This window comes from Macrobrachium nipponense, chromosome 11, assembly GCF_015104395.2.
Source record: "Macrobrachium nipponense isolate FS-2020 chromosome 11, ASM1510439v2, whole genome shotgun sequence".
In the NCBI taxonomy this organism is placed as follows: domain Eukaryota; kingdom Metazoa; phylum Arthropoda; class Malacostraca; order Decapoda; family Palaemonidae; genus Macrobrachium; species Macrobrachium nipponense.
The window spans coordinates 52,289,134-52,416,881 of NC_061087.1; the positions used below are offsets into that span (position 1 = coordinate 52,289,134).

Sequence of the window (127,748 nt, forward strand, 5' to 3'; positions counted from 1 at the left end):
GTAATTATGTAATATGTCAAAATCGACATGATCACTTATGTTACTACAATACACAACTCGTAGATTTTCATTTACACCACCAGTATTTACACCCTGGTGTTCCGGTGTTTGGTCAAGTGGAGAGCCTAATGCGGAATCCTTAATCAGGCGATAGTCATCAACAGAGGGGGCTAAAGAAAAATCCATCAGACTATGGTGTGAACATTCATCCAGGTTGGCCCCATACCCACCATGGAGCCACAATTAGAGGGTAATATAGCACCCTAGGAGTCCTAACCAGATATACACCCCACACCCAGTGCCTTGGGGGTCGTCAGTCCGTCGAGATCAGACCCAGCACTGAGTGCAGAGTTTAACGTAAAAGTTTCTCCTCGCTCGGACACGTCAGGTACTCCAGTTCTACGGGTGAGGAGGAATGCCGTTCAAACCCCACCCTCTATCAAATCAGAAGGACTGTCAAAGCTTGGCCAAGTCCATTCCAAAAGTCGTCGACAAAAGCAGTCCAAAAAACAGAATCAAAATTTAGAGGTTGGACAGAAGGATTCAGGAAAGAAAGAAAGAGAAGAGAGAAGGATTAAAAGCGAGAGCGAAAGGGTTGTAGGATGTTCCATCAGGACCCAGGGCACCTATAGGAATGCAATTACACTACCACAGCAGCGAGGGTCCCTTATCCCCTCAGTACTAGAAGGAGTCCTACTCGAGGGGTTTAATGGTATGATTTTCATTAGTATTATTTGATGGGAATTGTACAGAGTTATTAATTGATTCTTTACTGTCCAGATGTTGGCTGATTGGGATTGAGGGTAATTGTGTATTTCCACTTGTGATGAGTTTCGTACAATACCTTTTTTAAAATGTTCTCCTGGTGTAGTTTGGAGTTTCTTTGGATTGATTGTAATTTTCAATATTCACTTTTTTCCCCTTAGGTGGGGTTCGTTCCAGTATTCTTTTCTTTCTGTCAGTTCGGTTATTATCTGACTCCTCTTCCACTGGAAGTTCTTTTCCATGGATATCTAAATCTTCTATGTTAGTAGTGGTACTGGTGGATATATCAACATGCTTGTTTTGAGGTTCAGCATTAATGATATGAGAATCAGTTTGAACCCTTATATTATGTTGTTGTTTGTTATTAATGTGACCGATATTTAGATTTTGTTACATTTGCGAAAGAGTGGTTTTTAGATGGATTACTGACTCCTCTTATTTTTAGCTCGCGTCTAGCTTCTTTGACTGACATTCCTGTTCTATTCATCAACAACTGGAGCCCTGTGTTGTATTGATAAAAGGAGCATTCCTTAGATTTTGTGTGATGGGATTGTCCACAGTTAATAAATTTTGGGGATTTACATTTCCAATTAGTGTATGGGTGCCTGATGCACACACTGCTTTATTATGGTATTTTTTGTATGTGCCCATACTTTGAACATTGAGTGCGCTGTGAGGTGTGGTATAAATGGACGCACTTCTCTATTTTGTCCAAGAATTTTGATTTTGAGTGGGAGATCTTGGCCAGTAAATTTTATTTGTGCAATATTGATGTTTATTTTTATCTTTTCTGCTTGGAATTGAGTAGACTTCTAAATCATGTATATTATTTTATCTTAACTTAATGGAATCCAGTGTCAATTGTTTTGAGGGTAGTCCTTCTTCGTCAATGTTGGGTAAAATACCTGTGCCCTGTGTATAATTTAATGTTACACGACTTATTATTGTTATTTTTGTGTCATTTATTTCTTTTATATTTAAAAAGGTGGTGGACTGTTTTTTCGTGGTTACCTGAAGTAACCATTCATTTTCTTTAATATATCGGCATTCCATTTCTTGTGTTGGACATACGTTCAAAAAATTTTCTAGTTTTGCTGTTGATATTTTATTTTCAGCTTTAAGTACTAGAAATCTCGACCACTTATCTGGTCCAAAATGATGATCAAAATGCATCAGTGTTGGATTAAGACGACAATTTCTATTTCTTTTTGGACCTTGCCTGATGTGGGTTATCTGTGAATCAGATTTGTTTCCTTTTTCCGTTACGTATGGTTCCATTGTTATTATGTTTGAATCTTCTGATTGGTTTTTACTTTTTTTGTAGAATTTCTATGGGCCCTGCCGGGTGTTTAGGATCATATAATTTATTTGGAATTGGATGTTCCTTTACTGCATTATCATCTTGAACTGACCGAGGGAAATTCAGGGATAAATTTCCAGTGGTCATCAACTGTGCCGAATTTTGTCCATCAAGTGGCCCAGGGGTACTAAAAACTTTAGTCGTATTTATCATAAAAAATTAAAAAAAGAAAACAGATATTCGCTTTTCGTGAAGTTGAATCTTAAGCCATTGGCACAAGTGAGAAATGACTCCCAAATGTCCTCATCCCTACCCTACCCCAAAAGGGGGTGGCATAACATGATTAGTATGGCCCAAGTGTAAGCAATATCTGTTAGAATATTAAACTTTTATTTATGATGCATTGATAATGTTGATTATACGCTTGGGTGCAGTCATTTGTTTTACCCATAATTCTTGCGTTATGATGTGCGTGGCATGACGCCGCTTTTGAAAGTAGTGTAACCGGCAAGTTGACCGCCGAAGGTACTCAGTACTGCTGTATCTCCCACATTCTCCATTAAAGTGACTCATTTATGAAGTGATTGCTTATTTATTAACCCACCATCATGTCCTCGTCGCTCACAGGTTATGGGCCCAGCTCAAGCAAGAGGATGTTGTATTTTGATGGTGATGAGGAGAAATATGAAATGTGGGAGATAAAATTTCTAGCCCATCTGAGACTTCGAAAGCTTATCCTAGACGAAAGTGAAGATCGAACTTCAGCAGAATTCATCGACAAAAATGCTGACATTTTCGCCGAGATCGTTCAAGTTCTAGATGACAAGAGCCTCCAATTAATAATGAGAGATGCAGTCAACGATGGAAGAAAGGCATTAGCGATTCTACGCGACCATTACCAAGGTACAGGCAAACCAAGAATCATCTCCCTCTACACGGAGCTGACGTCACTGAAAATGAGAGGGGAAGAATGTGTGACGGATTATTTTCTTCGAGCTGAGACAACCTCTACTTCGTTAAAGTCAGCTGGTGAGACGATCAGCGACAGCCTTCTTATTGCTATGGTATTGAAGGGTCTTCCAGAGGAATTTACTCCATTCAATACTGTTGTTATGCAGAAGGATAGTGAGCCTACGTTTCTGGAATTCAAGTCTTTGCTACGGAGTTATGAAGAAGCCTGAGGAGTCGAGAGGCACATAGGCCTAATGTAATGAGTGAGAACGTCCTTAAGGTGAATTATAAAAATCCTGATTTTCAGTGTGGTGGGTCTGCCAGTGGCTCATCAGTAAGGTGTTACTCATGTCACCATGTGGTAAGCCTGGACATAAGTCTTTCGAGTGTAGGTTGAAGAAAGACAGAGGTAAGTGGTGCAAAGAATGCAAAACCATTACACACAATTTTGATGAATGTAGAAAGGCTAATAGGCCTGCTAGATTTTCTAGTGCAACTGTGAATGTTTGTAAGCCTAGATCCACTAATAATTATAGTGATGAAGAATGTTGTTTCAAAATAAGTTGCTCTGTTGATAACATACCTGCAGAGGTATGTAATGTTCTTGTTGATTGTGGTGCTGCTACCCACATCATTACTGATAAATCCAAGTTTAAGTATTTTGATGAAGACTTTGATGAATCAAAACATGTGGTTGAACTTGCAAATGGTGCAAGATGCAAGAATATTGTTAAAGGTAAAGGTAAAGCTAAAATTGTACTTCACGATACAAATGGTATAAAACAGAATGTTGTTCTTGATAATGCCTTGTATATTCCTTCTTTTAAGCAGAATATATTTTCTGTACAATCAGCTGTTAGTAAAGGAGCTACAGTAAGCTTTAATCCTAATCATTCTGAGTTGATAAGCTCAAATGGTGTGTCTTTTGAAATAAATAAGAAAGGTAAGCTGTATTATCTAAATAATGTAAGCTCATGTAAATCTCGTTCACTAGAGGATGGGCATAAGGTTTTGGGACACTGCAATGTTAAAGACATTTTGAAGTTAGAAGGTAAAGCTGAAGGTATGAAAATTAGTGACAAAAGTAATTTTGATTGCATAACTTGTCATGAAGGTAAAATGCATTTATCTAGGAACAGATTACCAGATGAGAGAGCAAAGAGTAAAATGGAATTTGTACATTGTGATCTTGCTGGACCAATGAGTATTGAATCAAGAGAAAAATCTAAATATTGTATTGTTTTTGTAGATGATTATTCAGGATCTGTTTTTGTTTATTTCTTGAAACAGAAAAGTGATGCACTTAATGCTACTAAGAGATTCCTTGCAGATACTAGTTCTTATGGTGTTGTTAAAAGATTAAGGTGTGATAATGGAGGAGAATTTACTTCTTCAGAATTTAAAGAATTTCTGGTAAGTAATAAGATTAAACAAGAATTTTCTTCACCAAATTCACCACACCAAAATGGTACTGCTGAGAGAATGTGGTATACATTGTTTGAAATGGCTAGATGTCTCTTAATTGAAGCAAAGCTACCAAAATTCATGTGGAATTATGCTGTTAGGGCAGCTGTTTATATAAGGAATAGATGCTACAATTCTAGACTAGATAAAACCCCATATGAAGTGTTAATGTCTAAGAAGCCTAAACTTGAAAATATGCATATTTTTGGTTCCCTGTGTTATGCTTATGTAGAAAAGAAAGCTAAGCTTGACCCAAGATGTGAAAAGGGAATATTTGTTGGCTATGATTCATGCAGTTCTGCTTATCTTGTATATTATCCAGGAACTGACAGTTTGAGAAAGGTTAGGTTAGTACATTTTACTGATAAATTCAATTTTAATAAATCCCAATGTCTAAAGGAAGGTGGTGAATCAGAAGATAGTGAATCGGATTCTGATAATGAGAATGTCATTTGCAATGAAAAGAAAACTGTTAATGATAATCAAAGTGATCCTGTTTCTAAACCTATCCTTGTTGAAGATGAGCATAGTGAAATGAATGCAGATTTGACTGAAACTGAAAGGGAAGGTGAGTCCCGTTATCCAAGTAGGGAGCGAACTGCTCCCAAATATCTTGAAGAATATGTTGATCCTGACAATGTTGATTTACTGGGCTATTCTGTTCATTATTGTTGTAAAGTAACTGAAATTCCTGAAAGCTATAGAGAGGCATTAAATTCACATGTGGCCCACAAATGGAAAGCTGCAATGGATGATGAAATTCAATCTTTAAGAGATAACAATACTTATGAATTGTGTAGTTTACCAACCAACCGTTGTATTGTAGGTGGACGATGGGTATATGCCATTAAAGAAGGGTTAAATGGTGAAGAGCAATATAAAGCTCGCTATGTTGCAAAAGGGTATTCTCAAATTGAAGGTGTTGATTATACTGATACTTTTTCTCCTACTGTGCGTATGACCTCAATTAGAATGCTTATGCAATTGGCAGTACAACATGATTTAATTGTGCATTGTATGGATTTTAAAACTGCCTATCTTAATTCTGATATTGATTGTGAAATATTTGTTCAACAGCCTGAAGGTTACAATGAAACTGGTAGTAATAATGAACAATTGGTTTGGAAACTGAATAAATCTCTGTATGGTTTAAAGCAATCAGGCAGAAATTGGAATAATATGCTCCATGATTTCTTAATTCAAAATCATTTTGAGCAGTTATTAAGTGATCATTGTGTGTATGTCAATAAAAGACATAACTCACATGTAATTATTTTGGTTTGGGTTGATGATATGATCATTGCCAGTAGTAATGAGAAAGCTCTGTTTGACACTAAACGTGTATTATTTCATAGATTTAAGATGAAAGATTTGGGAAAACTTTCATGGTTTTTGGGTGTTCAGTTTGTTTTTGATTACCACGATGCATATATTTGTTTGATGTGTAGTAATTTGCAGATTGATGAGAATAAAAGTTTATGAGGGGGTGTTAGAATATTAAACTTTTATTTATGATGCATTGATAATGTTGATTATACGCTTGGGTGCAGTCATTTGTTTTACCCATAATTCTTGCGTTATGATGTGCGTGGCATGACGCCGCTTTTGACAGGGTTGCCAATTTAGCGATTTTGTCGCTAGATCTAGAGAATTTGAATGTCATCTAGCGACATTTATTGGCCACAAGAGACAAGGAGCAAATCTAGAGATTTCCTTTAAAATCTAGCGACAAATCTGGAGAATTCTAGTAATTTTGAACTACTTACAAAATTTTGCGTTATTTTTATTATTCAAAGAAAAAAAATACGTAAGATAGTGAAAAGTCCCTAAATTAAGACCTATATTCCCAAAATAATTGACTTGGCAAAAATGTTTGAAAATGATGCTGGACTCATCACACGCATTGATTTCCAATGGAAAAATCTACATCATGTAAAGTGGACAGAAATCTCAAACACAATAGATCTTTGGGCAGAAATAGGAGGGTACAGGGATGCTACTGGTGAAAATCCCTTTTATGATGTTTGTCAGCTGGCCTTGAAAATCTTGTCTTTACCACATTCAAATGCCGATGTGGAAAGGTTATTTAGTAACATGAATTGTTTTAAAACAAAACCACGAAATCGGTTAATACTGAAGACGGTGAATGCTATATTAGGCATAAAATATGGATTACGGCGACACAGAAAATGTTGTCATGATTATCAACTCCCTGATAGTGTGGTACGAAAAATAGGGACATTGAAGTCATATGAAAATCAAGTCTCTCCAAAACCCAGCACTTCCCAAGAACATGAAATCTAAGAGGCATTGATGGATTGGGATGAATTTATTTTTGAGTACGTAATTATTGAACAATTGTTAAGAATCTTATTTTTTGTTTATGAAAAGAATAGCATTACTTGTTTGAAATTTCTTGTATTAAGTACTGAATTTTTTTGAATAATTTATTTTACAAATTTATTTTCTTTTTATTAACAATAATTATTGATTTTCCTTCCATTATTCCTTAATAAGTAAAATTTATTTCCTCTTTTCATCACAACAAGTTCAATTAATTATACTACTGGTATGTTAAAACATCAATAAAAAAAATGTGACTATCTGCTAATTCATTGCCCTTTTTACAGTATTCTATTTTTAGCTATTTTTTTTAGAGAAATTCCATATGACTTTAGCTACTTTTTAGCTACTTTTGCAAGCCTATCTAGCGACATTTGAAATTTGAGTTGGCAACCCTGGCTTTTGAAAGTAGTGTAACCGGCAAGTTGACCGCCGAAGGTACTCGGTACTGCTGTATCTCCCACATTCTCCATTAAAGTGACTCATTTATGAAGTAATTGCTTATTTAATAACCCACCATCATGTCCTCGTCGCTCACAATATCCGCTTGATAGGACTAAGAGTATTACGAAAATACAATTATCCACATCCTAACCACGTCATGGGCAAACCAGACAGAATGCCGAGAGTTCTATTCTTAGAATCATGGCCCCCCCTGGAATCCATGGTTCAGCTCCATCGGGTAGATGATGGATCTACACCATTTCCTGCTGTCTAGCTTCGGATTTAACTTCAATCCAAGTTATGAAATGTTTTCTTGTTTATTAGATATTGAAAATTTTGACAACAGTGGAAAAATCCAGATATTGGGTTCGAACCTGGATGGAAATTCCTAAGGTTCAAGAGCCCCCTCACCACTCAAGGTGGTCCCAATATGAGGGGGAGCCCTATAGTGATAAAGCAAGTTGTTATTAGAAGCCAGTCATTATTAAATTATTAATGAGGGACACCTCTGTAGTTCCTCATACAATTTTGATATTTGTAATAGATTCTAATAAAAATTTATGATAACTTAAGCCCTTTTAGGTTTAAGTTAGTTTTGATAGCCATAGGCTATATACCTATCACCTTTTGCACTGTCAAATTTTAATTTTAATTGTCATACCAATTGGACTAATATCCCATGTAGTAATTTGCTTAGTTAGCCCAAACCACTGTTATTAAATGGCTTTAGGTAATTTAATTATGGCTAGGATACTGTTCATATCCCGTCCTACGCTATTTGGGCTAAACTACCACTTAGTGCACCAACAAAAGCATGTTTCCTAAATTGTTCTCTCTTAGCCTAGTATAGGGCATTACCTAATCCAGATCATTCTAGATCAAATGCAAAGGCTATATAAAAACAGAATACTACTGAGTACTTAAATTCTTTTGTCTAACTCCCATTGTTTATATCTAGCCCTAGGCTATTTGAAGTATACTATATAAAACAGTAACTTTCTAATATGAAACTCACTTATCTGAAATTTTATAGCTAGGCTATCACCAAAGACTATACTGAAGGAAGATAGGAAGGCTCAAAATAGGAATGTTAATATACTAGTTGCCAACTCCAAAGTGAACACAATAGTTTGACCGCTCAGTGTTCAGATGGCGTTGTAGGTATATCGCATGTCGTCTGTTTGTTTATATTTAGAATTTGACAGTTGACACAAACGAAATCATGGCGCCAACAGTGAATAAGTCGCACAACTGTGTTCTTTGCAATAAACGAAAAGAAACTTATCCTCATTTGGTATTTCACAGGTTCCCTAAGGATAAAGATCGGCGATTACTAACAGTATAATACATTAAATATGTGCTACTAATCAGTAAGCCCCACTGATATTGGATATAAGATTAGGCAAGGCATCAGAAGTAACCTACATTTTTTTTTGTTTCAAACTTTTTTTCTTTTTTTTTTTAAGTTTATTGAGTAACTTTATGACTTCATAACACTCAAACCAGCAACCAAGCAGTGCTGTGCCAATTCAGGAGTGTTAACAGAATAAAAAAAGTGTGGTTTAGAGAGTAAAAGTGTTCAAGGTATGTCAATGAAAGTATAGCCTACAAGGTTAGAGAGGTTAGAAAAAACTTCCAACTTCCTAGCCTAACCGAAACTGATTAGTATCACAGCAAACATGCCGATAGATGTCCAAAGGTTAGACAGATTTAGTAACGGTGATGATCCAAAATCAATGGATAAAAGATCGAAAAAGTGGAGAAGCAGCTTCCAAATTTATTCAGAAGCACTAGGGAAAATGGATAAAAAGCAGCAGAAACCATTGTTACTTCATACTGCAGGTTTAGAAGTTCAGGAAGTTTACAGAAGACAATTGAAAGGCTCACAGATCCATTTGCTCCTCAAGCAAATATGTACTTTGAATGTTATCAGCTCATCGAAGCCTCACAGGAGCCAGGTGAGACAGTAGATTCATTTATGATTAGGTTAAGGAAATTAGCTTCAACTTGTGAATTTGGAAATCTAGACCAGAGGTTAATAGAGCAAATTATAGTAAAGACTAACTCACAAGAGCTTAGGAAGACATTGTTACAAGAAAAGAAGCTAACCTTGCAGAAAGTTCTAGAAATAGCAAGAGCGCATATTTCCCAAGTCTAAACAAGTAGCTGAGTCACAGCCGAGGAAATACGTTTGGCTGTAGCTCCGAAAATAGCCACAGGATTTTTTCAAAAATAATCTCAATGTGATTCCCACAAAAAGTTACAATATTATACTTAATGTAACCAAACTAAACCTAACCTAACTTTTAAAGTGATACGCTCAAGAGTGATTGGATTTTCTCTGCAACATGCTATAAGTCAAAACTATACAATAGTAGAATGATTTTTTGTATGTTGGTGAAATAGGATGGCATAACATATAGTATTATATCACCTAGATGCATGATGGACGAACCTCATCCAAATTCAGGAGTTGAGGCAAAAAACCTCACAACAACTAAATTCAAGCAATCGTGTGCAACAGGCATTTCTACACCAAAAATTACCTTCATCCAGCTTCTGACAAACTTTGCCACAATGCCTGCCCAGATCAACATGTAGAAGGTATGTGTTATCTATTTTATTTATGTGTTTATTATTACAATATTATCAACTGATTTTTTATCAGTGAGACATATTTTTCTACATAAAAAGCCTGCATTTATTGCACATTACAGGTTCTACTAGCTGCACCAGACCAGATGTTGACCCTATAAAGACAAGTGAGTTATTGAAAAATGCTGATTTAATTGTAGCCATATAAAGCTTAGATGCCTTTTTACACAAGGGAAAATGAAAGGCGAGTATAACTTGCGAGCACTTTTACCATACTTTATTCTGATAGCAGAATAAAGTACACAGAAAGCACTTGCCAGTATTCTCACCTTTCATTTTCCTTCAAAGCATTCTTTGTTTCATCCTATTTATATGTTTTTCCATGTGCAATTTTGGATATATCTATTCATATATGTATGTATATCTTTAATAATCTATATAACTGCAATACATAATTTAGTAAAATGATTTTTGTATGCTATATTTTTGTGTATATATTTTATTATATATTGCTACTTTCAAAATGCATGTTTCCCCCTCCTTGAAATGTCATGTAAGATTGTGTAACATTTTTTCAGATTCCTAGATAGCTTAGAATAGGATGTTTTAATTAAAATGTGTGTTCAGATTTCGCATTACATAATGTAAAAGAATATATAACGTAAAAAGAGAGAGATTTTTTGTCTGTTCGAAACTACGAATGTTTAACTTTAATGTCAACACTGTAAGATTAGAGGGTCTGCGAGATCCGTTTACTTTCCTAAATCTGTCAACACATTTGATAGCGATCGAATGGAGTCTTGCATTGTTATCAAAACATGTCAATCTTAATTGTCGCTCAGCCTCCGTTTCGATCGAGTAGAGTACATCTTTTTTTTAACAGACTCGTCTTGTACGTGTATGTCTTTGTCAAGTCCCACGTGGGAATTACACATTTCTTTATGAAGATTGCATCAGATTTCGAAGATTCTAGAGGAGATTTTGTTACATCATCTGCCCTGTCCAGTTTTAGCAAGGGAAGAGATTTCATTAGATCATAGAACCTCGAGGCGCTCTCTCTCTCTCTCTCGACATCATTGAGATTATATTAACGTAACGTAAATTGGTCACTCGTAACTTAGAATTTCATATTTGATATTTCTTAGAGTTTATTTAGTGTTATTTAGTTTCTTTTGTGGAATCTGAACAAACATTATTTCGTAACGGTGCCTGGTTTTTGTGAGTGTGAATCAAGCCTGCAGCAAAGCAAAGAAAGAAGTTGGTATACCAAAAAGGTAAAGTGTGTTATATTTTTATTAGTTGCAACTAATAACGGATAGGAATTGCGTTTAACTAATAATGGATAGGGAGTGTGGTTAACTAATAATTGTTAGGAACAGTGATTAACTAATAACTAATATTTATGGTTATGATGGTTTGGTTAACTAATAACTAATAACAGGTGGTTATGAAGGTTTGGTAAAAACTGTTGGTTATAATGTTTTGAGTGAAAAGATTTACACTTTCACACATTGTGTATTTTTTTGTGTTTTGTGTTTGTTCCACTGTTTGTGCACTTGTTCATTTTCTTATTGAAGTGTGTCTTTTTATTTTATCTTTTCATTTGCATTCACAATTTAATTGACTTAGTTATTTTCATTGCTTAATCATTGCACATTTAATTAAATTTAACACTTGTGAATTAATTTGCATTTACTTAGAATTCTTTTCGAGTTTTATTATTGTTTAGCACTTGTGAATTAATTTCAAATTTTCAATTATTGCCTAACACTTTTGAATTTCAATTGAATTAATTTTCTTGAATTTTATGATAAATTAATTTTGATTTAATTTTACTTAATTTGATTCAAGAATTAACTAAACTTTACTTTGTTTTCAAGTAACAGTAATTTTCCCTGATATTGTGAATTTCACTTATAAATTTTGAATTTAATAATAAATTTTTGTATTTAAAATTTTTATAAGTATTTCATTTCTAACCAGTATATATGATTATGATTATATTTATGTTAGGTAGAAACATAGAGTGGTAATTGATTTGCTTTCCTTCAATTTACTTGAAGTGACTTAGAACCAGGGAAGTACTTATACTTCTGAAATCAGGGAAATACTTAGATTTTAAAGTTGTTGATGGAGTGATGCCCTTTGATTAATTCAATTACTTACAAGATTACCTCACACCTGTTTTGATGAACTTAGTCTGATTTTCTGCAATACTGGTAAGTGTTAAGGGATCACTGTTGCCTTTAGAGTATTCAGTCGTTTAAACGTGTTATGAGGGTTCAGGTGTCTGGCTTTTGGTGAGGTAATAATTGATAAATGGCAACCAGATACTTGGCACTTCGTAACAATTTATATACATATATTTTGTATAATGCACTTATTGTTGAAATACATATTTTCAGATACATCAATAGGTTTACACCACCAAGCAAATTATACATCAAACTGGTTGCTGACTTATCCACTCGAGAATTTGCACAACCTTGAATATGGTGTGTATTTGATGTGCAGTTTGTATATGTTTAGATTTTCTGAAATGGTAAGTGCATCACAATTATTCTAAATATAGTTAATCTTGTAGGTACCATTCCTGCTCTGGAGAATAGATCATCTGAGATAAGAGCTTCATCCTTGAAACATGGTAAATGGTCTATGCTTTTGGTAGATATTACAGTTTTGCTTATAATAGGTAAAGATTGACCTTTAAGATTTTGCTGTATTATGCTACATATATATTCACTTTGTCTTCAGTGAAAAAGTGTTAGACTAATAGTTGTATTATGGCTATAAGGTTCATCTATCAACTGACCAGGGAAAATTCCAAAGAAGATTGTGAAAATAGAATACTTATGATTTTACCAGCCAAATGATAAAGTATAATATGGCATTTGTTTCATTTCATATTATTTGCGTTTCCAGAATTTACTGATGGTTATCCAAAGGATACTGGCAGTGAAGTGTACAGTAATGCAACAGTAACAAGCATTATGGATAATTTTAGTTGTATTGCTACAAGTGTTAGTCCTACTACAACTATTATGACTGCTAGACCTACATTTGCTACTAATACTGCTACTACTACTACCCCTCCTCCTACCGCTCCTACTACTACTAATGATGATGTTGATTGTAGCATTCTTAATGGAAATGATAATTTACAAAAGCCCGAAATACAGTATGAGACCATACAATTAGGGTTACATGAAGGAGAACCGACATTCACAACCATAAAATCAAATGGTAAGATGCTACCATGAATCAATTTTGTTAAGAGATCAAAACAAAATATTTTTCCCCAATAAATGGTCAGTTCTGAAATACAATTAAATAAATAATTAAATTTTAAAATTTTGTATATATATATATATATATATATATATATAATATATATATATATATATATATAATTTAATAGTTATTCTTATGTTTGCACTATGTATTTAATTCTTAAAGAAAACCTTTTTTTAGTATTATGCTTTCTCATATTTATAATTATATTAGAGTTTATTTGCATGTAATTCATCATGCAATTTTGGTTTGCTTGTATGTTATTTTTTTTTGGGTTTACAATTTTTATATGTGCAATATTATTCACCGAGCTATTTTTTCTTATTTATGTATAATTTATTAAACTTCATTTGCATGTGATTTATCTTGCATTTTTGGTTGGCTTGTATGCTACCTTATTTCTATTTCCAACCCCCTTTTGATTATTTTTATGTGTGATACAATTTAGCGAGTTATTTTGTTCCTTTTGTTTGTATATTTATACATTTATTAGTTTATATTACTAAAGAGTATACATGAGTGCATTTACATTTCCGTTTCAATAAAAAAAAAATTACAATTGTGTTTTATATACACCTAATATCTCCATTCTACAGTGGCTATATACAATACTTAAATTTGCAAGAAAATTAACTAAATCATAAGAGATATAGCTATTAAGTTTCTGAAAAATACACTGAGAAACATGAGGATATGTATTCTTAATCTATTATGTACCTATTTGTAAATTTGCAATTTAGTTATCTAAAATTTTAGAAAGTCATAAATATAAGAATAAAATATACACGTAGTAATTGCAAATTATGAACAAATTTGTCGCAAAATTGACAATCGAATTACATCCAATATTCCCGTAAGATTTACCGCTCTGAATGTTTAACCGTTCGCTCAATAGATGGAGCTATTCGTTTCGCATGGGAGTATCTGGCATCTTTTTTTCGCACTCATTTGAGTGATATTAGGCTCAGCCTTCCTATCTTCCTTCAGTATATAGTCTTTGGCTATAACCTGATATACGTTATTGTCTAATCCTTATTAATTAATCTACTTTTAAAGGTATAGGATTAACCAGGTGTAATTTGTAGCCTTCAAGATAGGCTACTACCTCATAGTGCATTTGGTCTATGTACTGTTTTCGGTCCATGTAAAACAGTAAATTACCAATGTGAAACTTTATAGTTAGGCTATCATCTAGTGTAGGTTATTGTCTAGTCCCGATTAACTGTTTTTGGTCTACTAAAGCTAGGCTAGCATATCACCTAGCCCAGTTTATTGTTCAAATCAATCTAGATTACTTAATTCCCTTTTAAAGGTATGCACATGATAGTCTACAGTATTAAGAGAATGCTTAAATATACAGGTTATATAAAAAGGGAAAATGTCAGTAGCCTTTTACCTAATCTTAAGGTATTTGGTGTAAACTTAGGCTACTGCCTAGTCCTATAACCTAAACGGATATGTCCCCAAATCTTACCTTAATTCAGGTTACTGCCTAATCCAGGTTATTTTTGTTCACCCATACGGATACATAAGCCAAGGTTATAGGTTACAGACTTCTCTGAGCTCTGGTTTTTTGCACGACCAGAGAAAGGAATGGCATCTTAGACGGATTTTGGTTGTATGTAAACAATATGATGGTGTATATGTGATAACCACTTCTTCTTGTGGTTCTGACATAGGAAAACTGGGTATTACCATTTGCTGAGGATTATAGGAAGTGCCCTCTTATCCTAAATCCATTTATACTCTTATCACTTTACAATATTCATCATTACGACACAATACCTGGCCATAAGACCAGTTAAGAGAATTCTTTGACATTAGTCTGGTCACCATGGAGCTCTGGATAGATCATGGAAAGGGTAATCCTTGACAACGAGACCGCAACTACAATTTTCACAAATATGTCACTATCCTAATTATCATTGTACTAATATAGATTTTGGACAAACTCTCCTTTCAAGTGGCTGCCAACCTGTTTCATGTCCATAAGTTGATCTGTTTGCTACACAGTAGAACCATCCACTTCCAGTGCTTGTGTCCCCAAACCTGGACACTTGGGAAAGCAGCATGAGATAAATTTCTACAGAACTGATGCAAATGGAAGGTAATCTGTGTCTTTCCTCCATTGTCCCGATAGTCACAGGTTCATTCTGCTACAACAGGAGGGAATGAAATCAGTCATCTTGTCATCTGCTGTTCTATCCCATAAAGTTGGAGGGAAAGTTGTCTAGGCATCCGCCATACTATGCCACAAACTTCATCTTTGAATTTTCTGACAGTTTGGTACCTGGTGTAGAAACTGTGAACAATACCAGTATGTATGGCAAGTGAGGTTATACTACATCCATATGGAGACCCATTGAAATTGCGATCAAAGCCATTTTGAATTTTCTGATCCACTCATTCAAGCAAAGACCATCACCTTTCCACCACAACAATTTCATTGTAAAAAACCTTCACTATTAGAGCCTTTGGTCTATATTTTGGCAATGGTTCCATGACTTAAGTCTTGACCTCCCTCTCTCCTCTAACCCCCTACTCTGCAAAGACTGGCCCCTGCAAGGGATCCTATTGCCAGGACCTCGGATAATTCCTACAACACATGGCGTCTCTTGAATTAGGTAGTTGCAATACTGCCATGGTGTCAGGAGCCCCTAATCAGAGCACTCAGCTTTCTTAGACATGAGCAAAGCTTCACCACCGTCACTGTTGTCCACTAACCCATCATTCCTGGAGATGCTGAAGGGGAAATCACTACTGTAATCTCCAGAACTTGGTTTCAAAAATAAAGTATTAGGGCCAGCCTCACCACTCAGTTTACCCAACTGTCAAGGCTGATGTCCCCATGGTCTCTTTTCCTATACTAACAATAACAAGCTGCTCTGATCCTAGAGTTCTTAATTAAAAAGGCAAACCCCAACCTTTCCCAAAGTCACATGGGTTTCTTTGGAATATATCCTCTCTGTGGAGGTTTCAAAATATAAAGTTTGGTCATTAGGGACTGTTCCTCAAAATTTACTCCCCTGGGACAGAGTAGTTATCCTATGTCCATCCCAACATTGTTGAGCAATTCACATTACTGTCAAAATTTACATTTGTTATCCCTCTTTCTTAAAGAAACCTAGAATAAATGAAGAAAGGGAATCTCTCGCACGGATCTGATGTCAAGGTACTTCTGAGAACTGCCAGGAAGGAACAGTTACAATGAATTCAACCCTGACATGGGTAAGAATCTTCATGTCATAAATTAACACAACTGCAGTTTCTTCAAATCTCTTTATTCACTGTAATTTCTTGCAATATGTAGCCCAAACAGGAGAGTGATGTCCTACCCATTCTTAGATCGGTTGTGTTGGGGTTCTTTCCTCATGAGATTAACCATTTCATAGCCTATCAATTTCTTTTATATGCTCCTTTGGTGGAGAGCAGTGGATACACTGTGGAAAAAATTTTGGAGTAGGAAAAACTTTGTTCAGTATTTGCTATGAGCCCTAAACCCAACTACTTTCCCTGGTGAAAAGGCGTAAGAGTCCTTGATGGATGCCTCCTCTGTCACAAACCTGGCGGATCACTGTCATCCTGGTGGACACTAAGCATGTTTAAGAACCTTCCTGCTTTGAGTCCATTCATAATCCATCACTACCAACAATGAAACTTTTTGCCTAAAACTGTAGCGGAATCAAAGCCAAGTAAAAAAAGCGATCAAACTCTCCACAGTTACGTTAATTGTACTAGCTGACCAAATTTCCCACAGCTACACTTTCCCTTTTACCTTACTTTTTACCTGCAGGACAATTGGTTCAACGACATACCAAACACACAAAACACAACACGTACTCACCTCAGGCTCCAGATACTCAGGGCTAGGCTGTGCTGTCTGCTGGATATAGGCTAGCTGAGACACAACCACCACCAATAACCAAACCACAAAATAACCAACCGAGAACCACAACAACTTAACAACCCGATAAATCACTGAGCAGATGCACACCAACAGCTCAAAACAACACGACAACCACACAACTCAACCCTGCACAACAACCCGCCATCACCAACACTGCCCCAACCGCCACTCACAGACACTGATATGCATGACCAACCTCTTTAACTTCACCACACGCACAACAACTTTACAACACCGAAATCAATCAAATAACACAACATCAACAGGCCATCAACGGATAACTGCTGCCCAAACCAACTCTACGACTTCAATGAATGCCTTAGTTCTTACCCGTAACACACAACTGCCACTAATATAAACAACAGAGCACCACAACAGACACACGCTTACGACCGCCATTCAACCACTCCCATTTAATCTTCCACCAATCTCTCTCTCTCTCTCTCCTGCAAACCTTGGAGACTTTGTCTAATATAAACTACCATCATTACTCCTCTATAAAACTAGCTCTGAGAAAAATCTTGATGTTAGTCAGCCTGACAAACAGCATCAATCAAAATTAAGTAGCCAAAGTGCCTATACAGTCCATACAATCAAGTCTTGGCAAAATGCTTTCTTTTCATCAATACAGACCATTCCCTGAAAAAAAGTACTTATTGCCCAATGAAATTAATATGGGAAATCCATATCCTGGACAAATTCTGAATTCACACAAAACAATTATTTATTTAACCTTCTCAGTGGATATGGAAAAATCCTATGCTACTTTCTATAACAAGGTTTCTTTTTTTGAACTGAAAATCAGTAGCAAGACAACGGGCATGGAATGGAGCATTAAGGATCAGTGGAAAAGCTTTTCTAACATTAATTTTCCATAATTAATGTGGCATAAAGAATTCCTTGCTCAAATGCATGGAATGTCTAAATTTATGAAGTAAGAGCAGCTTACTGACAAATCAAGAACACCTCTCCATTAAGTCCGTTTCTATGGTATGATTCATTGCATAATACATATGGTTTCGTGAAATGCAACATCAACAGAATTATTAATAATACAGTCATACCCCTACATACGAAAGTCCCTATGTACGAAAAATACAGGTTACGAACACAAAGACGAAGATTTTTTGCTTGTGTACGAAAATAATTCAGGTTGTGAAAAGGTGTACTGTAAAGTCCGAGATTTGCCCAGGCTGCCGAGAACAATTTTAAAACTCGCGCGCCGCCAACTCAGTAGACTTGCCACCATCCTCCCGCTCTCCCATTGGTTCCTGATGCTAGTTACCGCCGTAAGATCCTGCTTTCCTATTGGTCAGCATCTATCCCATCATGCATCTACGTAAGGGAATTCCTCGACCATTTCGTTCATTAACGTAAATTTGTGTTAATGGTTTCGCTTTCGTTGTACTACTGTAAGTTACTTTTTCGTGTTGTGTGTGAACTTAACTACTTACGTTCTTAGCCATGGGTCCCAAGAATGTTGCTGAAGTTCATGGAGAGAAGAGGATGCTTTCTATGGAGATGAAGATGGAGATAATCAAGAATACGGGCGAAATCCGTCGACGATGGGCACCATCCTTAATTAAGTAGAAGGAATCCATCAAAGCAGCTACACCTTCCTAGGGTGTGACTATTTTGTCCAACAAGAGGAGCCACGTGCATGATGAGATGGAGAGGCTGCTTCTTGTATGGATTAAGGACAAGGAAATCGCTGGTGATACGATACCCGAGATGGCAATCTGCCAGAAGGCCAGCGCCATTTTCAGTGATCTGAGTGCTCAGCCAAAGCCGACGCAGGAGAAGGGACATCGACGCAAACCCCCGACTTCAAGGCTTCTCGGGGTTGGTTTGATAAATTTCGCAAACGGACTGGCATCCATTCGGTGGTGCGGCATGGGGAGCTGCCAGCTCGGACATGAAAGCGGCCCAAGCCTTTCTTGAGACGTTCGACGAGATGACGATCAAGGAAGGCTACAGTTCTCAGCAAGTCTTCAACTGTGATGAGACTGGCCTTTTTTGGAGAAAAATGCCTCGTCGGACATACATCATGGAGGAAGAGAAGAAGCTACCCGGGCATAAGCCTACGAAAGACAGACTTACTCTTGCACTTTGCTCTAACGCCAGTGGGGATTGTAAGGTGAAGCCCCTACTGGTCTATCATTCGGAGACTCCTTGAGCCTTCAAGGCCCACAAAGTGCTAAATGAGACACTTCTGGTGATGTGGAGGGCTAATGCAAAAGCCTGGGTAACGAGACTTTTGTTCACCAAGTGGGTAAATCTGTGTTTCGGCCCGACAGTGAAGAAATTCTTGGAAGAGAAGTGCCTCCCTCTGAAATGTCTGCTGGTGTTGGACAATGCCCCTGCTCACCCTTCTGGCCTCAAGGAAGATATCCTAGTGGAGTATTCTTTCATCAAGGTTCTTTATCTTCCGCTTAAGTGTAATATCGAACTTCAAGAAGTGTACAAAACATCTTTTCAAGAGATGTTTCAACATCACCGATACCACACACCTCACCTTGCGTGAATTTTGGAAGGAGCATTTCGAGGTGAACCTTAAATTCTTCGCGGAGGAAACTCTGGCCTGATGCCGTATTCGCCCGAGACTTCGGGGGATTCAAGTTGGGCGAAGCTGATGCGGATTCAGAAACAGTTGACGATCCTGAAACTGTTCGGCAACCAGATCTTGACGAGTTGTTGCACTCAGCAAGTCCATGGGGCTGGTCGTTGACGAGAACGACATCAATGACCTTCTCGAGGAGCACCAAGAGAAGCTTACGACGGATGACCTGAAGGAGTTGGAGGCCATGCAACATAACGTCGTTCAAGAAGAGTTCTCTAGCAGCAGCAAGGAGGAGGACCCTATGACAACGGTAGAAATTAAGGATGTTCTGGCTGCTTTTCATAAAATGCAAACATTTATAGAAAAGAGACCCTGAAAAGGCTTACACAGGTTGTATGCTTGCGCAGTTCGATGACGTTTGCCCGAGTCGTTTCAGGAACATTTTGAAAAGCAGGTATAAGCAATCTTCTTTGGATAGTTATTTTTTAAAGAGGCCTTTAGTAGTAAGCAAACAGGAAGGTCCAAGTGATACAAAAAAAAATAGAAAATTGGAAGTGGTGAAGAAATTGAAATTTGTTAAAAAAGTAAACAAATTTAAAAAATCAGAAAAAGGCAAAAAAAAATTAATTTTAAGTTTTTCATAAAGTTAAGTGTTAGTGTTTTCGGCCATTTGTTAATGTGTTTCATAAAGTTTAATGTTAATGTTTTCTGCCATTTTTTAGTGTTTCGTAAAGTTAAGTGTTCATGTTTTCTGCCATTTGTCCTCCTCCTCTGTCGCCACTTTCGGACATCGCCTCACTTGAAAGGTAAGGTTCCACCTTTTACTACATACGTACATGTATGTACATTATTTCTTGTACCCTGTACACTAATACACTTTATTTACAGGTACAGTCACGGTTAGGTTAGTTATTGAATGGTCCAAAATGTTGTATTTCATTGTTTATTGATCAATTTAGCTTTTATTATAAAATTTACTGTGGTGTTTTTGTAGAGCTTGCAATGAATTAGACAATTTACATGTAAAAGGTAGTTCTAGATAAAAAAAAATCAGGTTACGAAGGCCGCTTCGGAACGGATTAATTTCGTAACCTGAGGCACTCTTGTAATATATTCCTCCTTTATCATCTACCTGCTTTTATGTTGAAGTCACACAATATACATAAATCTAATTCAATGGTAATTCTGTGCTGAATTCATTATGTCATTATTAATATATGCCAGTAATAACAACATTACGAACCCAGTCCGCCACTCACTACTGTTAGCAACATTAAGTTCCTTTTCATTCCCTTATTTTTACCGTACGTATATATTTGCCATTTCTTAATTTTTACCAATTGTATTATTTGCCCTTTTCACTTCTTTACCACAGTTCTGTATCCACTTGACTATCCTAATCAGTTTACTTTTTCTTTCTTTCTCTTGCATTCAGCTTCTTCTATTACCCAAAAGTCCTCTTCTTAGCCCTTGCCACCTATCTCCTTTATTTCTTGTATACTTCTCTATCCTCTTCTCTGCTTGTCTTCTGACAGGCTTAGGTGGTTTGCCTCTTCTCTTCAATTACCCTTTTTATACCTTGATTCACCTTCATCTCCAACATGACACCAGATCCTTCACTGCTGCATTTCAGAGGCCTCTCCCATTAGTGTCCATCTTCAACTTTTTTAGGCCCCGTCCACACGGCCGAGCTTTGCTCGACGAATTTTGTTCGATGTGAAGTCAGAAGCGGAGAAACCGCGGCAAAGTTCTGACTTTTCTCGCTGTTTCTCCGCTTTTGACGTCACATCGGACAAAGTTCGTCGACCAAAGCTCAACCGTGTCGACGGGGTCTTATGCTCTATTTACTGCCAATTTTTCTTTACATTCCTTTTTTTACGTCGCATTCTAAGAGCAATCAAAGCCATACTTAGTTGTGCATGGTTCATTAACAAAATATCAGTCTGGATAATTCAAGAGGAGACAACTGAAGAATAAAAATATGAGAAATTCCAATTAAATTTAAGTTATAATGAGATAGAGTTAAGGGACGTGAGTTAGACATCATTAACAATCTCAGATATTTTTGACAATTCATGTCAAAGTTGTATTTATAACTCTTGTAAGTTTTATATGCTATGCAATCTATGTGTTGTATGGCACTATATACAGTAGTAATAATAGCGCTTGTTTTGATCTAATAGGGGTAAGCATTTTCCTGTCTGTTTATATTACATATACCATATCAAGCCTATTCCAGCACTGGTAATAAACTGTTTAATCATGCAATCATTCAGTGACCCTCCCGCATCACTGCAACATTTATGCAGGAAAATCAATAAAATATTAAATTTACAATGCAAACTTAATAATGGCGTGGAATACACATTCAAATGCACATTTACAAATTTCTTGATTTTAAGGGCTATTAAATGACTATACTCTTGATTTTTTGTATATTTGGGGTTTTTTTGCAACTATGGTACCTGTACATAAATATGTGTAACAATAATTGCACATTTACATATTGAAGTTCATGACATTGTAACAAAACCTAAAGAGAATGATTAAGTCTCTTTACCAGAGGAGAAGGTTTCAGCTTTATAGTAATTATAAATCATAAAAGTATTCAATCCTTCTCTTCCATATGTATTTAGCATTTCTTATAAAAATGTACTATTACAGTAGTCTGAAAAACCTACTAGGTGTTATTACATTCAATCAATAATCAAAAGTAAACAGCAAGAAATGAATAAATAACACTAAAAGAAATTCTGAATGAATTACATTGTACAATGCAAAGCAAAACCATACTAATACCTTAATCACTTGAGTAATGTGTATGCATTAAGTATAATTTTTTTCATTTAAGTCAATAACCAAAATTAAAAATGAATATTCTGCATACATGTAACAACACTTGATACAAAAATCTTTAAATGATATACCAATGAAAATTACAACACAAAAAAAGACAACATTAAACTTCTAAGAAGGTTTAGATATTGAAAATACCCGTGACCTTATGCACATTAATAACAAAAAACATTATGCTACTGCTTTGAATCTATTGGAATACGACTAACTCAAAATAGCTGATTAAAAAGGGTGCAAAACTCTCTTAAAAATCTTTCTTAATCTATTTATAATTCTAGCACAAAACTGCATGGCTCACATCTACAGTAATCTATATTAGTCCTAAAAGACATCTTAGCCCTCAATAATACTAGCCTAAGAAAATAAATGCGTCACCAATAAAATAAATTAGAACTTAAAACCAGGACGTGATCTTCCTGTACTTAGTCTGTCATCATCTTTTAGCCAATTACCTCGATGTGACCCAGTACTGCTACTACACATGTCGGGTCCACCGGCAAATGCCCCATCCCTCATCCCATTATCATAACCTGACAACCCATAATCTCTTTCTCCCATGCGTGACCTTGCTGATCCCATGTATGAACTATTTGCTGGATCCTTTTCAGAACCCCAAAAATTGCTTCTTGACTGACCCTCAGAGCGATTGTTCCACATATCACCCCTGTGCCCACCCTGGGTCCTACTAGATGTAAAGTCTCCCCACTGTCCACTCTGACTTCTGTTTGTTCCATAATCAGGACAATGTTCATTCTGTCCTTTTGAAAGTGGAATGTCTGATGCCCAAGGTCCCCCTCGACTTTGATTTGGACCAAAATCAAATCGCCCCCCGGGCCCTTGGTTAGGTCCAAAATCTGATCGTTTATCAGGGCCAAAATTTGGCCTATAATCAGAGCGCTGTCCTGAGCCATAATCAGGTCGTTGCCCTCCTCCAAATTCAGACCGTTGGCTTGGCCCATAATCTGGTCGTTGGCCTTGGTTACCAATATACTCTTGCCGCTGTCCATTCTGGCCTGAAACTGGTCCAAATTCAGCCCTATGCCCTTCATGATTTTGGCTTAGCCCCAAATCAACTTGCTGTCCACCTGATACTTTACTTTGTACCATCTTTGTTGGCTGACTATTTTGGCTTTTGTTGGCACCAAATTCTGAAAGTGCTTGGATAACATCTTTCCCTACTGATGGAGGATACTGCCCAAGGAGACTTGAAGGTTGGGGAAATTCACCCAGGAGGCTTTGTGACTGTACAGAGCCAGTTTTCTCAGATGCCTCAGATTTCCAAGGGCCTTCTTGTTTATAACCTGCAATTTCTGAGGTAAAGTCATCTCTTCTATCACTGTTTTTCAGTGTATCTGGCCATGACCTTTCTTGCCAATCAGGCCTCACCTGTCTATCGCTCTTTTCGTGCTGGCTTGCCGGGGTGTTATTTGACCAAGCTGACTTTTCTGCTTTATTCAAACCCCTCATACCAGAATTAAGTCTTCTTGAACTACAGCTGTCGTCTTTGGGGTCCTCTCTCAGATATGACACTTGATCCTGTTCCTTCCTTGCTATATTTTGGTTAGTCTGTAAGAAAAGAATAAAATGGACTTAACAATAATGAATTATTTGAAATCTAACCTGAAATTGCTAAATACGTATTACAGATTTTAAATAACCAACCATTGACAATTCAAAGCAACGTACCACCTAAGCATCCTAAAATCACCACAAAAGGGTGCCAGTGAGATAGTATGTTACGAAACGTGTAGTTTTAAATAACCAATCATTGATGCTTAAAAGCACAACACCACTTAAGCATCCTAACTTCACCACAAAAGGCTGCTCATTTTCCAATTACGTAAAGCCTTTTTCTTTCAATTTACAAAATTAACAGAAAAAGTAGACTAAAAAAATATATATTTTTATAATAAAATTGATTTTATATAATACTTACCAATATAGCCAACCCTCAGTTAGTGGTGTAATCTCTTTCCGGTATTCGGTTTTACGGCAGTCATCAAAAATATTCATAAAATTATGTTATTTTATGGTATTTTTTACATTATATCTAATGACTCCATACTGTGTCTAATGGCAATCGTTGCTTGATTGCTGTTGGCATAAGTACCGTGACGAGAACTAGTTTTTTTGTGTACTGTGCTGTACTTGACAGAGAATGACCTGCCTGCTGCCTGGCCCCTAGGTCACTCACGCATATGCCCGGCACAGGAATACTAAACAACCCACAACTGCCGAGTTGATAGAGCAGCATCCCATCACTCCAGTGTTTGAGTTCATCCAGATAGGTACTTGCTGCTTGATACTTTGTCACCTTAGTGTGTTTTGACTGACGTTATTCATCGTGGCTCCTAAATGTGAGAATACTACGTCCCATTAACCCCTTTGGGACCGTGACGTTTCTACGACGTCAAGGAAGGTGCAGTGATGCTCTCATGACGTATATACGTCGTCATAACTCCATAGCTCAATAAGATAGCTCGTAGTGTTGGGTTATGTCTCCTAATGGTTTCTGCAGGCATGGGTAGGCTGTACTAACACACGCTAAGCTCCTAATACTTTTTTTCAGCCAATCGTGGACATTCTTGGCTATGACGTCACAACCTCCTCAGCAGTTTATGCACAGTCATGGTTGAGTTCATGCTTGTTTTTTCGCGATTTTCTTCGTTTTCTTGGATGATTTTCTTCGTTTTATTTGCATTTTTACTGCAAAACCATGAGTGAGAACAGTAATATCTCTTCCAAGGAATATGTTCCTTCTGAGGAAGAGTATGAGAGTGGTGACAAGCTCTCAAGTGATGAAATAAGTGACAATGACGCGGAAGAATGAGAGGTGGAAGGTGGGTTGTCATATGTTACCAACATATTCGAGGATCATCATCCAACATTGTTGCCAGACTTTCGTGACGTTTTTTCAGGGATAAATAGAGCGCTTGGGGATGCACTTTTCCTTACGCCTGGGGATGCATATATTTTTTTTTTTTTTCTTTTATGATGTGATGAAAACTCTATGTTCATCTTTTATGATGTGATGAAAACTATGTTCATGGGCTAATGAGAGAGCTGCATTATTTTTTCAACAAAATCCCCAGAAAAAGGGGAAAATTCATGGGTTGATATGGCGAGAAGTAAAAGTAAATGTTATATACTGTACATGTATAGTGTGTGTGTGTATGTGTATACACACACACATACTATGCGTCATGCGGTACCGAAAGGGTTATGAAGAGGAAGACGATATCATTGGAAATAAATATGACATCGTTAAGTATTCTGAAAAAGTTAAGACTTTGATAACCTGTAAGGTTATCAAATCAGGCATGAAAAATGTGTAAAACTACTGTTCAGACCATAGTCAAGGTTTAAGCAAATGATATTCCAAATTATTATTGAGAGTTATTACATGGGTATTAGAATAAACTATCTGGCCATGACACTGTTCTATGCCGCTGCTTGACACTCTTTTTAAAGTATCAAGTGAAAAAGATGCAAATTTAGCAATCAATATGTCGATTTATAAATTTTCATGGTTTTATGTTTAAAATGTGTATGAAAAAGGATGTTTCATGTTCGTTCTTGTCTGCCGCTCTTCCAAAAATAGAGTTAAAAAGGTGCAAATTTAGCAATCGATGTGTTGATTAATAATTTTCATGCATTTATGTTTAAAATGTGTATGAAAAATATTATACATATAAGCATGTTTATTTTTGTACATAAATATGATAAAGGCAGCTTTTGTAACTGTCCCCCACATGAACAAAAATGATGTTTTTCATGTCCGTTCATGTCCATCAACACCTGACACTCGAAAAATGCATTTACAAAGACTTCACATGGTTATATTTCATTAATTTGGGAGTTAATTAAAACTCATTTTGTTAATGAAACTTGAGCTTTTTGTTATAAATTTTCATGCTTTTATGTTTAACTGTGTGAAAAATGTATTACGTACAGGGTATTTTTTTTTTTTTGGCATAACTAATACAAGAGCAGTACGTATGTCCATTCGAAGTCTTTGTAATGGCCCTTCACATGTTCAAGAGAATAGGTTGTTCAGTCATGCCCAATTAGTAAAATTTTTATTTATATAATAATTGAATCACATTTTTATAAAATAAATTATATTTACAATTGTTGCACAAGTTTATTTTAAAAGACAAAACTCATATACAGGCAGTCCCCTGGGTTACGACGGTCTCGGCTCACGACATTCCGTGGTTACGAAGTTTTTCAATTATATTCATCAGACATTTTCTGGGCTCAGCCTGCACTTATTTCTAAGGTAAAATATTGCTATAATACCAGAGAAAAGCTAAATTGGAAATGCCAGATTATTCTGGCTCGCTCACCTTTATTACAAGGTGTCGGTATGGTTTCTGGGGCGAGTGAAACCACTACCACAGGTCCTTTTCCATTTAGCCTCTTCCTTCTTCAAAAACCTCAACTAGAGAGGAGCCGACCTAAGGCTCACTACCCGCTACCGCTACGGCTAGCGCCTCTGATGTCATTCCTTTAATAGCACGACCACGCTGCACACACGTTTTTCTTTGCTGTGTTGTGTTCTCGCTCTGGAACCCTTTTATTACCATCATGGAACGTCAAGCTGTTACTGCACCCAAGTTAAGTATACTGCTATTAATAGTTGACACTATTTAGGGGCTGCCCTTGGCACATTTAACCGAATTATTTAGGTTTTTATGAGTCGGTAGCCCATGCGGCGCCAGCCCCGCGCCACCATAGTGGCTCGCTCCTTTGTGTTGCCTTGTTTCATGTCCCACGCGGTCTCCTATACCATGTGAACTTGATTATTACCTAGCAGTATCTTTTTATGCTTACCAGTGATGCATTTAGTGACGTTTTTAGCTACTACACGGGGGATATTGTCCGAGCACATGTTCTCGCTTCATAGCCTGTCGGCAACCTACCAACTCAGTTTTCATGCATGCATGTTTCTTGTTGGTTAGGCTACCTTTGTTAGGCACCTCTGTATGGACCCTGGTCCTCTCCTCAGTCCTTGCACACCCTGACCGCCTGTCCCGCGTTTATTCGTCACGACACTAGGCTAGCTGCTCGGAGTTTCCAGGTCTTGACCACCCTTCTCGGTTGGTTCAGCCTAGTTCCTCCAGGACGTCTCTCTTTCTCTCTGCCTCATTTTATTTCCTTTCCCCCTTGTGTGCTAGTTTATTAATTTATTTCCATGTCTGTGAGACGGCTCCATTTGGCCTGTAGGCCTTCTTACCGCCTGGCCTTCTTCACCAAGGGTGTGTTCACACCCGGCCGTGAGAGGTCCAGGTGACCGCGTAGTAGCCATCCAGCTCCCGTACTCCTCCCCCTCCCCCCATATCCCCCACCTATGTGGGGTGATGTCTCGCTCACGTTGTCGCTAGCAGCCGATCCGAGTACCCCTTCGGGGGATGGGAGGAGGTCCCCACATGGACTCTCGGTCCGCGAGTTCTCTACCCTGCCGCTCTCACCCCAGAGGGGGGGGGCCTCTGCTTGCCCTAGCCTCAGCCGGCCACCAGGCTCGGGGGAGCTCGGCTCTCCTTGGCTCTCTGGGTCTATACCCCTGTCTTAGTCACCCCCTCCTACCAGCTCCGGCCTCATAGTGGGGTTCTTATATGTATTGCATGTATGTCTTTAATATATCTGCTTTAGTTTAAGTTTACGGAGCCATCACGCTTCTCCGGGAGATACTCCCTTCCTTTTAGCCTAAGTTATTACGGCGGAGTTACCAGGCTCCGCCTCCTTACCCGGTCTCTACCATCTCTACACCCGATACCTGCTCGGACTACTCCTTACTCCGGCGTACGGTAGTAGTAGCTACCCTGAGTTCAGTATTTTTCTGCTCTCCGGCGTCATCACAAACACTGTTAGCTACTTACTACTAGCTCTACCGGACTCTTCGGCATGGTACATGGCAAAGAGAAGGCCGAGACTGGAACATAATTTCTACAACACCGGAACACTCCGGCGTTATGGCATATCAACCACGGACATAGTCCGGAAGGTTATCAATGGTACTCATGTATCATTCTTTTTAGAGGCCACCCATTGTATGGAGACTGGCTGCAACGCCGTCATCCAAATTCCCTGTGGGCACAATGTCTGCCGGACCCACGCCACCTGCGCGGTCCACCTCGACGGGTCAGTAGTGTGGCACCATGAGAACTGTGTCACCTGCTACGATCTCGTGGAACGAGTCTCCTCCGAGGTAGGCGACTCTCCGGGGTATACATGATATACAATGAGGACCAATGTAATATATGTCAATGATATGCCGTTTAAGTTAACCCTTAAACGCCGACTGGACGTATTTTACGTCGACATACAAAATTTTTTTAAAAATTCGCGGAAAAATACTTTTAGGCCTACCAGCCGAAAACTCTTGAATCACGTGCCTTGGGGGATGCTGGGAGTTCACGGATCAAGGTGTTGTTTTGTTTACAATCGTTACGCAGGCGCGCAAGCGCGAATTTCTTTCTTGCCGCACTAAAAAGTATCTGTGACACATCTTGGAAATTATCTCGTCACTTTGACATAATTTTTTTACCATTTTAAATTAGCCGTTACATGGAGTATTATATATGAAAATGTGCGCATTTTTATGTAGAACACAACAAAAAAATACTCATGATTGTAGCTTTTATCAGTTTTGAGATATTTTCATATAAATAACGATAAGTGCCAAAATTTCAACCTTCGGTCAACTTTGACTCTACCGAAATGGTCAAAAAACGCAATTGTAAGCTAAAACTCTTATATTTTAGTAATATTCAATCATTTACCTTAATTTTGCAACAGATTGGAAGTCTCTAGCACAATATTTCGATTTATGGTGAATTTATGAAAAAACTTTTTCCTTACGTCCGTGCGGTAACTCTTCCGAAAAAAATCATACATGCGATTGTGGACATAAAGTTTTATATATGAAAATGTGCGCAATTTCATGCACAATACAACTAAAAACAACCCATGGTTGTAGCTTTTATCAATTTTGAAATATGTTCATATAAACAATGATAAGTGACAAATTTTCAACCTTCGGTCAACTTTGACTCTACAGAAATGGTAGAAAAACGCAATTGTAAGCTAAAACGCTTATATTCTAGTAATATTCAAGCATTTACCTTCATTTTGCAACAAATTGGAAGTCTCTAGCACAATATTTCGATTTATGGTGAATTTATGAAAAAAATAACATTTTCTTTACGTCCGCGCGGTAACTCTTCCGAAAAAATCATACGTGCGATTGTGGTAATGTTTGCACCATTTTAAATTAGCCGTTACATAAAGTTTTATATATTAAAATGTGCGCAATTTCATGTAGAATACAACAAAAAATAATTGAAGGTTGTAGCTTTTCTCATTTTTGAAATATTTGCATATAAATCACGATAAATAGAAAAAAACCACGTTCGTTCAACTTTGACTCTACCCAAATGGTCGAAAAACGCAATTGTAAGCTAAAACTCTTACAGTCTAGTAATATTCAGTCATTTATCTTCATCTTGAAACAAATTCGAAGTCTCTAGCACAATATTTAAATTTATGGTGAATTTAAAAAAAAACTTTCCTTCCCTCCGCGCGCGGATTCTCCGCCACAAACCTCCGAAATGTGTACGTCCCATTCTCGGAATATTTGCTCCGTTTCATATTAGGCATTTCATAGAGTTTTATATATGAAAATGTGCACAATTTCATGTAGAATAAAACGAAAAATATTTAAAAGTTGTAGCTTTTCTTATTTCCGAAATAATTGCATATAAAAAAATATACAAAAAAAATTTGACATTCGGTCAACTTTGACTCGTCAGATATGGTCGAAAACTGCATTTGTAAGCTAATATTCTTATAGTATAGTAATATTCAATCATTTGTCTTCATTCTGAAAGAAATTGGAAGTCTCTAGGACAATATTTAGATTTATGGTGAATTTTTGAAAAAAATATTTGTTTCCATCCGCGCGTTACGAATTCATGCATTATTTTGTGATAATATTTTCTCTGTGTTGCTTTTATCGTTTTACAATGTGTTATATACCAAAATGATCGCAATTTAGTGTACATTACAACGAAAAGAAAAGTAACTTGTTACCTTTAACCGTTTTTCGCACAGCGCGATTTGAATACAATTATATATGAAATTTCGTTTTTGCGCTATCATATATCGCATTATTTATATATGATAATGATAATTTTTTTCATTTCTGATGGTTGCCTACTAAACTTCAGGCAATGACAAAAATAGGAGCCAAAAATGAACTCTTAATCTTGAAAACTAAGCGCGCTGTGATTTTTTGAAAAAAATATTTTTTCCGCTTCCGCGCTCACTCTGAAACACCTCCGGCCACACAGGAGACATTTTTTTTTTTTACCGCTTCGGCGTTTAAGGGTTAAGTTACAATGTAATACGAGTTAAGTTTAAGTTTTAACACTAACCCTTCTCTTACAGGGAGCTCAGTCGGTCCGGGACGCTGCTCTCTCCACCCTCAAGGTATGGGTGGGGGGATTCGGACGTAATGTAGCCAAGGCCCAGCCCTACATTCTTTCACAAGAGATGGCTACGCTTATCTTCCCAGGAGGGAAGAGCACTGGCTACGTAGACCCCGAAGTGGCAGCTCCCCTGATCGCTTCGATTCAGGAAGCTGTTTCCCAGCCCCCAGAGGAGGCGTCAGCGCAGGAGGTCACAGAAGAAGTCACGGCACTGGATCTCGACCTTGAGCCCACGACGGTGGACGGCGTGGGCAACGGTAAGATTGCTAGTGAGGCAGGTTTGTAGGTGCTCAAGGCCTCCCCTTGGGCACATCTAGAGCTTCTTCTTCTTCTTCTTCTTCTTCTACCTCCTTCCAGGGATTCTCCGGGGGATTTCTGTCGGTCCGATCGAAATCTACTTTGGCGATCCCTAAAGTCAGGGGCAAGCGGGACTCTAAATCGCTGCCAAAGCCCCTACTAAGAAAGTCAGGTACCAGCCAAGTCCGTAAAGCCCCGGCTCACCATCCCGGAGCGGACAAGGTTAAGCACGAGTCTCTCTCCAAAGGGTCGAAGACTAAGTCTTCTAAGGAAAGAGCTCACTCTTCCTCCGCTGACCCTGTGGCATCCACCTCCAAAAGAGTGAGATCCAAGGTACCCAAGGAGAAGGCAGAGCCCTCCTCCTTTGACCAGGAGACCTTTACCTCCAATATAATGCAACAAATGGGCAATATGGTCGGAAACTTGGTGCAAACCAAGTTTCAAGAGATACTTGCCCATATATCCACCTCTCTAGATGCTTCGGGACAGTCTATCCAAGCCATCTCGGATAGGCTGGTGACGCAGGAGAATATTGTTCCAGGTCTCCAGCAAGGCGTAGTGTCGGGGCTTCAGCAAGCCGGTCAAGCAGCCCAAGGCTCGCTCATGCCGGACTCTTCCACTCTCCCTCCCTTTCACCTGAGCAACCCATGGAGAGTGGCCTCCTATGCACCTTTCGTGAACGGAATGCTTACGATTGAGGGCTGCAGGCACGCCCCTTTCACAGGCTATGTCCGCCTCACGGAATCTGCCTTGATAAGAGAGGATAAGGTCCCAAAAGACACAGTTATCCTCTCTCGGGACCAAGCACAAGAAGATTGGATCCGTAACCTGGAAGAATGGCAATGTGTAAACACTAAGGTTACGGCATTCAGAAGTCCCTTCACAATCTTTACTGTGGACGAGGATACTCCTATCCCGTTCACATCTAAAGTGGCAGAACTCCCTCTGCAAGCAGCAATGAGAGATGAGCCTATGCCACAGCTCCGGGAGACAGAACCAACCTCACTCCTACTCCCCGGAACAGATGACCTCTGGGTAGATTTCCCAGCCACCTTTTCAGTTAGGAAACTAAAACCGGACTGCGCCATCTCACTGTTTAGTGAGAGACTACCCAGGCTGTCTGATGGTCTCATCCAGACAGAATTCGATGCCAGGACGCGACTTGGGAAATCCTTCAACTCGCTAGTCATGACAGAAGCAGCGGCTCTTATCTATGCACAGGAGCCGTTGTTCAAGATCATCGCTAAGTCACTATTGTCGATGATGCAATGTGACTTGTATGATTTTGTTGTGGCTAGGAGAAATTATAGGAAGCATGTACTGTCGGAATTCACGATCCGTCATAAACCCAACAAGCTTCCGGCCTCATCAATATGCGGCCCTGACCTCTTTCCGGCCTCAGCAGTAAACGAGGTGCAACATGAGGTGGCACGGTTCAACCAAAGTTTAAGAGTTCGGTGGGGACTGGTCTCCAAAAGGAAACCGGAGTCTTCCGCATCGAACCCTAGATCTAAGAAGAAGCCTAGGAAGTTCCAGCCCTTCCAGGCTCCTCAACAACAAAATTTGGTCCAAGCAGTTCAAGTTCCCCAACCATCAACCTCTAAGGCCCAACCAAAACAGCAGTTCGTGCTGTTGACACAGCCACAACAGCCGCAGGCTTCAACCTCTTTCGCTGTATCCCCGGCCTTCAACCCAACGTTTGAAAACCAAGCGTTTTAGGCCTTCAATAGGTTCGGCAGGGGTAGCAGGGCTAGAGGTGCCTTTCGTCAGCAAGGCGGCGGAAGGGCAGCCAGCAAGGGCAAGGGTTCACGCGGAGGGCGAGGAGGTCGCCCCTTAGCAACCCAATGAGAATCTCCAGGTAGGAGGGAGGCTGTACCTCTTTCATCAACGTTGGAGGTTCAGCAATTGGGCCCAACGTATTGTGTCCAAAGGTCTGGGCTGGAGTTGGATCCAAGGTCCACCCCCACCCAACACCTTCCACCAGGAACCAACAGCGGATTTGATAGAGTATTCCCAAGATCTCCTTCAAAAAGTAGTGTCAAGAGTCAAACATTTAAAATTTCAAGGTCGCTTGTTCAGCATGCCAAAGAAAGACTCAGACAAACGAAGGATAATCTTAGACTTGTCCCGTCTAAACTTATTCATTCACTGCGACAAGTTCCAGATGCTGAGCATTTCGCAGGTGCGGACCTTACTTCCCCGTGGGGCCGTCATACCTCTATAGATCTTACAGATACCTACTATCATGTCCCGATAGCAAGACACTTCCGCCCGTTCCTAGGCTTCAAATTAGGAAATCAAGCCTACTCCTTCAAAGTAATGCCATTCGGGCTCAACATAGCCCCCAGGGTATTTACAAAGTTGGCGGAAACAGTGGTCCAGGAACTAAGATCTCAGGGAATCATGGTAGTAGCCTATCTGGACGATTGGCTCGTGTGGGCCACAAGCATCGAAGTTTGCCGCAACGCAACCGCCACAGTCATCCACTTTCTGGAATATCTAGGATTCCAGATAAACAGGACAAAGTCCCGGCTAACACCGGCGTCCCGTTTCCAGTGGCTGGGAATTCAATGGGATTTGGATTCGCATACTCTATCAATCCCACCGTTGAAAAGGAGAGAAATAGCCAAGGCAACCAGACAATTTCTCATGTGCAAACAGATGTCCTGGAGGAACCAAGAAAGGATCTTAAGTTCTCTCCAATTCGCTTCAGTGATGGACGTCCTGCTGAAAGCCAAACTAAAAGACATAAACCGGGTTTGGCGTTCAAAAGCGAACAAAAGATCCCGGGACAGGCAAGCTCCGATCCCGGCGATCTTACGGAAGTGTCTCCATCCCTAAACGGAAGTCAAGAATTTGTCAAAGACAATTCCGCTGCAATTCCCTCCACCAGCCTTAGTGATATACACAGATGCATCACTAACCAGTTGGGAAGGTTAAATCCGGTACAAAAAGGTACAGGGAACATGGTCCCTTCCATTCTGCCAGCTTCATATCAATGTACTAGAAGCTAAGGCAGTGTTCCTCACCCTGAAAAAACTTAATCCAGCCAAGAAATCTCACATCAAGCTGGTGCTCGACAGTGATTCATATACAGTGGTACCTCGAGATACGAAAGGCTCAACTTACGAAAAACTCGAGATACGAAAAACAAATACAAAAAATTTAATGGCTCTACATACGAAAAGTTTTCAAGATACGAAAGGTTTCTGAAAGTCCGAGATTCGCCCGGATAACAATTTAGAAAATCGCGCCGCGCGCCGCCATCTTAGTATACTAGTAGACTCGCCACCATCCTCCTGCTCTCCCATTGGTTCCTGATGCTAGTCATGGCCATGAAATCCTTCTCTCCTATTGGCCAGCGTCCCTTCCATCATGCATCTACTATGTACACGTGGTGGCGTGGCTTGGCCACTCGGTACCAGCATTGTTATAGTACGTACGCGGTATTTGTTTTCAGGATCGTCAATGTGTACGTAATATTTAAAAAAAAAAGTGACCAAGATCTCTCACATGGGATAAGTGATCAAGGTTTCTCTCATGGGATAACTGGAAACTTTGCAAGGTTGGTAGAATCTCCACTCCCTGCTGAACAGAGGGTGTAGACCAATCATTTACAACATGCATACCAGTATGTAGTGTACGTATAATCAAGGCACTTCAGTTTATGTTGAAGGTCAGCAGCCGAACATTCAGTACCCAAATCAGTTGCAGAGAGAGCATTTGGTTGAACAGGGTTTTGATGGACACCAGGGCCAACAGAGTCATGAGGTGCAAAAAAAGAAATTTTGTAGTGTACGTAAAATCAAGGCACTTAAGTTTATGTTGAAGGTCAGCAGCCGAACATTCAGTACCCAAATCAGTTGCAGAGAGAGCATTTGGTTGAACAGGGTTTTGATGGACACCAGGCCCAACAGAGTCATGAGGTGCAAAAAAAGAAAGTTGAAATTCTGTATATAAAAAAAAAAAAAAAACAACAACAACAACAACTATGTAAAGTAAAAAAAAAAAAAGTTAAAAAATAAAAAAAAGAAAAAAACGGCAGAAATTAAAGCAGCTTTTCATAAAGTGCAATCATTTGTAGAAGACACTCCCCGAAAAGGCTCACACAGGAACATTGTGAAAAGTACGTAGGCAGAAGCAATCTTCCTTGGATAGTTACGTTGTAGTACGTACGTATATATTTTTTAAAGTGTACGTACGTACATATTACATAAAAAAAAAAGGCAGAAATTAAAGCCGCTTTTCATAAAGTGCAATCATTTGTAGAAGACACCCCCCGAAAAGGCTCACACAGGAACATTGTGAAAAGTAGGCAGAAGCAATCTTCCTTGGATAGTTACGTATGTACATAGCCTCACTCAAAAGGTAAGCTTCCACATTTTACGTTACAGTAATAATATTTCTTGTACACTAATATAGTTTATTTACGGGTTTTGCATTTTTAGTCTTAATTTAGGTATTGAATGGTCCAAATTGTTGTAGTATTTCATTGTTTATAGGTCAACTTAGCTTTATTATGAAATTTAATGGGGTGTTTTTGGAGGGCTTGGAACGGATTAATTTCATATCTCGAGGTACTACTGTAAATCCATTCGAGCTACAAATGTCCTTTAATATCTAATTCACTCTACCTCGGAATTGATATATTTTCATATATGTACCGAGGGGGAATTTTTACTTGATAATAATTTCGTCCCCCATGGGATCGTACCACCGTCCAGTTGGACGGGAAACAAAATCAGAAACGGACAGTGAAGCTACCGAGTCTGCTAGCAGAGAGGCTATAAGTTTATATCGATTCTGACCATTACAAATCACCGTCGATCTTCGGTGTTTTTCGTAATTAGAATCGATATAAACTTACGGCCTCTCTGCTAGCAGACGCGGTAGCGTCACTGTCCATTTCTGATTTCGTTTCTCGTCCAACTGGACGATGGTTCGATCCCATGGGGGGACAAAATTATTATCAACTAAAAATTCCCCCTCGGTACATATATGAAAATATATCAATTCCGAGGTAGAGTGAATTAGATATTAAAGGACATTTGTACCTCAAATGATTTATATGAATCACGGTGATGTGATAAGTATTCATAACAAGGCTGCGTTGGTCAAATGCTCGAATCGGCTAGCATGGTTGAGGGGGTTTCATATAGATTCTAATTACGAAAAACACAAGATCGACGGTGATTTGTAATGGTCAGAATCGATATAACCTTATAGCCTCTCTGCTAGCAGACTCGGTAGCGTCACTGTCCGTTTCTGATTTCGTTTCCCATCCAACTGGACGGTGGTTCGATCCCATGGGGGGATGAAATTATTATCAACTAAAAATTCCCCCTCGGTACATATATGAAAATATATCAATTCCGATGTAGAGCGAATTAGATATTAAAGGACATTTGTAGCTCGAATGATTTATATGAATCACGGTGATGTGATAAGTATTCATAACAAGGCTGTGTTGGTCAAATGCTCAAATCGGCTAGCATGGTTGAGGGGGTTTCATATCTATTCTAATTACGAAAAACACCAAAGATCGACGGTGATTTGTAATGGTCAGAATCGATATAAACTTATAGCCTCTCTGCTAGCAGACTCGGTAGCGTCACTGTCCGTTTCTGATTTCGTTTCCCGTCCAACAGGACGGTGGTTCGATCCTATGGGGGGACGAAATTATTATCAACTAAAAATTCCCCCTCAGTACATATATGAAAATATATCAATTCCAAGGTAGAGCGAATTAGATACTAAAGGACATTTGTAGCTCGAGTGATATATATATATATATATATATATATATATATATATATGTGTATATATATATATATATATATATATATATATATATATATATATATATATATATATATATATATATATATCTATATATATATATATATATATATATATATATATATATATATATATATATATATATATATATATATATATATATATATATATATATATATATGGTATATATATATATGTATATATATATATATATATATATATATATATATATATATATATATATATATATATATATATATATATATATATATATATATATATATACACAGTGGACCCCGTATTCGTGTTCTCCAGATTCGCGGACTCACACATTCGCGGATTTCTCTCGGGAACGTTTCCCTGCATTATTTGCGGAAAATTCGCGCATTCGCGGTATTTTTCTATGATAAACATCCACAAATTCCTGTTTTTTTTTTTATGAATTTCATCATTAAATGCACTTTTTGTGATAAAACTATTAAAAAAACCATGTATGAAAATTTTAGTGGGTTTTTCTTGAGTTTTAACTAACAAAATAGGCTGTTTTTAGCATTTTTATAGGGGTTCCAAACATTCGCGGGTTCTAACTATTCACGGGGGGTCTGGTAACGCATCCCCCGCGAATACGGGGGAACCACTGTGTATATATATATTATATATTATATATATATATATATATATATATATATATATAGATATATATATTATATATATCTATATATATATATATATATATTATATATATATATTTAAGATAGTGCTCCCCCTGTATTCGCGGGAGATGTGTACCAGACACCCACGCGAATAGCTCAAACCCGCGAATAGTTAGAACTCCCCTCTAAAAATACCTATATCTGCCTATCTTGAAAGTTCAAATACCAAATGTCTACTTAAAGTATTATCTTACATCAAATATACCATTGAATTGGTATTATTAATATAATTTTAAAGTAATCTTAAACATTTTACCATTAAAAATATATAAACAGCCAATAGACAGAGAGAGAGAGAGAGAGATGAGAGAGGGAGAGGAAGGAGAGAGAGAGAGAGAGAATAAAATCCCTTACGATTTCAATAGATTGAAATGAACGCCTGTAGGCAACACTTTTTTTCCCCTCCCATAAATACATATATTTCTCCAGAGAAGAGAGAAAGAAAAGACTGAGCAATTATGTTTGTCTGTCTATCAATTCTTTTGCTGAGAGCGAGAGAGATAAAAGAAGGAAGAAATAGAAACACCAAATGTATATACCTTATGTAACATCCTGCATCAAATTTACCTTAAATTATCATCATATTACTGTATTAATCTTAGAGATTGTATTAATATAATTTCAAAGTAATCCTAAACATTAGTACCCTTAAAGGTATATACTTATATAGGTACTTACAACACTTGCAGCCAAGAGAAGAGTTACCACTAAGACAAGTATCTTGTGGAGAGAGAGAGAGAGAGAGAGAGAGAGAGAGAGAGAGAGAGAGAGAGAGAGAGCGAGAGAGAGAAGAGAGAGAGAGAGAGAGAGAGAGTTCTCCTTACAGTATTTAAAAGAGTGAAATGGAATGATTATTGTATTTAAAATACTCACATATGAATTTTGTAATTACAGTTATAGTATTATTTTTGGAAAATATTAATGATAAACTTATTACATACATGTCCATGAAAATGATCTCATCTCAATAAGGAGAGAGAGAGAGAGAGAGAGAGAGAGAGAGAGAGAGAGAGAGAGAGATTACATAAAAACCATTAAATTCGTTGACCATTGTATGGCATTGTTACTTCCCAGCTCCGAGCGTCACTGGAGTTATGAGAAGGAAGGGAAATTGATACAGAAAAAGACGAAGGGAAGAATTTTAATTTGAAATTAGTTATCGTATTATTACTACTTCTATTATTATTATTATTTGAAAATATAAAAAACACGTGCATCTACCATAAAAATTCTCTCATCTCAGTAAAAAAAGAGGCGTTATCCTTACAAGTGAAATGGAAAGGTCATTTTCATCTCTTTAAAATACTACCATTATGAATTTTGTAATTACAGTTTTATTATTATTATATTATTAAATAACTGAAATTATCAATAAATATTTTACATTCTAGTACCATAAAAATTCTTTCATCTCGGTGAGAGAGAGAGAGATAGTGTGTTTATCTCTTTGTTCTCTCAAAAAATACTTATAACGCTTCCAGCAAAAGAGAGGGAGGGAGTTACCACTATGACACATTATTATCTTGTGTGGCAAAAGAGAGAGTGAGTTAACCTTAATTAAAAGTGACATGGATAGATTAGTATTGTATTTCTTTAAAATACTATCACATAATATGAATTTTGTAATTACAGTTATTATCATTTGAAAGTATTAAAAACATATAGTACAAGCACTATAAAAATCTTGAGTCTCAGTGAGAGAGAGAGAGAGAGAGAGAGAGAGAGAGAGAGAGAGAGAGAGAGAGAGAGAGAGAGAGAGAGGGAAATTGCATGAGCACTTGCTGGCAGCAACACAACAGCTCCTCCCCCTCCTATCACATAACTTGATATATCTGACAGTTTTAGTACCTAGAGTTCGGGAAAGAAGACTGGGATTTCCTTCATTCTTCCATTATTTTTTAAATTTATAAACTAAAATCTTACTAATTCACTGTGGTATTTTCTTTAATGAATTGATATTATTGCTGTATAAATTAATATAAATATTTGAAATTAGTAAATCATTTATTTATCATACAAAAAACTCACATCTCTGTGAGAGAGAGAGAGAGAGAGAGAGAGATAGAGAGAGAGAGAAGAGAGAGAGGAGGAAGAGAACGAGAGAGAGAGAGAGAGAGAGAGAGAGAGAGAACTATTATTTTTATTATGTGAAATCATTTAAACTTATTAAACTTACTAATACAGCATTAATCAAAATTAATATTTAAAAATTAGTAAATCCTTTTTGTTTCATAAAAATGTATTTATTCATGAAAATAAACATCAAAATACACTAATTAGTGATTATTTTCATCGGAAAATCCCACGAATGGGCGAATCCCCCGCAAATAAATGGGTAGATATGGTCCAGAAATAAATCCGCGAATCAGTGAGTCCGCGAATCCGGAGAACGCGAATACGGGGCCCACTGTATATCTACATATATATATATATATATCTATATAGATATACAGTGGTACCTCGAGATACTAAAGGCTCAACTTAAGAAAAACTCAAGATACGGAAGCAAATATGAAAATTTTTACGGCTCTACATACGAAAATTCCACAAGATACCAAAGGTTTTTGCTGTAAATTTAGTCGGAGAATCGCCAGGCCCACCGATAACAATTTTGAAACTCGCGCGCCGCCAACTGAGTAGACTCACCACCATCCTCCTGCTCTCCCATTGGTTCCAAATGCTAGTCACCGCCATGAGATCCTTCTCTCCTATTGGTCAGCATCCCTCCCATCATGCATCTACTACGTAGCAGCGTTTTTCTTCAGCCACTGCACGGCATCATCTGTATCGTACGCATGCGGTATTCGTTCGTTTTAACGATTTCATTTATTAACGTAAATTCGTTAGTGATTTTGTTGTACGTACGTAGTATACTTTATCGTGTTGTGAGAACTTTACTCCATACGTATACATACTACATAACAAATTACGTACAGTATATATGTAGTCATGGGTCCCAAGAAACTTGAAATTCACGGAAAGAAGAGGACGCTCTCTTTGGAAACGAAGATGGAGATTATCAAGAAGTATGAAGCTGGTATGTGATTGAGTGTGATCGCCAAGGAATATGACCAAAATCCGTCGACAATGGGCACCATCCTTAAGCAGAAGGATGCCATCAAAGCAGCTACATCTTCCAAGGGCGTCACTATTTTCTCCAGCAAGAGGACCCACATGCACGATGAGATGGAAAGGCTTCTTCTTGTCTGGATTAAAGACAAAGAAATCGCTGGCGATACGATAACGGAGACAGCAATCTCCCACAAGGCCAGCGCTATTTTCAGCGATTTGATTGCTCAGGCGGAAGACAACGGAGGAGAAGGGACATCAATGCCAACCTGACTTCAAGGCTTCGCATGGGTGGTTCGAGAAATTCCGTAAACGGACTGGCATCCATTCAGTGGTGTGGCATGGGGAGGCGGCCAGCTCGGACATGAAAGCGGCCCAAGCCTTTGAAAAGACGTTCGACGAGATGATGACCAAGGAAGGCTACAGTTCTCAGCAAGTCTTTAACTGTGATGAGACTGGCCTTTTTTGGAAAAAAATGCCTCGTCAGACATACATCACGGAGGAAGAGAAGAAGCTACCCGGGCATGAGCCTATGAAAGAGGCTTACGCTCGCACTTTGTTCCAACGCCAGTGGGGATTGCAAGGTGAAGCCCCTACTGGTCTATCATTCCGAGACTCCTCGAGCCTTCAAGGCCCACAAAGTGCTTAAGGAGAAGCTTCCAGTGATGTGGAGGGCTAATGCGAAAGCCTGGGTAACGAGGCTTTTGTTCACCGAGTGGGTAAATCTGTGTTTCAGCCCGACAGTGAAGAAATTCTTGGAAGAGAAGCACCTCCCTCTGAAATGTCTACTGGTGTTGGACAATGGCCCTGCTCACCCTCCTGGCCTCGAGGAAGATATCCTAGCGGAGTATTCCTTTATCAAGGTTCTTTATTTTACGCCTAACACCAGCCCTCTCCTCCAGCCCATGGACCAGCAAGTGATATCGAACTTTAAGAAGCTGTATACGAAACATCTTTTCAAGAGATGTTTCAACATCACCGATACCACAAACCTCACCTTGCGTGAATTTTGGAAGGAGCATTTCGATGTGATATGCATCCGACTCATCGACCAAGCTTGGCAGGAGGTTTCGAGGCGAACCTTGAATTCTTCGTGGAGGAAACTCTGGCCTGATGCTGTATCCGCCCGAGACTTTGAGGGATTCAACGTGGGCGAAGCTGGTGCTGCAGATTCAGAAACAGTTGACGATCCTGAAACTGTTTTGCAACCAGATTTTGCCGAGATCGTTACACTCGGCAAGTCCATGGGGCTGGTCGTCAACGAGGACGACATCAATGACCTTCTCGAGGAGCACCAAGAGGAGCTTACGACGGATGACCTGAAGGAGTTGGAGGCCATGCAACATAAAGTCTTTCAAGAGGAGTTCTCTAGCAGCAGCGAGGAGGAAGAGGACGACCCTATGACAACGGCAGAAATTAAGGATGTTCTAGCTGCTTTTCATAAAGTGCAATCTTTTGTAGAAAAAAACACCCCCAAAAAGGCTTACACAGGTCGTACGCTTGCGCAGTTCGATGATGTTTGCCTGAGTCATTTCAGGAACATTGTGAAAAGTAGGCAGAAACAATCTTACTTGGATCATTATTTTTTAAAGAGGCCTTTAGTACTAGCCGGAGTAAGTAAAAAGGAAGAACCAAGTGATACTAAAAAACAGACAGTTGAAAGTGGTGAAGTTCAAATTTTGTGAAAAAAAAAAAAACAAAAAGCCATAAAGTATAAAAAGTAAAAAAATGTAAAAATCAAAGAAAAAAAAATATTAATTTTAGTTTTTTGTAAAATTAAGTGTTACATTTTTGTTTGTGTGTTTCGTAAAGTTTAGTTTATGTATGTTTTCCTTACATTTTTTTATGTTTTATAAAGGTAAGTGTACGTAAATTATCTGCCGTTTGTACTCCTACTCTGTCGCCACTTTCGGAGATGGCCTCACTCGAAAGGTAAGCTTCCACATTTTACTACATACGTACAGTATTTCTTGTATACCATATACACTAATACACTTTATTTACAGGTATATTAGCAGTACGTATTAAGTTAGGTATTGAATGGTCCAAATTGTTGTAGTATTTCATTGTTTATAGGTCAATTTAGCTTTATTATGAAATTTACTGGGGTGTTTTTGGAGGGCTTGGAACGGATTAGCCATTTTACATGTAAAATGTGTTCCAAGTTACGAAAAACTCATAATACGAAGGCCGTCTCGGAACGGATTAATTTCGTATCTCGAGGTACCACTGTATATATATACATCGAGCTACAAATGTCCCTTAAATATGTAATTCACTTTACCTCGGTATTAATATATTTTCATATATGCTCAACCGAAGGGGAATTTTTATTAGGCGATAATAGAATTGTCGGCACCCAGGCGCGAACCCAGGACACCATACAAATCCAGGAACGTCAGTGAAGCTTTTACCCACTCCACCACCGAAAGAGGCTATAAGTTAATGCTGTCTCTCACCCTCAAATACGTTTCGCGCTCAGGTATTCGCTGATTTGGAGCCAGACCCACCTCGACCTCGGTAGTGTTGTAGTGCTTATGACAGCACGTAGCCATTAATATAAGTCATATCACATTACCATGATTCATGTACATACATCGAAGTACAAATGTCCTTTAATATCTAATTCCCTCTACCTCAGAATCAATATATTTTCATATATGCTTAACTGACGGTCCTGGATTTGTATGGTGTCCTGGGTTCGTGCCTGGGCGCCAACAATTCTATTATCGCCTAATAAAAATTCTCCTTTGGTTAAGCATATATGAAAATATATTAATTTCGAGGTAGAGTGAATATATAGTAGATATATATATATATATATAAATATATAGTGATATATAGATATAATATAAATATATATATATATATATATATATATATAATATATATATTTCGTATATATATATATAGATATATAATATATGATATATATATATATCTATATATATAGATCTATATATATTAAGATATATATATCGATACCATATAATAGTATAATTATATATAGATATACATAGATATATACATATATAGATATATATTATATATCAGATATATATATATCTATATATATATATATTATATATATATATAATATATTATATATATTACTATATATATTATATATAGATTATATATAGAGATAGATATAGAGATAGATATAGATAATATAATATTATATATATATACTATATATATATATATATATAATCTCTATATATAGATATATATAGAATAGATATAGATATAGATATCACGATATCTATATAATATATAATATATATATATATATATATATATATACACAGGCGGTCCCCGGGTTATGACGGGTCCGGCTTACGACGTTCCGACGCTTTTTCTTAAATATTCATTGAAAAATCCGCCCTGGGTTACGACGCTTGTTCCATGGTTATGATGCTGACACTTCTGACGCTCCGAGTTTACAACGCTTTTAAAAAACACATACTATGATAAGATAAGAATCCTTTATAGTTTAGCACAGTTTCTCTCTCTCTGCTCTCTCTCTCTCTCTTTGTATTTTCCAACGAAAATAATCACTATAATTCTCTCTCTCTCTATACTACAAAGATGTATGTTTTTTAGTATGATAAATAAATGATTTACTATTTTCAAATATTAATATTAATTTATACAGCAATAAATATAAATTCATTAAAGAAAATACCATAGTGAATTAGTAAGATTTTAGCTTATGTTTAAAAAATTATGGAAGAATGAAGGAAATCCCAGTCTTCTTCAAGTAACTTCCAGTAACCTTTTCTCGAGATCCAGGTACTAAAACTGTCAGATATATCAAGTTCTGTGACAGCCAGGAGGGGGAAGAGCTGGGGGAAGAGCTGCAGTGTTGCAATCACGTGGTCCTGACATTCCCCCCCATCCCCCTCTCTCTCTCTCTCATTTACTGAGACTTGAGATTTTTTATATACTTGTACTATTTGTTTTTAATACTTTCAAATAATAATGATAATAATAATAACTATAATTACAAAATTCATATGTGATAGTATTTTATAGAAATACAATACGTACTAATCTATCCATGTCACTTTTAATTAAGGTTAACTCACTCTCTCTCTCTCTCTCTCTTTTGCCACACAAGATAATAATGTGTCATAGTGGTAACTCCCTCCCTCTCTTTCGCTGGAAGCGTTATAAGTATTTTTTGAGAGAACAGAGAGAGATAAACTCTCTCTCTCTCTCTACCGAGATGAAAGAATTTTTATGGTACTAGTATGTAAAATGTTTATTGATAATTTCAGTTATTTAATAATAATAATAATAATAATAATAATAATAATAAAACTTTAATTATAAAATTCATAATGGTAGTATTTTAAAGAGATGAAAATGACCTTTCCATTTCACTCGTAAGGATAATTCCTCTTTCTTACTGAGATGAGAGAATTTTTATGGTAGATGCACGTGTTTTTTATATTTTCAAATAATAATAATAATAGAAGTAGTAATAATACGATAACTAATTTCAAAAGAAAATTCTTCCCTTTGTCTTTTTCTGTATCAATTTCCCCACCTCAACTCGAGTGACACTCGAGCTTAACAATGCCATACAATGGTCAACGAATTTAATGGTTTTATGTAATCTCTCTCTCTCTCTCTCTCTTACTGAGATGAGATAATTTTCATGGACGTGTATGTAATAAGTTTATCATTAATATTTTCCAATAATAATACTATCAGTACAAAATTCATATCTGAGTATTTTAAATACAATAATCATTCCATTTCTCTCTTTTAAATACGGTAAGGACAACTCTCTCTCTCTCTCTCTCTCTCTCTCTCTCTCTCTCTCTCTCTCTCTCTCTCTCTCTCTCTCTCTCTCCACAAGATACTTGTCATACATTTGGTGTTTCTATTTCTTCCTTTTATCTCTCGCTCTCAGCAAAAGAATTGATAGACAGACAAACATAATTGCACAGTCCTCTCTTTCTCTCTTCTCTGGAGAAATATATGTATTTATGGGAGGGGGAAAAAGTTGCCTACAGACGTTCATTTCATTCTATTGAAACCATAAGGAGTTATTTCTCTCTCTCTCTCTCTCTCTCTCTCTCTCTCTCTTGTATTTTAATGAAAATATACAGTAATTTGTGAATACACAGTGTTGCACATGAAAAAAGTAAATTAGTGATAATTTTAAAGATACGGCCTTAAGAAAAATTGCAAATTAGTAGTGAAATTTTCCCTGTGGACATGTTTTCAAGAACGTCATTCCGGCTTACGACGATTTTCGGGTTACGACGCGTCTTAAGAACGGAACCCTCGTCGTAACCCGGGGACCGCCTGTATATATATATAAATAATTATCTCTAACCATGCCTATATAGGTCTTATCTCTCATGTCTCAGCAAGGTACCCTTAATTTTTGTTTTTATGTATATATGTATGTATATGTGCATGTATATTTATGTATGTATGTATGTATGTATGTATGTATGTATGTATATGTGCATGTATATTTAGGTTTATGTATGTATTGTATGTTATGTATGTATGTATGTTGTTGTATGTTGTATATATATATATATATATATATATATATTATTAGTATTAATAATATGGGTAAATATATTATATATATATTATATATATATAGATATATTATATATATATAATGTATATGTCTATGATATATATAATATATGTATAGTCAGATATATATATGATATGTAAATATATTGTAATATATATATATATATTATAGTAAATATATATATATATATGTATATATATGTATATATATTATATATATATATCCATATATTATATATATATATATATTATATTATATTATATATTGTATTATATGTATAAACTATGTATACATACTTACACATGTACTGCGAGCCATGTATAACTACCAGAAATGCATTAGTATTTCTAATGGATCAATTATCTTTATGAGCCCAAGTCTGTGCATTCTTTTTTCTTTTGCTGCAGCACAAGTATAATCCATATATACCTTTTTAGCTCTAGTATAATCCTTATATATATTTTAAGCACAAGTATAATCCTTATATACCTTTTTAGTACAAGTATAATCCTTATATACCTTTTTAGCACAAATATTACCTTTCTGTGTACATTTTTGCACAAGTATTATCTTTTTATCAATTCTTTTCATAAGTTTTATCCTTATATGCATTTTTAGCACAAGTATTATTCTTTGTATACATTTTACAACAATTACTACCTTTAATATATATTTGAGCACATGCATTATTTTACATTATCTTTGATCTTAGATTGACCATTTGCCCACATCCTGCTTAAGAACATTATTTGAAACTGAATGGACCTTATTTATATTTTGTTTTGTAGTGACCGAGCAATATGTAATGAAAAATACGTATAAATGGAAATGTAACCGATTCCATTATCAAAAACATAGCTACGCTCTGCATAATAGGTCAATGAGGAAAAAACTCCCAAAAATACCTCGTCCATTCAGGATGTGTGCAATGCTAACTAATCATAACCAACAGACAAACGAATGAACGTCCTTCCCGTGGATCGGTATGTCAGACCGGCTCTCATGGGAATCGTTAAGTATATCTTAGTTTAACCAGACCACTGAGCTGATTAACAGCTCTCCTAGGGCTGGCCCGAAGGATTAGATATTTTTTCGTGGCTAGGAACCAATTACTTACCTAGCAACGGGACCTACAGTTTATTGTGGGATCCGAACCACACTATATCGAGAAATGCATTTCTATCACCAGGAATAAATTCTTCTGATTCCGTGTTGGCAGAGGAGGGAATCGAACTTCGGACCACCGATTGGCAGCTGAGCTCGAAAACCACCCATCCAGCGTGGAACTATCATGGGAATCAAAGTAAACTGAGAGGTCAGCATGACCTACAAGTCAAGGATGTGCATTCGTCTGTCCAATACTGTTTCCTTCCTGTGATCAAACACTGTGAACTCTGTATCACTTACTCTCTGCTCTCTTTCCGTAACTCAAGTCTCCTATCTCCAGATGTATTTCAACTTTTACATAAATATTTAAGAAGAATACACTTAGTTTTATACGTCCAAGTGTTTCAAGCTCATCCTTCAATATGACTGATGTGAGAACTGAGAAATCTATCAAAGTCCAGGCCAGCCAGCCAATGTATATATATATATATATATATATAATAGATATATATATATATAGATAGATATATATAGATAGGAGAGAGAGAGAGAGAGAGAGAGAGAGACGATGAGAGTTAGAGAGGAGAGAGAGAGGAGGGGGGGGGGGGGGGGGGCTGAAATGTGCCTTGATAACCCACCGCTGTTCGCCTCAGCGAATCACAAAGAACCAACTTTGTGACTGACGACTTCCTAATTCTTAGAAGTTGGCCCCAGTCACAATACATCCACCTTTGATGGGGTTCCAACATAGTGAAACCTGTCCAGGGTTAAATGCTTATTCTCACAGGGCTGACTCAAAAATTTATCATGATATTAATGTATGTTAATTGTCCACAGTTTCACATGCAAAATAAACTTGATTCCAATCATGAGAAAATATGTGAATTTGCTGGAATTATTTCCATCACTTAAGACATTTCTATTCAAATCTCAGCTCCTGATCTTATTGAGTTTATCTGACTTTTGAAATACTATCCTGAATAAATAACACCTGTATATTTATGTACATCAACCATAAGTACAGTTTCAAAAAATAACACTCACCTCTTTATACTCTGAAACTGAGAGATGGATAAAATCTACAAAATTACAAAACAATGTTGAGCTTGATACAAAATCTGATTTTTTCTTACCGTATTCATTGAAAGCTGATGATTGACCCTCTCTAATTCAGCTTTCAAATTGTCTCTTATCTTTTGTAAAGCTTCCTTCTCAATCTTAATCCTGTGAAATTCATCCTTCAGTTTTTGTTCAGCATCCTTAGCATTACGAAGAGCATTATTCAGGTCCTTCTTTTCTTTTTCCAAGTCATCAATCTTTTTTCCTAACATCTTCCTAGCATCAGCGACTTCACTTTCAGCATTTTTCAGCGCTATTTTGAGCTGCTTGTTATCCTCTACAAGATTGTCGTTGGTCATCATCAAGCTGTCCACAGCAGCCTTGTTTGAAACTTCTACATCATTAACTGAATTCCGAAGGAAAACGTTATCCTGATGCAAATTTTCATTCTCTCGGGTCATAAGAGCTATTTCATCTCTGAGAGCCAAGATCTGCTGATCCATACTTCTAGTTATTTCAATTTTATCATTCCTAAGATGACTGATTTCTTGCATCATTCTTTCCATCTCTACAGAGTAATTGGTATTAGCTAGGGCCCTCCTATCATAATCAACCCTCTCATCCCATGGTCTTTGCAAATCGTTCGTTCGGTAACTGTTGGGATACTGATATGACCTCTCGTCAGAATAATGACGCCTTCGTTTATTATCAGGCTCAAAGCCACCACCTTGTCCTAAAACTGTGGTTCGTAAATCGCCTGGTGGCAGACTGTCTTGAGCATCATAAGCAGGTCTATCATACCAAGCCGAGCTCTGATACTGATTACGTTTATAGCTGTCACTTTGAGGCGAGATTTCACGTTTCTCTGGAAGGCCAAATACTACCTGGAACTCTTCTTGCAGTGAGCGGAAAATTTCATCTTCATATTCACGACGGTCCAGGTGGCGAAATCTACACGTAGGCAAGATGCAATTGCCTTTCAAAAATTCCTGAAATGAAACAAGACAGAAGAATACAGTATATTAATAATCAAAGTTTCTAACTGCAGCAAGAGTTACAGTAAAAAAGTAAATGATGATTTAAGAGTTCTTTTTATACAAATTGTTTACTCAATAACAAACCATTCGGCTTTCGTGCCAGCATGTGTACATCCTATTTACAATGTTTACTATTATCCTATTGTGGTATTTGACGAGACATCTAGTCAAAAGAACAACTACGAGAAATAAGTTATAATCCAAAAAATCTAGAGAATAATTACATTTTTATAATAAAATAAGATTTTATGTATACTTACCAAGTATAGTTACATAACTACAGTTTCTATCCATCAGCAGCTAGATTTTTAAAATTTTGCGGCAGTGCTCTTTTGTTTCGGCTGGGCAATTACACCTCCCCTCCCACTACAGGGGGATAGAGGAACCAACTCAGCATGAAAATCAGTTGTTTATGCCCTCCTATCCATGAGAGGGAGGGCTTTGATAACGTAACTACTTGGTAAGTAGTATACATAAAATCTTATTTTACTATAAAAATTTCCTTTTTATATATGCAACTTACCAAGTAGTGTAGTTACATAGCTGAATCTCACATTGTTGCAGGTGGGATCCATGGATAGTCACATACAATTCACAAAAGGCAGGAAAAGATGCACATAGTATGTACTAGCATTAATATGTATAATGCTTGTTGGCTCCTTACCTGTTAAGATGGCTATGCAGATGATTACTGCCTCTAGATGACACTCATCTTAACTTGTAGACGTGGCAGTACAACCAAGAATCGTTCTCTACTTAGTGGGATCTATGCAGCTAAGGAACAGTACATGGCTAGCAAGGTCTACACAAAGATGCCCCTGCCCAGGGAGCAGTACCACAACAAATACATCGAATCCAGAGTAATAATATCACTGCCAAAAAATACATAAAGCCATATCCAACAATTAAAAAGGACTGAAGAGTACTCCTGGTACATAAATAGTAAATCCCAGGCTTTCCTTATGACTCGACAACCTTGCTCAAAGGGAAGAGAACAGATTAGGAAAGAATGACTTCCTATACACCCTTACCCAACACCGTGCCAGCAACTAACTGTGGACCTAGGGCACAGCAGTTACCATAAACCATTTCAATTTCGCGCAGGTAATGGAGAAGTGGACACTGATCTGCACTTCCAATATGCTCCTTAAATAATGAAAGCGAAGTTATTGTAAACAGTTTTGATTTCATGCAGGCAATGAGAAGAGAACACAGATCTGCACTTCCAGTATGTCGCCTGAATAATGAAAGCAAAGTTGCCACTGCTCTCACTTCATGAGCTTTCACTTTGACAGAATTAAAATCAGACTCTTTAAACTGTGAATGCACCTATAAAATCAGGCTTCTTGAATGCAAGGGCATTCTTAGACAGGGCGTGACAGGTTCCTCACAGAGCACCTCAGGTGATCGGAGGGGCCACAAATCTTCCCCGTTCGCTGCAGGTAATATTTCAGTGCTCTGACCAGACATAGAGATTTAATGGAATTTAATATAACAGTTATTAATGAAAAGTAGTACAGTGGTACCTCGACATACGAAAGGCTCAACTTACGAAAAACTCGAGATACGAAAGCTAATACGAAAAATTTTATGGCTCTACATACGAAAATTGCTCAAGATATGAAAGGTTGTTGCTGTAAAGTCCGAGATTCGGCTGGACCACCGATAACAATTTTGAAACTCGCTCGCTGCCAACTGAGTAGACTCGCCACCATCCTCCTGCTCTCCCATTGGTTCCTGATGCTAGTCACCGCCACGAGATCCTTCTCTCCTATTGGTCAGCATCCTTCCCATCATGCATCTACTATGTAGTGGCGTGCCTCGGCCACTCGGTACCAGCATCGTTATTGTATGCATGCTGTATTCGTTCGTTCTAAAGATTTCGTTATTAATGTAAATTCGTTAGTGATTTCGTTGCAGTATACGTACTTTATCGTGTTGTGTGAGAACTTTACTCTACTTATACGTAAATTACGTACAGTATATACAGTGGACCCCCCCGTATTCGCGTTCTCCAGATTCGCGAACTCACACATTCGCGGATTTCTCTGGGGAACGTTTCCCTGCATTATTCGCGGAAAATTTGCGCATTCGCGGTATTTTCCTATGATAAATATCCACAAATTCCTGGTTTTTTTTGATGAATTTCATCATAATATGCACTTTTTGTGATAAAACTATTAAAAAAACCAAGTATGAAAATTTTTAGTGGGGTTTTCTTGAGTTTTAACTAACAAAATAGGCTGTTTTTAGCATTTTTATAGGGGTTCCAAACATTCACGGGTTCTAACTATTCACGGGGGGGTCTGGCACGCATCCCCCGCGAATACGGGGGGGACCACTGTACATAGTCATGGGTCCCAAGAAACTTGAAATTCACAGAAAGAAGAGGACGCTCTCTTTGGAAACGAAGATGGAGATTATCAAGAAGTATGAAGCTGGTATGCGATTGAGTGTGATCGCCAAGGAATACGGCCGAAATCCGTCGACAATAGGCACCATCCTTAAGCAGAAGGATGCCATCAAAGCAGCTACACCTTCCAAGGGCGTCACTATTTTGTCCAGCAAGAGGACCCACATGCACGACGAGATGGAAAGGCTTCTTCTTGTCTGGATAAAAGACAAAGAAATCACTGGCGATACGATAATGGAGACGGCAATCTCCCACAAGGCCAGCGCTATTTTCGGCGATTTGATTGCTCAGGCCGAAGACGATGGAGGAGAAGGGACATCAACGCCAACCCCAGACTTCAAGGCTTCGCATGGGTGGTTAGAGAAATTCCGTAAACAGACTGGCATCCATTCGGTGGTGCGGCATGGGGAGGCTGCCAGCTCGGACACAAAAGCGGCCTAAGCCTTTAAAAAGACGTTCGACGAGATGATGACCAAGGAAGGCTACAGTTCTCAGCAAGTCTTCAACTGTGATGAGACTGGCCTTTTTTGGAAAAAAATGCCTCGTCAGACATACATCACGGAGGAAGAGAAGAAGCTACCCGGGCATGAGCCTATGAAAGAGGCTTACGCTCGCACTTTGTTCCAACGCCAGTGGGGATTGCAAGGTGAAGCCCCTACTGGTCTATCATTCCGAGACTCCTCGAGCCTTCAAGGCCCACAAAGTGCTGAAGGAGAAGCTTCCAGTGATGTGGAGGGCTAATGCGAAAGCCTGGGTAACGAGGCTTTTGTTCACCGAGTGGGTAAATCTGTGTTTCGGCCCGACAGTGAAGAAATTCTTGGAAGAGAAGCGCCTCCCTCTGAAATGTCTGCTGGTGTTGGACAATGGCCCTGCTCACCCTCCTGGCCTCAAGGAATATATCCTAGCGGAGTATTCCTTTATCAAGGTTCTTTATCTTATGCCTAACACCACCCCTCTCCTCAGCCCATGGACCAGCAAGTTCGAACTTTAAGAAGCTGTATACGAAACATCTTCTCAAGAGATGTTTCAACATCACCGATACCACAAACCTCACCTTGTGTGAATTTTGGAGAGAGCATTTCGTTGTTGTAATATGCATCCGACTCATTGACCAAGCTTGACAGGAGGTTTCGAGGCGAACCTTGAATTCCTCGTGGAGGAAACTCTGGCCTGATGCCGTGTCCGCCCGAGACTTCGAGGGATTCGACGTGGCCGAAGCTGGTCCAGCAGATTCAGAAACAGTTGACGATCCTGAAACTGTTGCAACCAGATCTTGAAGAGATCGTTGCACTCGGCAAGTCCATGGGGCTGGTCGTCGACGAGGACGACATCAACGACCTTCTCGAGGAGCACCAAGAGGAGCTTACGACGGATGACCTGAAGGAGTTGGAGGCCATGCAACATAACGTTGTTCAAGAGAGTTCTCTAGCAGTGGCGAGGAGGAGGACGACGACCCTATGAAAACGGCAGAAATTAAGGATGTTCTAGCTGCTTTTCATAAAGTGCAATCTTTTGTAGTAAAAAAAGACACCCCAAAAAGGCTTACACAGGCCGTATGCTTGTGCAGTTCAATGACGCTTGCCTGAGTTGTTTCAGGAACATTGTGAAAAGTAGGCAGAAGCAATCTTCATTGGATAGTTATTTTTTAAAGAGGCATTTAGTATTAGCAGGAGTAAGTAAAAAGGAAGAACCAAGTGATACTACAAAACAGAAAGGTGAAAGTGGTGATGAAGTTGAAATTTTGTATGTATATATATATATATATATATATATATATATATATATATATATATATATATAAAATGTAGGTAAAGTATAAAAAAAGTAAAAAATGTAAAAATAAAAAAAAATAAAAAAATTTTAATTTTAGTTTTTGTAAAGTTAAAAGTCACAGTTTTGTTAATGTGTTTCGTAAAGTTTAGTTTATGTATGTTTTCCTTACATTTTTTTATGTGTTGTCAAGTTAAGTGTACGTACGTATCTGCCGTTTGTCCTCCTCCTCTGTCGCCACTTTCAAAGATAGCCTCACTCGAATGGTAAGCTTCCACATTTTACTACATACGTACAGTATTTCTTGTATACCATGTTACACTAATACACTTTATTTACAGGTAATTAGCAGTACGTATTAAGTTAGGTATTGAATGGTCCAAATTATTGTTGTATTTCATTGTTTATAGGTCAATTTAGCTTTATTATGAAATTTACTGGGGTGTTTTTGGAGGGCTTGGAACGGATTAGCCATTTTACATGTAAAATGCGGTCCAAGATACGAAAAACTCATGATATGAAGGCCGCCTCGTAACGGATTAGTTTCGTATCTCGAGGTACCACTGTATAGTGATTTTTTTATTAAGTTATTAAAGCTGTGAAAGGTGTAATTACACATGTAAAGTACTATTGTTTATAGGCTTTCTGTTTGTAAACAATGAGCCCAGTAGCTGAGGGTGGCAGATTTTGTGTTGTTGGCCGGCCTCTGCCAGACAAGTTCTGCTGTATGTCAGTCGTCGCTGTGTGGACGTGCCCCAGTGTAAAATTTCTTTTAATTGGGCATCGCTGGAGTTCGAGTTTCAATGTGTTATGGAGTATAACTGAGTGTGCTTTGGAGGCCGACAGCTGTTACTGTGGTTTTACCTGTCTTCTGTAACTGTCAGTTTGCTACTATTTTCATATAAGACTCAGTACAGTATATTTGTGAAGAATGTTGGAGAAATTTTATGTCCATAGTAATGAATACTCATGTCATGTAGGCTACCATAGTGCAAATTGATGAATACTCATTTACAACAGTAGACTGTTAAGAAATTTTCACCACTTTATCTCTTGTACTTCTGTTTTCATATTCTTTGTACATCTTGCCAGTTGAAAGACTACATACCACATATCCTGTTTGTGTAATGGTCATTTTCTTGAGAGTAAGTTGCTTATACGGTGGACCCCCCTTATTCGCGGATTTCTCAGGAAAGTTTCCATGTATTATTCGCGTTAAATTTGCACATTCGCTGTATTTTTCTATGAGTAATATCCACAAATTCCTGTTTTTTTTAATCAATTTCATTATAAAATGCAATTTTTGTGATAAAACTATTAAAAAACCCAAGTATAAAAATTTTTAGTGGTTTTTTCTTGAGTTTTAACTAACAAAATAGGCTGTTTTTAGCGTTTTTATAGGGGTTCCAACTATTTGCGGGTTCTAACCATTCACGGGGGGGTCTGGTACGCATCCCCCGCGAATACGGGGGGACCACTTAATTTGCATTTATTGTTTGTTTGCAGTATAAATGTTAATGTGAAGCTGTTGTCAGGATAGTCACAAGAGGCTTTGTGAAGAGTATGAAATGTAAGGAAACGGCTTTGCGTTATTAATTCACCCCACCACAGGGGTTGTAGCCGACAGGTAGGTTCTGGCGGCCCCGGAACCTCCCACAAGTCCAACCACGATCCCGTAGGGTCTTACAGATGTTTTAGAAGACAAGATATTATGCTCCTTGCACCAAGTTTGGAAGATTGTCCACTTCACTTGCTATACTTCACTTGAGGACTTCCTTCTGCACTGAGCAATAGCTTTTGCAGCTTGGCTTGAAAACCTTTTGCTCATAAGAGTTGTCAGACAGTTTGTATGTGGTCAGAACCAGAGTGGTCAGACCTTTATGGAACCATCTGAAGTGGGGCCATTTGAGTTGGTGGTCTTTTGACGTGGCAAACAGGTCTAGAATTGGTCTGCCCCATAGTTTCCACAAGTTGAGGCAAACCAATGGGTCTAACATTCACACTGTGGGGAGAACCTGTTTCCTGCGGCTTAATTTGTCCTTTAGGATATTGAATTTTCCCTGGATAAATGTTAGGATCCTAGTCTGGTTCCGATATGCCCATAAAAGAGCTGTAAGAGAGCTGTTGTATTGTCCAAGTGGACAGTTATTACTTTGTTGTGGACTAGGTCTGCAACTCCAGCAACCCCCAGTGGATTGCAGTAAATTCTCTCAAATTGATGTGCCACTTTCTCGTGCATCCCATGTCCCCAAGACTTCTTTGTTTTGCAGGAAAGCTCCCCAACCTGTCTGACTAGAATATTAGGTTGGGGCTCAGTCTATCTTCTGATGTCCACCAAGACGGGTCCACCTTTATCTCGGTTGTCAATGGGAACATAAAGGAGTCCAGTTATTTCTTCCTGTTCCAGTTTATCTTGAGGAAGAACTGGAGATTCGTCATGTGCAGTCTTCCCAGTGACACGAACTGTTCTATCGAGGACAGGGTGACCAGCAGGCTCATCCACTCCGCTGAGCACTCTTGAATGGCTTAGAAAATAGTCCACCTTCTGTAGGCACAATGCCACTCTTTGTGGGAAGGTAAAATCCCAAAAAGCCAGTGAGTCGATCCTCATCCCCAAATTGACTAATTCCTGACAGGGGACTAACTACAACTTCAAGTTTATCAGAAGTCCCAGTTCTTCTGCCAAAGATAGAGTTTTGTGCCGGTCCTCCATGCACTTCTCTGTCTGTGACCAAAGAAGCCAATCATCCAGTAAAGCGAGATCTTTATTCTGATTAGATGTAGCCATTTTGCAATGGGGGCTAAGATACGAGGAAACACTTAAGAGGCTGTCAAAAGTCCAAAGCACAGACTCTGAATTGGTATACCCTGCTTCTCAAGACAAATTGAAGAAACTTCTCCAAGTCCGGGTGAATCGGGGTGTGGTAGTTCGCATCTTCAATATTGATGGAAATCATCCAGTTCCCTTTACAAATGGATAACAAAACCATCTGATTTGTCTCCGTCTTAAATTTTGTCTTTCAAACAAAAAGATTCAAGTGCTTACATCTGACATGGGCCTCCAGCCCCCTAAGGCCTTGGGGACTACGAACAGTCGGTTGTAGCTCTCTTCTGCAAGAGGGACGAAACTTCTCTTGACAGGGCAATTAATCTTCCTCAATTTTCAAGTAGGATGTCAAAGCTATCTGAGAACTGGTTAAGGGTGAATCACTCTCGATTGGAATAGCGTAACCTTTTTTTTAACACCTTTACAATCCAAGGTTCTACTGCTCTTGCTTCCTGTTCATCCAAAACTGGAGGAGACCTGCTCCTACAGGTGCACAGAGGACTGCTTCCTCACTTCTTGTTGGTGACTGTGGAGGAAGATTTCTTAGTGATGGAAGGAGCAACGTGTACTCTTCCCCTTGATCTATGGAAGGAACTCGAGAGAACCCTGGCACAAAAGGGCTGAGCACACACAGAAGGAAAAGAACATGCAAGTAGTGGGATTACGAGAGAAGGTCCTGGGTCGATTTCTTCTGCTGGTCAGAAAAACTTGAACCACTATATCCTCCGGGAAAAGGTGTTTACTATCCCCCCCCCAAAAAAAGAGCAGAGTCGGGCGGACCTCTGTGTCCGAGACATCCCTTTGGTCGTGAATGAACATCAAAGTTCTCTCTTTTTTAAGTATGTTTAATGTGAAGAGAGAGACCAACTACAGGGAAACATCCCTGATACCTTTATCCAGGTAGAAGAGTCCTCATCCAGAGCCAAACATTCCTTGATCTTACAGCTCAAATCCCCTACAGTCCAATCAAGGAAGCTCACCACTTCCAACACGCAGAAGATATTCTTAATGAGATGGTCCAATTCCAATGCCAAAAAAATCTTTTTGGTGGAATTGAATGCTGATCTTCTTGCGGAGTCTACGAGTCCTGTGAAGTCTCCCTGGGCGGAGGCAGACAGACCCAAGAGAGCGCCTCTCCGGTCTCGTAACAAAGATGTCTCTTTGTAGAAAGACGTGAAAGTGGGAAATTAAAGTTAATCTTTCCCTGTTCCCTCTTCTCAGAGAGCCAAAGGTTAACTTCCAGTAATGTATTCACCAAAATGTAAACGCCTTGCATCTTCCAACAAAATAGTAATGGAAACCAAACCTGCCAAAACAAGAGCCAAGATTACAATCCCAACTGGAACCAACAAAATGGCCAGTTCAGATTATGAATCTTACGATCAAAACATAACCGAGGCTCCAAAACCCTACTCTGATATTGATAATCCTTGGCGAGATGCCTCAATGTGTATTTCCTCTCCAGATGGTAAGTATCTCTTTAATGAGAGAAAAACCACGATCGAAGTTGTACATGTTGAGTTTAGAGACAAGCCAGTATTTCCCAATACAGAATGGCGCCTGATACCACCTTAGCCAGACAAAGAGAAACCTCAAAAGGAAAAGATTCTCTTGCCTAGGCATATAGCATAGTAAGCTACAGACGACACTTTACCGGGTGAATGGAAAATGGATCTAATACTTTTATTATGAATAAAACTCAGGTCGCTCATCATGTACTAGCAGTCTTCTGCCCCTTCATGTTTAAAATAATTAACCATGTAAAGACACACTTTCAGAATTATATAATGACTAAAAAGTGGGAGCCCAAGGCAGAACTAAAACCATTTGCCTCAGTTATCCTGGTTTCAAAAAATTTCACCAAAGAATGGGCAACACTTCAACTTCTTTTTGATAGGAAAAAGGCTCCCCCTAGATATTGCAACTCAGCAATTTGATACCCAGATGAGAACGATATAAGATGAGACATCAGCATCAGAATGTCGTGATATGACCCACCTCCTCTGCATCTTAACCACTGCTCCTTGTTAGAAGTTGCCACTGAAAGGCTTCCAGAAGAATCCTGGACAATTTTTGCTGCAAACATTATGGGAAGAACACTATGACTTTTTAGATTGGCGAATAAGAGTGTGAATGGAGGTACTGGAAAACTCCAAAAGTCACTTTCCAATGTGACTGCTTTATTACAGACTAACGCCTTCAGTAGGGACCTGTTTGAGGATTGTATTGTGACTAAAGTCAAAGAGCAGTCAAAATCGTACTGTGTATGCTCTTCTGGGAAAAGATTTCAGGAAACAAAAAGCCAGGAATTTTCCCTTAACCAATCCAAAAAAAGTTCGCTTTGATAAAATCATACAAGCCTTCGGTCACCTCCAATAGCTCTCCTAATAAGCAGGTAGCTGGTCAGAATGACAACTCCCTCAAAAGGGACAACAACCTACACAGCAGAAAGTACATCCTTTTCCCAAGGTCCAAAAACAGTCTTATAAAGGAAAAGGAAAAGCAACACCTGGAATGCCCATCAAGGGCAATGGTAGATGAAAAGGGGGATACCATTAGGAATTGTTTGGTCGGGGGTTGGCTTCAAAGATATCACAAGGAATAGAAGTCTTCTCCTTGGGGACACAAGCATTATTCTCAATGGGCTGTCGTGGAAATGGTCACATTCTCAACTCAGACCCCCCTTTTGAAAAGGTCCTTTAAAAAATCAGATCCCTCTCTGGAAGATTATGTGTAGAAGACCCTGTTAAAAGGAGCTATAGAGAAGCATTTGTATATTCGTTGCCAAGCACATCTCTTCAGTGTTTTCCCAAAACAGACTCCTAATGATCAAAGAGTGATCCTTGACCTTTCGTCATTGAACAAACATGTTGTATGCCAAAAGTTTCGAATGACTACCATTGCCCAAGTATGTTCAGTCATTCCGAAAGGGACTTGGTCAGTTTGTATAGATCTTGAAAGATGCATATTGATACATTCCCACTAATAGCCATTCCTTTCCGTCCCTTCCTAGGGTTCCGGTTAGGGAAAAATATGTACGTACAGGTTCAGTCATGCCTTTTAGGCTAAATAAAATTTCCGAAAAAAAATTTGTTTCCCTGTATGATTTATGAACTGTTTGGTGAAAATGGCGGGATGGAGGGAGTAGAGACCGGAAGCCTCAACTGTAATGGTCGCAGTAGGCAAAGGTTGATGACAAAATCAATTTTATTCACATTTTAAGAGGATAATGAAAGGAATCAATAGTGTCTGAGAGAGAGAGAGAGAGAGAGAGAGAGAGAGAGAGAGAGAGAGAGAGAGAGAGAGAGAGAGAGAGAGAGAGATTGTTGACATCTTTACACTTGGATCTAGTGCACGAAAGAGATTAATTATGCAACTTAAAATAAACAAGAGGATTTTGCACACAAATAAGTAATAAGTAAATAATGCAAGAAAAGGAGAGAGATAGAATAACTTTTCACACGGAAGCCGTTCAAACAAACAATCAAAAGTGTTTAATATGCAGCCGAGTTACTTTTACAGTGGTAAAAACTGTAAAAAAGCAATTGTCACTAGATAGGTATTTTACTGTAACAAAAAGAAGTGATTTGAGCAAATCGTGTGCAAGTGAAAGAAATGGGTTAATAATCATCCGTGCTCAGCTGGTAAGTCAGTAGGATGCAGATCCCCTTCTTCCACCTCCTCTCCTCTCCTCTCCTCTCTATCGTCTCACTAAGCGCACCAAACACTGGCTTGAGTAAGCCTTCTTTTTCTTCCTTCTTTTCACTGCATTGCATTTGATTATTTTCATGTTTTATCACTATGTTAAAATTATTGTTCCCAAGAGAAATCCGCGAATGAGTGAGTCTGCGAATCCGGAAAACACGAATACGGGGGGGTCCACTGTACTGCTTTTACGTACTTATTATAGTGAAAATTTAACTGTCTCTTCTTCTCTCCTCAACAATATCAGAACACACGATAACTTTTATAACATCATTCATTCGTTATTCCTCAAAAATATAAATGCTCCCTCCTACCTCAAGCTAGCTGTGCATCACCGCAATGACGGATGATTTTGTTAATCGTCTATGCTAAATTTTATTGTGAAGAGCTTTATTCTTTCATTTAATATTTCTTAAAATATGATTAAACTCGACTGCCTCACTCAGCACACCGAACACTGGCTCAAATAATACTTTTTTTATTGTTTCTGTATTGCATTTGATTGTTTTCATATTTTATCATTGTTACATTTATTGTGAAATTCCCTTTTTTAAGTAATATTTTAACTTTCGTCTTCTCTCCTCAACATGCTAACCCTCCCTCATTCAGCCTCAAGTCATCTGCGTGTGAAGTCACTGCAGTATCGTACTATTTTGTACATCTTTTATGCTAAATTTTATATTGAAGTGCTTTATTCCTTTATTTATCTCGTCGAATATGGTTATCATTTAACTATATAATGTAAATAAAAAAAAAGGTTAATACAGTTTTTCTGGTAGGACGCAATAGGCCATCATATACATGTATAAACAAGATAATCAAGTACGTATAAATAAAATAGTAATTGGTCAGGTTGAAGTACAAGTATTTGTTCAACAACAATACAAAATTTGCTTGAAAATTTCGTTCAAAAAACAGAAAGTTCGACATAGAAAACGTTCAACAAACAAGGTACCACTGTATATCTAATAGCTTATCTTGACAACTGGTTAATCTGGGAGGCCACAAGAAAAGTGCTTGAAAAATCTAAGAGCAGCGGTCAACAGACTCAAGTCAAAGGGTTTAATAATAAATTGGAAAAAATCCTACATCATGCTCAGCAGACGATTTCAGTGGCTGGGAATGTGTTCGGATACTGTTCATGCCTGTTGTACCTCCCCATCAAAACTCGGAACAGAATAAGGATAAACTTCAAAAGGTTCCTGACACAGCCATTGTTTCCAGATGGCAGTTAGAACGTATGATAAGTCTGCTGCAATTTGCATCAGTTACAGATCCAATACGTAGATTGCAATTGAAAAACGTGAACAAATTTTGGCTGTTACACGCAAGAAAAAAGATGCGAGACAAATCTCACAAAATAAATGAATTAGAAAGTTGGGGATATGACTTCGGCCTTGGACCCAGAAGGAATCTCTGGCCAAACAGGTCACCCTGACTCCTCCATTTATAAAAGTGACAATAAACACAGATGTCTGGTTGACAGGTTGGGGAGGACATTGGGAGGATTGTAAGAATTGTCATATCAATTTCCTAGAGCTGATGGCTGTCTTTTTCTCTCAAAAAACTCAAAACCCTCAGAATGTGGCAGGTTCACAAGGTTAAAAATAAGCGGGCAAAATCTCCCCAACATAAACCTAATCAATCCAGCTGCCAAACTAACCCTCAGTCACACTTTCCTCTTTACACTACGGAATACACACAGGACAATTGACTATAAAAAAAAAAAAAAAAAAAAAAAAAAAAAAAAAAAAAAAAAAAAACTCCAGATACTCAAGGCTATGCTGAGCAGTCCGCTTGTCGAGGTCGCTGAGACACTAACAACAACAAAGACACAACCAAGAACCACAACTCCACAACCAAAGACCAAAACCCCACAACTCAACAACCAAGGACCACAGCCCCACAACCCAATAACACAACACCCAAGGACAACAACAAAACAAAATACCAAACCAACAAGGAACACAACCACAACTCAACATACACAACAACAAACAAGGAATACTACAACCACAACAAAACACCACTGCACAAACAATCACCAATACAAAAAGGCAACACACACATCCACTAACAATGCCAAGGAATCACAACAGCTCACCAACAACAACCCTCAACAACCACAACAGCCTCCAACAACAACCCTCAACCACAACAACTCACATATAACCCAACAGGAACTCACAAGCACAACAAATCCAACTGCATAGGCACAAATACTCTAAAGCAAAAAATATCAACTTAACAACAACCAAACAACAAATTTATAAAACACAAAACTTAACTGACTTCCAATGCCTTCAACAGACTGCTGCTAGCATAACTGACCCTCACAAGCTCTGACCAAAAACTGACTGCAATCACAGAACTCTAACAACTAACTCCATCTGCACCAGCAAACAACCCAGAACTCACCAACAGCCAATTCAACTGCCAACCATCCATCCACCAATTACGCTCTCTCTCTCTCTCTCTCTCTCTCTCTCTCTCTCTCTCTCTCTCTCTCTCTCTCTCTCTCTCAGACATTGTCAAATGGAACTCCCATAACCTCCATAGGAAGATAGACATTCAGTTGGTTCTAGACAACACGACTGCAATGTCCTGCATCAAGAAATTGGGATCATGCTCCCATCCTCTCAATATGTTAATGTTAGCCATCCTTTGGATGGCACAAGTAAATTAACCCTCTTACGCCAAAGCCCTAAAAACCAAAACGTCTCCTGTATGCCGAGGCGGGTTTGGAGTGAGCGCGGAAGCGGAAAAAATAATTTTTTCTAAAAATCACAGCCCGCTTAGTTTTCAAGATTAAGAGTTCATTTTTGGCTCCTTTTTTTGAAATTGCCCTAAGTTTAGTATGGAATCATCAGAAATGACAAAAAATATCATTATCATATATAAATAATGCTATATATGGTAGCGACAAGAAAAAAATTCATACATAATTGTATTCAAATCAAGCTGTGCGAAAAACGGTTAAAGCTAACGAGTTACTTTTTTTATCATTGTATTTTTCACTAAATTGCAATCATTTTGATATATAACACATTGTAAAACGATCAAAGCAACAAGAACAAATATTATCACAAAATGATGCATGAATTCGTAACGCGCGGACAAATTTTTTTTTTCAAAAATTCACCATAAATCTAAATATTGTTCTAAAGACTTCCAATTTGTTTCAAAATGAAGACAAATGATTGAATATTATGATACTGTAAGAGTTTTGGCTTAGAATTGCAGTTTTCGACCATTTCGGATGAGTTAAATTTGACCAAATGTCGGAATTTTTATATATATTTTTTTTTATATGCAAATATTGCAAAAATGAGAAAAGCTACAACCTTCAAAAATTTTTGATTGTATTCTTCATGAATTTGTGCACATTTTCATATATGAAACTCTATAAAACGCCTAATATGAAAAGGAACAAATATTAGGAGAATGCGACGTACACATTTCGGAGATTTGCGGCCGCGAATCGGCGCGCGGAGGGATAGAAAGTTTTATTTAAAAATTCACCATAAATCTAAATATTGTACTAGACACACTGAATTTGTTTCAAAATGAAGATAAATGACTGTATATTACTAGATTGTAAGAGTTTTAGCTTAAAATTGCATTTTTTTACTATTTCAGTAGAGTCAAAGTTGACCGAACATGGTTTTTTTCCTATTTATCGTGATTTATATGCAAATATTTCAAAAAAGAGAAAAGCTACAACCTTCAATCATTTTTTGTTTTATTCTAAATTAAATTGCCCACATTTTCATATATGAAACTTTATGTAACGGCTAATTTTAAATGGTGCAAACATTTTGACAATTGCAAGAAAAAATTTCTTGATTTTTTTCGGAAGAGTTACCGCGCGGACGTAAGGAAAAAATTTTTTTTTTTTCATAAATTCCCCATAAATCGAAATATTGTGATAGAGACTTCAAATTTGTGCAAAATGAAGGTAAATGATTGAATATTACTAGAATATAAGTGTTTTAGCTTACAATTGCGTTTTTCAACCATTTCGGTAGAGTCAAAGTTGACCGAAGGTTGAAATTTTGGCACTTATAGTTATTTATATGAAAATAGTTCAAACCTGATAAAAGCTACAACCATGGGTTGTTTTTAGTTATATTGTGCATGAAATTGCACACATTTCCATATATAAAACTTTATGTAACGGCAAATTTAAAATGGTGCAAACATTAGGATAATCGCACGAAAAAAATTTATCGGAAGAGTTACCGCGTGGATGTAAGGAAAATTTTTTTCATAAATTCACCATAAATCGAAATATTGTGCTAGAGACTTCCAATTTGTTGCAAAATGAAGGCAAATGATTGAATATTACTAGAACATAAGAGTTTTAGCTTACAATTGCGTTTTTTGACCATTTCGGTAGAGTCAAAGTTGACCGAAGGTTGAAATTTTGGCACTTACCTATTGTTATTTATATGAAAATATTTCAAAACTGATAAAAGCTACAATCATGAGTATTTTTTTGTTGTATTCTACATGAAATTGGCGCACATTTTTATATATAATACTTCATGTAACGGATAATTTAAAACGGTGCAAAAATTATGTCAAAGTGATGAAATAATTTTTGAGATGTCTCACTGATACTTTTTAGTGCGATAAGAAAGAAATTCGCGCTTGCGCGCCTGCGTAACGATTGTAAACAAAATGATATTGTTAAGATACAATAAAGTTTTGTACATACTTACCTGGCAGATATATAGTTAGCTATAGACTCGGTCATCCCGACAGAATTTCAAAACTCGCGGCACACGCGACAGGTAGGTCAGGTGATCCCCCATTCCCGCCGCTGGGTGGCGGGATCCGGAACCATTCCCGTTTTCTAAGACATAATTTCTCTTCCACCTGTCTCCTGAGGGGAGGATGGGTGGGCCATTAATCGTATATATCTGCCAGGTAAGTATGTACAAAACTTTATTGTATCTTAACAATATCATTTTTGTACATGAAAACTTACCCAGCAGATATATACTTAGCTGATTGGCACCCTTGGTGGCGGGTAAGAGACAGCTAAAACATAATGATAATACTTATACTAAATACATTAAAAACAGGGAAAAAACAACATATGTTCTTGGATATAATAATCCATAGTTCCTACCTGATTGGGCTGAAGACTTCATGACTACTGTCAATGAGTCTGCCTGCCTCAAGAGTCCCAGCGAGGTATGGACCTATGGCTGAATAACTCTTTGGATCGTGTCAGTGGGGGCTAGCCCGCTTACGCGACAGAGCCTACTCTGGATCGTACCAATGGGGGCTGACCCACTTACATGGTAGAGCCTTGACCTTTGTCATATCAATGGGGACTAGCCCTCTTACATGACAGAGTTAAGGTTTCTTTAAGTAAACACAAGGAGCACTGAAGCCAATCCCGATCACCTGACCATGTTAGTACTGTTATAACCTATGAATTGCAAGAGGGTACCCTATTCCCTCTGACAATCAACCAATAAAAACAACCACCAATAAAGACAAATTTAAACACTAAAGTAAGTTAAGAAGGATTAGCCTCAGCCCCTTCTCCCAGCACTGAATTCGCCGAAACATACGCTCCCAGAGCAAAGCACTTTTCGTAAGAAATTTTTACGTCTCTTAGGTAATTGGAGGCAAACACAGAATTACATCTCCAAAAAGTTGACTCTATTAGTGCCTGAAGAGACCATGTTTTGTGAAATGCCATTGACGTAGCTATGGCTCTCACTTCATGTGCTCTTACTCTGAGAATCTTGAGGTGCTCTTCATTGCAAGTAAGGTGAGCTTCCTTTATTACATCCTTTATGAAGAAAGTAAGGGCATTCTTTGAAATTGATTTTTTCGGATCTTTTACAGAGCACCAAAGACTTTCTTCTGTACCTCCCAGCAACACTTTTTTCTTCAGGTAGAACTTGAGTGCCCTGACTGGACACAAAGTCCTCTCTAGTTCTCTTCCTGTTAGTGAAGAGAGTCCTTTTGTCTCAAAGCTTCTTGACCAAGGTTTTGAGGGATTTTCCTTCTTTGCTAGAAAAAGTGGTTTAAAGGTGCAAACCGCTGAATCCTTCCTAAAACCAACTTTACCTTCCAAGGCTTGCAACTCGCTAATTCTCTTAGCTGTTGCTAATGCAAACAGAAATAAGGACTTTCTAGTTAAGTCTCTAAATGAAGCTGTGTGAGACGGTACGAATTTTTCTGACATTAGGAACTTAAGGACCACATCCAAGTTCCAGCTAGGTTTCTTGATTATCTGGTCTTTTGTGGTTTCAAAAGACCTTATAAGGTCATGGAGATCTTTATTATTAGTAAGATCTAGTCCTCTATGTCGAAAGACTGAGGCCAGCATACTCCTGTAACCTTTTACTGTCGATACTGCCAGGTTACAGTCCTTTCTCAAATAGAGAAGAAAATCAGCGATTTCAGTTACAGAGGTACTGGAAGAGGATATTTTCTTATTCTTACACCATCTTCTAAACAACTCCCACTTCGACTGATACACCCTAGAGGTGGAAACTCTTCTGGCTCTTGCAATAGCCTTCGCCACTTCGCGCGAAAAACCTCTTGCTCTGACGAGTCCTTCGACAGTCTGAAGGCGGTCAGACTTAGAGCGGGGAGGTTCTTGTGAAATCTGTCGAAGTGGGGCTGTTTGAGAAGATCGTTCCTCAGTGGAAGCGATCTTGGAAAATCTACTATCCACTCCAGCACCTCTGTGAACCAATCGAGAGCTGGCCAGAAGGGAGCGATGAGGGTCATTTTTGTTCCCTCTGAGCAAGCGAACTTCCTCAATACTTCCCCTACTATCTTGAAAGGAGGGAAGGCGTATGTGTCTAAGCCTGTCCAATCTAGCAGAAAGCTGTCTACAGCTACTGCTTGCGGATCCGAGATCGGGGAGCAATAGTTTCCTAGTCTGTGATTCCTGTTGGTCGCAAACAGGTCTATATTGGGCCTTCCCCACAGATGCCACAGTTGTTGGCAAATCTGAGGATTGAGAGTCCATTCCGTGGGTAGGACTTGGTCTTTCCTGCTCAACAGATCCGCCCGGACATTTCTCTCTCCCTGCACAAACCTTGTGAGAAGAGAGATCTTCCTTTCCTGAGCCCAAATCAGCAGATCCTTTGCTGATTCGTACAGGGAAAAGGAATGCGTCCCCCCCTGTTTCTTTATATATGCAAGGGCTGTTGTGTTGTCCGAGTGAATTTGAATCACCAGACCTGAGACCTGTTCCTCGAAATGAACTAGAGCTAGATGAATGGCTGTTAGTTCTTTCTTGTTTATGTGCCAGGACACTTGTTCTCCTTCCCAAGTGCCTGACACTTCTTCCGAACCTAGGGTTGCTCCCCACCCTGAATCTGAGGCGTCTGCAAATAACGCTAGGCGAGGGTTCTCTAAGTGAAGGGAGATCCCCTTGCTTAGTTTTTGTGGATCTAACCACCAGAGGATATTCTCCTTGATTCCCTTCGAGATCGGAAAGGTTTCTCCCAGATCTTGGGACTTCCAATCCCATTTCTCCTTCAGATAAAATTGAAGGGGTCTTAGGTGTAGTCTTCCTAAGGAAACTAACTGTTCCATCGAGGAGAGGGTCCCCAGTAAGCTCATCCATTCCCTCGCGGAACAATGTTCTTTCCTTAAGAAGACTGCCACCTTTTCCAAGCAGCGTTCTCTCCTTTCCTGCAAAGGATACGCTAGAAAATCCCGAGAATCCATCTGAATCCCCAGATAGACAATGCTTTGCTGGGGAGTCAGCATGGATTTCTCGAGATTGACTAAAAGTCCCAGGGACTTTGTCAATTTTAGAGTAAAGAAAAGGTCCTCCAGACATTGTTTCTCCGATTGGGCTCTTATTAGCCAATCGTCCAGATATAATGAGATCCTGATCCCTTCCAGATGTAGCCAATAAGCTACATTCTTCATGATGTCCGTGAAGACTTGAGGGGCAGTCGAAAGTCCGAAACACATCGCTCGGAACTGGAATACTTTCCCTTGGAACATAAATCTTAGGTATTTCCATGATGCCGGATGAATTGGCACATGGAAATACGCATCTTGAAGGTCCAGGGACACCATCCAGTCCCCTGGACGAAGAGCAGACAGAACAGAGGAAGACGTCTCCATCGAGAATTTCTTCTTCATAACAAAGAAATTCAGGGCACTGACGTCTAGCACCGGTCTCCATCCCCCCGAAGCTTTCGGTACCAGGAACAACCGATTGTAAAATCCTGGAGACTGGAGATCTTGAACCAGTTCTACCGCTTCTTTGGAAATCATCTGTTCCACTGCCTGCAAAATAGCTAGTCTTCGGACCGAATCCGAGTATCTTGCAGTCAACTCCCTTGGAGTTGTCGTCAAGGGAGGATTTTCCCTGAAGGGGATCAAGTATCCTTTTTTCAGGATCGAGAGGGAACAACAAGAATCCGCTCCCTTCTGCGCCCAGACTTTTGCAAACTGGAGTAGTCTGGCGCCTACTTTTGTCTGGAGGACGCTCTGTTCATTTAAGACTTCCCGAAGGACCTTCTAGATGGTCTACTCCTCCGTTCTGGTCTGCGACCTCTAAGAGGGGTTCTAGAAGAGGAGGCACCTCGAAAGGGCTGTACAAAAGAGGGTCTCTCTCTTTTTTCAATAGGCACGGCCGGCCTAAACTTCTTAGCCGAGTGTGTGAGGAGATCCTGAGTTGCCTTCTCCGTTAGAGATTTTGCAACCTCCTTAACCGTCTCCTGTGGGAACAGATGAGAGGACAAAGGGGCGAAAAGAAGAGAGGATCTTTGTAAGGGTGATACGGCTCTTGTTAGAAAAGAGCTAAAAACCGATCTCTTCTTTAAGACTCCTGTTCCGAAAAGCGAGGCAACTTCTACGGAGCCGTCCATAACTGCTCTGTCCAAGCAAGCCAGGACACTTGAAAGTTCTTCCATCGAGACAAAGTCGGTGTCCTGAGCTCTCTTGGCTAATGCTCCCAATACCCCGTCCATGAAATTGAACACTTCTAGAGTCTTAAAGAGACCCTTTAGAAGGTGGTCTAGCTCACACATGCCCCATGTTGCGTAGCAGAAAGCAAAGACTTCCTCCTGGATGAGTCTACTAGAGAAGCAAAGTCCGCGTCTGCGGATGAAGGGAGGCCTAACCCCATGGGTTCCTTGGTCTCGTACCACCTTCCAGGTTTCCCTGTTAACTTGGAAGGAGGGCAGGAAAAAACTGTTTTGCCCGCTTCCCTTCTTAAGGCTAACCATTCTGAAAAGGTCTTTAAAGCCTTTTTCATACATAAAGCAGGGCGCATCTTGACGAATGAAGAAGACTTATGAGCTTTGGTACTGGACATTAAAGATCCTGGTGAAGGAGGATCAGCAGGATGAAGGGAGTCTCCGAACTCCTTGAGAAGTAGAAGAGAGAGCCTCTTGTAGTCCGAAACTGCTACATCTACGGGCTTGTCCTCATCCGACACTTCTTCCAAAGGATCAACTGAAGGAGACCGTTTGGAAGTGATAGGGCTCTTCCCGGGAGAAGTACTCCTACTAGACTCTTGTTGCCTAGTCACTTGAGGTTCACAAGACTCGCGGCGCTTGAAAGGCTCCTGGCGCCCTGATTCAGGGCGCTTGAAAGGCTCCCTGCGCCCTGACTCCTGACACCTAGCAGGTTCCTGGCGCCCTGACTCCTGCCGTCTAACTGAGTCCTGACGCCCTGAATCCTGGGGCTTGAGAGGCTCTTGACGCCCTTTCTTACGTCTCACTGCCTCTTTGCGCCTGACTGGCTCCTGATGCCAATCCTGGTCCTGTAGTCCCAAAGGATCCTGATGCTTGAATTGGTTTAGGTTCTCTTCAGGCTCCTTGAACCTAAACCGATCGAGACTTCTGCTCGATTCACGGCGTCTAGAAGGGAGAGGCTACGTACTTCCTGTCTGCCAGGATTCAAAGCCTTGTCCAAAGGAGGGTGCTTATCTCTTGGAGAAGAGCGCCTACAGGGCGAAAGGAATCGCCTGTCAGGAGAAAAACTCCTATCCAAAGTCTCTATCGACGAAGGCGATAATGCTTGGAGATGTGGGGGCTCTCTCCTATACGTAGAGGGGCGCTTAGAAGAACTCTTAACAGGGAGCGAAACATCTTTCCTCCTTGTTGAATCCTTAGCGAAAGAGCCTACTAAAGAGGCTAACTGCTCCTGCAGGTTAATCAGGAACTTCTTCGTTGGATCCTGAAGAGAAGGCTCCTCCTGTCTCGCCTTCTTAGGATCCGAGGGCCAATACTCGGGAAAATGCTCTGGGATGGAATCAGCCGCGTCTCCTTTTGGCGCCTTCCAGGTTCTCTTCAAAGGGCGCGATTGAGAGGCCAAACTCCATCCTCTTTTAGGAGAGGAAGAGTCCGAGGCCGAAAAACACTCCCTTAGGATGCCTTTTCTGCGGCTATCCAAGGCAGCCTCGGACTTTACAACAGGATCTGCCGAAGGGACGCCTGACCGTTGGGGATGTTCTGCATCCTCCCTGCGGCTTTCGACATTCCTCCTCCCCTGGTCCTGGGAGTTTGGAAGAGGTCTAGGCCTAGGAGCAATGAGGAACCGGTCAGACGCCCCTCCACTGCACTGGGGACACTGCATAAATCACTATCACCACTCTTACCTTCATTTAACGCTCGTAACTGAGCTTGGAGTTTCTTGATTGAAGCTTTCACATTTTCCCTTTCAGAGGAAGAATCTTTGGATTCAGTACGGGGAGAAGCAGCTGTGGCTAAGGGAAAATCGTTAGTAATAGGAGAGTTATGAACTTCCTGTTCTGAAGAACAAGATCTACTAGATGATCTAGCTGAAGCTTTCCTTACTCTATCCCTCTCAAGTTTCCTAACGTAAGAAGATAACTTTCTCCATTCAAGCTCTGTTAGGTTCTCGCACTCAATACAGGTGTTATTAAAAGAACATTCATTCTCTCTACATTTAGAGCAAACATTATGAGGGTCTACCGACGATTTCGGTAGCCTAACTTTACAACCTTCCCTACTACAAACTCTAAACATAGGTGAAGCCTTAGCGTCAGACATCGTGAAAAAGTAGTCAATACCAAAGTCGAAAAACAGTCCACAAAAAGCGTATGCCAAGCCAGAGAAAAAACAGAATACGTCACCAAAAAACCAATCCAAATTCTCGGCAAACGAGTTGAAATCCAAGATGGAGGAACGAACAATAGGTGTTGTCCGTTCAACCGACAGAGAAATTATGACTTAGAAAACGGGAATGGGGGATCACCTGACCTACCTGTCGCGTGTGCCGCGAGTTTTGAAAGTCTGTCGGGACGATCGAGTCTATAGCTAAGTATATATCTGCTGGGTAAGTTTTCATGTACAAAAACAACGCCTTGATCCGTGAACTCCTAGCATCCCCCAAGGCGCGTGATTCAAAAGTTTTTGGCTGGTAGGTCTGTAAGTATTTTTCCGCGAATTTAAAAAAATACTTTTTTGAGTCAACATATAATATGTCCAATCGGCATACGGGAGACATTTTGACTCGACGTTTAATACGTCCAATCGGCGTAAGAGGGTTAAAGGCACTTGTCTGCAATTCACCTTCCAGGGTCTCCTCTCAAAGTGATAGCAGACTATTTGTCAAGGAAGAAGACAGACTCAACCGAGTGGACATTTTTGTTTGTATGGTGTTTTTACGTTGCATGGAACCAGTGGATATTCAGCAACGGGAACAACGACTTTACGTGACTTCTGAACCATGTCATGAGTGAACTTCTATCACCAGAAATACACATCTCTCACCCCTCAGTGGAATGTCCGAGAATCGAACTCAGGGCCATCGAGGTGGCACGCCAACACCATACTGACCACGCTACTGAGATACATTGGACATTGGACAACCACTCTTTTCAAACAATACCAACCTACTTCTACAACCGGAAGTGAACTTGTTTGCCACATACAAGAATCACAAACTTCCAGTATGTGTGTCACCAAATTCAGACAGTCCAGCAACAGCAAGAGATGCCTTCCTACAAGACTGGAACAAGTGGAAGACAATAGAGTATATCTTTTACCTCCATTGTCCCAGATTTTGAAAGTTTCGGAACAAACTCCTAACCTTCAAGGAACAGCTTATTTAACCCTTTAACGCCGGTTGGACATATTAAACGTCGACAAAAATTGTCTGTCGGGTGCCGAACCAACATACGAAACGTCGACGAAAAAAAGTTTTTTTTTTTAAATTCGCGGAAAAATAGTTATAGGCCTACTAGGCAAAAACTTTTGAATCACGCGCCTTGCTGGACGCTGGGAGTTTACGGATCAAGCTGTTGTTTTGTTTACATTTGTTACCCAGGCGTGCAAGCGCGAATTTTTGTCTTCTCGCACTAAAAAGCATCAGCAACACATCTCAGAAATTATTTCGTCACTTTGACATAATTGTTGCACCATTTTATATTAGCCATTACATAAAGTTTTATATATGAAAATGTGCACAATTTCATGTAGAATATAATAATAAACAATTCATGGTTGTAGCTTTTATCAGTTTTGAAATATTTTCATATAAATTTTCATATAAATAACAATAAGTGCAAAAATTTCAACCTTCGGTCAACTTTGACTCTACCGAAATGGTCGAAAAACGCAATTGTAAGCTAAAACTCTTATATTCTAGTAATATTCAATCATTTACCTTCATTTTACAACAAATTGGAAGTCTCTAGCACAATATTTCGATTTATGGTGAATTTATGAAAAAAAACTTTTTCCTTACGTCCGAGCGGTAACTCTTCCAAAAATTTCATAAATTTCTTCGTCCGATTGTCGTAATGTTTGCAGTTTGCACAGTTTTATATTAGCCGTTACATAAAGTTTTATACATGGAAATGTGCGCAATTTCATGTAGAATACAACTAAAAACAACCCATGGTTGTAGCTTTTATCAGTTTTGAAATATTTTCATATGAATAACAATAAGTGCCAAAATTTCAACCTTCGCTCAACTTTGACTCGACCGAAATGGTCGAAAACCGCAATTATAAGCTAAAACTCTTACATTCTAGTAATATTCAATCATTTACCTTCTTTTGGCAACAAATTGGAAGTCTCTAGCACAATATTTCGATTTATGTGAATTTATGAAAAAAAAACATTTTCCTTATGTCCGCGCGGTAACTCTGCCGAAAAAATCTAAAATTCTTTCATCCGATTGTCGTAATGTTTGCACACCATTTTAAATTAGCCATTACATGAAGTTTTATATATAAAAATGTGCGCAATTTCATGCACAATAAAACAATAAAGAACCCATGGTTGTAGCTTTTATCAGTTTTGAAATATTTTAATATAAATAACGATAAGTGCCAAAATTTCAACCTTCGGTCAACTTTGACTCTACCAATATGATAAAAAACGCAATTGTAAGCTAAAACTATTACATTCTAGTAATATGCAATCATTTACCTTTATTTTGCAATAAATTGGAAGTCTCTAGCACAATATTTCGATTTATGGTGAACTTATGAAAAAAAAATTTTCCTTACGTCCGCGCGGTAACTCTTCCGAAAAAATCATAAAATTTGTTGTCCGATTGTCGTAATGTTTGCACCATTTTAAATTAGCCGTAACAAAGTTTTATATGTGAAAATGTGTGCAATTTCATGTAGAATACAACAAAAAACAACCCATGGTTGTAGCTTTTATCAGTTTTGAAATATTTTCATATAAACAAAAATAAATCGAAAAAATTCGACCTTTGGTTAACTTTAACTCGACCAAAATGGTCAAAAACTGCAATTATAAGCTACAACACTTACAGTCTAGTAATATTCAATCAATTACCTTCATTTTGCAACAAACGGGAAGTCTCTAGCACAATATTTCTATTTATGGTGAATTTTTGAAAAATGTTATTGTCATGATACAATAAAGTTTTATGCATACTTACCTGGCAGATATATACTTAGCTATAGACTCCGTCGTCCCCGATAGAAATTCGAATTTCGCGGCACACTCTACAGGTAGGTCAGGTGATCTACCGCCCCGCCGCTGGTGGCGGAAGTAGGAATCATTCCCGTTTTCTAAGACAGATTTTTCTCTTCCACCTGTCCTCCTGAGGGGGATGGTTCGGGCGAGGGCCATACACCCGTATATATCGCCAGGTAAGTATGCATAAAACTTTATTGTATCATGACAATAACATTTTTATGCATTCAACTTACCTGTCAGATATATACTTAGCTGATTGGCACCTTTGGCGGAGGGTAAGAGACAGCTAATTTACTGAAATAGACAGGAAACAACATATGTTGTAGGTAATAAATTTAAAAACCTTGATTCCTACCTGTGTTAGCGAAAGACTTCATGGCTACTGCCTAGGAGCCCGTATCGCTTCAAGAGCCTCAGCGAGGTAGTGACCTCATGCTAAGAGTTTTCGATGGTCTGTTACAGGGGTCTTACCCACTTACGCTTCAGAACCTTAGGATCTTTGTCAATGGGGTCCTATCCACTTACATGACAAAACACCTTGCCTATTGGCATGATCATAGAGCACGACACTAATCCCGATCACCTGATCCTCATTGGGGTTAGTAGTAAGATTGAAAGGAGTCATCCCCGGACATCCTTTCAAGCAACCCACAACTCAACAACAATATTAAAACTAATTATTAAATATTAAAACAATTTTTTAAGATCAGCGTCTGCTCCATTTCCAGCATAGTATCCGCTGATACATAAGGTCCAAGAGAGAATCATTTATCGTATGTTATTCTAACATCCTTTAAATAGTGGGATGCAAATACTGAATTGCACCTCCAATAAGTTGCTGCTCAAATGTTTCTCATGGACATATTCTTCGTAAAAGAAAGGGAAGTTGCCACAGCCCGGACTTCATGAGCTTTCACTCTCAGCAGCTTTAAAGAGTTCTCTTGGCAATTCCTATGAGCTCTTTACTAAATCAAATTTTAAGGTCCTGACTGGGCAAAGGGACCGATCCAACTCTCTTCCTACCAGAGAAGAGAGTCCCTTGACTTCGAAACTTCTAGGCCAAGGTTTAGAAGGGTTCTCATTCTTCGCTAGGAAAAGATCCTGGAAAGAAATGACAGCCTAGTCTTTTCTAAATTCACCCGAGAGTCCAAAGCATGTAATTCACTGATCCTCTTAGCAGTTGCTAGAGCCAACAGGAATATGCATTTGCTAGTCAGATCTCTGAATGAGATTTTATCTATAGGTTTGAACCTGTCCGACATCAAGAACTTTAGGACAACGTCCAGGTTCCAACTCGGGGGAATTGATGATCTCAATTTCTTAGTCTCGAAAGACCTGATGAGATCATGAAGATCCTTATTATTCTCGAGGTTCAGCCCTCTGTTTCTAAAAACAGCTGAGAGCATGCTCCTATATCCCTTAATCTTTGATAAGGCCAATTTGGATTCTTCTCTTAAAAAGAGGAGAAAATCCGCGATTTCGGTTACAGAGGTATTGGAAGAGGACAGCTTTTTCGACCTACACCATCTACGGAAAACTTCCCACTTCGATTGGTAGACCCGCAGGGTAGAGGCTCTGCGGGCTCTAGCAATTGAAGTTGCCACTTTCTTTGAAAAGCCTCTCGCTCTGACCAGTCTTTCGATAGTCGAAAGGCAGTCAGGGAGAGACTTTGGATGTTTTTGTGGAACCTCTCGAAGTGGGGTTGTCCGAGCAGATCTGTACTGTCTGGTAGAGATCTGGGGAAGTCCACCGTCCATTCCAGTCCTCTGTGAACCAGATTCGGGAAGGCCAAAAGGGAGCAATTAGAGTCATTCTCATTCCTTCCGATGCCACAAATTTTCTTACTACTTCCCCCAGCAATTTGAATGGGGGAAAGGCGTATGCATCTATGCCTGACCAATCCATGAGGAAAGCATCGATCGCTGTGGCTCTGGGATCTTCTTCTAGCGAGCAGAAGTTGTCTATTTTCCTGGAGAGGAACGTGGCAAACAGGTCGATCTGGGGTCTCCCCCAGAGTGACCATATTTGTCCCCAGACTTCTGAGTGGAGCATCCACTCTGTCGGGAGAACCTGGTTCTTTCTGCTCAATCTGTCTGCCGTTAGGTTTTTTTACTCCTTGGACAAACCTTGTACGCAGAATAATGCCCCGTTCCTCTGTCCAGGTTAATAGAGCTCTCGCTATTTCGTTCAGAGAGAAAGAGTGAGTGCCCCCTTGATTCCGGATGTAAGCCAGAGCTGTGGTGTTGTCGGAATTGACTTGAACTACCACCTCCCTGACTTCCGCTTCGAAGTATTCCAGGGCTAGATGAATTGCCCGGAGTTCCTTCGCATTGATGTGCAGAGTAGTTTGTTGTCTGGTCCAAACACCTGCTACTTCCTTTGGACCCAGTGTTTGCTCCCAACCTGTTTCCGAGGTATCGGAAAACAACACTCGGTGAGGGTTCCGAATCAAGAGGGACACCCCTTCGTTCCTTGTTAATGGGGTTAACCACACTTTAGGTCGATTTATCCCATGTTGGATGGGAAAAAAGTCTGACAAGTCTCCTGTCTTTTGACTCCACATCCTCTTTAGATAAAATTGCAGAGGTCTGAGATTTTAATCTTTCCAGGGAAATGAACTGCTCTAACGAGGAAAGGGAGCCCAGCAGACTGAGCCATTCCCTCGCCGAGGTCCGTTCTTTCTCTAAGAAGTTAGAGATCTTTTCTAAGTCTCGAGTAATTCTGCTTGAGATGGAAACGCCCGAAAACCCCGAGAATCCATCTGTATCCCCAGATAGACTATGTTCTGTCCGGTATCAATTGTGATTTCTCGAGGTTCACCAGCTGTCCCAAAGATTTTGTCAAGTTCAAAGTCTTCTCCAAGTCCTTCAAGCACTGAATTTCCGATTTTGCTCTTAGTTAGCCAATCGTCCAGAGCCTAAGCCGTGAACACTTGAGGGGCCGTTGACAAAGGCCGAAAGCATAGGGCTCTGAATTGGTATACTTTCCCCTGCATCATGAATCGGAGATATTTCTTCGATGATGGATGCAGGGGGACATGAAAGTAATGCCATCTTGTAGATCTAAGGAGACCATCCAATCTCCTGGACGAAGAGCCGCAAGAACCGATTTTGATGTTTCCATAGAGAACTTTGTGTTCTCCACAAATCGGCTCAATGCGCTCCCCTCCAGGACCGGTTTCCACCCTCCCGAGGATTTCGGAACCAGAAAAAGACGGTTGTAGAATCCTAGGGAATTGCGGATTCCACGAACCAATTCAACTGGCCTCCTTTTGCAACATCTATTCTACCAGTTGCAATACTGCTTCTTTCTTGGCAGGGTCCCTGTATTGGGCTGACAGTTCCCTCGGGTTCGTAGTCAAGGGAGGTCTGTCTCGAAATGGGATCATATATCCCTTTGTTACCACGGAAAGGGACCAAATTTCTGCCTGTCTCCGAGCCCATTCTTCGGAAAATTTCCGAAGCCTGGCTCCTACCGGTGCTTGAAGGACTGTTGTCTCATTTAGCTCTCTTGATAGGTCTGAAGGAAGGCCTACTTCTCTTCTGCACTCCTCTTTTCTTAAAAGAGGGTCTGGCCGAGGTACTTCCTCGAAAGGGCTGTTGAGGAGCCCGAGTCTCTCTCTTAATAGGACCCGAAGTCCTTGATTTCTTTGCAGATTGGGCCAACAGATCTTGTGTGGCCTTTTTTGTCAAAGAATGAGAAATATCTTTTACAAGATTTGAAGGAAACAATTGGTCCGACAGAGGAGCATACAGAAGAGATGACCTCTGAGTAGGAGTAACCGCTTTCGTCAGAAAAGAGCTAAATAAGACTCTCTTCTTCAGAATACCAGTACCAAACCGAGAGGGCACCTCTCCTGATCCATTCTGAACCGCCTTGTCCATACAGGAAAGAACACTATGAAGGACTTCTGGACTAAGAGATTCCTCCTCTTGTGTCTTTTTGGCCAACACCCCAAGGGACCAGTCTAAGAAGTTAAAAACTTCTAAGACATTAAACAATCCCTTGAGAAGATGGTCCATCTCAGAAGTCCCCCGTGTGACTTTGCTGATGACAAGGCTTGTCTCCTATACGAATCTACCAGATTCGAAAATTCTGCTTCTGCAGTAGACGGGAGAGCTAGACTCCATGGTTTGCCCGTCTCGTACCAAATTCCCTTCTTCCCTGATAGTCTGGAAGGAGGGCAGGTAAAGACTGTCTTCCCCTCCTTCTCCTTGGATTCCAACCAATTTCCTACGAATCGGAGAGCATTGTTCATGGAAATGGTTGGTTTCATTTTAATAAAAGATGATTGTTTCGGGACCTTCGTGCTTGTAAACAAGGACCTTGGAGAAGGAGGAGCAGTAGGGCTTAAAAAGTCCCCAAACTCTTGAAGTAAGAGGGCTGCCAGCGTCTTGTAATCTGACAAACCCGGAGCCGAGTGATTTTCAGAGTCCGAAATCTCTTCCAAATCCAATTCCGAAGAGGATTGTTTATTCATAGTAGGAGACTGGCCTCTTGCAACATCCACCCCACTCTCGCAAGAACGACGACCGCCTGTGCGATAACTTGCGTCCCTACGAGAGATAGGTTGATCCTGCAAAACGACCTTATCCTTCTCCTGGAAAGAGCGATGGCTGTGTCCGACGAAGGATGTCCTCTCCTATCGCTTTCTCCGGAACGACCTATGTCCTGACAAGGAATACGGCCGCTTGTGCGACAACTAAAGCCCTTGTCAGGTAAAGGCTTATCCTTCCGAAAGCCAAACAAATCTTCCTGGATTAATTGTCTTTTGGAAGAAGTCCGTCTCTTATTTGTCACTTGTGGCTCATTGCGCCGGGTTGACGCTCGTGATTCCTTGCGCCAAGCTGGCGCTTCTAGCGCATTTCGGCAGATCGGCAGAGTGCGTTCTGGCGCCATTTCGGCAGGTTGGCGGCTTCTGGCGCATCTGGAGCCTCTGGGCGCATTTCGCCAGCTGGCGCTTCGGCGCATTTATGGCGCCTCTGGCGCTTCTGGCGCATTTCGCCAGGCTGGCTCTTCTGGCGCATATGGCGCATCTGGCGCTTCTGGCGCATTTCGGCAGGGTGGCGCTTCTGGCGCATCTGGCGCGTCTGGCGCATTTCGCCATTTCGGCTGGCTCTTCTGGCGCATCTGGCGCTTCTGGCTCTTCTGACTCGTATAGAGTCTCAAACTCATCTGGCGCATCTGGCGCATTGCGCCAGGTTGGCGTTTTTGGCGCATTCTTCATACTCCTCCGAGTATAAGCCGAAACTTCCGTGTCTTCTTTCTTTCCCTTCGTCTTCTTTATAGGAAGGAAAGAGTCCTTTTCCCTGGGAGTTTCCTTAGTAAAAACTCCTACTAAGGCTGAAAGTTGCTCCTGCACATTTAGGATAATTTTTGTGAAGAATCTGACGAAGAAAAACACTTCTTTAGGATGCCTTTCCAATGGCGATCCTTGGCAGTCTGGGACGCTACAGATTCTGCCGAGGGGACGCCTGACCGGTGGGGATTCTCCGTAACCTCCGTACGACTGTCGACATTCCTTCTCCTCTGGGCCTGGGAGCTTGGAAGAGGTCTAGGTCTGGGAGCGAGACAGAGCCGATCGGAAACGCACCCTCCACTATTTTAGGACGCCTTGTTTCCAATGGCGAACTTGGCAGTCTGGGACGTTCTACAGAGTCTGCCGAGGGGACGCCTGATCGGTGGGGATTTCTCCGTAACCTCCGTTACGACTGTCGACATTCCTTCTCCTCTGGGCCTGGGAGCTTGGAAGAGGTCTAGGTCTGGGAGCGAGACAGAGCCGATCAGACGCACCCTCCACTTCAATGGGTAACACTATATTCACTTCTTACCTTTTTAGAGCTCGCTTTTGAGCTACATCCATTATCTTCAAATTTGCATATATAAATTTGTAGTTTCTGTGGAGTAAGAAGGTGATGAGGATGCAACAATACTAGTACTGCTAATACTCTAACTGCTCGTTAGCACACACGCTATTAAAGCTTATAAAGTAAGCGTATCTAGTTATATGCTTTTCTGACTTCCTAAAGTAGAAATTAAAGTTTAATATTCCTCAATAAAGTTGTAACCTTTATTACATGTAATAATGAATAAATATTCCCTTTATTGCAAACTATGTGAGTGTCTACCGATAATCTCGGTAGTTTCAATTAATATTTTCTTCTAAATTTCGAAGCGAAATTCATTAAAAGTTAATAAAAAGCGTATGCCGAACCAAAGACCCAGTACTTCCCTGCAAAAGACAGCCCAGAAGATCGATGGCGATGAAACACGAAAATCAAATCAGGAGGAAACCGTAAACGCATGTTTACAGTCCGACGATTAGAGAAAAATCTGTCTTAGAAAACGGGAATGATTCCTATTCCCGCCACCAGCGGCGGGGCGGTAGATCACCTGACCTACCTGTAGAGTGTGCCGCGAAATTCGAATTTCTATCGGGGACGACGGAGTCTATAGCTAAGTATATATCTGACAGGTTAGTTAAATGTATAAAACAGCTTTTTTTTACGTCCGCGCGTTACGAATTCATGCATGATTTTGTGATAGTATTTTCTCTGTGTTGCTTTGATAGTTTTACAATGTGTTATATACCAAAATGATTGCAATTTAGTACAATACAACGGAAAAAAAATTAACTCGTTAGCTTTAACCAATTTGCTCACAGCGCGATTTGAATACAATTATATATGAAATTTTTTTTTGCGCAATCATATATCTCATTATTTATATATGATAATGATATTTATTTTCATTTCTGATGGTTGGATACTAAACTTCAGGCAATGACAAAAAAAGAAGCCAAAAATGAACTTTTAATCTTGAAAACTAAGCGTGCTGTGATTTTTTGAAAAAAACATTTTTTCCGCTTCGGCGCTCACTCCCAGACCCCGCTGGCATACAGGAGACGAGTTTTATTATACCCCTTCGGCGTTAAAGGGTTAAGGGTTCAAGAAATTAGAAATTGTTGCACAGTTATCAACACAAAAACTAAGATTCGATCATCTAGTGTGCAGAAGTCTTTTTAAAAACAAAGTGGCTATTGGTATGGCAGGCTACCGTGCCCTACAACTAATACTATTAGTACAGAACTTACTGCACATGTGTTAGACTTCTGTAAACATCCATGAATTATTGTGCACTCGCACAGATTCATAAACATGACAGCAGACTGTCTCCTTGCAAAAGGAGCAAAATTTTATAGTTTTGATAGGTTAAAGCGAGCTGTTCAATAGTATGAAGACATGAATTTTGTCCAGCTATACAAAGGAGATTCTAAAGTCATTGCTCCTTATGCAAAACGTGTTCCTGGAAAGAATCTTCTTGAAATCTCAAACCAAGCCTTGCAGTTTGCAGAGGTAGATTTCTGATGCATCCATGGAGGGAACAACAGAAAGTCCAGATCAGCAGGTCAAAGACCAAATCACTAGCGCAAAACAACAAGGTACAGAAACTAACTTTTGACTAATAACTCTCCCCTTAACTGTGTGCCATGTCAATAGTGCTAATCTGCAAGGTCTGGAATTCTGGACCTATAGCCACTGCCTTGTAGAAAATACTGATGTGAAAAATGACTGAAAGTTAATATGCTGCATCAAAAACACTAATTGTCTTAGAAAACCATATTCTGTCACTAGATTACTTAATTGGTTTCTATAGTAAGCCTATATCAGTTCATGACACTCAAAACAGCTGACCCTAACTAAGCATATCATGGTGACGAAAATTTTTCTAAATCATTGAAATTAGTAACTTCATGAAATTAGCAACTTAAATATAATAAGTGCTAAAAGTACATTCCTAAATGATGTTATTAATCTGTCAATCAGTAATTCTTAGTTTTTTGTTTATCTTTGATGCAGTTTAAGTATCACCAAAGGACTCGCATATATACTTAACTCAGTAGAGTAACAACAGTTATTTTTAAACTTGTGTAATGCAGTGTGCATTAATCATTTTCATACTTTGAATGCCTTTCCACTAACCATTACAGCACTGTACATTTAAAATATGCCATAGGTATATGTCAAGCTTTTATGTTATTCTAAAATACACCATGTTCAAGTGAATAACCAATAAACAGGGAATTTGTATAGTTAAGTAAAACTTCCGGGGACATTTATGTGAAATGGGACCAATTCAACGGTGTAAAGGTGACGTAAACAATTCTGAACGAAACTAGAATTGCAAGGTACTACTGATTCAGGTTTTAATGAAAATTACAATTTAGGGCAAAACTAGCTTACCTTACATGAAGGACGTACTCCTGGACTAAAGATGTCAACATATAATGCTTTGCGCATGACCTGATCCACTACACGTGGATGGATCTCTCCTGTTGTGTGATATAACGTTTCATCTTCCCTGGTAATATGGAAATACCTGAAATAGCCCAACTTGACCTTAGAATTGTGTTTATTCCATAACCAATTAAAACATTGCAATGTTAAATATTCAAGTAACACTTTTTTTCTAGTGTCAAATGCACACTTTTCTCCAGTAGAACAAGTCTCAGGATTTTATTGTATGTCCTAAAGTCCAAGGTATGTTTTTAACAGGCCTAACCTAATCCCAGAAGGAGGCTCTCTTTGCTGGACAGTAATCAGAACTTCTGTTGATGGCCTCTCATGAAATGATACATCATAATTCATAGTAAATAAACAAAATATAAAAAATATTTTTATAATAAAATTAAGTTTACATATACAGTACTTACCAAGTAATTACTGAACTAAAGATTACGCTCGCACAGCATCCTAATTTCAAAAATTCGCTGACAAGTGACTTGCAAAATGGGGGTGACAGAACCCGGCCACTACTATGGGAGCTTGGTGGTGACAAAAGCTGAAGGTGTCATTCTATTTATTGCTGCCCAGTCCATGAAAAAACAGGGGAGGGAGGGAGGGCTCTGATTTAGTAATTACAGGGAGGGAGGGCTCTGATTTAGTAATTACTTGATAAGTATATCTATAAAACCTAATTTTATTATAAAAATATCATTTTATATAAGTAGCTTACCAAGTAACTACTTAGCTGAATCCCACATTGCAAGGGAGGTGAAATGAAAGGACATTAACCTTTAGGGGCTGGGGTAAAAAAATGAATATGCAGCACCCCTGGCCAGGGAAACTTTGAGGTTGGCCAATCTAAGAAAGAAGCACATTAATGGAAAAAGGAAAATGTGCAAATGTAGATGGCATAAGAAAATAAATTGTTCAAAATTTTCCCTACTTTCCACGATAAGTTAAAAATGACTACCTTCAAGATAATCATACATTCTACCAAGTTATACAATTTTTTTTCTAATACAGTAGATAATTTTAAGTTTTTGTCAAATTATAATTACAGCTCGCAAAATATTAAAACAGGTAAGAACTAAAATCATTAACAAATTCTGAGCATATTTGTTGTAAAATATTTACGCAAATTTATTGACATCAAAGATGCCATAACTTTTTTTGGATAATACTTCTCTTTTCTAACATTTCTTTGCATTTTCATTTGCAAAATTACAATTATAACTGACATAATACCATAAAAGATAAGAAGTAAAAACAACAGCAACCCCTGGTTATATTTACGAGCAAATATATAATGAGAGAGAGAGAGAGAGAGAGAGTTTATTTGAGGAGAGGAGAGAGAAGGATGAGAGAGACGAGAGAGACGACGGGGAGAGGAGAGAGAGAGAGAGAGAGAGAGAGAGAGAGAGAGAGAGATACATCTCTCCTCGAAATCAAGTACACAACTAACTGTCATGAGACACCCACTTTAACTAAACTTTTCTAAAAGTTGCCATTACAGCCAATCTCGAGTTTATGAGGCTTGCAGCTTACAACGTTACGTATTCACAATGATTTTCAATTACATTCATCACGAATTATTTCCAGGTTTATGAAGAATGTTCCAGGGTTACGACACTTACAACACCAATCTGACAGAAGAAATATGACTCCAACAAGGTGAAATAATCAATATTTGATGTGTTTTTTAATGAAAATGCAATAAAAATGCAGTTTACATAGTTTTTAACACACCCAAAGCATTAAAAGTAAGTTTTTTCTTAGGATTTTTTAACAATTTTCAACAATTTCTCAGTTTATGACAATTTTTAATTTACGTCTCAAAAATGGAACCCCCTTCATAAACCGGGGACTGCCTTTAGTAAATTTATGGTCTATAGAAGTTATGGCCCCTCTTTCCGCCCGATTCCCCCAAAATCAATAGCGTGTAATATTGTTACCGACCATGAGTAAATCCGGCCAACACCTAAAACTTTTTATCACTACTCATGTGAGTATATCTGTCCATAAAGGGTTAAGGATAGGATAGGATAAAAGATTAGTTTAACCAGACCTCAGAGCCTAAAAAAAGGCCCTTTTCTCAGGAATTCCTCAGGAACATAATAATTAGGTTAAGTGAGAAATCCCTGCCCTCAGCAAGAATTCCTGACACTGTTGGATCTTGAAAAAAAAGCGCCTCTGCTGAATCCAATTTGGGCATTAAATGAGTAAGTGCTCGACAGTCATGGGAACATGGCATCCATTAAATTTCGTTGGGTCACAATGTGGGCTTGTCATTAGATGACCATGAAAAATCTAGTATGACCTATGCAGAGGCTTGGTAATATTACTTCTTTAGATCTTGCCTTTTGAGATGATGATACCCATGGGTATCCCTCAGATATATTTTTCAGCTTACTTGATATTGGTACGGAAGACCAATCAGTTTGCCAATTTTGATATATTAGAGATTTGACAGATGCTATCCAGTCTGATACAGGGGGATATGAAATTGTTGGGGTAATAGTGCATGCTAGTTTAGCTGCTGAATCTGCATTTTCATTCCCTTCAATTCCTACAAGTGCCAGAATCCAACAGATTTTTATTGACAATTCAAATTGGAAAAGTAGGTGGATTTTTATCTGGATTTCTTGACAAGTTGATTTGAAGATTTGTACTTGTTTACAGCATCAATAGCATTATGTGAGTTGCTGAAAATTATTGAAGAGACTTTGCCTTTCAGATATTATGTCAAGTGCTGCTCGTATGGCTGAGAGTTCTGCAATAAACAGACAATATTAAAGGAAGACCTACTCTGATTAATTTATTATTTGAGAAAGCTGAAGCTCCTACTCCAGTATTGTCTTTTGAGCAATCTGTATACAGTCATACCTCTACATATGAAAGTTCCTACACAAGAAAACCAGGTTACGAAGGCAAAGACGAAGATTTTTTTGCTTCTATGTACAAAAATACTTCAGGTTGTGAAAGGGTGTACTGTAAAGTCCGAGATTCACCCAGGCTGCCAAAGTAACTGTAAGTTACTTTATCGTGTTGTGCATGAACTTAATTACTTACATTATTAGCCATGGGTCCCAAGAATGTTGCTGAAGTTCTCGGAAAGAAGAGGATGCTTTCTATGGAGACGAAGATGGAGATAGTAATTAAGAAGTATGAAGCTGGCATGTGGCTGAGTATGATTGCTACGGAATACGGACAAAATCCGTCGACAACAGGCACCATCCTTAGGCAGAAGGAAGCCATCAAAGCAGTTACACCTTCTAAGGGCATGACTATTTTGTCATACAAAAGGAGCCATGTGCACGATGAGATGGAGAGACTGCTTCTCGTATGGATTAAGGACAAGAAAATCGCTGGCGATACGATAACCTAGACAGTAATCTGTCAGAAAGCCAGCGCCATTATCGGTTATCTGAGCACTCAGGCTGAAGACGACGCAGCAGAAGGGACATCGAAGGTAACCCTTCAAGGCTTCTCGGGGTTGGTTTGATAAATTTTGTTAATGGACTGGCATCCATTTAATGGTGCAGCATGGGGAGGCTGCCAGCTCGGACACGAAAGCGGCCCAAGCCTTTGTTAAGACATTGGACGAGATGACAATCAAGGAAGGCTACAGTTCTCAGCAAGTCTTCAACTGTGACGACACTGGCCTTTTTTGAAAAAAAAAATGCCTTGTCAGGCATACATCATGGAGGAAGAGAAGAAGCTACCCGGGCATAAGCCTATGAAAGATAGGCTTACTCTTGCACTTTATTCTAACGCAAGAGGGGATTGTAAGGTGAAGCCCCTACTTGTGTATCATTCGGAGACTCCTCGAGCCTTCAAGGCCCACAAGTGCTAAAGGAGAAGCTTCCAGTGATGTGGAGGGCTAATGCGAAAGCCTGGGTAAAGAGACTTTTGTTCACCGAGTGGGTAAATCTGTGTTTCGGCCCAACAGTGAAAAAATTCTTGGAAGAAAAGTACCTCCCTCTGAAATGTCTGCTGTTGTTGGACAATGCCCCTGCTCACCCTCCTGGCCTCGAGGAAGATATCCTAGCGGAGTATTCTTTCATCAAGGTTCTTAATCTTGCGCCTAACACCACCCTTCTCCTCCAGCCCATGGACCAGCAAGTGATATCAAACTTCAAGAAAATGTATACAAAACATCTTTTCAAGAGATGTTTCAACATCACCGATACCACAAACCTCACCCTGCGTGAATTTTGGCAGGAGCATTTCGATATCGTGATAAGCATCCGTCCGACTCATTGATCAAGCTTGGTAGGAGGTTTCGAGGCGAACCTTGAATTCTTCATGGAGGAAACCCTGGCCTGGTGCCGCATCCACCCGAGACTTCGAGGGATTCGATGTGGGCAAAGCTGATGCAAATTCAGAAACAGTTGACGATCCTGAAACTGTTTAGCTACTAGATCTTGATGAGATCGTTGCACTCGGCAAGTCACTGGGGCTAGTCGTTGACGAGGACGACATCAATGACCTCGAGGAGCACCAAGAGGAGCTTACAACGGATGACCTGAAGGAGTTGGAGGCCATGCAACATAACATCGCTCAAGACGAGTTCTCTAGCAGTGGCAAAGAGGAGGAGGAGGAGGAGGAGGACCCTATGACAACGGCAGAAAAGTAAGGATGTTCTGGCTGCTTTTCATAAAGTTCAAACCTTTGTAGAAAACACACCCCAAAAAGGCTTACACAGGTTGTATGCTTGCGCAGTTCGATAAAGTTTGCCTGAGTCGTTTCAGGAACATTTTGAAAAGCAGGCAGAAGCAATCTTCCTTGGATAGTTCTTTTTTAAAGAGACCTTTAGTAGTAAGCAAACAGGAAGGGCCAAGTGATATGAAAAAACAGAAAATTGGTAGTTTTGGAGAGAGAGAGAGAGTAGAGATTCGAGAGAGAGAAGAGAGAGTGGAGAGAGAGGAGAGAGAGAGAGAGAGAGAAAAAAAAAAAATGTTTAACCCTTAAACGCCTATTGGACGTATTTTACGTCGAGATAAATTGTCTGTTGGGTGCCGACTGGACGTAATTTACGTCGACATAGAAAAGTTTTTTTAAAAATTCGCGGAAAAATACTTACAGGCCTACCAGCCGAAAACTTTTGAATCACGCACCTTGGGGGATGCTAGGAGCTCACGGATCAAGGCGTTGTTTTGTTTACAATCGTTAAGCAGGGGCGCAAGCGCGAATTTCTTTCTTATCTCACTAAAAAGCATCAGTGACACATCTCAGAAATTATTTCATCACTTTGACACAATTTTTGCACCATTTTAAATTAGCCGTTACATGGAGTATTATATATGAAAATGTGCACAATTTTATGTAGAATACAAAAAAAAAATACTCATAATTGTAGCTTTTAACAGTTTTGAAATATTTTCATATAAATAACGATAAGTGCCAAAATTTCAACCTTTGGTCAACTTTGACTCTACCGAAATGGTCGAAAAATGCAATTGTAAGCTAAAACTCTTATATTTTAGTATTATTCAATCATTTACCTTCATTTTGCAACAAATTGGAAGTCTCTAGCACAATATTTCGATTTATGGTGAATTTATGAAAAAAACTTTTTCCTTACGTCCGCGCGGTAACTCTTCCGAAAAAATCATACGTGCGATTGTTGTAATGTTTGCACCATTTTAAATTAGCCGTTACATAAAGTTTTATCCCATGGAAATGTGCACAATTTCATGCACAATACAACTAAAAACAACCCATGGTTGTAGCTTTTATCAGTTTTGAAATATTTTCATATAAATAACGATAAGTGCCAAAATTTCAACCTTCGCTCAACTTTGACTCTACCGAAATGGTCGAAAAACACAATTGTAAGCTAAAACTCTTATATTCTAGTAATATTCAATCATTTACCTTCATTTTGCAACAAATTGGAAGTCTCTAGCACAATATTCTGATTTATGGTGAATTTATGAAAAAAAAAAAAAAAATTTTCCTTACGTCCGCGCGGTAACTCTTCCGAAAAAATCATACGTGCGATTGTCATAATGTTTGCACCATTTTAAATTAGCCGTTACATAAAGTTTTACATGTGAAAATGTGCGCAATTTCATGTAGAATACAACAAAAAAATAATTGAAGGTTATAGCTTTTCTCATTTATGAAATATTTGCATATAAAAAAAAAATGATATTTTCATATTAAAATAAATTTTTGAACATACTTACTTACCTGGTAGTTATATATATATAGCTTAAGTCCCTGTGACATCACGGCAGAATTCAAAACTCGCGGCAATCGCCGATTGGGTAGTCAGGTGTACCACCTGTGTGCCCTCTATCCAGGTACCTAGAACCATTCCAACTATTCCTCAGATCTTCCATGCCCCTAGTCTCTAGAGGGGAGGAGGGTGGGAATTAAATTATATATATAACTACCAGGTAAGTATGTTCAAAAATTTATTTTAATATGAAAATATCATTTTTAAACATCTAACTTACCTGGTAGTTATATATATATAGCTGATTGACACCTTTGGTGGAGGGTCAGAGACAGCCAACATCGTTGGAATTGACTTATGGGATCGTACCTGTTTAAGGAAGCTGACTTTAATAATCTCGTGTCTCATTATGTCTGCTTTCCTCAAGAGATCCAGCGATCCACCCAGGGGGTTGAAGACCTCAGGGAGCTGTCAACCGGTGCATAACCTCTATGTGACAGGACCTCATCTAATACCTTTGTTCCGGGCGCTACCAAGGAACAAAATGACCACCTGACTGAAAATCAATGATTGTGGAAGCCTGCTTCCAGTCTCCACAAACAACCATAAAAATTCAACAGTTCCAAGGAAGGAAAAAGGTATTAGGTTATGGGATTGTTGGGGTAGCTTCTTCTCCCACTACTGCATTCGCTGTTACGAATGGTCCCAAAGTGCAATAGTCTTCATAAAGAGTCTGCACATGTTTCAAATAGTGTGAGGCAAACACTGACTTACTTCTGCAGAAAGTAGAGTCCATTATACTCTGTAAAGACCTGATCTGTCTGAAAGCTACAGATGTTGTCACTGTTCTAACTTCATGTGCTTTGACCTTCAACAGTTTGAGATCCGCCTCACTATATTCTGAATGAGCTTCCCTCATAAGGTTCTTAATGAAAAAGGGAAATGCATTCTTTGACATTTGCAGAGAGGGCTTTCTGACAAAACACTCAAGCCCCTCTGAATTGGCACATAATTGCTTCGTTCCTTTTCAGGTAATGCTTCAGGACCCTTACCTGACAAAGAACTCTCTCTAATTCCTTACCTGTGAGCTCCGACAGGTTTGGAATCTCGAACGATTTGGGCCAGGGCAGAGAAGGGCGTTTGTTCTTCGCTAGAAATTCCAGTTGTAGAAAGCAGATAGCATTACCCTGTCTGAACCCTACAGATTTGCTGAAGGCATGGATTTCACTGACTCTTTTCGCTGTAGCTCGACCAACTAAGAAGAGAGTTTTATACGGTGAGGTCCTTAAATGATGTTTCCTGTAAAGGTTTGAACCTATCATTCATGAAAAATTTCAGGACTACGTCCAGATTCTATGCTGGAGGGGACTGTAGTCTTTCTTTAGTCATGTCGAAGGGTCTATGAAGGTCTTGGAGATCTTTATATTCAGACACGTCTAAGTTCCTGTCAATGAAGACCTCTCCGAACGTGTTTATGTATCGCTTAATGGTCGAGGTCGAAATGTTACGACTTGTCTTACAGTCTGCAGCGAAGAGTCTCTTACTGTCCTATCCCCTTGCAGCGAAGATTCTTCTTCTCGGCAATGGATAGGACAGCGACACTCCATGGCTGATGTCCATGGTATGGTTGCTGGGACAATCTATTAGGATGAAGTAATGATTGATCTGGAACAACCTACTAAGTCTACAGCGTAGATCGTAACTGACTCGGGCGCTCTGAGATCTGTTTATCGACTGCGTTCGGTGGCGTAGAGTCCAAGCATCCGAGCAAGTCACGTGATTTTTTGTCTTTTAAAAAGATTATGCTGAGAGACAATACACATTATCTATTTGTTTGTCACTGGTGCTGGACAGTGAGGTAGTGAATCCCTTAACGCGGTGATGATTCTCTTAAGTCATGTGCCCAATAGGGCCAAGTCAATTGCCCTTTAGAGACTGAGGTCCTTTATGGCAAGACATTCCCCTAGTAGATGAATCCCAGCTAAGAAGCAAACAACACTGTTTCATTGAAGACGAAGGTGGAGAGTGAATGCAACCTACGTCTTTACAGTCGAATCGAGAGAAGGATTCTCAAGGTTCCATACCTCCGCTTACAAAGGACTGAAAACGCTAACAGCGATTTCATTGCTGTTAGGTGAGGGGTTGTAGTTGCAATGAAAGCGGGGCGGTTTCCAGTAATGGAAATACAGGGAAGTTCTACTTCTCATGGGCTGATCAATTGGAAATAGAGCTGGCAATTCGGGGAGAAGGCGATGTCTTCCGTATATATCTGTTAATTCAGGGTGAACAACGAACAATTGCACCCTATCGAATACGAGATTATTTTGCAGACAAACTCAGAAGTCTGAAGAGACATTCTGCATTATCGCAATGCGATACAGCGGGAGAATAGTAAAGACTTCTGTTACTGTACGGTAAACGTCAAGATGAAAAAGTCCAGAATATATATTTCTGGGCTCAGCTCGTGTCGCTGCGCGAAATATCCTTTAATCTATTATTTCTAGGGTAATATCTGTTGAAAATTCTCGCAATATCCAAGGGGATGCAGAAGATGTCATACATGTATGCGAGAATCCCCGTTAAAAAGAGACGTAAGTCTGATATTGTTGTACGGAGAACAGGTTCGGTACTCAATCATTGTAGGGGAGAGAGAAATAATAAGACAGTGCGTCTCGGAGAACCAGCTGGTAGTACTGGGTTGCCGAATCTGTAGTCTCGGTCTAATCAGTTCCTGTTCACTCGCTATCCTGAGTTGCCAGGTAATTCATTCCTCTAAGGAATGCGTTCAGGTAGAATAATCGAGCGTTAAAAGAAAAAGCAATCTATTATGCTCGAGTAATTATATTTAAACGAAACGGATTTCAGTAAATACAAAAAACTGAGGTGGTTTTGTCGTGACCATACCAAGGTATTTTAAAATTGAAACTGTTAACTCCTGGGAAGATAGACAGTCCCGAGTTGCAGTTCTATTAAGAACCAAGTCGTCTCGGTCACAAACCGTAGAATTAACTACAGTATGCGACTGCCCCCTGGACAATGCAACTGCTTAACAGAATTATGTCTCAAGGGTAATATCCGTTGTATATTTGTAGGCTTCTGTACAAACGACCTTCATCCTAATTCTTTTCCCTTCGAGAAATGAAAATACGGATTGGAAATCTACACCTTTCCTTCTCTAGTCAAGAGAGTAAAGGAGAAGTCTTCCCCTAAGGAAAGCTTCAATAGTAAACATTGAAAAAACCCCGAAGACAAAAGTTCAATCTAAACTGGATGTTCGGGTTCGTTCTTGTGTATTCCAGGGTTGGTAATCTACTGAGATATATTCTTACTCCAGTAGTAGATATTCTTGCAAATGCTAGGAATCCCAGGAACTCAAGCATTCTGCAAGGTTACCGATTATCGTAAAAACAATTATCGAGAATTCTCGATATTAAGTCCTGCGTGGCCTTCTGGGTTAAGGCAGAGGAGACCTCATTCACTAACTCTTGTGCTGAAAGAGGCGCATAAAACAGGCCCGATGAATGAGTATGACCTCATAAGTAAGGAAAAAATAATTCATGACATTTGGCATCCTACTGTTCAAATACTTAAACGTCCGGCGTCTTGGCGTCCAGCCTCTTGACGCCTGGCGTCCTGGAGTCCAGTTTGACTTTTGGAGCTCTATCGTCGAGAATCTGACGATCGGCTTCCTGACTTTTAGTTTCTTGACGCCTAGTGTCTTGGCGTCCAGAATCTTGATGCCTGGCGTCCTGGAGTCCATACGTCCTGTTGCTCAGAATATTGTCGTCTGTAGTCTAGGTGTAAAAACCTTGACGCTCTACGTTCCCAAAAAGTTAAAACTCGAAAGCTCTGAACACTTCTCTGACGAGTTGATCTAATTCTGAAGTCGACTAAAGCACTTTGGTTCTGTTCATAGCCGTTCGACGAAAAAAATACGCCATACTCGAGAAGTCCCCTTGGGTCGAAGAAAGAATTCCAAGGCCAAGAGCTTCTCTCGTCTCATGCTATACAGTCGAGCTGGATGCTAACTTTGCTGGGGGAAAACGAGAAAACTGTCTTAATTTGCTCTTTCATCGTTTGCCTCCAGTTATCCATCACCTTTAGAGTTCTCTTGGAAGAGGGAGACAAAACCCCTCTTTGTAAAGTTTGTCATATTAGAACGATTTTCCCAAGCGTAAACTCTGAAGGAGGGGAACGAGGAGTAGCTGGAATAAAGCTCTCTAGAAAATCTCAATATACAGACCTTTATAAGTTTTTTCAAATCTGATGAAGCATGTTGTTCCTTTGAATGCTCTTCATCTGAAACAGGCTCTAAGGTACTCACAAGAGAAAGAACGTTATCAAGTTTCCTTTCTCCTGAATGTAATCAAAATGTTATTTTCATGATAAAATAAATTTTTGAACATACTCACCTGGTAGTTATATATATAGCTGACGTCAGGGACGTAAGCTATATAGTATACAAAACCAGGCGAGTTAGATGTTTGAAATATAAGTAGCGACGTCTTGCTGACGTCTGGCGTCATGATGTATATGATCCTGACAGTCAAGCTATTGACGCTTTGCTCTATGATCTTCTTGACATTTGTATATGATCCTGACACCCATGGATCTTTGGTGTCCAGTGTCATGATGTTATGATCCTGATGATCATTTATGATCCAGATGTTCAAGATCTAGAAGGTCGGATCTATGATCCCCTTGGCGGTTGTATATGATCCTGACACCCATGGATACTTGGTGCACAGCGTCATGACGTTTATGATCCTGACGCTCAAGTGCCCGGGATCATGCTGTTTATGGTCCTGACGTTCAAGATCTACTCGGACGAAGCCATGATCCCCTTGACGTTGGGATCTTTAGTGTCAGGGATCGTGCTGTATATGATCCTTCATCATGTTTATGATCTTGACGCTTAGGATCTTGACGCTCGGCACTTTGGTGTTTGGCGTCATTATGTTTATGATCTTGACGCTGTAACTCTTGACTCTCGGCGTCATAATTCTCTTGACGCTCAGCGCCATGATCCACTTGACTCTCGGAGTCTCTTGACACTCCAACTCTTGACGCTCGGGGTCATGTTGGAGACTGACGTCATGATGTATATGACTGACATTCAAGCACTTGACGTTTGACGGCATTATCATCTTGACGTTCGGTTCTTTGACGTCCGTCTTCACTATGCATATGTACTTGACGCTGGGCGTCATGTCGAGCCATCTGGCAGATCTTCATGTATGAAGATAGTTTTTTCTCTATATGCTGAATATACACAGATACGGAGTATCTATCTACATCAAACAATTAATCATCTGTAGACGAAGACCAAAGCGAAGAAGGAAGAGGAGAATGTACAGAAGGCATAAAAGCGTCTGACATCTGTCTGTCCTTTACCAAAACAGATGGCCGCCTTTGCGACATCTTACTGCTTTCGACAAAAGGACCAACCGTGTCCGACGTCTTTCCGTCTGCCACCGAAGCAGATGGCCGCCTGTGCGACATCTTACTGCTTTTGGTGGGGTAACTGACATTCTCCAACCTCCTTTTGTCTTCGTAATCAGACTAAAATCTCTTAGGACTGCTGCAATGCTACATCCTGACAGTTCTTGACGCTTTGCGTCACTCATGATCTCCTTCTTATGAAGGATCTAGTAGGTACTGCATCGTCAGACGACGAAGAAAATTCTTTAACTTCGCCTATCCAATGGCGAGTATGAGTGTCCTGGGGACGTCACAGGGGTTGGTGAGCTTGGAAGGGGTCTAGGACCAGGAGTACGATAGATCCAAGCCGTATCAATCGAAAAAACATAATAATTTTTACCTCGCCTTTCCTATGGCGAGGGTGAACGTCCTGGGGATCGTCAACAGGTACGCTCGAGGGGACGGCCGCTCGGTAGCTGAAGCCTCTCGCCTCCCTTCGTCGGTCGACATTCCTTCTCACAGGGGTTGGTGAGCTTGGAAGAGGCCTAGGACTAGGAGCACGACAGGTCCGTGCGGTCGCACCCTCCACTGCACTTGCACTTGCACTGATTTTAACAATGTAACTTGTGATTCTAAAATCTCTCACATTTGACCACGATTTCTCCCTGTTTCCACAGGGGATTATACCTTTACCAAAGGCTTGAATAGTCGCTATCATGTCCTATAAAGTTGGACCAACACTTATATCAGTAGGGGGAATAGAAACTATTACTATGAAAGCAGGGTCAATAGGATCACTAGTAAGGGAAAGAGAATCGTTAATTCCCTGACTATCTCTAGAAGAGCGAGACATAATACTCTTCGCTCTCCTGATGTTATTATTTTCAAGATTTCGCACATAGCAATAATATCTATCCAGTCATTTTCTCCTTGTATCATGCAAATGATCACTCTTGCTTCTCAATTTATATAATATTAACGAGAATCTATCGAGGTTTAACAAAATGTTATTGTTATAATACAATTAAGTTTGTTCATACTTACCTGGCAGATATATATATAGCTGTATTCTCTGAAGTCCGACAGAATTTCAAAATTCGCGGCACACGCAGTGGGCGGCCAGGTGGTAGTACCCATTCCCGCCGCTGGGAGGCGGATATCAGGAACCATTCCCATTTTCTATTCATATTTTATAGTGCCACTGTCTCCTGAGGGGAGGTGGGTGGGCACTTAATTATATATATCTGCCAGGTAAGTATGAACAAACTTAATTGTACAGTGGACCCCCCGTATTCGCGTTCTCCGGATTCGTGGACTCACACATTAGCGGATTTCTCTCGGGAACGTTTCCCTGCATTATTCGCGGAAAATTCGCACATTCGCGGTATTTTTCTATGAGAAATATCCACAAATTCCTGGTTTTTGTGATTAATTTCATCATAAAATGCACTTTTTGTGATAAAACTATTAAAAAAACCAAGTATGAAAATTTTTAGTGGTTTTTCTTAAGTTTTAACTAACGAAATAGGCTGTTTTTAGCGCTTTTATAGGGGTTCCAAACATTCGCGGATTCTAACTATTCACGGGGGGGTCTGGTACGCATCCCCTGCGAATACGGGGGGAACACTGTATTATAACAATAACATTTTGTTCATGAAACTTACCTGTCAGATATATATATATATAGCTGAATCCCACCTTTGGAGGGTGGGAAGAGACAGAATAGAATTTTAGGAAACAAATCTATGTAGATGATAGACATCTTGGTTCCCTACCTTTTAGCATAGCTGACTTCGTGATTACTGTCACCAAAGTCTGCTTCTGCTTTACTAGAGTTGCCAGCGAGGTAGAGACCCGTAATGCTGGTGCGCTCCAGATGATCTGTCAACGGGGGCGTGACCACAATGTGACTAGACCATATGACCATACTTCTGAGGGCAACGAAGCTAAAACCGCCACCTGACCTAACCTATCAAAGTTACTTCCATAACTTCAAGGCTAAAGAAAGGGAACGCGCCTCAAGCGACCGACCCTTCAAAGTTAAAAGCACACCTATCCCTTTTCTATAGGATAGGATTCGTGCTGCTTCCTGCCCCCAATAATATATCTACGGATATGTATGGTCCTAGCGACTTGCAGATCTCATATGTCGTCTTCACATCCCGCCGGGAGTGTGAAGCGAACACAGAGTTGCTTCGCTAAAACGTGGCACTCAGGATGTTACTGAGTGTCATGCTCTGTTGAAATGCTTCCGAGGCCGTGCCCTCACCTCTTGAGCATTCAGTTTAAAAAATCTCAAATCTTTATGCAAACATAATGAATGAGATTCTTTAAAAGAACTCTTTAACAATAACGCCAGGGCGTTCTTGGACATGGGCAAGTCTGGTCTTTTTACGGAACACCGCAGATTGTCCGAATGGCCTCGACTTCCTTTAGTTTTATCAAGATAAAACTTGAGAGCCCCGACATGGCACAGGACTCTCTGTGGCTCTTGCCTCATAATTTGCGCCATCCCCTTGATCTCCAGCCCTCTGGGCCAAGGGTTAGATGGGTATTCGTACTTTGCAAGAACGGAAGCCTTAGAGGGCCACCGCATTATGTTCTCTAAAGCCAAAACCTCTGATGATGGCTAAAACCTCACTAACCCTCTTTGCCGTAGCTAGAGTGGTTAGAAAAATAGCCTTTCTGGACACGTGTATAAGTTTACAGAAAGGAGAAGTTCGAAATGCTTTGACATCCGGAACTTCAGACTACGTCTAAGTTCCATGCCAAAAGCTTCGATCTAGACAATTTCAAGATTTCCACAAACCTCAAAGATCGTGAAGGGCTTTGTTGTTTGACAGATCCGAATCTCTGAGCCTAGAGGCCGTCAATAACATATTTGCGTATTCTACAATAGTAGGGACTGCTTTGGAGGGTAGGATAGCTTATCCCATACTTCAGACGGAAAGGGAAGATGGTAAAGAAATTCACAGAGTTCAAGGTGGAGGAACAGTCTTTCTTCCTACACTATCCCCAGAAACGGTCCAGTCCAATTGTTACACTGCAAAATAGGCAGCACTGCTATGTCTTGGAAATGAGACTTGCCATTAATCTTGAAGATCCTCTCGCTTCTCTACAATCTGAACGCATTCAGACTCAGAGCGGAGAGGTTTTAGGTACCTCTCGAAGCGAGGCTGTTAGAGTAGATCGAATCTCTCGGGAAGGGTCCTTGGAAAGTGCTCTCTGAAGGACGTGGCCTCTGTGAATCCAGCCTCTCGAAGACCAACCTGGAGAAATCAGCGTCTTTCTCGCTCCCTCTGACGCCAGCAATTAAATTATATTTCCTAAGCTTTGAATAGGGGAAAAGAGACTAACCAACTATCCCCATTCCATACTATAGGATGGCGTCTATTGCTACTGCTCTCGGATCGAGAAAAAGGGAGCAACGTAGAAGAAGCTTCTTCGTCTTCACTATTGCGAAGAATCTACGAAAGGACGACCCCAGAGTCTCTACAATTCTCGACACTCTTCTAAATGAGGATTACTCAGTTTGGAAGTTGCTGCCATCGATCAAGAAGATCCGCACAGACGTGTACTCGTGTAACGAACCTCTTGAGGATCGTTACGTTCTATGCTTATGCCCATAACCATCTCTCTCTTCTTGAAACATGAGAGAGCTGTGGAATTATCTAAGATGATTTTGACCACTCGGCCAAAACTCATCTTTTAGGAACTGGAGAGCCAAACAAATTGCTTCCAATTCTTTTAGACCATGTGCCAGGACATCTGTACCTCTGTCTAGATGCCTGGCACCCTCTCGCTATCACCTAAGGTGATTGTCAACGCATTGAGAGATGTTTAGAATTATTTCTAGATCTTTGATGTTATTTCAGTTCTCCGTAGGAAAAACTGTAGAGGTCTGAATTGCAGTCTATTCAGGGAAACAAGCTTCTCCAGAGAGGAAATGGTCCCCAGCAGACTCATCCATTCCCTCACAAAGCATGCTTCCTTCCCTAATAAGGCTGCGCTGCATAAACAGGAGAGCATTATAGTATATGCCGCGGTAGACTCGTACAGAACTCTATTACAGTGCGGTAAACCCGAACAGGTCTAAGAGATATCTCTGTTGAAACTTTCTAAGTAAACGGAAGGCATGTTCAGTCATGATTACTAGAAATCCCCTCAACCCAAGGCTAAAATCCATGATTGTGGGGCAGAAATACGGCTAGTCAGCCATTCCCGCAGGAGAGAGAGACGTAACCGACCGCGCATGTCAGAGAGCTAGCCGGTACTGCGTTAATCACAGTAACAGCAGCCTTCATTCAACGTCTCGCACCATTCTGCCTGAGTTGCCAGCTACTCCATTTACGAAGGAATAGGAATGATATCGAGCAAAAGGAAACCCTCAAGCAGGCATATATAAACGAAACAGAATTTGCTAAATGCAGAAGCTGAGTTGTTGTTGTCGTAACAATACCTTAAGCGCTGTTCTTACCCCGGAAACTTTTGGAAGGTTGAAGGGAATACGTATTGATTAATACACTTAGAACAAGTCCTTTCGGTTGCTATCTGTAGAGGTAAATACGATATGCGTATATGACTTGACCCATACGTTAGTAATATGACGCAGAGATAAACTACGTAAATATTGTAGTTATTTGAGCATCAAATTCTCTACTACATTCTTTCCTCGACGAGGAAGAGAGAGAGAATGGAAATCGACTGTCTTCTTTCTCTTTGCCAAAAGAACGGATTAAAATTATCGAATAGAGATCCTCAAGTGAGAACCGAGGATCGAAAAGGACCATTCAAGCTTCTTATGATATTGGACATAAGACTTCATGGACGTAATCTACAAGTCTTTTTCCCTTCCGAGATGAGCCTCTGATATGAATGAGAGCTCTTCCGAACCTTGTTAATAAAAGCTTATCCGCTTACGCGATAAAATGTTATTAAGATCTTTGTCAATGAGAACTAACCCATTTATGAGGGGTCCCCGACTTACTTGACAAAACGTTTAGCATCTTGTCAATGGGGAAAACCCCCTTACTTGACAAAACAATTAGAATCTTGCTAAAGGGGGAAACCCACTTACATGACAGAAAGCAAGCCAGGAATTCGAGTATATAGTCCTCCCGATTCCCGCAGAAATCGATGAAGGGGCAGGAGAGTTCGAAGAAGAAATTTGGGTATGCCTCATCGCTAACTCTGAATCTTTTTAAAATTTCCTATAAAGAAACGTCCTGCGGAGCGTCCTGAAGAACGTCCTCTTGATGTGTAGGACGCCTATCGTTCTGCAGAACGTCCTGGCAAGTGTTCTGCCGAGCGTCATGACGTGTAGGATGCCGAGCGTCTTCAAAAGCGTCCTCGCTAGCGTCCAGATGTGTAAGACATAAAACGTCTTCCAAAAAGCGTCCTGGTGAACGTCTCTACGTGTAGGACGTCGAACATCGAAAAGCTTCCTCACGTCTCAATGCGTGGGACGTTGAGCATTTTCAAGGGACGTCCTCGCGCGAGTCTTGCCGAGCATGTCGGTGCATAGAACACCAAGTGTTCTGAATGGCATCTCAGAGAGGATCTTGTCGCCCAAAGCGTCAACACAAGTAACTTAGAGAGACTCCTTAGCGAGGGGAACGCCGCTCATGAAGAGCGAGCATCCTAAGCAGAAATAAGGTGATCGTCATCAGGACGAGTCTTAAGGACGTTCGCCACTCTTGACAAAAACGACGGCCGCCTGTGCGACATCCTGCGTCTCATCAAGCTCATCTACACTTGCAGAAGGGTATTTAAAAGGACGCCTGTGCGTTCTTGGGTATGGGGAATTCTTTGCCCTTCTCCTGTCGAAAACTAGGATAGTCTGTCCAGCATTGCTGCCGAACCAGAGACATCTCTGGCCGCTGACAGAGCGTCCCTTAGGGACGAGTAAGAGGCGTCTTGGCGAGCTGTTTGACTATGCAAAGCAGCTTGCCGGACGTCAAGCTCATCAGCTTGAACAATATCCTGTTCCGTAGTAAAGCGAACATTACGTAACGTATACGGAGCCCCATGAGGAGAGGAGGGAGGGGAGCGTCATGGAGAGCAGGAAAACAATCCCTGCTACAAGAGTAACGACGTTCCTTCCTCTTGATAGAGTGTAGCATGTTTAGAAAGGTATCCTCGTGAGGATATTTCCTTATGGACGTTTTCTATTTCTTGACCAAGAAGACGGCCGCCCTTTGTCACACTTATCGATATAAAATACTGCCGAAGGGACGCCAGATCAGTGTGTAGTCCCCGTAATCCTCCATCGGCTTTCGACATGCTCTCTCCCTGTCCTGAGAGTCCGACAGAGGTCCAGGCCTAGAGGCATTATGGGGCCAATCTGACGCTCCCTCCTGACGAGAGAGAGGACGTGAAGCATCCTCTTCTCTAAAGCTTCTTGTAGAGGGCACGAGTCCTTCCGAGAGCTCCAACCACTGCGCGGGGAGGACGCCTCGGAGGACGAGAAGCAATCCTTCATGATTCGTGCACGTGCACGATCTTCGGCAGCCTGGGAAGCGTCAACAGGTCCTACCGAAGGGATGCCAGATCGATGTGGGTTCCCCGTAACCCTCCTTCAGCTTTCGACATGCCCTCTCCCTGGTCCTGGGAGTCTGACAGAGGTCCAGGCCTAGAGGCGTTATGGGGCCAATCTGACGTTCCCTCCTCATGAGAGAGAGGACGTGAAGCATCCTCTTCTCTAAAGCTTCTTAGAGGGCGCGAGTCCTTCCAAGAGCTTCAACCCTTGCGCGGGGAGGACGCCTCGGAGGACGAGAAGCAATCCTTCAAGATCGTGCACGTGCCCGATCTTTAGCAGCCTGGGAAGCGTCAACAGGTCCTGCCGAAGGGACACCAGATCGGTGGGGAGCTACCGTAACCCTCTTGCGGCTTTCGACATGTCCTCTCCCTGGTCCTGGGAGTCCGACAGAGGTCCAGGCCTAGAGGCATTATGGGGCTGATCTGACACCCCCTCCACAACACAAGGGGCACTACACTTCACAACACTGATTGGAGAGCGAGCACTTTAGATTCTAAGATTACTTGATGTAATCCTCCCCACAGACACTTCTTCTAGGCCCATAAGCCATACCACAGGGTTAGGCAAAATAAAGTCTACAGGAGGTTAGTAGGTTCATTATTCTAACTTCTGTTTACTGTGGAGGAAAACCTCCTGATTCTAACACGCTCTAAAATGCGTACACGAATCATACTTCTTCCGTAATCAGTCACACATTACACTAATTACATTGATCTTTTAACAAAGAAAACATATAAACGTCATGTATACTAAGCGAGTGTCTACCGAAAGTTCCGGTAGCCTCACCTTACCCCATGCAGACAACAAAGTCTGAAACTAGGCTAACTAGCTTCAGACATCAAATGCAATGAAAAATTTTAATTAATTTATGAAAGTGTATGCCTAGCCACAAATCCAAGTCAATTATTGAAAGAATAATTAGGATACTTAAGCGGCTAATGAAGTTTCAAAATCCTAGGCGGAGGTACTGCAAACAGTTGTTTACAGCACCGGCGACAGAAAAAATATGAATAGAAAATGGGAATGGTTCCTGATATCCGCCTCCCAGCGGCGGGAATGGGTACTACCACCTGGCCGCCCACTGCATGTGCCGCGAATTTTGAAATTCTGTCGGACTTCAGAGAATACAGCTATATATATATCTGACAGGTAAGTTTCATGAACAAAATAAGCGTTTTAGCTTACAATTGCGTTTTTCGACCATTTCTGTAGAGTCAAAGTTGACCGAAGGTTGAAAATTTGTCACTTATAATTTTTTATATGAAAATATTTCAAAATTGATAAAAGTTACAACCATGGGTTCTTTTTAGTTGTATTGTGCATGAAATTGCGCACATTTCCATATATAAAACTTTATGTAACGGCTAATTTTAAAATGGTGCAAACATTACCACAATTGCATGTATGATTTTTTTCGGAAGAGTTACTGCGCTGACGTAAGGAAAAAGTTTTTTAATAAATTCACCATAAATCGAAATATTGCGCTAGAGACTTCCAATTTGTTGCAAAATTAAGGTAAATGATTGAATATTACTAAAATATAAGAGTTTTAGCTTACAATTGCGTTTTTCGACCATTTCGGTAGAGTCAAAGTTGACCGAAGGTTGAAATTTTGGCACTTATCGTTATATGAAAATATCTCGAAACTGATAAAAGCTACAATCATGAGTATTTTTTTGTTGTATTTTACATAAAAATGCGCACATTTTCATATATAATACTCCATGTAACGGTTAATTTAAAATGGTACAAAAATTATGTCAAAGTGACGAAATAATTTCAGAGATGTGTCACAGCTACTTTTTAGTGCGGCAAGAAAAAAATTTGCGCTTGCGCGCCTGCGTAACGATTGTAAACAAAACAACACCTTGATCCGTGAACTCCCAGCATCCCCCAAGGCGCGTGATTCAAGAGTTTTCGGCTGGCAGGCCTAAAAGTATTTTTCCGCAAATTTTTAAAAAAACTTTTGTATGTCGACGTAAAATACGTCCAGTCGGCACCCGAGAGACAAAAAATGTCAACGTCAAATACGTCCAGTCGGCGTTTAAAGGTTAATTTTACGAAACACATAAAAAATGTAAGGAAAACATCCATAAACTAAAATTTACGAAACACATAAACACTTAACTTTACAGAAAACTAAAATTAAAAAAAAAACTTTTCTTTATTTTATTAGTATCACTTGGTTCTTCCTTTTTGCTTACTCCTGCTAATACTAAAGGCCTCTTTAAAAAATAACTATCCAAGGAAGATTGCTTCTGCCTACTTTTCACAATGTTCCTGAAACGACTCGGGCAAACGTCATCGAACTGCGCAAGCATACGACCTGTGTGAGCCTTTTCTGGGTGTCTTTTTTTCTACAAACGATTGCACTTTATGAAAAGCGGCTAGAACATCCTTAATTTCTGCCGTTGTCATAGGGTTGTCCTCCTCCTCCTAGCTGCTGCTAGAGAACTCCTCTTGAACGACATTATGTTGCATGGCCTCCAACTCCTTCAGGTCATCCGTCGTAAGCTCCTCTTGGTGCTCCTCGAGAAGGTCGTTGATGTCGTCCTCGTCGACGACCAGCCCCATGGACTTGCCGAGTGCAACGATCTTGTCGAGATCTGGTTGCAAAACAGTTTCAGGATCGTCAACGGTTTCTGAATCTGCAGGACCAGCTTCGGCCATGTCGAATCCCTCAAAGTCTCGGGCGGATACAGCATCAGGCCAGAGTTTCCTCCACAAGGAATTCAAGGTTCGCCTCGAAACCTCCTGCCAAACTTGATCAATGAGTCAGATGCATATGACGATGTTGAAATGCTCTTCCAAAATTGACGCATGGTGAGGTTTGTGGTATCGGTGATGTCGAAACATCTCTTGAAAAGATGTTTCGTATACAGCTTCTTAAAGTTCGATATCACTTGCTGGTCCATGGGCTGGAGGAGAGGGGTGGTGTTAGGCATAAGATAAAGAACCTTGATGAAGGAATACTCCGCTCGGATATCTTCCTCGAGGCCAGGAGGGTGGGGAGGGGGATTGTCCAACACCAGCAGACATTTCAGAGGGAGGCGCTTCTCTTCCAAGAATTTCTTCACTGTCGGGCCGAAACACAGATTTATCCACTCGGTGAACAAAAGCCTCGTTACCCAGGCTTTCGCATTAGCCCTCCACATCACTAGAAGCTTCTCCTTAAGCACTTTGTGGGCCTTGAAGGCTCGAGGAGTCTCGGAATGATAGACCAGTAGGGGCTTCACCTTGCAATCCCCACTGGCGTTGGAACAAAGTGCGAGCGTAAGCCTGTCTTTCATAGGCTTATGCCCGGGTAGCTTCTTCTCTTCCTCCATGATGTACGTCCGACGAGGCATTTTTTTCCAAAAAAGGCCAGTCTCATCACAGTTGAAGACTTGCTGAGAACTGTAGCCTTCCTTGGTCACCATCTCCTCGAACGTCTTTTTAAAGGCTTGGGCCGCTTTTGTGTCCGAGCTGGCAGCCTCCCCATGCCACACCACCGAATGGATACCAGTCCGTTTACGGAATTTCTCGAACCACCCATGCGAAGCCTTGAAGTCTGGGGTTGGCGTTGATGTCCCTTCTCCTCCGTCGTCTTCGGCCTGGGCAATCAAATCGCCGAAAATAGCGCTGGCCTTGTGGCAGATTGCCGTCTCCGTTATCGTATCGCCAGCGATTTCTTTGTCTTTTATCCAGACAAGAAGCAGCTGTTCCATCTCGTCGTGCACATGGGTCCTCTTGCTGGACAAAATAGTGACGCCCTTGGAAGGTGTAGCTTAGATGACATCCTTCTGCTTAAGGATGGTGCCTATTGTCAACGGATTTCGGCCGTATTCCTTGGCGATCACACTCAATCACATACCAGCTTCATACTTCTTGATAATCTCCATCTTTGCCTCCAAAGAGAGCATTCTCTTCTTTCCGTGAATTTCAACTTTCTTGGGACCCATGACTACGTATACACTGTACGTAATTTAGGTATAAGTAGAGTAAAGTTCTCACACAACACGATGAATTACGTATACTGCAACGAAATCTCTAACGAATTTACGTTAATAAACGAAATAGTTAGAACGAACGAATACTGTGTGCGTACGATAACGATGCTGGTACCGAGTGGCCGAGGCACGCTGCAACGTAGTAAGATGCATAATGGGAAGGATGCTGACCAATAGGAGAGAAGGATCTCATGGCGGTGACTAGCATCAGGAACCAATGGGAGAGCAGGAGGATGGTGACGAGTCTACTCAGTTGGCGGCGTGCGAGTTTCAAAATTGTTATCGGTGGTCCGGGCGAATCTCGGACTTTCCAGCAACAACCTTTCGTATCTTGAAAAATTTTCGTATGTAGAGCCATAAAATTTTTCGTGTTAGCTTTCGTACCTCGAGTTTTTCGTAAGTTGAGCATTTCGTATCTCGAGGTACTACTGTATTATGCATCATTGATTTGGGGGAATCAAGCAGAAAAGAAGTGCAATTACTTCTATAGCCCATAAATTTACTACTGGAAACTTCAAGTCTGGCTAAGATGAGAGAATCAGGGGCTTTGGGCTTAACTGTGATCTGGACTTCAAGGTAGGATGTACTGCCTTTCTGTCTCACATGAAATCTTTTTAACAATTTTCTCATAAAAATGCCATGGGATTGCAGTTGGTTTTGGTTCTCTTCTTTTATGAATAAAGTGCTAAGAAATATTTCTAAAACTATGTATAAATCCAAAAAGGTTACTGCATCTTTGGTCTACGTAAATTTAGGTAAATATTTTACAGCAAATATACTCAGAATTTGTTAATAATTTTATTTCTTATCTGTTTTGATATTGTGTGAGCTGTCATTATAGTTAGAAAAAAAAAATTTATTTATTATAAAAATTGTGCATAACTTTGTAAAATTTACGACTGTCTTGTAAAAGAGGTCCCACAAGGGGTTATCAATATGTAGTCATTTTCAACTTCTCATGGAAGGTTGAGAAAATTTTTTAGAATTTTTTTCTTACACCATGTGCATTTGCATATCTCCCTCTTTCCACTGATGTTTTTTTCTTAAATTAGCAGACCTCTAAGTTTTGCCAGCCTTGGGTGCTGCATACTGATTTTTTATCCAAGCTCTAACATATTGGGAATTAAATCAGATGTAGTAATTTATAACATACCTAGGAGTAATGTAAAGAATGAGTTGGTTGAGGTGAATGCAATAAATGGAGCATGAAGCAACATAGATGAGGCACTATCAGAACTTTTAGTGTAGAAATTAAAAGAGTTCCAGAGATTTAATAGAGGAACTTTAGAATGGTTAGGCTAGATATGTACCAAGCTGAAATAGACAGTAATGAGAGTACTGAACAAGCTTTTTAGTGTTATATAGGCTGTCCCCGCCTTACGACGTGTTCGGCTTACGATGTTCCAAGGTTACAACGCTTTTCAATTATATTCTTCAGAAATTATTTCCAGGTTTACGATGCATGTTCCAGGGTTATGACGCTTACGCCGCCAATCTGGTGGAAGAAATATGACTCGAAAAATGCAAAATAATCAATATTTGAAGGTTTTTTGATGAAAAATACAATAAAGATGCAGTTTACATAGTTATCACAATACAGCCCAAAGCATTTAAAGTCAGGTTTTCTTAGGAAATTTTATGATATTCCAGCTTACGACATGTCTCAAGAACAGAACCCATCATAAGCCTGGGACTGCCTGTAATAATAAAATGTAAGGATGATAGTTTGGGTAGTAGTAAGGATGAGGAAAAGTATGATTAACTGACCAGTAGACAATACACTAAACTGTGACAGCACTATAAATATAAGATGTAAATACTGCTTAAGAAATAAAATTAAAATGAAGTTATTGTTGAAATGCAGAGTATGAATAATGACTGGAAGAAAAAATAGAAGCACATTAACAATTAAGCTGAATTTATGGAAACATACTTTTTTTCAACTATTATATCTTTCTGAGTACATGTAAGACCACCTTTAGCTTAGACACTGTATATGACGAATTCTAAATACAAAACCTTACTGTATTTAGGGGAAAAAGTGATTATCTGCAAAAGTTAAACAGTACAACTATTTTAATAATACATATTCATAATAATAATGGATTAAATAAAAGTTGTTTTGCTTCTTGTATCCAATAACAGTATTACTATTATCATATTGTTACTGTATTACAGACCATAAACTTCGTCATGTACCATTACTGTATTACTGACTATGAACATCGTCATGTACATCGTTTGCATTTGATATTGTTTACATTCTCAAAATCTTGGCTGATTTGAGTATTATTGATATCTTTATTGACATTATTTGATAGGAGAGATATAATTTGGAGATTCCTTTTATTGTAAATTAATGAAGTTTGGTTGAAAACATACACATTAATTTCTCTGTATAAGCACTAGGTGAGATTTCTCCAGTTCCGAATATCACTTCCGCCTTTAATTTACTAGTATTCTTTCTTGAGATCTCCACTGCATGAGGGATGAACAAAAGTGTATTCTATTTTTACTTTTGGAAGCCACCATTGAGAATCGGCAGGTTTTAACACTTGATAGTTACAGTAAATTACGTCAGCAATCAGCTGTTTCTCAACTCTTGTCGTTTGTCAGTGCACGTTTACAATAATCGCTTCATCCAGAATCCAGAATTCTAAAAGCCAGGAGAGAGAGAGAGAGAGAGAGAGAGAGAGAGAGAGAGAGAGAGAGAGAGAGAGAGAGAGAGAGAGAGAGACATTGCCGCAGATAGGTTGTAACACTTTTGCAAGTCAAATAATAGTTGTATTCTTAATACAACTATTATTTGACTTGCAAAAGTCAAATAATAGTTGTATTAAGAATAATGATATTTTTAATAAAACTAGTTTTACTGCATCTAATCATATTGAATGTTACTATTATCATATTACAATATATGAACAGAGCTATGATGTGCCATTTGCACTCTGGTTTTGTTTACAATGATAAAATAGTCAGCTGATTGCATTTTACAGATATCATCACTGTATTTAGTTGTCAAATGGAACTCAATTCAGAGATACATTCCTTTTGTAAAGCTGGGTTTAACAAAGCTGATTCTATATCATGTTTTTCATAAGTACATCGCCTAAGGGCGTAACAGTTGTTTTGTTTGTTTCATTGCCATTCCCACACAACTGCTAATAACAATACAATAATGAACGATAATTATCATATAAAATTATTGTTCATATGACTGAATTGTTCTTAACAGTTATAAACAGCTTTGTGTGCTGCCTCACTTGATGTTCGCTGCGTTTTGTTATAAAAGCATGGGGGAACGTAAAAAGTGTCATAAAATCATTTAAAAATTGCCAAGGATGGTACCGAAGATGATTTGTATATCAACAACGAAGCCGAAGTCGACTCGGCAGAACCAGACTGGAATCCCATGATGGTGGCACATGTGACTAATCTTGTGATATATATGAGAAACTTTTAATATAAAGTGAATATTATGTTATCCTAAGTGTTATTACTACCATATTACACCACCATTGATATTTCTGATAGATAAAGATTGCTGTGAGCACAACCAACTCGAAGTTTACATTAACTCAGCTGGGATTACATATATAAAAGATGTTTCATTGATTTAGAATTATTCCTCAAATAGGCTATTTGTTATGAAGATATGCCAATAATTCACAACGTAACAATTTTTTACTAGTTTTGTTTATTTTATTTTTTTTTACTGTTTATTAACCCTTAAACGCCGAAGTGGTATTTTAAAAATCGTCTCCCGTATGCCAGTGGCGTTCGCAAGTGAGCCTCGAAGCGGATTTTTTTTTTTTTTTTTCCAAAAATATCACAGCATGCTTAGTTTTCAAGATTAAGAGTTCATTTTTGGCTCCTTTTTTGTCATTGCCTTAAGTTTAGTATGCAACCATCAGAAATGAAAAAAATTATCATTATCATATATAAATATTGGGATATATGGCAGCACAAAAATTTCATATATAATTGTATACAAATCGCGCTGTGAGCAAAACAGTTAAAGCTAAAGAGTTATTTATTTCGCTGTATTGTACACTAAATTGCGATCATTTTGGTATATAACACATTGTAAAACGATCAAGGCAACACAGAGAAAATATTATCACCAAATGATGCATGAATTCGTAACGTGCGGACGTACAAAAAACCATTTTCAAAAATTCACCATAAATAAAAATATAGTGCTAGAGACTTCCCGTTTGTTGCAAAATGAAGGTAATTGATTGAATATTACTACACTGTAAGTGTTGTAGCTCACAATTGCAGTTTTTTACTATTTCGGTCGAGTTAAAGTTGACCGAAGATAAAATTTTTTCTGTTTATCGTTATTTATATGAAAATATTTCAAAACTGATAAAAGCTACAACCATGGGTTGTTTTTAGTTGGATTCTACATGAAATTGCACACATTTTCATATATAAAACTTTATGTAACGGCTAATTTAAAATGGTGCAAACATTACGACAATCGGACAAAAAAAATTATGATTTTTTCAGAAGTTACTGCGCGGACGTAAGGAAAAAGTTTATTTCATAAATTCACCATAAATTGAAATATTGTGCTAGAGACTTCCAATTTGTTGCAAAATAAAGGTAAATGATTGAATATTACTATAATGTAATAGTTTTAGCTAACAATTGCGTTTTTTTACCATTTCGGTAGAGTTAAATTTGAAATTTTGGCATTTTTCATTATTTATATGAAAATATTTCAAAACTGATAAAAGCCACAACCATGGGTGGTTTGTGTTGTATTCTACATGAAATTGCACACATTTTCATATATAAAACTTTATGCAACGGCTAATTTAAAATGGTGCAAACATTACGACAATCGGACGAAAACATTTCTGATTTTTTTTTGGAAGAGTTAGTGCGCAGATGTAAGGTAAATTTTTTTTTTTTATAAATTCACCATAAATCGAAATATTGTGCTAGAGACTTTTAATTTGTTGCAAAATAAAGGTAAATGATTGAATATTACTGGAATGTAAGAGTTTTAGCTTATAACTCTGTTTTTTGACCATTTCGGTAGAGTCAAATTTGACCGAAGGTTGATATTTTGGCACTTATCGTTATTTATATGAAAATATTTCAAAACTGAGAAAAGCTACAACCATGGATTGTTTTTAGTTGTATTTACAAGAAATTGCGCACATTTCCATGTATAAAACTTTATGTAACGGCTAATTTAAAATGGTGCAAAAATTACGACAATCGAACGAAAAAATTTACGATTTTTTCGGAAGTTACCGCACAGACGTAAGGAAAGTTTTTTTCATAAATTCACCATAAATCGAAATATTGTGCGAGAGACTTCCAATCTGTTGCAAAATGAAGGTAAATGATTGAATATTACTTGAGTATAAGTGTTTTAGCTTACAATTGCATTTTTCTACCATTTCGGTAGAGTCAAAGTTGACCAAAGGTTGAAATTTTGGCATTTATCGTTATTTATATGAAAATATTTCAAAACTGATAAAAGCTACAACCATGAGTTGTTTTTTGTTGTATTCTACATGAAATTGCACACATTTTCATATATAATACTCTATGTAACGGCTAATATAAAATGGTGCAAAAATTATGTCAAAGTGACTATATAATTTCTGAGATGTGTCGCTGATACTTTTTAGTGCTAGAAGAAAGAAATTCGTGCTTGTGCCTGCGTAACGATTGTAAACAAAACAACGCCTTGATCCGTGAGCTTCCAGCATCCCCCCAGGCGCTGATTCAAAAGTTTTCGCCTAGTAGGCCTATAACTATTTTTCTGCGAATTTTTAAAAAAATCTTATTTATATCGACGTACCATACGTCCAATCGGCACCCAACAGACAATTTATATCGACATTTAATACGTCCAATCGGCGTTAAAGGGTTAATGTGTTTCGTAAAGTTTAGTGTTAATGTTTCCTGCCATTTTTTAACGTGTTTCGTAATGTTCAGTGTTTTTTCTGCCATTTGTCCTCCTCCTCTGTCGCCACTTTCGGATATCACCTCATTCGAAAGGTAAGGATCCACATTTTACTACATATGTACAGTATTTCTTGTACCCTGTACACTAATACACTTTATTTACAGGTACAGTAACAGTTAGGTTAGGTATTGAATGGTCCAAATTGTTGTATTTCATTGTTTATTGGTCAATTTAGCTTTATTATAACATTTACTGTGGTGTTTTTCTAAGCCTTGGAACGAATTTAGCAATTTACATATAAAACTAGTTCTGGATACGAAAAAATCAGGTTACGAAGGCCGCTTCGGAACATTAATTTCGTAACCTGAGGCACTACTGTATCTATAAATTTTTTCAAGGATTTCAGGCCCTTGGCCCCTCTTGCCCCTGTGTGTGGGCGCCCATGTTTAAAAGTTGTCTTATACGCGGAAATATACAGTACAATGGAACCTTTACAAACGAAAATTCCAGGTTACGAAAGCAAAGACGAAGAATTTTTTTGCTTTTGTGTACGAAAATAATTCAGGTTGCGAAAGGGTAAAGTCCGCTGAGAACAGTTTTAAAACCGGCGCTCCGCCAACTCAGTACACTCGCCACCATCCTCCCGCTCTCCCACTGGTTCCTGATGCTAGTCACTGCCGTAAGATCCTGCTCTCCTATTGGTCAGCAGCTGTTCCATCATGCCTCTATGTAAAGGCGCTCCTTGACCATTTTTTGCGGCAACATTATCGTAAACACCTGGAATTCGTTCGTTCACATTGTGGTGGGATCACAAGCTTAAAAAAAAAGAAGTGGCAAATCCCCCCCCCCCCCCCTACATAAACCTAATCAATCCAGCTGCCAAACCAACCCTCAGTCACACTTTCCTCTTTCACTACAGAATACAAGCAAGACAAATGACCTATACCCAGAAAAAAAACACATGTACTCACCCAACTGCAAATACTCAGGGCTATGCTGTGCTGTCCGTTGGTCGAGGTCACTGAGACACCACCAACAACAACCAAGAACCACAACCCAACAACACAACAACAACCAAGGACCACTACCCAAACAAGGAACACAACTACAACTCAACAACGCAGCAAACAACCAAGGAACAAAACCACAACCTCACATACAACTCAACAAAAACTCATAGCACAACAAATCCAACAACACAGGCACAACTCAAACAACAATATCAAACTAAACAAACCAAACAACAAATCAATAACACAACTCAACTGACTTTCAATCCCTTCGAGACTGCTGCCAACACTACTGACTATCACAGGGTATGACCAATGACTGACTGAAGATTAACTGAAAATACAGAACTCTAAACTTCAACAGCACCAGCACACAACCGAGAACTCACCAACAGCCAATTCAGTTGTTAACTATCCATACACCAATTACTCTCTCTCTCTCTCTCACAAAGACATTGTCAAATGGAACTCCATAACTCCTCCATATTTCCTCCCCCGTTACATTTGACGTCTTCTTTCACTCACAACACCCACACTAAATAGCCTTTCGCAACATCCACGGATGCAGGCCCATTGGATCTTGTTTGAGGGCCCTCATACACACTCTCAGTTACACTGCCATCAATTTCTCCCAGACCACTTCTAGTCAGACTACCATTACTATCTCCCTCACTACCATCCTCTCAAATCCCATTCAATATCTCATCTACCCCCTCTAACTCGTGTCCAAATATCTCAAAAAAATCTGCCAACAAATCACTTACCTCATTTTCACTCCTGCCAAACTCCTGAAGAGACTCATTCATACTGCCAACTACATCCTTACCACCTGATTCCCTTCCTGGTGAAACTTCACTAAACCCTGACAATTCAAATGTGCACACACACTATACGTATATATTACGTATTCCTCCCCTCAAAGTCATCCGTATTACATGCCTTATCCATCATTTTTACCCTAACACTAACCCCTCTATCATGCAGCTCACGTTTCTCCCTTTCATTCCCTTTCCTTACCCTCTTCCGCTTTCTTCCATACTCAACCAACACCAACTGCCGATCTTCCAGACTCATCTGCTCACTGACACTCGGCTCATATTTATTCACCCTCAACCACTCACTCATCTCATTCTCCCGAACATACTGTCGCATACTAGAGGACCCACCCAACTGAATCCCCTTAACACCTAGTTCCCGAATTCCCAGCCTGACACATCCTCTTTTGCCTACACACACTCGCCACATGACCTTCCATTCCACATTCAAGACATTTTGCACGCTGTTCTTTACACATCCTAGCATAATGCCCGTTATTCCTGCAAACCATGTTCATACGGGTACCCCGACATCCACTAGCTATGTGCCCTGCCTGTCCACACCTATAAAATTTAATATCCCTATCATTCATACACTCGCTGACCAAATGCCCCGTTTGCCACATCTACAACACTGCTGCTAACTTCACTCGCGTTACTTGCCCTAACGCTCCTCTCTACCACTCGCTCTGCCATTCGCCTCGGCCCTTCCAAAACTGCCTCCCTATAGCTTTTAAACACTTGTACAACCTCAGCTACTTCAGTCCTAACACTAACACTTCTACTCTCTTTCATACACCTATCTAACGCGTAATCCTCTACTATTTCTAAAATGTTGTTCCACGTCAACCTTTCATTTGTCCATCGCATTTTCTCCTTACGTTTAAGATTTATAAACTCATATACACTCTCTGGTACAGTCGCCAACAACTTTTGCACTAACTCCTTACACTCATTAATCCTTTCGTCCCCAAACTTTTTCCTGGCAAATGTTTCTAGCCTGCACACATACATCGACAATGACTCACCAACATTTATTCTTGCCTCTTCAAAATCTTGCTTTCTCCTATATCTAACACTATTCTTTACCCTCTTTGCCTGTTCTACAATCCTGGCTTTTACACTCTCATACGGCACATTCCCTACACTCAACAAAAATCCCATCAAAAAGCTACCTAACTCTCTTGCCCCGCCTCTCTTGTTATCCCCATACTTTGCCTCACAATACCTCTCATATTCCCCAAAAAAGTCCCCTATGTCCCTACTACCATATTCCTTGTATTGTGCACATCGGGGTACCTCTCTCATATACACAGCCTTTCGTACTTCCTGCTCACTCTCTCTCACTCTCACTTTCGCTACTTCCATTCTGACCATTCTTTCCCTCTTCTGAATACAGCGAATCAATTTCCATACTCACGTCCATACTCTTGACTACACTCTTCTTATCCTTCTTCTTTCTACCTACCTGTTTCCACTCACCGCTATCTAAATCACTCTCAGCTCTTTCCCCAATGTATTCAGTCCTAGTCTCATCCTGTCCGTTACCCTTACTAACCTTCTTTCCCTTAGTCTTCTTCTTTTCCTCAGCCCCCTTCTTATTCTTGTCCTCAGGTTTATCCTTACCCTGTGTCTTCCCCTTCTTTCCCTTACCTATCACAACCAAATCACCTTTGTCACTTGTACTCTTATCCACTTGCTCTTTCACTTTCTTTACCACTCCTGGCCCGTCACAAGACCCAGTAGGCCTACCTCCTACAGCTCCCTCTCCCATGAATCCCTTCATCATTTCCTGCATCATCTCTTGCACTGCATTCATCATTACCCCGAATTTTCCGTCCATTTTCTCAACCATTCTCTCTTCCACTCCTTTCACCTCTTTCATTTCCACTTTCACACTCCTTAGCATTCCTCTTATTTTCTCTAACTCGCTCTTCAGCTCCTCACACTCTACCCCCAACCTCTCATTCTCCACTTCCAATCTTTCCTTAGCTTCCCTTGCCAACCGTAACACCTCCTTCAGCCTGTCTATCTCCTTAAACTCTTCCATCCTCACTTTCTTTCACCAATCACACAACTCACTACCCCAATCGTCCTGCAGCTGCCGCACCAACGGTCCCTGTTCGGGCGCCAAAAAATCATGTGGCAGGATCACAAGCTTAAAAAAACAAGTGGCAAATCCGCCCCCATAACCTTAATCAATCCAGCTGCCAAACCAACCCTCAGTCACACTTTCCTCTTTACACTACAGAATACAAGCAGGACAATTGACCTATACCTATACACAGAAAAAAAAAAGCAAACACTTTTACTCACCCAACTGCAAATACTCAGGGCTATGCTGAGCTGTCTGCTGGTCGAGGTCACTGAGACACCACCAACAACAACCAAGAACCACAACCCACAACCCAACAACAACTAAGGACCACAACCTCAACTCAACAACACAGAAAACAACCAAGGAACACAATCACAACCTTACATGCAACTCAACAAAAAATCATAGCACAACAAATCCAACAACACGGGCACAACTCCTAAGCAACAATATCAAACTAAACAAACCAAACAACAAATCAATAACACAACTCAACTGACTTTCAATTCCTTAGAGACTGCTGCCAACACTACTGACTATCACAGGGTATGACCAATGACTGACTGAAGACTAACTGAAAACACAGAAATCTAAACTTCTACAGCACCAGCAGACAACCCAGAACTCGCCAACAGCAAATTCAGTTGTTAACTATCCATACAGCAATTACACACACTCTCTCTCTCACAGATGTTGTCAAATGGAACTCCATAACTCCTCCATAACATAGATTTCGTTTGTTAACGTAAATTCGTGTTAGTGATTTTGCTTTCGTTGTACTGTAAGTTACTTTATCATGTTGTGTGTGAACTTAATTACTTATGTTATTAGCCATGGGTCCAAAGAATGTTGCAGAAGTTCACTGAAAGAAGAGGACGCTTTCTATGGAGACAAAGATGGAGATAATCAAGAAGTGTTAATGTTTTCTGCCATTTGTTAATGTGTTTTGTAAAGTTTAGTGTTAATGTTTTCTGCCATTTTTTAATGTTTCGTAAAGTTAAGTGTTCATGTTTTCAGCCATTTGTCCTCCTCTGTTGCCACTTTTGGACATCGCCTCACTCGAAGCTCGAAGGTAAGGTTCCACATGTTACTACATACGTACGTACATGTACGCTCAGTATTTCTTGTACCCTGTACACTAATACACTTTATTTACAGGTACAGTCATGATTAGGTTAGGTATTGAATGGTCTAAATTGCTGTATTTCATTGTTTATTGGTCAATTTAGCTTTATTATAAAATTTACTGTGGTGTTTTTGTAGGGCTTGGAACAAATTAGGCAATTTAAATGTAAAACATAGTTCTAGATACAAAAAAATCAGGTTAGGAAGGCCACTTCGGAACGGATTAATTTTGTAACCTGAGGCACTACTGTATATCAACCACTAATCTTCCCTAACATTTCCACACCTCAACTGGTGTACCATCAGGTCCAACATCCTTTCCTTTTTTCCTCTTGTCAAGTGCTCTCTTCACTTCCTCTCTGATGATATCTGGAACTGCTCTTACTTGTGGGTTTCCCTCTTCTCTTATTCTTCTGTGGTTCTCTTCATTTAATTGCTTCTCAAAATGTTCTTTCTATCTTGCTCTTGTACACTCTTCCCTTGACAAAACTCTTCCATTTCAGTCCTTGATCTGCTTGATGTTCGTTAGATCTTCAGTTGCTCTATTTTTTCTTTTTGCTATTTTGTAGATCATCATCTGACCCTCTGATATTTCTAATTTGTCACACATCTCCTTTATTTCTTCTACCTTTGCCCTTGCCATAGTTCTTTTTGTTTTTTTTTTGTAATTTTCCAAGCCATTTCATTTTCCACAAGTACATCCTTTACTACATTATCCTTGCTTCTCGTTTCCTTTTTACCTTATCTTGAGTATCTTGGTTCCACCACCAGCTCTCATTATTAGACGACCCTCTATCTGATGTTTTCCCCAATAGTTCTTCTGCTGTTCTCAGTATCATTATGCTATTTTCTACCCACCAAATGTTCACATCAACGGCTAATCTACTGTTGTGCAGGAGTGTTCCTTTAAAACTCTGTTTCATCTCTTGGTCTTTTAGCCCCCACCACTTTATCTTGGGCTGTGACCATAATTTTACCCTGTGCAACCTGCCATATAAAAAAATCAGACACAACTAACCTATGCTGTGGGCTAACAGTTTCTCCCTTTATGACCTTACAGTTCTTTCCATCAAATGGTTTCTTCTACAAAACAGAAAATCTATTTGCATCTGTCTCCCTCCACTACTGTATGTTGCATAATTTTTCCCTTTTAAAAAATGTGTTGTTCATTGCCATATCAAAAGATCATGCAAAATCTACTATAAGTTCTCCTTCTTCATTCATTTCTTCCATTCCATGTCCTCCATGAATCCTACTGATATTTACCTGATTGTATCCTATGTGTCCATTCAGGTCACCTCCAATCAAAAGTCTTTCTTCCACTTCTATCGATGTAATCATTTCATCCATCTCTCTCTCCAGAATCTAATTTTAACTTCCTCATCACAGCCCACTTGTGGTACATATGTAATGACTACATTTAGAATGTCTCCCAGAACACAGTTTCACTTTCATTATTCTAAGCTTTTTCTTACCACCTCCACTACCTTTTTCCTTCATTCCCTTACTGTGGAAAACGCCAACTCCACATCTTCCCCTTTCGTCAGTTCCACTCTTCCCTTCCACCTGGTCTCTTGCAAAATATAAATTTTCATAATAAAATTTATTATTTGGATAATTACCTACTGTTAAATTTACCTACCGTATATCTCCCCTCCGATTAGGCGAGTCGGCATTCAAACAAAAAATTGAATAGCTACCCGGATGACTGTCTGGTTTACATGTTCTCCACCAGGTGTGTTTTGAATGTTTTAGCTCATCAGAATTCTCCTTGACAGCTCACTTAGTTGTGGGGAGGCTGGGTGGGTCTACTTTAACAGTAGGTAAGTATCCAAATAATAAATTTTATTTGGAAAAACTTATATTATTTAAGATGAATCTTACCTACTGCTAAAATTTAGCCGATTCCCACATTAAGAAGAGGACAGTGGGTAGTGCAGCTGGACAAAATTCCACTCAGCCATTCAAGCTAAAGGTTTCTTGCAAGAAACCCACAACATTCTCACCAGATCTGGAATCCTTGGTGGATTTCACTACCACCAGAAGTTGGATTCCATTCAGGGAGCAAGGCTTTCATACATATGCAGCAAAGGGCAGCCTTGCGGAGAAAAGCCCTTCGATTCAGCCAGAATGAAATGCAAGCGGTATGAGGGACCCCTGTGCCTGGGTTGAAAAGCCCTATAAAACGACAGTCTCTCAAGAGAAATACCTTTACGATATAAAGGTACGCTACTATACAAAATTTGTACCTTCATGCTCCCCAAAATATTAACACCCAGGATTTAAACAAGAGCCTAAGGAATTGCTCTTTTTTGGTTCAGAAAAAGACTACCCACTACTAGTTGTGGACTAAGGGCTTTGCTGTTTCCAAACACCATTCTGTATACTTAAGGTAGTGAGCGGGTAAAAACCGAACTGTATTTCTACTGTGCTACATCAATCCTATTCTGGAGCGACAAACTGATTCAACACTAAATGAAGTTACAACTGCTACTCAAATTATGATGAATGTTTACCTTCAATAAAGGTAGAAGATAAGGAGCTAGTTCTCATGCACTAGCCTATCCAATACGTAACAAGAGGACCTCGTGTTCTTCGACAACGACGTTTTAAGTTTCTAAAAATCACAACACAAAAGATTTGACTTTGCCTCTTCCAGGCTTAACCTTTCAACTTTGCCTCATCCAGGCTTAACCTTTTAACTTTGCCTCTTCCAGGCTTAACCTTTTAACTTTGCTTCTTCCAGGCTTAACCTTTTAACTTTGCCTCTTCCAGGCTTAACCTTCACAAATACATTCCAGGTTTTATAAAACCACAAAACAAAAAGTTAACTTTGCCTGCAAGTTTAACCATTGCCAAAGACGTTATAAGTTCCTAAAAATCCCAAAACAAAAGGTTAACTTCCAGGCTTAACCTTCACATACATTCTGCGTTTTCTAAAACCACAAAACAAAAGGTTAACTCTGCCTCTTCCGGCTTAACCTTCACATACATTCTAGGTTTTCTAAAACCACAAAACAAAAGGTTAACTCTGCCTCTTCCGGCTTAACCTTCACATACATTCTAGGTTTTCTAAAACCACAAAACAAAAGGTTAACTCTGCCTCTTCCGGCTTAACCTTCACATACATTCTAGGTTTTCTAAAACCACAAAACAAAAGGTTAACTCTGCCTCTTCCGGCTTAACCTTCACATACATTCTAGGTTTTCTAAAACCACAAAACAAAAAATTAACTTTGCCTTCAAGCTTAACCAATGGCAAAGACAGCTAGATTTTCTAAAACCACAAAACAAAAGGTTGATTTTTGCCTCTTCCAGGCTTAAACCTTTACAATGACATCTGCGTTTCTTAAAACCCCAAAACCAAAGGTTAACATTGCATTTACCTTTGACAAAGATGTTCAAGGTTTTTAAAAGGATGATAAAAATGCTCTAGGTTTAACCTTTAAATTTAAATGCCCTAACAGGATAGAGAAATTTCCTCTTCTTCCCCACTACGGGGTTACATTGGAATTTTTACAGGGCACGTAAAGCATAACCTTAACATCATCCTCAGCTCTAAGGCAGAAAGCTAAAATAGCATTCCCTTTACACCAGCTTAAAGAAGGGTGCTGACAATAAATTTACTTATTAACTGCTGCTAGTGCTAAATAAAAGGTTTTACAGTAAATTCAGATAAAGTTTGGACCTGCATCTAAACTCCAGAGAGAGACTGATATAGAGATGAAGGGGCTTCAATCTCAACACCTTACAGTGCTGGTCCTCAGCAAGATCTAAAAGTACTTGATGCAATATCAAGGAAAGTATGTATGCAATGATAACTTTAGAAGTATACGGTGAAAAGTCTTATTATCTCTAAACAGAAAACATTGATGTCTACAAGGTTCCAGGTGCTGAAAATTCCTCTAGAATGGCACCCTCAGCAATACACAGACCACTGCTTCTGACCCCAGGCCATAGCAGTTTTAAATCAAGGACAGATCCTATGATAACTTGAAAATCTTATTATTGGGAGGAAACATTCAAACATCTCCAAGCTGTTAAGTTTGGACCTGCATCTAAACTCCAGAGAGAGACAGATATAGAGATGAAGGGGCTTCAATCTCAACACCTTACAGTGCTGGTCCTCAGCAAGATCTAAAAGTACTTGATGCATTACCGAGGAAAGTATGTATGGAATGATAACTTTAGAAGTATACGGTGAAAAGTCTTATTGAAACATCCACTGCTCAAGCCTGAGGGCCATCAAAGAAGTAGTAATCATTTGGATGTCCCTGTTCATCTACATGCTAGTAAGTCTAAATGAGTGCTCCTTAAATCCCACACCAATTGCCAAACTTACGGATATAAAAGCCCTTGTAGGCAGTTAGTTCTTCCTGAATCCCCAAATGCTAAAACACTGTCCTTCCACAGAATGAATGATCAAACCAATATGTTGTTTCACTTAACTCAAAAGCAGCAAACTTCCCACAAAGACTTTGTTTATGAAAGGAATAAACCTGCTAAGCATCCTGATGTCTTTCCACTGCCCTGACGTCTTTCCACTGCCCTGACATCTAAAAAGTTTTACCAGGTGTAGTGTTGACCATTCTATGTAACATGAAAGTGTAATGACACTAGTTAAATTGTTTTGTGTTGCATAACAGAGGGAAAAGACCAAAACCTGGACTTTGGTTTAAGAACAAAATGGACAAAGCTTGGTTACAGAGCCCCTCTCTTGCAGTCCTGGAGCCAAAGTTGGTCCTGGATTACTTACAAATTTAATTACCTTTATTAGTAATTCGTAATTCTTACGCTGAATATGTACATTAATTGAGCATGACTATCTGAAAATATCCCCAGTGAGGCCTTGTTTCTTAATAAGGAAGACCCCTTACCATATAGGAAGTTTCCTTCAGCCATAAAATTATTCAAGCAGCACAAGCCTATTCATCTTTGACTGACAAGCATGCATAATTAAGTATCATCCCCACATCATTAGATACGAATGGGGATATAGAGAATTAACAATATAATGCATAGAAATTGGGGCAGAAGAAGCAACAGGTCCTTGGCCTTAGAATACTGTTAACAGAGTTGGCCAACTTGAATCACTGATTCAGTAGAAGTGTCTCGCTCCTAAAGTCACACCATCCACCAAAGGGCAACAATACTATTAACAGAGTTGGCCAACTTGAATCACTGATTCAGTAGAAGTGTCTCGCTCCTAAAGTCACACCATCCACCAAAGGGCAACAATACTGTTAACAGAGTTGGCCAACTTGAATCACTGATTCAGTATAAGTGTCTTGCTCCCAAAGTCACACCATCCACCAAAGGGCAACAAGTCCCTGACATAACATACAGAGGGCTGTACACTAACCCAAACAAAGTGCACAGAACAGCAATACCTTCTTGTAAAAACATCTTGAAGAAGCTTGCATGACTATGGATGTATTGGTATGTAGAATACATTCTGCATGTGTACCACAAGTCTGACTGTTCTTTGGAAAGGCACTAACACATGCTTAGAAAACTAACAAGTATGTGGGCAGACACTTCCTGTTATTCAGTCTCCAAACATCCAAGAATATCTCCAATTACTCATGAAGCTCGTCCTAAAGAATTACCTTTGGACCATCATTCCCTCTATATACAATCTCCTACTAAAAAGATACTTATGAGATTTCTGCTGAAGACAATGGAAGCTATTATAAGAGGGAGATTAAACCAGTGGATGACAACCAAAAAGAATCACAACTGCCCTTCACAGTCTCCACCATGTAACATACTGGTCCCAAGTCTGCCCATGCATGTTAGGAGGTTGCAACTGTCCATATCGCAGAAACTGAGTCTGCACTTATCCTCGAAAGGTATAAAAAAAAAGACTACCAATAGATAATCCCTTATTGCCTAAAACTGAGCTGCATAATCATACAAAAAGCGAAAGTGTTCTCACTTCTTCCAAACCGTGTGAATATAAGCATGAGGACATTACCCTGCAGCATCAGGAATGAGTTACTTGTCTTCCTCGCTAAAAACTCCCGCGGGCAACAAACCATAAAGCTGGCTTCACAAAATTGCTGTGTTGGCGTCTCCACCTCTCTCTAAGCAGTTGCAGAGACGAGACAAAGTAGCTAAGTAAAAAGTAATAACTCAACAAGCTAGACTGAAACTCCACCAGCATGTCTGTCAGTCTCGAGTTCCTTTCCCCACAGGAAAGCGAACCTCCTACTAAAGACGGTTAAAGGACCAATAAGCATTTGTACAGCAAGAGGAGGTCTTCGGCTCTCCGCGACTTTAAAAGACACAAGAAGACAAGCCAAGGCAGACCCAAAGGGAGATTTGTGCGTCCGAGGACGAGAAAAGTTACGAAATACTCTCTTAATAAGAGAAAGCGTTGGTTCTCTTCTCCAAAATTTAGAGGGCGCCAAAATACACTAAGACAATTTAGACAAAATGAGGATACAGCAAGGCGTAATGTTGCAACAAACACTGACCAGCCCGAATGAGCTCCTCCAACTCCAATCAAACTCTTCTTCCGCCAGCGGGCGCCAGAAGGAGACAGCTCCCGACAGGAGGTAAACAAAAGAGCTTTAAGGATTGCTCTTTCTCCGCAACTCATGGTGATAAAAAGCGACACTTGTCAATAAGATGAAGACAGTTTAACCCCCAAAAGACGAGGAGCCACTTTTCTGGCTTTCCAACTCCCGACGGTGAGCCACTTTAGTGGCCCAATTTGAACTGCGCGCCAATACTTTCAGAGACAGATTTCCTACACCAGTACTGTGCTCTCTGATGCCGTATCAATACTGCAGTGTCATTAGCTAAATGTTATTACATCACAATGACATCATTAGAATCCCGTTACTTAATTGGTTAAAAGGTTTATGACGTGGAAAAAAGCAAAAGTTCCCAGGAAAACTTCAGTCTCAGCGTTGGTTTTGAGTGTTCCATGACCGGCTCTCGATAACTACTATCTTTTATAGTTATTTTTGTAATTATTACAGGTTAATATGGGATAAAGATATGATAGAATGATAATATAAGTTTTAAGCGATAACAAGAATTACCAGTAATGGAATAATTCGTATATCGTATCAGTGAATTCGTAGCAAAAGCTAATATAAATTGCTTATTTCAATTTATTTTTTCCCTATTTTTTTATGCAGACTGTAGTCAATGAAATAAATAGGTGATTCATTTGTATCTAATAAGAGGGAGTATTTGCAGTGCCATCCACGATCAGCCGTTCATAACTGGATTACAGACGGGCACACTAACATCAAAGAAATGAGAGCTTTTATTGGCATAGCTCTCAATTTGGGAATTGTGAGATTGCCAGAGATAAACGATTACTGGGACACTTGCCATAAACCAATCTCCCAAACTTGGTTTCGGGAACATTTTGCCAGACAGGATCAAACTGCTCTTGAAATTTTTGCACTTTGCAAACAATGAAAAAATGCCTGCCCAAGACTCTCAAGATTATGATCCGCTTTATAAGATCAAACCAGTTATTGATCATTTTGCACATGTCTTCAAAAGACATTTTCATCCCTTGCAAAACATTGCCGTAGATGAAAGTATGGTAGGTTTTAGAGGTCGCACGCCTCATCTTCGACAGTACATAGTGCAAAAAAGGCATGCAAGGTTTGGTGTCAAGCTGTGGTGCCTTTGTGATACTGAAACTGGTTATACTCATACCTTTGAGGTGTATAAGGGGGTCAGGCAGGAAGATAGGAGTGGTGAGGGTTTCACTTACAATTTAGTGATGCGTTTGATGAGGCACGCTGACCTTTTATATCAAGGTTACCATCTGGGACTTGATAATTATTTTACCTCTCCCCAGCTATTCCAGGACCTGTACAACATGAAAACTACTGCTACTGGTACAGTAAGAAAAAGTAGGAAGGGACTTCCAAAGAAATGCGTAAATGCCTCCTTGGCAATAGAGAAAGTGTGTGAAAGGAGGAAGGGACCTCTTTTGTGTGTTGCATTCAAGGATGGTAAAAACCAACCAATTTTCCTTTCAACAAAATCAAAGGGGGGTTATTCTGACTATACAAATAGCAGGGGAAAGGTGGTAACAAAACCCAATGTTGTCATTGATTATAACAAATGAATGGGGGGCGTCGACCTTAAAGACTCAAAGCTGTACAAGTACTTGGCTAAGAGGCGTACAGTCAAATGGACAACAAAGGTGGCCTTTGCTCTTTTTGGGATTGCTGTTCTAAAGTTATATACTGTACATAAAGCATACAAGCTCCCATTTTTTGCGTTGAGTGCCAGTGTGTTGAGTAGTTATGAATTATACTCTAAAAATGTTCTGAAAATGTTGTATATCCATCTGTTTTTGCTTTCCCCTGAATGACAAGTAAATTTGGAATATTATAGCAATGAGTTTACGTAAATTGATCAAGCAGTAATTTATGAAATTAGGATACAAAATGTCTTCACTAACACTGGGAATATTGACCAAATTTTGGATAATAAAGGAAAATCTGGAAAAAAATATAGAGAAGGGAATAATACAATTTAAAAGGTGTCCATTTCATATAGAAAGGGTTCTGCCTTGAACTTGCAATTTATTTGAAGAGAAAATAGTAAGTAATAAAGAAGATATTAACAATAAACTACAAATAATTAATCATGCGTAACCCATACAGACTAGCATATCAATTTTAGCTACGTACGTACCCCCGCCGTTCAAATTTACCGCGTCTTGCGGGGGGTTTAGAGACTCAGGACTCGACCAAGTCCGCTCGAGTCGACTGAGGGAAAGAAAACAAGGCGCCAGAAATGGGAAGTTTGTGGGAGATGAGTTACAAAGACTCTCCCGCCTCGTCCAAAAGCAAGCATACATACTTGAAAGCATTCCTATATGAAACTTCATAGAAATCGTCAAAGTTAGAGTAATATCTAACTTGGCAAGAACTTTAGATACTACAGAGAGCGTAGACTTGAAAAAGAAACATTAATCGAATCGAGGCAGTAATAAGAGATTTGCCGATAGCAGAAGAGAAAGCAGCAAAGGACAAACACAAGCATTATGAGGAAAAAGGAATATGCTAGCATACGAGAATTTAGAATAACCAAAACATGAGAGATAAACAGTCGATTGAGTCGACATATCTAATGTCTATACCTATATTATATATTAGGCTATGTACTATTAAACCTACGCATACTAACACCTCAAACTAGGTGTTGAAGATGACAGAAAGCACATACAGACGGAGGGAGCATTAACGCTTACCAAAACGGTCCTTTGAGAACACTTTAACGGTTCTTTGGCGAACACTTTAAAGAAGATACAGACCATGAAAAGGGCAAAGTAGGTACAGGAGGGCATAGAACCCCATCATCCTGAGAACCGACCCAGTTCCCTGGCAGCGAACACTACCAACTGTCGCAATGTACAGACGAGGGCGCAAACACCTTACTTATAACATGGAAAGCGAAAAAGTGTGTACACTATGGAGGGATTCGGAACGTTCCCATCACAAACTGAGTTAAACTTTTATTAGAAATAAAATTGGTTTAATGTTATGTTCTAACTTCTAGTTATGCTTTTCCTAAACTGAATGGGGAGCAGAAGGAGGAGGTACAAAGGATGTCATTACTAGGCTACCAAAATGCCTAGTCTGAGTAGGGATAGCCTGACAGGTTGAAGTCCCGACCTAACTAATTGCTTTCGCAATCTATTAGTTTCCTGTCTTACCTATGTCTGAAATATTCATGCATAACTTTCTCAGAACAATTCCCAACATTCTTCACATCTAGTAATTCAAGATTACACTCTGTACCCTTGAAGTACAAATGAATGTTGATCAACTTCCAATTTCAACATCCTGGTTACAATAAAAAATTCCTACATAGCCTGATGTTATTGTTTTTGCTTCCTGTGGAAGATATCCTAAGAAAATTTAATTACAACACTGTAAACAGGTGCAAACTTCATAGAATACCAACAATCGCCTAACTGCAATGGCAGCAAGGAGAATTCTGACAAGAGCTAAACCATTCAAAACACACCTGGTGGAGAACAGGTAAACCAGACAGTCATCCGGGCAGCCATTTGATTTTTTGTTTGAATGCCAACTCACCTAATCGGCAGGGAGATATAGCTAAATTTAACAGTAGGTAAGATTCATCTCAAATAAACAAGATATAAATTTTCCTTCTCCCCATAACATCTGCCACCTTCCTAAGTCATGGTGCCAACATTCAGAGTTCAAATTCTAAGGTGCCAACATTTAGTGTTCCAATTCTAAACTCTTGGACTTTCTTCTTTAACCATTCCCATCCTTGACGTGGTATCCCTTGCCCATTTATCAGGTAGGTTAGGTGAAGCCCGGCCACGTCCTGTGAACAGGGTGCATCCTGGTCTTCTCTTGGCTGTTCCTGGCTACTGTCCATGGCTTTGGCAAGATGTTTCATGGCCAGGTGCCCTTCCTGCCACCAACCCTCACCATTTACCCGCACTTGGGACCAGCATAAAGTTGTGCTGGCTTGCACCTCCTATGGCTGGTTTGGAGTGCCCTAAGGCCCCATTATTAAGTAAATGACTGGTTCTACCTTATGATTGAAGGGATTTGCTTCAAATTTTTACCACTTATGGGGAAACTTAGAAATTCAATCGCCTCAGTTCATTTGTTTTGCTGTTAAAAAAATCATGAAGTCACTTTTCAAAATTAATAAGAAAAATAAAAGTTGCATAGATAGTGATTTTCCCAACGACAAAATTAAGACAAAGTTATTTCATACTGTAAAACTGTCATTGATCTTTTATTTAGTCTGCTTGGAAAAATAAGCATTTAGTTTTGAAAAAATAATAAGCTTTGAGAAAACAGCAAAACAAAATTTTTCACTTTCAAGAGAGTTCTGAGACAACCAGGGCAAGTTATCCCTTTAAAATTATACAAGCTGTTTTCTCTATGATGCTATTGCTACAAAGAAAGGGGCATTTTTGTGGGTGACAATTATTTTGAATAAATTTTGTTGACACTTACACGCTTTTTTTTTACAATTTGTCATTCACAGTGCCATACAAATGATGAACCAGTCTGAACAAAAGTTATACAGGTTCTTTCTAGTTATTTTTTATTCTATTTTATAAAATTACATTTACACCTCACACACCATAATTATCATAACAGATAAGAGCTAAAACCAACAACAGTTTCTGAGTATAATTATGATTTTATATTCGCGAGATGGGGAGATGTAGTACCTTTTAGTGGAGATGCAGTAACTTTTATAGAGAGAGAGAGAGAGAGAGAGAGAGAGAGAGAGAGAGAGAGAGAGAGAGAGAGAGAGAGAGAGAGAGAGAGAGCGTAATTGGTGGATGGATGGTTAACAATTGAGTTGGCTGTTGGTGAGTTCTGGGTTGTCTGCTGGTGCGGTTGGAGTTAGAGTTATGATCAGAGTTTTGAGTCAGTCTGTAATGAGAAATCGTGGTGGTCAGTAGTGTCGGCAGCAGTCTGTGAAGATTATTAAAGGCATTGGTGGTCAGTTAAGTTGTGTGTTATTGACTTGCTGTTTAATTATTTGTTGTTTCATATTGTTTGCTTTAAAGTTGGGCCTGTGTTGTTAGATTTGTTGTGCTTTTGAGTTTCTGTTGAGTTTCATGTGAGTTGTTGTAGTTGAAGGTTGTTGTTGCTGGGAAGCTGTTGTGGTTTGGTGGTTTGGTGTTGTTGTGAGTGGTTGGGTGTCGGCTTGTGGGGTTGTTGATTTGGAGTTGTTGTTGTGGCTGTAGTCCTTGGTTGTTGTGATTGTAAGCCATGTTTGTTAGTGTTGTTTAGTTGTGGTTGTAGTCCTTGTTTGTTTATTGTGTTGAGTTGTGGGTTTGTGGTCCTTGGTTGCTTGTTGTGTTGTGCGGTTGTGGTTTTTGGTTGTTGTCCTGTTGTTGAGTTGTGTGGTTATAGTTCTTTGGTGTTGGTTGTATGTTGGTTTGCGGCAGTTGTTGGTCTCGGAAACCTCGTCCAGTGGACAGCACAGCTTAGCCCTGAGTACCTGGAGCTGGGGTGAGTACCTGTGTGGTTAAATTTATGTGGGGGATCTTGCCCGCTGGTTTTTATCTTGTGATCCCGCCACA

At 39.5% G+C, this 127,748-nt stretch overlaps 1 protein-coding gene across 1 annotated transcript; it reads right to left on the reverse strand.

The window, feature by feature from the left end:
- Window positions 1-22,040: 22,040 nt before the first annotated feature.
- On the reverse strand, window positions 22,041-103,368 carry LOC135208665 (uncharacterized). The gene is made up of 7 exons (XM_064241098.1): window positions 103,281-103,368; window positions 92,983-93,095; window positions 89,514-89,664; window positions 84,913-85,121; window positions 82,514-82,786; window positions 48,659-49,573; window positions 22,041-24,042 (listed from the first exon to the last, which is right to left on the reverse strand). The coding sequence occupies exons 1-7, from the start codon at window positions 103,366-103,368 to the stop codon at window positions 22,864-22,866; spliced, it is 2,928 nt and encodes a 975-aa protein (XP_064097168.1). The 3' UTR covers window positions 22,041-22,863.
- Between the last annotated feature and the right edge of the window lie 24,380 nt (window positions 103,369-127,748).

What these genes read in the sequence shown, in the direction of transcription:
- LOC135208665 (XM_064241098.1), bottom strand. Translation starts at nt 103,368, where the DNA reads ATGGCCGAAGCTGGTCCTGCAGATTCAGAAACCGTTGACGATCCTGAA. An exon ending in CGACAAGATCGTTGCACTCG is followed by an intron (nt 93,096 to 103,280) that starts GCAAGTCCATGG and finishes GATTACATTCAG; the next exon opens with GAGAAAGGAAACTTGATAAC. An exon ending in ATCAGCTTTCAATGAATACG is followed by an intron (nt 24,043 to 48,658) that starts GTAAGAAAAAAT and finishes CTTTTCTTACAG; the next exon opens with ACTAACCAAAATATAGCAAG.